The sequence below is a fragment of the Podarcis erhardii genome (assembly GCF_964252035.2).
Source record: "Podarcis erhardii genome assembly, chromosome: 16".
Classification (NCBI taxonomy): Eukaryota; Metazoa; Chordata; class Lepidosauria; order Squamata; family Lacertidae; genus Podarcis; species Podarcis erhardii.
Window position 1 is genome coordinate 3,220,924 of NC_138514.1, and position 143,153 is coordinate 3,364,076.

A 143,153-nucleotide genomic window follows, 5' to 3' on the forward strand; every position below is an offset into this window, starting at 1 on the left:
ATGCCTGACTTTAAAAAGGACTCATGATTTGGGGAGATTGTCCTCATACAAAAGTTAGCCAGTCCCTAAAAAGTAAAGATTCCATTCCATATTTTTAAAATCAACTGCAGGGGCCAATTATCTAGAATTTAAAGATCACATGCTACCTGAAACAGGGTTTAAAGCACACATATACTGAGATAGTACAATCATGTTCCAAATAAAACCAGAAATTAATAGAAGCATTGTGGCTGTTTAAGATTTCTTAATGACATGGACCATTGCCCATGAAAATTTATGCCATAATAAATATTTTAAGCTATAGTCCTACCCATGTCGGCTCAGAAGTAAATTCTATTAGAATTAAATAAAGAATTAAATAAAGAATTAAATAAAGAATTAAATAAAGTTTCCTCCCAGGTTGGGATGGACAAATGGGTCAAATTCATTTTCTGTCAGTTTCTCATTCTTTAAATTTTGGTCCTGTTCTCTCCATATCCAACACTAGTTTGCATGTTGTTTAAAAAGTCCTTATGGAAATTCAACAGCATTTTAGTACAAATTTATCCTAATGTAACATTTTTCTATGCACTTTTTTGCAGATAAATTTTCACTAATGCTACACATTTCTGCAAGTTACTTTCATTAATATTTGCAATTACAGAAGATTTAAAGAGAATGATTGCTCTTGGATGCATCTACCAGTGATGACAAACCCTGACAGCTAAACGGAGTTTCCCTATTCAGAGGCACTGTGTATCTATGAGTATCAAGCTTTCATAGAATTGGAATCACAATGGTCATCTAGTCCAATCCCCTGCAATCTTTTTGCCCAATGTGGGGCTCAAATCCACAACTCTGAGATTAAGAGTCTCTTGCTCTGGAGGTACCTCCAGTGGTGACAAATTGGGATGAGCTCTAGTCCTGATGCCCCAGTTGGCAAGCTTCTTGGGAGCATCCAACAGGCCACATCTGGAAACAGATGGATTAGAGCTGATCCAGCAGAAATCTTCCTTTGTTCTTAAACTCCAGTCTCAATCCTCCTTTGGTCTCTTTTCATCCCTCTCCACCACTCTAGCGGCTTGGTGTGTGCTGAGCATCTTAAGCACCTCACGTGGCACCACAAGCGAATACTTTGCACTAATGAAAGAAGGGACACCTTTGAAAAATATCTGGCTGGGTACCATGTCCCTTGTCTAGATAACCTGCTAGTTGTTAAGAGTTTGGCGGAAGCCACCTGGCGCAATTAAAGCAAGCATGTTTTTACATACAATACACAAGGGCCAAAGCAACATCATCACCTGGTTGTACCTTGACTTCACCTCTTGAAGTGAAGCCAGACATTCAGTACAATGAGACATCAAAACAACAAGATGGAGATGACATTTCCACTTGCACTCTGTCACCAGACTGTGCATTGTTATATGTGATGCTGTGCGCACTCTGCATTATTATTTTTCCAAAACCTATGCCAATCCAATATTCTGTGCCAGGAAAAGCTAGATGTTGTGATCTGAGTTTATTGTTTTTATTATTATGGCTCTGTTGTTATGTCCACTGAAGACGTAGCTCAGTCAGCTCTGGCTTGGGGGATTTAATTAGTGTCTCACAAGCTTGAAGCTTATTTTGGTTGTCCTAAGGGCTAGAACCCTTATTATTGTTATTAGGAAACTGGAAGTTCTCAAGATGCCAAATTCTGGGACCAGGACTCAAGCACTGATGGCCACTAACTTGGATGGCTCTAAAAGGGGATTAAACAAATCCATGGAGGATAAGATTCTCAATGGCAGCTAGGAGCTATGGTGGCTATGTTCTGCCCACAGCGGTGGAGGCAAGATGCCTCTGAATACCATTACTGGGAGTTAGGGATGGGTGAATAGGCAAATTTTCAGATATTGGTCAGAATAGTGGCTGCCAAGCTCCACCCCCTCTCAAACCACCTGGAAATTGCTGAGGGTCTTGGCGGACCACTTGATGATTTTTCTGCCTGTTGTAGCAATTGTAATGTGCTGTGCTAGATGCTGTATGATCTGTAATTGCATTTTTACCGCTTTTATTTCTTACATTGCACTTCAAACTGGATTCCATAGAATTTGAATTAAAGTACAGTATAGCAGAATAAAAGCAGCAATAAAAATACAATTAAAAATCAATATGCATATGTTTAGAGACCACTGGTGGTCCACAGACCAGTTATTCTAACCATAGCCAAGTTTACACCTGAATCTTTCAACTTGGATTTGTTTTCAGCCGTAAGTTTCAGATGCATGCAGACACAGAGAAACACAGTAGGACACATCAGGCAAAATGAGGCCTTGGGTGTAATGAAAGACAACAAATTATTATTACATTTTTACTGCCAGGTAGAAGGAGAGGTGCCTGTGTAATTTTTTGCCACAGTTGACCATAGGACTAGGCTAGCCTTGATGGGGAACAATATCATTTTTTTCTTGTAAACTGCCTTGGGATCAGTAAGGCAGTATGCAATTAATTCATCAACAAAATGCTTAATATCAGGCAGCAAAATCTGAGGATTTAAAACTGGCCATAATCTTTGAGGCACCCTTGCAAGAAATCCCTTTTTTTAGTGTGGCTGCACCTATCCTTTAGAACTCCCTGCCCATTGGCATTAGTGACTTTGCTGTATTCTTTTTGGCACCTGCTAAAAACTTTCCTTTAGGCAAGCCTGCCCATACATGTAAAGTTTGCATGTATTTTAGTCTGTAATTTTACCCTATAATGTATATTTTAACTGTTGATTTTATCGGGGGGGGGGGGGTTCACTGATGGTGTTAAAGTATATTTTATATTCTTTGTAAACTGCTTATTTACAGTTAAGTGACATTTTGTAAAATGAAACAAAAATGGAGCAGCCCTATGCCTGGGTTTTTCTTTATCTCTTGCTCAGTTTCCCTTCAGCTTATTTGGTTTTCTTCCTGTCATTACCACCTAATTCCCATTATTCCCTTAAGTCATTCATTGTTTCCACCCTGCCTTTTAACCCATCCCATTTTATTTGCTGGCAAAGTGATCTGTGCACATCTCTTTAAACATAACCCGTTCTGCTGATTCCCCCACTAGCTTTCTGTTCCTCTAGATTAGAATATATAACTTTTTGGAAGGAAAGTTATGAATCAAAATGTGCCATCTAACTAGAAGAAAACATTTTATGAAGTCATAGCCACACAACATGCAAAGTTGACGATCTGCCATTGAACAATGGCCCTTTCCTTAGACCTGCAGACCTATGGTACTAAATGGAATGCCCTTACTGAAGCCAAGAATGCCAGGGTTTGTCCAGTGCCTGGTCAGAAGGCCTCCTGAGAACTCTGAGGTCTCCTTGGACGATAGGTGGGATATAAAAAAATTAGAAAATTAGAAAAGCAGCTTGGCACGAATGCAGCCTTTGCTTTGCACTTGGTTCTACTGCTGGCAAGATGACCTGAAAAATAACAGAATTATTTTCTTCTCCAAAAAGTATATTTCTGAGAGTGAGGCTCTTATAAAACATTGCTACCATGTACGTGGCATTTGCAGACTTCCACCCATCATTAAGCAGCAACAATGGCAGAGATAAAAGCAGCATCAGGGGACAGAGTGCCCCAGATCAAGTTTGTCACCAGGCTACTGAGACTTTTTGGCCGACCTCTTTGTTATGCTCTTTTTGGCAGAGTATAATTAGCCAAACTGTTTTGTCCAGGCAACCTTTAAAAGAGAAAAGACAGACCCTTGAGTAATAGAAAGGAAATGAGAAAAAACCCTGTTTTTCCCTCATACAGAGTGCAGTATTCTAATAATTAAAAACAAAAAACAAAAAATCTTTTCTTTTTTTTAAGCTACTCCCCTCCTGCATAGAGACCCATTTAAGAGAATGCTTATCAAAGATTGGTTGGGTCCTGTAGCTGCAGCCCTGAAGCAGAAGCAATGCTGATGGATATATCTTGATATCACTTACCTGGCTGCAAGGCCACTGGCAAAGGTTAGAGGGCACAGCCCTGGTCTTTTCTTTGCTAACCTTAATGGGGGTTTTTTTGGTGGGGGGGGGTGGAGAGAGAGGAGATGCTGAAGCAAAGCTTGTTAAGTGCATAACCAACCCCCCCCCCCCCTCAATGTATAAACACAACCTTTGGGATGGAGAGGATCACGAGGCCTGGGAACCCAGTTGAAAACTGTTGAGCTTAAGGCTATTAAGAGTGTTGTGTTTCACTATTTTGTGGAGGGGAGGGGGTCACTGCAGATTGCTCTGGATTAGAAAGCAGCTAACAGCTGTTAAAAACTTGTTGATTTGACACAGGTACTAAAGTTGCAAGATTTGTCCTCCCATATTTTTCATGATAGAATCACAAGCATTTACTGTACAGTGATACCTCCGGTTAAGTACTTAATTCGTTCCGGAGGTCCGTTCTTAACCTGAAACTGTTCTTAACCTGAAGCACCACTTTAGCTAATAGGGCCTCCTGCTGCCACCGGAGCACAATTTCTGTTCTCATCCTGAAGCCAAGTTCTTAACCTGAGGTACTATTTCTGGGTTAGTGGAGTCTGTAACCTGAAGCATATGTAACCTGAAGCGTATGTAAGCTGAGGTACCACTGTATATAGAATTGGAAAGCAAAAGGCTTCAGCTTTTTTTCGAAAAAGCACAAAATGCCAAGGAAGTCTGATAGTTACACTTGTTGCCTACATTTCTATAATATACTTAAACAATCAGGGCCAATTACAATCCTGGGTCTTTTGGGGGTAAAGGGTAACAATAAAATTAGATGTGTGGGAATCTAAATAGGCTAAAAAGAAAAGAAAGAAATTCAAAGCATGAGCAACATGTGCAAGAGCAACTCCCCTCCTTAAATAGATGCTCCTTGACCAGAGCACACATGGGGGATTCCAGTCAAAAGATTATGATTAATTTCAAATGCATCCTCCCACAACTTCACAAGTCTGGAAGAGATTCTAATAAGGTACAATTAGGCTAATACACCCCCCCCTCTCTCTCTCTCACACACACACACACACACACACCACACACCCCTTCATGCATGAGTGAAACCAGATGCTGCTTTCTAAGATGATAAAGCTTGTATTTTATGAGATGTTCACACAAATGCCACTTTAAATTATGAACATGTTCTTTCAAGTAAAAAACAGTTTCTATAGCCAGAAATAAGGACATGACAGCATACATGTTATCTTTCCAGCACGCGTTCAAGCAGGGTTTCAGTCTTACTCAATTATTTGCTGCTGCAAAAGGATCAATAATTACTGTCAGGCCCAAAGACTGAAAGCCACACATATATTAACTCTCTGCTGCAGCACAGATAGTGCTACCAAGCACACCAGGCGGACTGCAGGCAAGGCCAACTGTGCCATGTTATGAGTGCATTTCCCAACACCAGTACAGTACAATGGCTAGCCAGGTTTGCTCCATCACAATATTGCAAGAATACTGTACATCACAATGTTAACAAACTGAAGAACCCTCTTTTCAGGGGGCGGCTCAGAACCTCAAGATCTATTGCCCTGGTCAGCATATTTTACAAAATATCTTTAAAAGACATTTGAACAGAGCAAGGGCTTCAAGACCAGCCATATTGGTACTGTTCACTGACACACTCACAGGCAAGCCAAGACACCAACAAAAGGCTCTTTAACACCTTCATTCCCAGCATGGACAGCAGCAGAGGACTGGGTGGAGGCCTCGTCTTGCAATGTGCATTTGCTTACAGCGGCGAAGGGTTTATGAATCCTGCTGCTGACTCTCACTTTGCGCAATTCTCCCTGGGTGCTGGTTCCTCTGTGCAGGCCAAGACACAGCAAGCGGCTTAAGAGCACCAAGGGAGCGTTCTGTTAAAGCCTATGTTGCTGTTCACACCAGGAATGAATAGATTAAAGAACCCTGATGTCAGTGTGGCTCTGGGGCATACGGAGTGTGTGGATCTTAGGGACAAATGAGATATCCTTAGGGCTCCAATGGAGAGCCTCCAGCCCATGCGCTCAATTAAGTCTACCGGGCCATTTCAGCTGGGCTTACCTGCCCAACACTAAACATCATATGAGTTACAGCCAAAAGGGAGTTTCAGGCATTGTCCATCAGCTGCCTGTCAGGATGGGCTGTGCATAGCACTCTGCAAGCCCTGACATTCAACTGATAAGTCTGTGCTTTGCAGGCTGTGCTTCTGCCCACAGTCTGATTTCAAACCATGCAGGCAAAAACGGGTCACCCAATGTCACTGTGGGCACGAGAGGTGCGGGAAGATAATGGTCTGGCCAGCCAGCCCCATCCAGCTCCCCAGCCCTGCCTTACAGGATGGATTATTGGTTAATAAGATTTCCCTCACATCCACAGGAACTTTTTATGAGCTGGCTTACCATATATTGAGAGAACAATCACAGTAGTTGTGTACAGAACAGTGGAGAACAGACTAGTTTGCTTCTTTCCCATTTATTTATTTACTGGCATTAAGTCTTCCCTGCCCCACCCTTTTCGTTCCTCCCTCCACAACATCTCCCCTCAATGTCAAAGTGCATTTACTTTTAAGGTATGAGTTTTTAAAATAATTTTGGCTGATATTCCCTCAGTCTAGCCAAGCGGAGCTGACCCTGCTTTCCCCCCTCAGTTTTCCAGGAACAGGTGACCTCTTGATTCCAACACCGCAGCAAGAGACTTGGGCAACGGTTTCTAGGGATGAGAAAAGAACCCTGAGGCAAAAATGATGGCTTTTTCTTTAGCAAGTCCTAAGACCAGTGTTCAGCAGCTTATAAGGCTCCTGGGATCTTCTGTGGCGGGAGGCCTTCCTCGATCCAGAGGGAAGGGGACGGGCCGCTGTGTAGCATTCGCCGGTGAATCCGTCGCAATCGCAACAGGTACAGCAGGATGGACAGCAGCACAACAAAGAAGCAGGCAAAGAATAGGTAATGGTTGTAAACAAAGGAGAAGCTGCGCCAATGGGAGTGATTGCCTCGGAAATTCTCCTGCTGGATGTCCCTGGGAAAACAGAACAAAATTATTAGCGTGAAAGAAATCTTACAGCAACCCACATCTCAGCAAGTCAGCCTCTGCAAGGGTGGGAGAGATGCCAGAAGAAAGCTGAGAGGGCAACTGAGGAATATGCTGATTTTCAAGTGGGAAGAGCCCCAACTCCTAAACTACCCCTTAGAACTTTATGGGGGGGGGGAGTTGTGATGTCAGCGGCTGTAACACTAATGTCATCTTCCTCTTAGACCAATTCCTTTCATCCTCTCAAACCCATCTGAATGCCTAGCAACCCAACAGCAAAGGCTGCTGGGCTGGTCTCGAGGAACAGGGCACACAGAGGTGAACAACAACTAGTGTTTACCATTCTATTCGTCCTCTATTCCCACCATCTGGTGGGCAACTCACTAGCTCTACATGATGCTCAGAAAGCATCACAGATGCAAAGTTTTCTGGAGAAAATTATCCACTGAAAGGGTTGTGACTGGTGACTGGCTCTTTTTGAACACCACACTTAAGAAAAGTGAAGCCATACCTCAAAGGCAAAAATCGTGTTCGATAGAGAATGGCCCCCAACGTCCATTGCACCTCTTTGTCATAGACCTGCAGTGCAGTTTTTAAGTTGCCATAGTTTACAGGAAAAGAGAAACCGTTGTGAAACACTTCATACATCCAGGCTGACTTAAAGCATTGATACCTACAAAGAATAAACATTAAGAAGTCAACTTCTGCTGTTTTTAAACAGAAGCAGAACTCATTAAGACATAAAAAGCACAGCCTAAAAAGAATAACTGAATTCCCTTGGTCTTGTGCATTTACATATAATTGCATATTCAAGGGCACACTTTCTACTTAAACTTACACAGACATTCTCTAGATTGCAGCCAACAAATGAGGCGCTTATATGGAATAGATTATTAAGTTTTGCTATGACAGAGGGAGTGCATCTGCTCCAGCAGGCTTGAACATTAAACCCAAGAGATAAAAAGGTGGGATGAAAGCTTAGGTATTGGCTACTTTAACAAGCCTTTCTCATGTTAATTTTCTGTAATTAATAGACAGCATTATTGGACTTTCCAGGAATAGATAAGGTAAAAGGTAAAGGACCCCTGGATGGTTAAGCCCAGTCAAAGGCGACTGTGGGGTGGGGCGCTCATCCCGCTTCAGGCCGAGGGAGTCGGCATTGTCCACAGACAGCTTTCCGGGTCATGTGGCCAGAATGACTAAACCACTTCTGGCGCAACAGTGTATCGGAAGCCAGAGCGCACGGAAACGCCATCTACCTTCCTGCCACAGTGGTACCTATTTATCTACTTGCACTGGCGTGCTTTCGAACTGCTAGGTTGGCAGAAGCTGGGACAGAGCAACGGGAGCTCACCCCATCCCGTGGATTCAAACCACTGACCTTCTGATCAGCAAGCCCAAGAGGCCCAGTGGTTTAGACCACAGTGCTACCCACTCCATTTTTCCAGGAATAGCAGCATTTAACAGATCTGGCACTGCGGATCCGAAAAGTATAAGCCTTTTTCACTAATCAGTCACCTTCGGGAACACTAAGATTTGATTCATAAATTCACTGGATCATTACTCTCCTCCCGAGATGGAGGACGTCCCCTCACTACTCCTCCAACATGGAGGTAAGAGCTTGTGTGAACCACCAGATGCGCAATGTGATTTTATGGAAGCCCAGCTTATGTGGGGGAAGACCGAAGTCCACGGATCAGGCATTTGCATTACAGTCATACCTCATGTTGTGTTCCACTCAATACCGACTTTCATCTTTTTAACGCGGCAAACCCGTAAGTGTATACTTCCAGGTTTGCCGCCCGCGCATGCGCAGAAGCGATCTTCGTGCATGCACAGAAGTATTTGATTGCGCTGTGCACATGCACAGAAGAGGCGCTCAAGTTGTGGACTTTTCGGGGTGCGAACAGCAACTAGAGGTACCACTGTACTAACCGGCTTGTGTAGGAGGTCAGCCCCATTGTGGGGTGGGTCTCTCTCCTCCACCACATGGGAACTGCAACAGTCCTAGTGGTAATTTGCACTAGAACTCTGTTATACGAAATAGCTATAAACGTATAGCATCCGTTACATGCTTATGAAACTATACTAGGTACTCAACCACAGTTCCAAAAAACTCTGCAGTTTATGACTAGTAGTTCAGATGGCAAGAATGAATGCTTCTGGGCCTCCTTGAAGTGTTTCCTTCTAGGAACTACTGGTACAATTTGTTCTCGGCTCTTCTCTCCCCAGGAAGGATGCTCAAGCAGATCCAGCTATGAGAGAATATGAACACTCACTTCAATCGATGAAGGTCTGCGTGTGAGGCATAAAGACCACGGTCCAAACGTTCCCTTAGGACTGACCACTTTGTTGCACAATAATCCTGAAAAAGAAACACAAAGAATGTAAATATCTACATTTTGAAGGCAATGTGAAAATATTATATAGAAAATATTATACACTTTTGGAGGCAAGGAATGTAATGAAATATTGGGGGCTAAGAAAATTGAGGGCTATTGCATTAACCAGAGAATCAGCGCAGCATATTGGACAGAGTGTCCAACCTCAATTAGGAAGAGCAGGTTCAAATCCCCTTACCATGGGAAAATGCACTATGGTCCAGTCACCGTCTCTCATCCTGACCAACCCCAACATTATTGCAATTCTAAAATAGAACGGTAGGGAGATATTTCTGTATTTATCTATCCTTTATCTCACAGAATTTTTATCCCAATCATCTACAAATCTCAGGGTTACAAAAACTTAAAAACCGTAATATATCCATATTTAATAAACAAGAGCTGGTAAAAATATGATTAAAACTATTAACATATATCCCAAACTGCCTAAGTACTTAAAACTAACTAGGAGCGGACTAATAATCCCCCAAATGTCTGTGCAATCAAAGATGTATTTGTCAGGCACCAAAATGCCAAATGGGTCTGGCATACTTCATCCACAACTGGGCCACTACCAGAAAAGGCCCTCTCCCATGTCACTACCAAAGCTATTGCCCGTGGTGGTGGAACAACAAAAAGGGCCTCTCTGCCTTGGTCTAAGGAACTGGGGTGGCTAATTAAGGGAGATGTATTATTTCAGATATCTGAGCTCACCAGAAGATGGACCTAAATATTAACAACATTTTATACAGCAATTTTACATGCAAATTGCTTCATATTCAGTGGTTCTTGAAGCCACTCTACAATGTTGTTAGCTTTTTTTGAAATACACTAAAGCATATGGGAGCAAAGTTAGTGACACAGCAAATGGATATGCAGGGCTGGAGAGAATGAGTATACAGGAAGGAAAGAGTAGGGAAAAGGTTTTTTTGGTAAGGCATCCAACCTTCACTTGTTTTTACTTTCCTATTTTACAGAAAGGAAAACTTAAGGCTGGGGGAGAGTATCTTGCCCTAGGTCAGTGATTCTTAACTGGTGCCCAAAGGGGGGGGGGGCATGATCTACAAATCTTGGGGGTGGGGCATTCAGAATTTGTGGGGGCAAAGGCAGATTTTAGGCAGCCCTTTCTCCCTTCTGCCAGCCAGCAGGGAAGGGTTGTTACACAGTATAGCGCTCACTGTGTTCAGAGGATAAAATTAAAGATAATCCTTTTCAAAACTCTTTAAAAAAGCAGGGTGCAATAAAGAGGAGTCAAACATGAATGCCCCTCCCTGCTTAGGGCCAAGCCCAACAAAAAGTAATGCACCTCCATCCACTTACAATGAGACTTAAATATGTATGAATGAAACAGGGTGGGGGTTATAACAGGAACACATACAAGGGAGAAACAGGTTCTCTAAATAAAAAGAAAAGTGTCAATTGGGCTCAAATAAAAATTTAGCACCTTTTTAAAGAACTTGCTTCTCCCTTATCAGTATGAGCTTTCAGAGCCTACTAGCTCAAAATTACATCTCTTTCCATCTCCACCACCCATCTCTGCTCCACCACTATGAGCAACTGAATTATCCCTCACCCAGGCTCCCTCCAGCCACTCTTCTTGCCCGAACCTCTTCCCCAGTTTGATCACAGTTAACTACCACCCCCTGCTGTTCCCTCTCCATGAAACCGAAAATTAAGGAGTTGGCTGGTGAGGATTTTATTGAACATATGCAGGAAATCTGTGTATTGCATGTATATGTCTATACCTCTGGAACCCACCCTGTTACATATCATACAAGCGCTGTCTCTATTGTCCTTTTTGGTACCAACTGAAGACCTTCCTTTTTCAAAAATCATTTTAAGTGAATATTCCCATCTCAGTTTGTATCTGTATTGGTTAGGAAATCTTTCTTATTGATGGGTTTATTGTCGATTGCTTTGGAATGTTTCATGGAAAGCAATTCGTAAATGAAATAAATATACCTATATAGCAGAATGTTACCTTAATGATAGAAACTTAGGACTCTCAGAAACAAAACTCTTCAACATCAATCACAACTCATGTACATGTGTCACAAAGAGTAGCATTAATTTTATTATATTTTGCCCTGCCCTCCTTTCAAGGAACTCAGGGTCATATAAAAAGCATGCTCTCTCTCTGACACACACATACCCCACCACCACCACTGCCAATTTCACTTTCACAACAACCATCTGAGGCTGGTTAGGCTGAGAGAAAAGTGTTTGGCCCAAGATCACCAAATTAGCTTTGTGGGTTCACTGAGAAGATGATCCCTAGCCTCCCAGGCCCTTGGTCTGACAATCTAGTTGCCCCTTCACCACCCAAAAGCAGAGGGACCTTTTACCTTTGCAGCTTTAATAAACTTAGCAGCAATGTACTCTCCTCCCATCCGCAATACATCCTCGGTACAGTAATAGAACTCCGAGAACCCATAGAACTCGCTGTTCTCAAAGTGCACAGGAGGTTGATAAATGCCATTCAAAGAAGTCTGTGTCTCATTTGTCTTATTCATGAAAGGCTGAATAACATCACGGCACAAGTGAAAATCTCCTGTCCCTCGAAGATGCATCTTCTGCCCATTCTGCTGGATTTCATCCTCAGCATCCAAAGGCAGGCAAGGGTCTAAATAGGGGGTATCAGAAGTCATACCAATCTGTTTGCCTAGAAGCCTGCAAAAAAGATTGAGCAAAGTTACATGTGCAAAAACCGTTTACAGGATACCAGATCGCTCTGCCTTGGAGAGTGGTCCCACCTAGTGCTGTGTCAGGTGAGCAGGCACAAATTGGGGAAAGCAACACAATGGCAAAATCTGTGACTTCTAGTAGGCCTGTGGAGGTCAATGCAGGATGCACCACCACATCCTTAACAGAGGACCATTCCACCTGTGCTTAACATCCCTGACAGACAACCATCCCACCCGTGGAGGGCCCACCACTCCCTGAGGCAGGCTGTTCCAGTGCCACACAGCTCCTCTCATGAGAAAGCTTTTTCTAATTTTCCTCTTGCATGGATATGTGATCAGGACGCTGGTCAGCAGGGCTTTCTGGCAGTCCAGAGGGTGGTAACATGAGAACAGGGTCTTTTCTGTGGTGGCTCCCCACTTCTGGACTGCCCTCTCCAGGGAGACTCACCTGGCACCTTCATGGCATATTTAAGCACTAGGCAAAAGCATTTCTCTATAACCAGGCTTTGGCTGAGTAAACATACAGCCTTTTAAATCTTTTTGTGGGAGAGGGGTTATTGGTTTGTTTTTGTTTGTTATGTATTTTGTGTTCTCATTTTGTGAACCGCCCTGTGAAGGGCAGTATATACAAACTTAGTAAATGGCAATATTAATCATGATGGCTGGGAGATAAGTCAGATAAGGAAGGGCTAGGGAGACACGTAGCAGTTAAGAGTGAGGCTTCCAAGTTCCTTGGAACTGAGGTGTGAGGAAAGGAGTGGGGGCAGAGCGAGCCTGACTGGAGTTCCAGTTGAGCCAAAGCCCTCCAGGGAGAGGGTGCTGGGAAGGAGCTTATAGAATCATAGTATTGGAAGGGACCTTCATGGTCATCTAGTCCAACCGCCTGCAATGCAGGAATCTCAACTAAAGCATCCACCTTCTACTTAACAATCTCTAATGAAGAAGAGTCCACCACCTTCCAAGGGCATCTGTCCCACTGTCAAATAGCTCTTACCTACATGATTACTGCAACCATCTGAAGATGTGCCCATCTCACTGGGGAAGATTTAAATGTTGACATGTACAGGAGGGAAATCATTTGGATCTGGAAATCAAGTTAATCATAGAATATTACCTGTTTCTAAATACTGTGGTGGTAAATATGCTGTCTGCATATCTCTGCCGGGCAGCATTTCCACCAAAGCCGAGGAAAGTTGCCACATAAACTCGGTACACATGTTCAGTTTGGTGAGCATCACACCCTAGATTAAACTCTGCAAGTAGGTTCTTGGCCACCTCCTCCTGCAGATCCCAAAACACGAGATTAAAGAGGCATGAACAGCTCTGCTTTGTGTTGTGTAACACTTAACTCTGAATAGAGGGAAGTTATTTCAAATCTGCAGCTCTCTAAACATTTTCACAAGAACTTTCTCTAGAGGAACTCTTTGTACTTAATACCCAAGTGTCAAAGCGGGGGACCTCCAGATGCAGTTGGACTACAACTCCCATCATGTCTGGCAATCAGACATGCTGGTTGGGGCTGATAGGAGTTGCAGTTGATTAACATTTGGAGAGCACCACATTGGGTACCCCTTGCTAAAGAAAGTGACACCAACACCCAAAACTCTGCTAGTTGACCAAATCTGCACAATTTATGATCCAAACTGATTGCAGCCACCCATGGGGGAACTGTACATGTTCTTATATTCACCCGTTAACTCTTGCCTCTTCTTTTCCTTCCCTCCCTTTGACATCTTTACCACATATAAAGTATAAATTACTGAAGGCAAGGGGCAGATATATTAACTTCTGAATGCCCTGGAATTATTACTCCCTCCATGGGACAGAGAAATCTTTGAGGAACATGCATTGGGGGCAGAAGAAACGTAACCTGGCGCAAACACCACTTAATAGCCCTAGAGGTTAGTCTCTAGGGCAAAGTCCAGCAAAACCTCCTTTCCTGAATTACTTTTGAAATTACTGCAGTGACTATTTCTACAGAGGCATTCTCTGTCTGTTGGTTGGCTTAAGAGGACACATCATTAAGAGGCTGAAAACAAATAAAGGATGAAGCGTGTTTAAGTAATTTATCAAATAAAGTTATCTACAGCTGGGAGGTTCTCCATTTCTGAGAGGTTTTCATTTTACTGTGATCTATTTTCAACCCTCCATCTCACTGATTAATGTGTTGCTTGAAAAGCGGAGCTACATGGCTGCCTATGGGACTGAAATGTTAGGAATGCACTGCTTGACTCTTAAGATAGGCAAGAACCATGTGGATTTCTGAGAGTGCACCGTGGATGCTGAATTTTAAACTATTTTAAAGCACATACCAATAGCAAACTTAGTTGGTCTCTAAGCTGCTACTGGAAGGATTTTTTTTAAAAAATCATTAACTGTCAATGTCATGCAGCAATTATTCCATAAGCAACTGTTAGAAATTAAAGTGGAGATGAGTAAAATGGTTTTAAAAATTGTATTGTGTAAAGACGAGGCTGGAGAAGTTACAGAATACTTGGAGAAAATGCTGATGGAGAACTGCCAGAAAAGGAGAACGGAATGGTAAAATTGGAGACAATAGAGGATGAAATCCAGAGAACATCCACACAGATGCCTGAAGGAGTGAAATAGCCAAATGCTGGAGTTATGATGTTGGAGGAGGTGGTGGTGGTGTGCATAGATGGAGAGACTAAGAAATATCCTGAACTGGGAGAGATAGAGTTGAGAAAGAAAGGAATGTGATTGAAACTGGAAGAAAAAGCTACTACGTCTCCTGCAACATTTTTGGAAAAAGAATGGAAGAGGAGAAAAATTCTATTAAAAAAAAGAATTGACAACCAATAGCTACAAGGAAATGGGATTGGAAGATATGAATTTGGGAGTGGATTAATGACTATATAAGAACTAAATAATTATGGACTGTTGTGTTAATACATAACCATAGTGAAGAAATTCTGGAACGGATAAGGACTGAATGTTTCTTAAAATTGGAGGGAACGTTGTGATGTTGGACTAGAGGAGGACTATTGTTGACCCTTACAGATAATAATAATCGAAGAACCTCCTTTGGACTTCTTGCAGCGAAAGAAATGAACAGGAGAGTCCCAGATGGAAAACTAGAAAAAAAAGCCCTTAGCAGAGGAAGGAACAGCTGGATACTACTCTAGATTGAACATCTGACTGTTTTGAAGAACTATTGTATATATAACTGACAGATGGATAGTTGGAAGACCTTTTTATCTACTTTTTATTTTTCATTTCCACTTTATTCTTTTCTTTAATATTCTTAATTGTTTTCTTTCCTTTTTCTTTCTGCTTTGCTTTGGTCTTTTGTATTACAGTGGTGCCTCGCAAGACGAAATTAATCCGTTCCGTGAGGCTCTTCGTATAGCGGTTTTTTCGTCTTGCGAAGCAAGCCCATTGACAGCTTAGCGAATTAGCGCTATTAGCGGTTTAGCGGCTTTTAGCGGATCAGCTGATAAGCTGTTTAGCGGCTTTGGAAAAGGGGGAAAAAAGGGGAAAAAACCCGCAGGAACTCGGAAGACATTTTGTCTTGCGAAGCAAGCCCATTGGGAAATTCGTTTTGCGAAGCGCCTCCAAAACGGAAAACCCTTTCGTCTAGCGGGTTTTCCGTCTTGCGAGGCGTTCGTCTTGCGGGGCACCACTGTATTTGTGGCTCTCTATTTAGGGTTAAAGAGGGGCTAACATGCCAATGAAGGTTATTGATAATTGACAAAAGAACCTGCATGAGGCAGGGAAGAGAATCTCCCAGGTGAGAGCTGGGATGGTTCACGTGTCTCTGTGTGTGACAAGTTAAGATTTATCTGTGAAAGAGGACTTCGTATTCTTTTTTCTTTCTTTTTTATGTTTATGTTTTTGTTTAGATTAGTTGGTTTTGATTGCAATGTATTAGGGAAGGTCTGAATAAAACTTTATAAAAACAAACCAACAAAGCAAAATAAATAACACCCACAATCCATACACCACCGCATATTCCCACCAGAAGTGTCACAATTTAAATGGCACAATTCAAAATGGGGGTTAAACACCAGGAAAAGTTAACGGTTGTGTAGCATAATTCAAGGACATTTGTATTAAACTGACTGATGAAATGAATCATGTACAGGCAGACTGCTTAGCTGATGGGACATCAAGATGCAACCTCCTCTCGTCTTGGGGTGAAGATGTCACATAGTGAAGCACAGAACTCATAACACGCAAAAGAAAAATAAATCAATGGTATATGGATTAAAACACAGGAAAAAAACAAAAGGAAAAGAAGGAAAAGTTGTACAGATAATAACCTGCTGTGAAGAGGCAAAGCTTACAGTTTTAGGGACTTCATATGCTATTTGAGTTGACACACCACCCATGTCAAGTATACCCACAGTCCTCTTTCGAAGAATGGCTTCCTTGTTTTCACTGCCGGGAATATGCACCTCCACTACAGCATCATCCTCTGAAAGACAAGACGTGAAGGATGTTGAGATGTGGGGGCAAACCCTTCTGAGGATCTGAATTTCAAACATTTGCACTGCCATAGCTTGGTATAACGTAGCAATGGCAACCCTGCATTGGCAGCCTAATGCCAAGAGTTTGCTAGGCTGCAGAGTTGACAAAAACATGCAATTCTTGGTATAACACTCTTGAGGAGGACTCTCGGTAAGCTCTCTGAGCATAGTGCCCCAATAATCCCACATGACAGCCATAATGACAAGAGTCCTGGAAGGTAATAGGAAAGTTAGCTTGTGGTGGGAGAAAATATGTGCTATATATTTTAACAGTATTAGGAAAGAAGCTTGGAGTAAAACAGGAAATGTTGCAATGTCATTCTAAAGTAGGCATATTTAGAATGACTTGTATATTGTTTTCAAATATGGTAACACAGAGCTGGGAAAGATACAGAAAATAGCAATGAAAATAATACAGTATGGGGTTGAAGCACTTATTCAAAGTCGCCTCCATACCTCTCAAAAGCTAATGTTTTTGGGACTTCCTGGTGCATGTGTGTGTATACACAAACACACACACACACACACACACACAGCCTTGTTAAAACTTCTGTAGCTGAAAATATTTAGGGTATTGTTTTATGCCTTCTGTTCTCTAATAGACACACATATTTTTAGACTCTATATCTTTATTATGGATCAGAATCCACCAAGCACAGTTGCTGATCAACTTTCATTCACAGCTGCTGAAGGATATTGTCCACTAGCAGCAGCCATCGGACCATCAACACCATTTCTCCCTTTGGTAGGCTACATAGAGTGTTATTAAGACACTTGCCATCATCGGTATGCTCAAATCTTCCAAGGACAAAGTTGATTCCAATCCATGCATATACTCCTAGAAAATTTAAGAGAATAATTTTAAGTATTAAAAGTTATTGAGCTGCACCTTTAAAAATAGTAAACTTAATTAAAACAGTATTATAACAAGGGCCCAACGAGACTTGCCCTTGCCCAGTCGCTTTCACCCCGGGAAACCAGATCTTTACTACTGAATCGGAGCAAATGCCAATCAGGTTTACTCTGGATTGATGTTTGCTGCAATTTATTGCTAAAGAGCGGGTTTTCTGGAGGAAAATGGCAGGGCAAGGGTAAAACTGCATTCTAGGCACTGGACAACTACAAGTCTGGATAAGCCCCAATAAACTTGAGTTGTATGGAAAACTACTTTCCTTTTAAAAAAAATTATCCAGACATGCTACTTCTCAGGTAGATGGTTAAAAAAAAGAAAAACAACAATTCCTCACTGGCCACAATGATGTGTGAAAAAAACAAAAAATTCCAGCCTCTCCAAGACCTTCTAAAAATCTATGTACAGTCGTACCTTGGCTCTCAAACAGAATGCATTCCAGGAGTTCATTTGACTCCCGGAACAGTTAAAAAATCAAGGCAGGGCTTCCGAATGGCTGCAGGAGCGGAAGCCACGCTGGACATTCAGCGTCTGAAAATCATTCGAAAATGGGAACACTCACTTTCGGGTTTCGATCATTCGGGAGCTGATTTGTTCGGGAGCCAATGCGTTTGAGAGGTACGACTGTATGAAAGTGTTCTGCCCAGCAATTCCAAATGTTGCCACCAGAGTGTGCTCTTGCAGCTTTATAGTAAAGGTAAAGGTAAAGGGACCCCTGACCATTAGGTCCAGTCATGGCTGACTCTGGGGTTGCGGCGCTCATCTCGCTCTATAGGCAGAGGGAGCTGGCATTTGTCTGCAAACAGCTTCCGGGTCATGTGGCCAGCATGACTAAGCCGCTTCTGGTGAACCAGAGCAGCGCACGGAAACACCGTTTACCTTCCCGCCAGAGCGGTATCTATTTATCTACTTGCACTTTGAGGTGCTTTCGAACTGCTAGGTTGGCAGGAGCAGGGACCAAGCAACGGGAGTTCACCCCGTCGTGGCGCCGACCTTCTGATCAGCAAGACCTAGGCTCTGTGGTTTAACCCACAGCACCACCCGCGTCCCTCCAGCTTTATAGTACAAGCCTGCCAATGAACAGCTATAAATAACAGAACATGATGGCTTAGCTAAAACGGGCGTGGGGACTCTGTGGCCCTCTAGATGTTGCTGGGACTCCAATTTCCATCATTCCCAGAAGGATGATAGGAGTTGTAGTGCAACATCTTCTCGAGGGCCACAAGGCACAGGAACTATGACAAGGGGAAAGAGGTGTATTGCTGGAAAAAACAAACAAGGGATAAAGAAAGGCTTACAAAAAAAATAAAGATTCCAGTATCTGTGATGTGTGCAGTGAATTAAGCAGTCAGCTAAGCAGACAAAGAAACACCTGATGACTTATTTATGTTTTTCATCAAGTTTTTATGCCAATTTTCTTCTTGCATTTTGTATTCTGCCTTGATTTTTTTTAAAAATCAAAATATAGAATATAAATATATAAATTTTAAAAAATAAGAGAAATCAAACTAAGGATGCTACAAGAAATACAGGTGAGTTGCAAAAAGGGCATTTCACACAATGTACCATAATTGTATTTGAAAATAATGGAGGGGTGTGGAGGTAAACAGTGTATGGTTATTCAAAGACATTTAATGGTAAAAGGACCCCTGACCATTATGTCCAGTTGCAGACAACTCTGGGGTTGTGGTGCTCATCTCACTTTACTGGCTGAGGAAGCCGGCGTTTGTCCACAGACCACAGACAGCTTCCAGGTCATGTGGCCAACATGACCAAGCCGCTTCTGCCGAACCAGAGCAGCACACGGAAACGCTGTTTACCTTCCCGCCGGAGCGGTACCTATTTATCTACTTGCACTTGAGGTGCTTTCAAATTGCTAGGTGGGCAGGAGCTGGGACCAAGCAACAGGAGCTCACCCCATCGTGGGGATTCGAACAGCCGCCCTTCTGATTGGCAAGCCCTAGAGCCACCCACGTCACATTTAGAATCTGCTTTATTCTAAACCACAGAGCCACCCACGTCACATTTAGAATCTGCTTTATTCAGATCAACTGTTGACATTCCACTGATGAATCCCCAATAAAGCCCTTTCTCAGCCTCTCTTGATACTGCACAAATCCAGCCGATTTTACTCTTATATCATGCAGGGAAGACTTCTCATCCATTCATTCTCCTTCCCACCAAATATATTCTACCTAGAAAACCAACCACCAAACTAACACCCTTAAACTCCCTAACCCTGCTACATCCCTGGGGATTTTTTTAAATTTATAGTAGAAAGGAAATGTAGCAATCTAAGGAGCCCCTGCCCCTTCAAAATTAACTTCCAATTTGCCTGTGTTTTTTGCTTCTTAAAATTGGAGTGACCTGGTATCGACACAATCTGGTTGTAGGCTAACTAGGTATATAGACATCCTGGAAAGGGACATATCTCTGCTCTCCTCATTCTGTGTTGTGATCCACAGCATCTCTTACAATTGTGTTTCTTGTAGCAGTTCTTTGTCACCCACTGAAGGGGACCTGCTCCCTGGACAGACATTCCATCAGTTTAGTGAATGTGGTTTCAAACTTGTCTTTTTCAAAAGCAGTTCCTTACCTTCTTGCTTTCCTGAAATAACCTCAGCATGCGAGTCCGAAAACAGAAAATCAAAATGCACTGGGATATCAGTTAGCAGGTCTTCTAGTATTGCCTTTTGCTGGCTGCAAGATTCCAAATATGTTTAAAATACAAATAGACCCCTAACATACTCAATTCTCTGTATTAAACTGTAATAGAAAAAAGATATTCAGTCACCTCTCTGGTAAGATTCTCATCCCTGCTGTACAAAGGATATACAGTGGTGTTTCTTTATGTTTTGCACGGGGTACATGTGCAGCAGCAAAGCTCAGAAGTGGGAAAATATAGTCACTGACTTTTTCAGGAGAGGTAGCAAATTCTGAAATGCCTAAAAAAAGCAGTGGAGAGACATATGAGTATATATGCATACAGCAGAAAGTGGGAGAGTCCAACATACAAAAAATCCCTTATTATTTCAAAGAGTTTCTGATTGTAAGAGTTGGAAGCTGAATAACCTGTTTGCTTTTTTGGCGAATTTTCTGGGTAACATTCAGTATGCCAATCCAATTAAAGACAAAATACTGCCTGAGCAAAAGGATCTACTAGCCACTATAATTCATGTGGCCATAACTTTTACTACAAAAGTGATTTCTTGGTTTTAAAAAAGCCTGTTTCTGGAAAGGTCAAGACTGTTGTTGAAAAAACCCACAATATGTGAGCTGAGATTAGTAACATTATCTAGGCAAAAGGTAAAATACCTTGGCTCCCATGCTACAAAGGTTGTATTAGAATGGACATTGGAATATGTTTTGTTAGAGCATAAAAGGCATATATAACTGGAGTCTATATAATGGCCATACAACCAAATGGAGAAGGCAGGCGCCAAGACATCAAATAATCATTCCATCTATTTGAAGGGAAGCATACACAGTATGTTTGAATGCCAGGGAAAAGGCCATATTACAGATACTTGAATGACACATCTTTCAATTTATGTGTCAGGAAAAGCATACGGCTTGAAGTTTAATATAGCATCCTGAAGTTGGCACTTTGAATAGAACTGGTCCACGGATTCCAGATCCTTAAAAGCATTTCACTCATTCTGGAAAACAGTACATTTCATAGGTGGTTTTTTTAGTGTTCTCCAATTTTTTTCTTTCTTTTTTTTCAAATTGGAAGTAAGTTTCACTAAACAGAGTCTTGTGCCTGAGTAAAAATGCCTACGGGTATTCCCTGTAAATTTCATAAATATGCCAAATAGAATAATTTCACATGCTATATTGGCATTTTAGGCTACAGCAGTATTTTTTTTTTAGTAAATATTGCATATAAACACAGTTCATTGATGAAAAGAAAAGTATGACTTGATCATATTTATTCACATAAAAAATAAGGACACCGAACAGATGCCACAGATCGAGTCTGACAACAAATAAAATCTAAACATAACATGTCAACTTCTATTTATATACCACCTTTTTATATATATATACTCAAGGAAGCTTCCATGAAACAGTCACTGTTAGCTGACGTAACTACCAATAGGTCCTTCCTAAATTAATTTTTCTAAAGCTATAACCTTCCAGTTTACTGCATAGGCCAACCAGTGCTGAATTTCAAACCACAGAGAAACAACTCTTTGTTTTTATGTTACAATAACAAGCAGAGCTGTCTGCAAGAAGGAGGTGAAGGAGGTTAGAATGAAATCAAAACCCTTGGCTATATGAACTGACTTCCAAGTAAACATGGGCAGAATTGGCCTGCACATATCATCCCAAGTAAAACAGGGATAAAACACAATGAAACATTTAATAAAATGAAACTGCTACATTTTTATAAATTACCATTCCTTTTAAGACATGCTGCTAAGCTATGGCGGGGGGGGGGGGGAGAGGGAGACAAGTTATGGCCTGTTCTCCAATACCTGGTTTAATTTTCATAACCACTGGTTTGCTGTTTTTGTCCCTCATTTGTTTGATGTCCAGCAAATCATGTGGGTTGCCATTGTGCCTCGGCCACCAATACACAAAGATCCTAGATCCACTGCTACCACAGTCCACCATAATACCATAGTTCAACTTGGGATTGTTGGTATCTGTAGCTTCTGTGTCGGTTACTCGAGCAAGATACCTGGAAGAGAGCATCAAAGTGTTGTTTAGCAGCAAATTTCACTGAAACCAGTGGGACTGAGCTTAAAGAGTCAACAAGCATAAGATCTCACTGCAAATTGCATTCAATTTATAGGGACTTAGAAGCACATTTAAAAGCAAAAACAACTATTCTTTACTTGTGCTGTTCTCAGATGCAAACAAACACTTTTGGAATACATATTTTTGTCTTACAGGATGTTCTTACCTGTGCAGCTTTTTGTCCCTGTAGCCATATTTTACAACAGAATAGTACAGCACGAAAAACGCAGCAGCGAGCAACCCAATGACAATAATCTGCCGTAACGTGGTGTTTAATATTCGTGGACACCCTACTGGGGAAATGCTGAAGTGCCAAGAAGCAGGAAACAGACAAGAAACACTGATCCTGAAATTTAGAAAACAAGAAGATAGCCTGTCTGAAAAGGTACCTTAGTACAGTATACTCACTGACACACAAAGGATCCAGTCACTGGATCCCAAATGTTCTAAGCCAGAAAATATTTCATAGTGAATTTAAGTAGATTGTAAACTCTTCAAATAGATGATTCTGCAGTTTCAAGAACTGAAGGAAGACTCCGAAAGTTACATTACTAACTCTTAATTCCTAGATTTAAAATGCTTCCCTACACTTTGTATGTATTTAGAAGATGTATACCTTGTCCTCCTATTGAAGTTATGATGCTCAATTACAGTAATTCTAAAACATCAATATCATCACTATTGACACTAAAGCAACAATCCAATATTAAGAACATTGATATGCTTAAAAAGATGAGTAAATGCAAGCTAAGTTTGCATAGCCCCCAATACTGCTATGAACACAAGTAGCTGCCTGGGGACAGAGAAGTGAAGCCACAAGGGTGGAGACTGCTTGGAGGAAGAAGAGATGATCAGGGGATATGGCTTAGTCACACAAAATGGTTTATGTGGTCAGAAATTTCAGCTCCCACAGTGTAGCCTTCTAAGACACTGCTATATTCAAGAGTTTGTGTACTGTAGTTTCTGCTGTAAGTCAAGCAGAGCTTATTAGATGACCCTAGGGCAGGCCAAAATCCTCATATCTCAGACTCCAGGACTACAACATGAGGGGTACTACATTTATGGTATAGAGTTGCAGTAGATAGAGATGGAATCTTCAATTCATTCATCAGTTAGATTAACTTAAGCAATTAAATGCATTTTGATTTACTAAAATATGCCCCAATTTAATCAAGCTTTTCATTTCAGTTTGAATAAAACTACTTTTTAAATTGTGGAAGCAAGTACCACCATTCTTCTTGTGTGAGAAAGGGCAATGCTTCCTTTATGATGCTGCTTGCTACAGGTGTGCAACATTTTTTCAAAGAACACTTTTAATTTATCACAATCTCTCAAATGCGTATCTTATCAATTCATTTTTAAAGAGTTAAGTAGATAACAAACCTGGTAAAATATTTTAAAAATAATTTATAAATGGGCTGTTATTTCCAAACACCATTTACCCAATTTCTATGCAATGCCACTGTGAGTCCTTTCCATTTAAGTCAATTTCAAGTACTCACTGCAGAATGCCCTTTGGCATCTAGTTGGCCAGTGTGAGAACAGAGTGCTAGACTAGAACGGCCTTTAGTCTCATTCAGCAGAGCTCCTTTTGTGTTTTATATTTCTTCATGTGCAATGGAAATTCAGCACCTTTTGTTATTTATTTATTATTTGTACCTATTTGTATCTTGTATAGTTCAGTATTCAGCTGTAACAGTTTACAGTGGTACCTCGGGTTACAGACGCTTCAGGTTACATACGCTTCAGGTTACAGACGCCGCTAAGTCAGAAATAGTACCTCAGGTTAAGAACTTTGCTTCAGGATGAGAACAGAAATTGTGCAGCAGCAGCGCAGCGGCAGCAGGAGGCCCCATTAGCTAAAGTGGTGCTTCAGGTTAAGAACAGTTTCAGGTTAAGAACGGACCTCCAGAACGAATTAAGTTCTTAACCCGAGGTAGCACTGTACTTGTTAACAATGTGAGGTGTTTTGTCTCCAACTGTACCTTCATCAATAAAAATAGTACAGGAAGTGTCAAAATTAAGGGAGCCCAAAGTCAAATAGACTTTTAAGTCTGTTTCATCCCCATCAAGCACTCAGCTTATTCCTTTCACCCCGACAGTATTCAGATACTTACCTACCCATTTCAGAACAGTTTGATCAGGCAAGGTACAGTAAGAGAGACTTCTATTGTCAGCCAAATGTTACAGATTCATAAGACACAAACATAATCCCCAGGACCAATGGTACAAATAGGAACTGAAAAGAAAAGATTGCAGTGATATTAAAAAGATGGTACTTTTATTCAGATCCAACATCTGATGAGCACAAAAACTAAACCAATGTAACAAATTATTAGCAATGATCCCTCATCTATATCCTACCCTTCTTTCAAAAAGTACAGGATGGTGTGCATGGGACTGTCCTATTTTAACCACACAACAATGTTGTTAGGCTAAGGATAGTGAAGGCCTCTCAGATACATCTCCAGCAACTCCATTCACCAAACCATACTGTGTGAGGACATGGCAATATGAAATACACGTTCTGAGGTGGTCAATTCATCTCTCATATCTGAAGCAAGTGCACTAACACAGTTACTCACAATTGGAGATACAGGCAATTTTAATATTATTAAATTTATATCTCACTCTTCCTTCCGAAGAGGCCCAGGGCTAGCTTACACTACTTCCACTGAAGCTAGCAGAGCAATGTGAGGTTATGTAAACTTCCCACTTAACTGAATGCAGTCTGATGCTTGATGACCTTCCAGCATACATTTGCTGAAATTCATCTTCTGTATCAGTGCAATTTGATGCTGAAGCAAGCAACAAAACTGCTAGCTCCAGCTATAAATAACCAGCAGAACACACTGTATTTTAAATAACATTTCAAAACACAAAAACCCACATTATACAATCAACGCTTTAACTGCAATAAGATTTCAAGTCTTATTACCAAGTTAATCCCTACTTTCTAAACAGAATTTGAAGCAATCGGCAGGGTGTGTGTAAAGAATATATATGATTACAACTTTACAAACTAGAACCTTGAATCAGAAACAAATTGGCTGCTAGCAGATGCAACACTATCAAAATATGTTCAAAAAATCCATTTCATGCATGTATGAGAATTGCCTGACATCACTATGACATCAGTTGAAGCATTTTCTTTTGCCCACATTGTTTGATTTCAAATTGCATGGACAAAGGCACAGATTTTGATGGTGTCACTCAACACACTGATTGGCAGCAGCTGCAAACCTTGCTTTCAGCATAGATCAATTGCACTCAGAAGCTCTGTTTGGGAGCTGCCATGTGGAACAAATCCCAGCAGGCTTGCCTTTGGGGCAACATTTTAAAGCTACCACATACAAAATTTGCCTGCCAAAGAATATTTAGAGGAGAATTTTAAGGCTTCCAACTATTTCTCTGCAACTGTGTTTTACCTGTTCCACACCTGATGTCATATCAGGTACGGGGCAGGTGGGGATATGGTCTCATGGGCCAGAGGTTTCCCAAAATTGTTGAAGGCATTAATGCAGACTCTGCAGTCTTATTATGAGTAATTTCCACTTAACAATTTATGGTTTGAAATGGAACTCCAAGTGTGTGTGTTCCAAATTATGACACCGCAACATGAAGTACTTATAGTTACTTACCTCTGAAACATTGTGACCTTCCGGCAAACTATGCCAGCTATTTAATACAAATTACATATCTTAACAGTTCCATGCAAAGAATGCTGGAAGAAGCCATATCATGCAGAAACTAAACGGAGAATAGAAGAAAAAACAAGATATTAAAATGGGATTTTCATTAAAATCAGCAGATCTGCTGAACTTAAAAACCAAGTTACACTGTCAGTATAATAACCTGTTGCTAGGTTAGATTTAACAGCACAATGAAGCAAGTAGATCCCAGACTTGAAAAGATGAGGAAGAAAATATGCAAAAAGGTTCATCTTTCACCTCAGGATTAAAGAATACTTCGTTTTTATTACATGTCTGCATGTTATGTAATACATGGGCTTCTATGCTTTAAGACATTAAGAACTACCTTGGCTGCATCTAACTAAAGTCCCTTGGCTGAAGCACAGCCTTGCTAGCCTCTTTTTTTGCTAAACTACAAAGCTCCCAATGTTGCAGCTTTTCGAACTAGGGGAGCTGATGCAGCAGCTGGGTAATATGCCCTTTTCTGCACTTGGTTCTTTCCACATAACAAGCATGAGCTTTTTAGGAAGCTGACGGCTATAGCACAGGGACAGGGGACCTATAGCCCTCAAGGTGCTGCTGAACCACAACTCCCATAATCCCCGAGTACTGGCTATGGGGCTGATAACAGCCCAACAACATCTGGAGGGTGACAGGATCCAGCCCAGCACACAGTTTCCGAGAGCCAGCCAGCTGTGGGAAGCTGCTACACACACGGCATGTTTCACCGCAGTTGATACGAACTCTGCTCTCGGTTGACCCCTTGGACCAGCCTGGCCCGGGACAGCCATTCAAACAGAGGACTTTCCTCCGCCGCCGCCGCTGGAACGAGGGGCGCCACCCATCGCAGCGGGCGCTTCCCGCACGGCTTTCCCGCAGCTCCGCCGCCGAGGCCCAGTTAGCGGCGCATCGGGGCTCCGCCGTGGACCCCTCGTTCTCCTCAAAAATGGCTCGGAGAGGCTCCTCCGCCGCCGCCGCCGGGAACCTGCCCTTCCTCCCTCGCCTTTTCAGACCCGGCGGAAGGGAAGCCCACGGCGGCGGCGCCGCCACTGGGCGCGAAGGAAGAACCCAGGAGTCCGAGCTGGCGGCGCAACATGCGCGCGCGCGCGCTGCCCTCCCCGCCAAAATTCACCTCAGCCGCCGCCGCCTCTGCGGCTTCTCCGGGCCGCTCGCCGGGCGCAGAGCGACACCTCAGCCATCCTCCACTTCCGGGGCTCGGAGGACCGGGCGCCGGAAGTGACGTCAAATGCGATAGCCGAACGGGGTGGGAAGCAAGAGCCGCCTCAACTGTAGAGCTGCAGGGTGAAGCAGCGCGCGCGCGGTCGCCTCAGGGTCCCTTTGGGCACACTTCCGGTGTAAACATAGATCTACAAACACAAAGAAAAGGAAGCGGGGAATCTCTTTCATTTATCACATTGATAGACCGAGATGGCGACTGGCCACGGGCGCTCCTTTCGCAGGGCATCATGGGAGTCTGGCTCGGCGCAGGGCGTGATGGGACTTTGGCTTTGCCTCCGCTCCTTTAAGCCGTGGATCTGGCCCCGGCGGCTCCGGAGCCGAGGAGGAGGAGGAGGAGGAGCAAAGCTGTCCCCGACTGCTCGGGCGCCGCCGCAAGACTCCCTTCGAATGCATTTGCCGCAGCCGCAGCTTTCCCTTCCGTGCAGGAATCGTGTAGGAAGGAATCGACGCGCGAAGGCAATGGGGGGAATTTCCTTTTTTTTTCCAGGAAGGAGGGAAAAAAGAAGGAGGGGACACCCGGATTTGAACCGGGGACCTCTTGATCTGCAGTCAAATGCTCTACCACTGAGCTATATCCCCTGGCCCGTGGGTGCTGAAGAGCTAGTAAGGATGGTTGTGACATCTAGTTCTTCCATCATTTCACTTCCAGCCTCTTCCAGTAATAAACTGATTGGCTGTTGTTGTCGTGGTATTCCCTGGCTAACTATAATCATGCTTAATTTTGTATTCTGCACAATAAGTAAGTGCTTTGCTTTCTTCTGTGTGATGGGGGTAGAGCATTTGACTAAGGAACCCCCCTCCTCAAGTAAGGCTTTTAAGTCGATATAGAATCTAAAATTACTTGACTGCACTGCTGATCACCCCATAAATAACCCAGTGTTTTCTTTAAAGGACAGTGCTGTAGTGGTGTTGCAGCATGGGCTGTGAGGAGAGCTTAGTCCCGTTCAAAAACAAGTGTCCCCTCATTTTTGGCTGAGAGGTAGAGTGCATACTCCAAGAAGATCACGATGAGAGCAGAGAACTCATTCTTCCTTTGATTTGATTTTGTATTCTGTGTGATAGGTTGGATTATTTTTGTTTATATGTGTGTTTAACTCAATAATCAAACATATAACTGATGATGGGAAAAGTTCCCTAGTTCAAATCCTGGCATCTCCTCATAGGGAAGGAGCTCCATAGTAGAGTATTCACAGAGAGCTACTGTTGGGGAAGGTGGACCAGCAGTCTGACGCCCTGTGCAACTTCACGTGTCTGCGAATCTCTTCCTCAGCCTAGTACCCTCCAAGAGTTTTTGGATTCCTGCATTGCACGGGGTTGAACTAGATAACCCATGGGGTCCCTTCCAGCTCTACAGTTCTATGATTCTCCTATCATTTGGCTAACTGGAAGGCACCAGGCTGGGGAAGACCATAAGGAGAGTTTGTCATACAAGTCTGCTTTAAAAATGTACTGCTGCTGATATGCAGCCTTACTGCATCCAGTGCTGCCGGATGGTTTGCATCCCTCTAATAAGCTGAGCAATAGAACTAGCCCTGCTCTTGCCATTCCGTGTGTAGACAATGGAACCCTCCAGACTGGTCTTTTACTGGAAGTGTATTCTGCTTTGTGTGCCTTGTGGGACATCTTTGGGAAAAGAAAAGGCTAACGAGTAAACCCTACACAAATTCAGACTGGAGTCCCTAAGACAATTGGATGGTGCCTTGTACTCCTCCCTCCAGCAACTCCTGCAGCCCAGCTGGTGCCAGATGTATTGCTCTGCTTTCCTTTGGACCACACCAGCGAGGCCAAGAGGGGAGTCTTGTTGTCTGGGTAGCCCAGGACCTCCATACACACTGCCTAGACTTGCACCCTGGGAGATCACTTTGATGCAACAAAAGTGTGCACGCAGCTGGACATTTATGGTATGAAAAGTTATAGGATTTCAGCAGGAAAACAGGTGTGCGCTTATTGGAAATGAGGCAGCATGATCACCCAAAAACCTTACTGACACAAATAGCATTCAAAACAGGCTCATGTGGTATGACTGCCCTGAATGTGAAATAAAAGGGATATCTGGGTTAAAGTGTGGATAGGGAGCAAGATGGGCTACATATTCCCCCCAGCCCACATAACCAGAGTTTGCAATTGCATGAAGTCTAAGGGTTGTAGCCAGTGCAAGTCCTACTAAGAGTAGACCTATTGAAATCAATGGACATGAGTATCTTAAGTCCACTAATTTCAGTGTGTCTACTCTGAGTAGGACTAGTGTTGAATACGGCCCTCGAGTGAAAGAGATCCTCTGATGGAGCACTTCTAGTGGTCTCTGATGTTTGGCAGCCTTTACTAGGGACTGAACGTTGATTGTAGCAGGTCCTGCCCTGTAGGAAAAAGCCTAGAATAATCTCTGCCCACTTTCAAATGTCTGCTGACAATTTTGTATATTGTACTCTGCCTTGCTGTATTTTTATGAAAAGTGTGGTTAATAAATATTTAAATATATACGTAAATAAATAGTTTCCTCTAGCCTCATCCTTTCTGCTGGGGAATGCATGACATTATCAAAGCACTGTAGTGAAAAGGAAGTGATATTTGTTGATATATTTCACATTGATTCTTGTGTAAAGGTGTCCCATACATGGAGGGTGGGGCTTTCAGACATGGGCTGTGTACACACTACACCTTTAAAGCGCATTCTTTCCCTCAAAACACTGTGAGGGGTAAACTACATCAGCAAGAATTCTTTTAGGGAAACTCACTTGACAATGTTGGGTTTTGAGAGGTAAAGCATGGGAGATAACTGCAGGCAATTGGGACCCAAGCCCCAAGGAAGCTATGAGGTCCCAGTCACACAGAAAACCTTTGGCTGGGTTTGCTAACAAGGAACCTTATGCTGAAACATTCCAGGGTGTACCGTGGATAAAGGCAGTGCCTGTGAACATTCCTATCCATAGCCCATTTCTTTCAAATTTGTAGCAGTTGTTATAGGACTGGAGGTTGGTTAGGATGGGTTGCAACCAAGCCTGTGATTTTGTAACTGTAAGACTCTAGTCTCTAATAGCAGGACCTGCTGGACTGGTCAAATCAGTCTCTTTGTTAAAGTGTGTTAGGTATCCATTTACATCTGTAAAGAGTTGGTCAAGACCAAACATGTTGCCATAGAGACAACTGGCTGGTGATGCTCTTTCAGGAGGGGGTAAGCCTCCGGCCCTCACCTGGCTGGATGCCACGTCATCCTGGGGTGGGGAAATAAGCCAGGGAGCTTGTATTTGTCTTAGTCTGGTCTGACGTCGGGAGGTGAAAGAGAGACACAGAGGCTTGACTTGCTTTCCTTGCTGAAATAAAGCTGTGGCTTTGGAGGTTGTAGGGATTGTTAATGCTGTGAACTCTTCTGTCTTATGCTTAGTTTGTACATATCTGTAAATAAAACTATATATAAAGACATTAGTGTACCCAGAGACCTACATTCCTAGGAAAACAAACCCTAGAATCAGAGAATCGTAGAGTTGGAAGCTTCCCTGAGGGTCATCTAGTCCAACCCCCTGCAATGCAGGAATCTCAGCTAAAGCATCCATGGCAGATGACCATCCGACCTCTGCTTCAAAACCTCCAAGGAAGGAGAGTCCACCAACTCCCAAGGGAGATTGTTCCACTGTCAAAACATCTCTTACTGTCAGAAAGTTTTTCCTGATGTTTAGTCAAAATCTCTTGCAACTTGAAGCCATTGGTTCAAGTCCTACTCTCCAGAGCAAGAGAAAACGAGCTTGTACGGTGGAGTACAGGGTCAGGTTTAAGGTGCTGGTTTAATAATAATAATAATGATAATAATAATAATAATAATTTTTTATTTATACTCCGCCCTCCCCAGCCAAGGCTGGGCTCAGGGCGGCTTACAAGCAATAATAAAAACAAGTTGAATGATTACAACTTAAAAACAAAATTAAAATACATTAAAATATTGAAACATTAAAATATTAAAATGTAGCCTCATTGCAGGAGGAGAAGGAAAAGAAAAAAGGGAGGGAATCAAACTGGCTCCAAGCCAAAGGCCGGGCGGAACAACTCTGTCTTACAGGCCCTGCGGAAAGAAATCAGATCCTGCAGGGCCCTGGTCTCATGAGGCAGAGAGTTCCACCAGGCCGGAGCCAGAGTTGGTATGCCTCCTGGTACGCCCTGTGGAGGACCTTAAGGTCCACAAATGACAACATTTTGGAGGTCCCAAGTCGCAAGGTGGTTAAATTGGTCTCAGCTAGGGCCAGGGCCTTTTCAGTACTGGCCCCGACTTGGTGGAACGCTCTGTCACAAAAGACTAGGGCCCTGTGGGACTTGATATCTTTGGTTTGGACTCAGTCTGACTTATGTTTCCCTCCCCTTATGGTTTTGATCTATGGGCTACTTTTAAAATGAGGCTGCATTTTAAATTGCATTTTAATCAAGTCAAGTTTCAAGTCAAGTTTTATTGCGGCAAAAGCCAGTGACATTATCCAGTCAATTGCATTTTAATCTGTATTTTAAATTGGTTTTTTCCCTTATGATGTTTTTGACTGTAATTTTACTGATGTTAGCCGCCCTGAGCCCGGCTCTGGCTGGGGAGGGCGGGGTATAAATAAAATTTATTATTATTATTATTATTATTATTATTATTATTATTATTCTGTGTGACAGCCCTTAAGACATTTGAAGATGGCTGTCATATCTCCTCTAAGTCTCCTCTTTTCCAGGCTAAATGTACGCAGCTTCTTCAAGTGCTCTTTGCAAGGCTTTGTTTCCAGATCCTTGATAATCCTGGTTGCCCTCCTCTGCACACATTCCAGCTTGTCAACATCCTCCTTACATTGTGGTGCCCAGAACTGGACACCGTATTCCAGGTGTGCTCTGAACAGAGTGCTACTATTACTTCCCTTGATCTGAACACTAGACACCTGCTGATGCAGCCTAGAACAGCATTAGCTTTCCCCCCTGCTGCATCACACTGTTGACTCATGTTAAGCTTGTGGTCCACCAAGACCCCTAGATCTTTCCACGTGGACTGCACATGTACTGGGAAAATGCTGGAACCCCTGGACCTTCTTATCACTTGGATATTGGGGTATGCACAGCCATATACAGTATTAAAATTATGTTAGTGTTTTATGTTATTATTCATGTATTGTGAAACTGTACCTTGTATTTGAGAACTTCTAGAAATTACAAGTATTTTTTTTTAAAAAACCCCAAACAAAACAATGCTATTTCATGCTGAGCAACAGGAAGTGATGTTTGCTGGCATTAATTGACCTAGGTGAGAGATTTGCTAAAGTGCTGCCGAGGGGGTCGAAGTACCAGGGTGTCATGTTTAAGGACCCTACAGGAAAAACACAGGGAGGTCATTGTGTCAACGCCTTGGTGGAAATGCAGCTGAATACACACAGGTCCTAGGCAGTCATTCACAAGAGGAAGGAACAAAATAGCTTGAATGACAGGATCATACCTAGAAGGGCACGCATAGCACTTGCACTGTGGGAACTGTCAAGAATAGAATGTTTTTAACACATGTCTAAAAAGATGTTTAAAGCAGAAGAAAGCTTTTCTGTGGTGCCTTCTCACCAGATTGTCCCCATCTGTATGTGGATTTCTTATTCATGAATGTTAATACCAATTTAAAAACACTACAGCCCTTTCACAGGGCTGCTGCATCTCTGTTGAATGAACGTCAGCCATAGGAACATAGGACTGAGGCAAATCATTAGTCCCTGCAGCTCAGTATCTTCTCCAATGATTGACAGTAGCTCTCCATGGTTTCAGACGGGGGGCCTCTGTCTCCCAGCCCCACTAGGAGACTGAACCCGAGACCTTTTGCTTGCCGCTGAGTTGTGGTCCTTCCTCCTAGCCATGTGCATGCCCACAAATATGTGATTAATACAGTGCTTTTTTTCTTAAAAAATGTTTAAGGGTACTCTCCTTTTCCTACTCATATTGAAATACTGTCCCTCAATGAGGCCAAACTTAGATTCACAAAATGTTTAGGGGTATGCATACCCCCTGCATCCCCCCAGAAAAAAGCACTGGATTAATGTATATTTTATTGACTGGCTGGCTGGCTGGCTGATATCCCACTCTGTCCCATGGGCTCAGAGTGATTTTTAGTGGTTTCACACCTCTGTCAAATTTTAATAGCCCCATCTTCAGTCTAAGAAATCAATTGTTTAGGGGATAAAACAGACCAAGTTAAGTAAAAACAATATTGCAAACAGAAAATCTATTTGAAAGCCCCAAACAAACCAAAGTTGCTGTATTACACCAAGTGGTGCCATCAGGGCAGAACTTTGAGGCAGAGGTCAAGCAGCATGGCCGGGGGGGGGGGGGGAATGCCACAGGACAGGCTTGCCATATTTTCACATTGGTAAAATAATACACATAACCATCTAAGGAACCCTCCCTCCCCAAGGAAGGCTTTTAAGTCTAGAGTCTGAAATTACTTGACTGCACTGCTGATCACACCATAAATAACCCAGTGTTTTCTTTAAAGGACAGTGCTGTAGTGGTGTTGCAGCATGGGCTGTGAGAAGAGCTTAGTCCTCGGTCCAGTGGTGATGGTTGTTGTTATGTACTGAAGTTCTCACCCTGGGCCAGCAAGGGGATACTGTAGATAGTTATGCAAATGAAGGATCGAAAGTGACGTTCAGTGATTGGATAGTTTTAGAAAGTTGCTACAGTAACGTTGTACTGGAGCTCTATAGAAGCAGGCTGACTGAGCCCTTCAGTTCAGTTCTGTTCTGGCCTCTGAATAAAGAAGAGCTGTTTGAAGAATCGGTGTGTCGTCTGATATGTTCACCCACAACTTAACAGTTGTTAAGAATTCCTGCTCCGTGATTGCAGTCATGGGATTGTTGTCTATCACATGACGGTATATGTTTTGACTCCACAGAGTGGGAAGTGACAGAGACAGGATGTTTGTGTTACTGTGTTCCATAAAGTGGAACTATTGTCCTTTGTTCTCTTTCTTTGCTGTCTGATACTAGAGAGGGAGCCATGTTGCAATGCTCCATGTGTATTTATATGTAAATAAAGTAGATTAGCCAAAATGCTGAGTTGCTGAGGTCTGTTACGCAAACTGTGAACACTCTGCAGATCCCTAAGTGTGCCGGTGTCTCTTGGCATTGGTCGCTGTGATGTTCGGGCTGAAGAAAGCTTTCGAAGCTCCCGAACCAAAGACCAGGAGGGAAAGAACATGCCAGTCGGGCATGTGTCTCTGCCAGGGTCCTACTCAAGTGTAGGACGAGCTCCTGACACTGGAGCTTTGCCTGGGAAGGAAGTAGATGGATAGAGGTTCACTTTTCCCCCTTCTTTTTTATAATTTTTTTATTAAGCAATTTCAACATAATCAATTATCAATCATATTATTACATACATTCTTTTCCCCCTCCCCCCTCAACCCCCCTCCCCCAAAGACTTCCCTCAGCTCCTTTCTCTGATTTCTCAACACATTTTATTCTCTGCATTTTATAAAATTGTACATATCTTTGTCTTATCTATCATATATTCAACTAATAAAATTTGTGAATGTTTATTCAAAACCTGCCAAAGAGTCCAATTATTTTTGTTGTCCTTTTAAGTAATTTGTAAAAAGCTCCCATTCTTCCGTGAAGTCAAAATTGTCCTTGTCTCACAATTTGTAGGTCAATTTAGCCAGTTCTGCATAGTTCATCAATTTCTCTTGCCACTGTTCTTTCATCAGGATTTCTTCATTCTTCCATCCTTGTGCTATCAAAACTCTTGCCACTGTTGTAGCATACATAAATAAGTTCTTTGTTTTCCTTGGCAGGTCTTGTCCTACAATCCCTAACAAAAATGCTTCTTTTTCTTTTCTTTTTTTAAACAAATGTCATTTTTTTCGGTTCATTGTATATCATTTCCCAAATTTTTTAAAGTTCTCTACATTCCCACCACATATGATAAAAAGTACCCTTCTTTTTCTTTACATTTCCAACATATGTTTGACCCGGTTTTGTACATTTTTGCTATCTGTACTGGTGTTATATACCATCTATACATCATTTTCATATAGTTTTCTTTCAAAAGAAAGTTGATGTGCCTCTTTTCCTTCTGCTAGTTGTTCCTTGTACTGTGGGGTGTCACTATATGAGCTTGAAACTTTAAAATGGGGGGGGGGGAGGGTTCCAGAACCAAACCTTAAACCAGGAATTAAAGCAAGGTGAGGGAAAGGGGTGATTAAAAGGGGTGGGGTCAGAAGTAGGATTTCCAAATGATGAGAAAAACAACAGCCTAAACTGCTAGTGTGCCCTTTACAGCCAAAATAGGGTGTGGCCATAGCAGCAGAGAGGGGGTTGCCAAGATTTTGGGGTTGTGGACACATTTACAAACCAGAGCAATTGTCATGGGCCCTCCACAAGCACGGCTGGACCGCATCACCCCTAATAAGTGGCTAAGTTAGCCAGGGACGATGCTGAGGATATTCTAGCTGGTAAAAAGTTCAGAAAAGAGAAACCCAAATGATCTAGTGGCTACAGCAGCTCTCCCAATGAAGAAAGCTTACAAAATTTGGGGGTTGTTAGTCTTGGGAAAAGGTAAGCAAAAGGAGACATGATAGAAGTGTATAAAATTATTAATAGTGTGGTGAAAGTGGATACATAAAAGTTTGGCTCCTTCTCTCAACCCTTGAACTCAGGGGAATCTAATGAAGCTGAATGTTGGAACAATCAGGACACCCAAGAGAAAGCCCTTCTTCACACAGCAGCCCAGCATTAAACTGTGGAACTCACTCTCACAGGAAGCAGAGATGGCCACCAAAAGTCCATGGAGGCTTAGGGCTTTCCCACACTTTCTCTGGTCTCACTGCTTTCCCCTGGGGAAACCACTCTCTAGCACGCAATTGGAGCAAATGGCATTTCGGGTTTTCTCCAGGTTGATGTTTGCTCTTTAGTGCTAAAGAGAGGAAAGGGGGAAATCTCTTGGATCTGTGCTTTCTAAGCACAGGACAAGTGGAAGTGTGGATGAGTCCATCAATGTTTACTAGCCACAATATTTATGTTCTATCTCCTCTGTTGGAGGCAGAATGTCTCAATGCTGGGAATCAGAAGTAGGGAGAGTGCTGTTGCCCTCTGGTCCTGCTTTGGGGCTTCCCATGGGCCTGATCCAGCAGGCTCTTTTTAAATTCTTATGATAGAATTGTAGTCCAGCATCTGGGGACCCAAGGATGAAGGTGTAGGTAATACTGAGCTCCTCATCTGACTGGGTAGGAGTTCACAGAAGAGATGAGAGTAGAGATGAGATGAGAGTAGGACCAGAGGCTTCCTAGTATATTGCACAGCCTCTCAGCTGCAGCTACTACATTGCATCAACTCTCAAAACAAAGTCACAGGGATTCATTTCTACCACTGTGGGGCAGTGGAACACTTAGCACAGCTGTATCTGATGTGGCTGCTAGTGCTGAGTCATGCTCCTTGAATCTAGTGGCACCCTGTCACAGTGGGCGGGGGACGGGTGCAGCTCAGACCCCGTGTTTCAGACGGCCCTTCAAGAGCAGCTATATTTCTGGGTCTATAGGCGAAACATATTGTTACAGTAAAATGGGCTATATAGTGGACAAAACAGCTGGTGTTCGTGTGACTGTTTCTTGTTCTGCGTTAATAGCAAGACTGCAGCCATTATGGGGTGTAAAGCGTACAATGCTGGGTTGCATCCAACCAAGGAAGTAGACCCATTTAAATGTGTTTGTCATGTTGAAAAACTTCAATGGGTCTACTCTGAGTAAGATTAGCATCGGATACAATCCACTCTTGAGATGTTTTTTGTCAGTTTAACTGGGCCCTTCAACCTTGGGGCCCCCAACATGGCATCCATGGGCACCAGGTTGCCTGTTTTCTGTGGGTTATGGGTGTTGCCTGCTTTTTTGTGTCCGTTTTTGTTTTATTTGGGATGTGTAGGTGACTTACTTTTTTTCGGAGGGGGCATATCTGAGCATCACCAGTTTTTCTTCTGTGACATTGGTATTTTGTAGTTCCCGTAACAGATTTCCAAATGTGGCCCCAGGTCACAAAATGTGGAAGACTCCTGTAGGAAGGGGCAAAAATGGCCCCTAACCCTGGATGGCCTGTCCTGCAGCAACTAGGACTTTTGCTGCCCCCCACCCCCACCTTTGCAACCAGCCAGTTCCTGACAGAGGCACTATGGCAGTTCAAGAACACATTCCAGCCAAGCAAAGGGAGTGGAGCAAGGCCAGTGAAGGGGTGGCTTAAGAATGGCTGGAGGAAGAGTCCCAAGGGCCAGATAGAGTGGCCTGGGGGGCCACATTCAACCCCAGTCCTGGGGTTCCCCACCACTGATATAGGTCACATCCAAGCCATACATTTACAGCACTCTTATACCACTTTTAAAAGTCATGGTTCCCTGCAAAGTTTCCCAGGAACTGAAGTTTGCCACTGACCTATAGTTCTCAGGACAATTGGCAAGCTACAATTCCCAGAATCCACATTCCCCATTACAGGTTGTTCTGTACCATTATCTAAGGCAGTGTTTCCCAACCTTGGGCCTCCAGCTGTTTTCGGACTACAATTCCCATCATCCCTGGACACTGGTCTTGCTAGTCAGGGATGATGGGAGTTGTAGTTCAAAAACAGCTGGAGGCCCAAGGTTGGGAAACACTGATCTAAGGGACACTTCTATTTATAATTATTGTATATAAAAAACTAAAAAAAAAGTTTATAAAAAGTTCATGAATCAATGAGTAATAGCCACAAATAGCTCTCCAGGAATCTAGTTGCTTACTAAGCCTTGCAGTTCCCAACTCAATCAGATGACGTATCATTCTCAAGTCTCTTGTGACACAGCTGGTCAGCACATCCAGCTATTCACTGGACCAAACAATACATGCCATTATACATTCTAAGGTTTTATTATTTCTAATGGAAGCTTCTATGTGGGTTAAGTAGCAGCTGGAGGGGTAAGGGTTACCTTTCCCTTCCATGCACTGTGCTTCGGATTCTGATTGTGCTCTCTTGGGCAGCTATTAACGTTTGAAAAACTAAGACACTTAGTTGCAACCATGCATTTCAATGTCACATTTAGTTTGATCCCAGAAAGTGATCACTGTCGGTGGCTTCCTCTTCCTTTAGCTTATGGGCGCAAGATACTTTTGCTGCTGAACTCTGCTGAGGTTCAGCTGTACCACAGGCTGACTTAGGACCAGTATTGTTGTCCTGATCATAATGCCTGGGTTTATGATGTTGGAGAGAGAGGTTTGGAAGAAAGGATCCTACTATCCAGTAGCAGAGTTAGCACAATGGCTTCAAGCACATGAAAACTTGTTTAGATTTACATCTGCCCTCATCCACCTTTAAACAAAGTTCCCCACAGAAATACTTAGGCTAGAATAAATCACAGACACTTAGCTTTGCAAATAAGTGAACATTTTACTCACAGAGTTTCCAGAAGTTACAGCAAACAAGTCTCCATCTGTTGGCAATAAAACAAAGAAGAAGAAAAAGGTTCCAAACGCCTTTAAAAAGGAAAGTATTTGGTTTCCTTACAAAAAAAGATCATGCAATCTTTGGGTTAGCAAAGATGCAGGCTTTAAAGACTCCTTTCAGAGTGATTCAGTTCACTTGTAGGGAGCCAAGGTCTTATGGCTTCTTGCTTGTTTCAGGAAGCATGAAGAGAAAAATGCTGAAAAGTGGGGTGGGTGGGGTAGGGGAGAGCAGAGCCTGCTGAGAGGCTGTCAAACTACACCCACTTGCAACCTGAGCTCAGGTTTACCCTTTCATGCACCCTGTCATGTGAGCCACTAACTGTATATTACAGCAACGTCAGGCCAATTCCAACTGCACATCTTTGTGGCTCAACAGGGCATGCAGTTAAACTGTTAATCAAAAGGAAGATGGCTGGATCTCTTCTCACCCCGAGCCCTGATAGCCGCCATGTGTGGTGCCTGCCTCTCTTCCCTCAAAGAGAGGTAGGGTGACTACTTTCACATTGTCACATAACAAGACACAGATTTGCGTAAGTAGATCAATAAATAAATGCGCTGATTTATATGTATAGATACAACTTTAGAAATCATTAATGTAATTTAATCAGAAATGCAGAATTTTGCAGCACAGTGGAGAAGACAGTGACTATATGACCTGCTTGTGGACCTGCTCAGTGTGCTGTCAGGTTGATGTGCAGGGACACATTAGTCCCGCAACATCTGGAGGGCCACAGGCTCCTTATCCTCGTGCTTCTGTGTTTTTGACATGATTATATATGGATGCAAATATGACTATTTTAAAATTTCTAATGGCTTTTTATTGCTGTGAGTTGCTTTGAGCTCAACCTGGTTGCTTGGAAAAAGTGGCACACAAATCAAAAGCAATATTAAATCAAATCAATAGCAACCTTACATCAACATTGGCAGTGGGAACAAATCCTCCACCACAGCACACAGTAACAGGACAGCTTAGGCATAGGCAACAGAGTAAGCCATTTTGTTACATACTCTGTCCTTGTGGCTGCGTCTCCCTGACACCAGGTGTCTGCCTAATGATTGGGCCGGCCCTGAAGGCAAAGGTGGCAATGCAGATTTTGCCCACAGTGGGACCTGCAGTGTTGGGTGCAAGTGTGACAGAGGTGTAGTGGGCTTCTAAGCAACTCCTGGCGCTTATTGGCAACTGAAGGAGCTCTTATTACCTTCTCTGTGTGAAAATAGGAGGCTTCATGCTGTCCTTTATATTCTACAGGTAAACTCTGGTTTTCACAAAAGCCTGCCTTAACCATTCTGGACACCTGTTCCTGTACATCTGCAGATGTTCTTAAGTAGAGATGGGGCAACCAGCCCAACTAAGCCGCCCTCTAGAGGAGCTTTTGCCCACCTGGCAACCTCTAGAGGTTAAGTACTACAACTCCCTACATTTGCAACCTCAAGCCCTTGTCCGATAGCACCCCTATGCTAATGGCAAACTCATTCTCCCAATGCCAGTCCTTATGCAGCCAAAAGAACACCATCAGTGTACAAGAGGGAGGTGTCAGCAGGGATGGGGGGGGGGGAGCACACGTTTTCCCCAAATGCAAAAAATATTTAGAAAAAATCTTAAGTGTGCAGAGCCTCCCACCGATACAGATCCACAGTATACATTTAAAACATATTTAGCATCAATTTAAAGCGTGTGACTTCTCCCAAAGAATCCTGGTAACTGTAGTTTCTGCTTCACAGAGCTACCATTTCCAGCATGCTTAGCAAACTATAGCTCCCATCATTCTTTGGGGGAAGTCATGTGCTTTAAATGAGCATTGAATATGCTTTAGATGTAAGGCTGCTCTAAGCGGCTAGCATGCTCAAAGGGCATGGAGCGCTGACTGACAGTTGTGGCAGGGGGAATAGAAATTAGTGTCGGTGGGCAGGTGGAATGGAGTATCCTGAAAATGGACATGGCAGCCTGGCTGAACAGCAGCATTCCACAAGAAAACATGTTGTTTTATAATCCCCAAAAGTAACCCCCCCCTTTCATCTCTTCTGTGTTGGAAATTACAGTGCATCTTAAAAATGGATATGAAGCTCCTCTAAGACAAGAAACTGACGGACGAGAAAGACATTGTAGCATTCAGGATGGATGAGCTCCTATCTGTTCAAAACACATCTGCAGCTGCTCCCTTCTCCTCCCAAGTATCTGGTTACAACACGGAATGACTGGCATTAGCAGATACAAATTTTATGTTGAAGACAAGCAGCTGGTTGTTATATTCCTGCATTTAATACAAAGTTCAGGTTAACTGCTGGGTAAGAATAACACCTCCCTCCTAATTAGCACAGGCTTCCTCAACCTTGGCCCTCCAGATGTTTTTGGCCTACAACTCCCATGATCCCTAACTAGCAGGACCAGTGGTCAGAGATGATGGGAATTGTAGTCTCAAAACATCTGGAGGGCCAAGGTTGAGTAAGCCTGTATTAACATCTGCTTGTTTATGAACCAGTATTTTAATTTAAACAGGATTGCCTAACTGTCCCAAAATACCATCAGCTGCCATGTTCAATATCTGTTCAATCTCCAGCAATTAGTAGGCAATCACATTTAGCTTCATGTCATGAAGCTTCATCTGTTGGTTTATGTTTACAAATCAGAGTCCTGTAAAAGGAGCAGGAATGGCCACTCCTGCAGGGTTGGGAACTACAGCCCTCCCAATACTGTTGGACTCCAACTCTCATCAGTCCCAGCCAGCATGGTCAACGGTCAGGGATGCTGGGACTGGGAGTTCTAGGCCAGCAACATCTGGAGGGCTATAGGTGGTTGCAGAAGGGTGTCCAGATGCAAAAAGAGACAGGATTTCTGTATAGAGGCATAGGAGAGGTCAGCAGGTCTAACCTGTCCTGTAAGCTGACCTGCTGAAATGCCTTCTTCTGCACAACTATTGAAGGCCTAAGAGCCCTGGTCTCTTTTGCATCATTCCTAGGTGACTCTTAGAAATGGGTACAGAGTTCAAATCACTGTGACCAGTTGTATCCCCTTTGATATTCAAGGCACCTACACTATGTTACAGGGATGGGGAATCTGTGGCCTACCAGATGTCATTGGACTTCAACTTCCATCAAGCCCAGCCAGCGTGGAGGATGGTGTTTTTTGCATCTCCCTGCCAGGGGTGTGTGCATGTACATTACACACTGCAGAGGCCATGTGCGATTAATCTGGGCATTGTCGCTTGCTCTGCATGCCTTTCTGCTTTCTCTGTGCCTACCAATCACTGACACCGCAGCTTCACCTGAGGCCCTCCAAACCAGAAAGACAAGTTGCTGAAGAGACTGGGTCAAGGAAGAAACACAAAAGGTGGTATAATTACTCTGCTAAGTGGAGCCGCTCCCTGTCCCAGGAAAGCTCTGCACTAGGGAAAGTGAACTGAATCGGAGTTTATGTCCCCATGGAACTTCAGGGACAAAACCTACAGGAAGCGAATGAAATGAGCAAGCAGATGTGAGCCAGCCAGCGAATCCTACGTACTAACACTCCCAAGGCCGTAGGGCAGGCTGGAAGTTGGTTAGGCAGCTTGTTGTGGTCAGGAAACTGCCAGCCCAGAGACAAAAGCTGGAAGTGTTTCCCTAAAATTGATAGAGCCAGACTGCCCATCCACTGACTAGCTCCAGGAGCCACAGAACATCTCAAGTTGCCATTCCAAATTACTTCCACAGTCCAGATGCTTGAGAAACATCTCCTTAGAACTTGCCAGTTCCCATATGAATGGGCCCCAAAGGTGGGTGCTGAAAGACTAGGCCCTTTGGGGTCATGAAGAGTCGGACACGACTAAACGACTAAACAACAACAAAAGTGGGAATGTGGAGGCTGGGCAGCCAAATGCAAAAGACAACAGGGCTACACCTGCGCAAATACAAGTTTTAGTACTTGTAGGCCAGCAATATCTGGAGGGCCATAGGTGGTGGCTGCCAGGGGACCAACTTCAGGGGGCCCTGGGCACCCACAGCCACCGGCGGAGGAAGGGGGGCGCGGTGGGTGCAGTCCGCCCTGGGTGTCAACCCTGAGGAGGGGTGGCACTCGCCCCACCCCCTGGGACACTTGTCCTGCTCCCGCGGGCGGCTAACCCCACCCGTGGGTGCACAGCATGTGTGCCACTCTGGGTACCAGAGAAGCTGGCTCCGCCTCTGCCCACAGCAATTTTCCTGTGGGTGTCCAGCCCATACCCCCTGCTGCAGCAGAGGCACAGGCGCCAGTTCAGTTGCTGCCGTGAGGTGCGAGGTGCCAGAGCGATCACGCGCCTCACGCCACCATGTTGCTGTTGCAGTGTCATGATATGACGTTATGACATCACATTGCATTGCAGCATCATGACTTCAAGGCGTGAGGCAAGTGCACTGGGCATTCAAAGTGTGGTGCTCGAGTCAGTGGTTGCAGTTGGTTGTCCAGATGCAAAAGAGGCCAGGGTTTCTGAACTTTTAATAGAGGCATAGGAGAGAAGATTCCAGCAGGTCTAACTTGTCCTACAAGCTGCACCTGCTGAAATGCCTCCTTCTGCACAACTACTGAAGGCCTAAGAGCCCTGGTCTCTTTTGCATCATTCCTATGCGACTCTTAGAAATGCATACAGAGTTCAAATCACTGTGACCAGTTGTATCCCCTTTGATAGTCAAGGCACTGTACTACAGGGATGGGGAATCTGTGGCCTACCAGATGTCATTGGACTTCAACTTCCCAGCCAGCTTGGACAATGGTCAAGGTCACCTGACAACACTGTTCAGACATCAGCAGGCTTATAATGGGGATGAACAAAATCTCCTGTGAATGAATCATTGAATCATAGAATCGTTGGAAGAGACCACAAGGGCCATCGAGTCCAACCCCCTTCCAAGCAGGAAACCATCAATCTGTATCTCAATCTGCTAAAGGCAGAGCTACAGCGACAAACTAGTTTAAAAACTGACAACCCAGCTGCTATACAATGCTCACTGCGGATAAGGTTGCCAAGGGACCTTTAGACCTACCACCAGAATATCACAGCCCCATCAAGTAAAACAGATCTCTCATATCCAGACTAGGATAACCTCCACGTCATACATTTAAAGCGTGTGGCTACCCCCAAAGAATCCTGGTAATTGTGGGTTGCAGAGAGACGGCTTGCACTGTAGTCCGCCCCAAGCCACACATGGGCATACATGGCTGATTGTGCCCTACTGCACATGTTCCTGAGAGGAAAAACGCATCTGGGAAGGAAGAAGCAGTTTGCAAGGGGAGGGGAGAGTTGCAGCAAGAAGCAGTGAGTGGAGAAAAGGTCAAATGCCCCCCCCCTTTCCCTGTGCTCAGAAGAGAGTGTTCCTAGGTCAGTGGTAGACTGCATGCTTTTTATGCAGAAGGTTCCATTATCATGTCTCATATTTTTAAGGGAGCCTACAGGCAGTACGGTATTTTGCAGGAAGGACTCAAACACATGCCATAATTTAAAGTGGATTAAAGCAACAGGAATCAACTCCTAGGAGCAAAGGTCCCTTCGGTCGCCCAATAAAATATTAGCGCCCCCCCCAAGTTAATAGGCATTGCAATTCAAATTGTGTGTGTACCATGTCTTGTGATCAGTTATGCAGGACAGGGCTTACCTGGGCCCCCCTTCTTTTATTTCAGTTGGCACCCTTGATTAAAATGTTCTATCTGATAACATACTGCTGCAGCCAACCCAGTCTCTGAGCAGTGCGCGGCTGCAGTGTTTCATTTGGAGTGAGGGACAGTGGAGAATGTGGTGCCTTTATGAGATGTGGTTTATTTACACATATATACAACCTGAGCCTACAATGGAGAGGCTCACAGCATTAACACCACAAGAAGCTGCCTTGCTTCTAGCTCACATCACTCCAACTCTCTGCTCTCAATCCTGCCGTTGTCCTTCTAACTAGCAGTGAGCTGAGTGATGGGTCCCCACCCATCTCTGTCTCGCACAGAACCACTTCCTTTGTTTCCCTTATTGGTCCATCACCTCACTGAGAAGCTAGCTTGGCTATTCCAATAATGAGAAGGGGACTCAGGTATTCAGCCTACTGCCCCACCCCCCCTAATCATAACAATACTCTACAAATCCACACTATTTTAAAGTGAGAAAAGGAGTATTTGTGGTTTGTAAATGGATGAAGAAATGCGTTGTAAAATATGTGATGAACAAATGATTAACGGGAAGACATGTAAACACTCTGCAAGCAAATCAGGATAAATTTAGGATGAATGTGCATGGTCACATAACTTCCCCACAAACAAATCAGAATGAATGCTCAATGAAGACAGGTCATATCCTGACCCCTGTGAAAGCTTTGTGCAAGTAGATCAGGATGAATGCTGAATAAACAGGTCATCTGAAGGAACCCATAATTTGCAGCAGAAGAGTGGGGGTTGCCTGGGCATCATCTGGTGTGCCATCCCTGGCTTCCTCTGGAAGATCTAATAGGGCTGGAGAGCTCAAGGAACAGCCTGAAAAGTTCTGGAATCTGAGGAAACAATCTTCAGTCTACTGCTCTGCAGCTGAAACAGCTGGCTAGAAAGAAGACTGTTCAGTTGGTGGGTCAGTGAGCCACCTCTATTTTTTCTTTCTTTGCTTCATAATTTAAAGAGAGAGAGGAAGGAAGGAAAGAAGGAAATACACCCATATGGAAGGAGAAATGAATAGCTTGGCAAGAGAGCTAAACGTGGTTTGAAAGAAGGATCAGTTTGTAGTTGCATTCACTCATCTGCTTCCACAAAGTAGAACAGGAGAAGAGGATGCTAGACTAGATGGGCCATTGGCCTATCCAGCAGCCTCTTCTTATGTCCTTATGAACTAGATGGAACAATGTTTCCTAGGTTCCCATGAGATGATGGGCCACCACTTGATTCGTAGGGAAGGGTGTGCGTGGCCACCCACACATGCTGCATCTAGGGAGGGTGCATTTTAGCGAAGATAAGAGATTCTCCTGGATCTGCTAGATAACAAGGGCTAGTCTCACTTCTCAGAAAAGTTTCCTCCCACTTGGGTGCTTAAAACCGGCCGCACCTTCTTTATCGGACGGTATGCACATAGCCCAAGTTGGGAAGTGGCAGTACACACCTCCCACCCTTAGAAAGTAGCTTAAGATAAGCTTGGCTCAGTCTTCCTAATCAGTTGAAAAGTAACAAACTGTACTTTTTGGAAACTGGTGGATGTGTGCCAGCTTGCTAGGACAAGGAGGCTGAAGAAGGTCAGAGTGGAAGAGGCTTATCCACCTAGTTAAGCGAGACTAACAATGCAATCCTCGCCATATCTACTCAGAAGCAAGTCCTATTTAATTTCATGGAGCCTACTTAGTCCCAGTTAAGTGGGTTAGAACTGCAGCCTTATTAGCTTGGGCATTGGGAACAATAATCTTTTTTCTCTTGGTGCCATTTTCCAGACATAAATCAGTCCCTTCTAGCTGCTATTTGCACCAGGAGCTGGGATTACAGGTGCCTGTATCATGCCATAGAACAGGCATGGTGGACCTGAAGCCCTCCTTGTGACTTCAGCTAGTTAAATGTTTTGTTTGTAAACAGAACATGTTTTATTTATAATTTTTATAATTTATACAAAACGCAATTACATAAAAATATATACTTTAAGTATTTCTCAATGACCAGAAACAAGCTTTTTAAATCTGGTTCTGTTGCTCTGAGGGATAGCCGAAGATCACCTCTGTCCAATATGTTAAAGTGATTTCGCATTAGGCTGAGTAAATAATTCACACGACTGAAACCTGATTCTGCCACATCCGAAGTAGGAAATGCCATGAAAAACACTTTTGCTTTTATCCCAAAGCTTTATCCCACTAACCCTGCTGCAGCCGTGCCTCTTCCCCATGACAAGCAAGGTGCAGACAGCTTGGTGTGCGCAGAGGACGAGGGCGGAAGTGGGAGGGGGAAGGAAGCGGAAGTGATGTTGCCGCAGTGGCGATCCTTCCACTGGGAAGCACGGTCAATTCTCTGTTCACTCTACTTCTGTTTTCTCTTTCCTTCACTTCTTTGTTTTCTTTTTTTCTGTTTTCTTTTCTCGATCACTTTTCTGTTTTATTCACTTCTCGCTTCCCTCTGTGGCCCCCTAGTCTCATCCCGTGGCCCTCTATTTACATGATTTTCACCTGTGGCCCCCTTGGAATATCGGGGGGGGGGCAGGGGGCCATATGGCCCCCAGTTGAGAAACGCTGGTTTAGACTATGTCTGGTCTTTATTGAGCATGTGTTCTGATTTGTTTGTGGAGAGGTTATACAGCGAAGAGCATTCATCCTGAACTCATGGAGTGTTTACATGCCTTCCTGTTAGTCATTAAGTTTTCAATGCATTCCCCCACCACTTTCCAAGTAATGAAAAGTCTGCGTATTGATTGTTTAAGTGGATTTATTGTCCTAGGATGACAAAATCCTGACAAAATCCACTTCAAATGTGCAAACCTAATGTTGTGGCATGTGAGTGACTCCTCCCTGCAAATTAGTGACAGTTCAGAGGCATCTGTCATCCCACAACACTTGAGGGCCACAGGTTCCCTAATCTCAAAGCCCAAGTTGCACCTTGTTTTTCCATCCTGGTTGCTGATAGGTATGTTTTAAATCTATTTATTTATAAACTGACTGTCTTCTATAAACTTCCTCTGAGTCTAAAGAAGTACCGTATACTGGAAAAGAAGTATCCAGTAGGTGCTTGTGAGCATTTGTGCAGTGATACTTCCACAGGGCAATTGCTATATTAATGAAAGCACTCTCTGGGAGAAATTATTACATGTTCCCAACCACAAAATATTGGCCTAGGTCCAGTTCTACTTGTAGATAATTGCAAGCAACTACTTGACCAGGAAATAGGCACATTTGGCATCAGACAGGCCCATTGCATTGGGGGGAGGCTTGGGGAGCATCATGATGTACAAGCACATCTGCAAGGACAACCACATCAGTGGCACACAGGCAGTGGACATAAATAGGATGTACAACAAGGAGGGGACTGCAGCTCTCATCATCCCTGATCACTGGCCATGCAAGTTGGGGCTGATAAGACATTGGGAGTCCAACAGCATGTTGAGGGCCACACATTCCCTATTCCTGATGCACAGGGTGGATCTATAAGCCTGGTGGCACATTCTAGACCAACACATTTATTGTGGCATGAACAATTGTGGGCGAGAGACCACTTGGGACTGTTGTCATCAGCTGGGAGGCACATGGGTACAGAGGGAAGAAACAGATATAGCTGGGACAAACTGCAGTGAAATGCAGGAAACGCAGTCTTAGGACAATTCAGTGAGAGCTTCAGTGTCTGCAAGAAAATCATGGTGACCTTTCTAAACAACATTGGACTCATCCACACTTCCTTTTGTGCTGTGTTCTCCAGGCACAGGTCCAGGATTTCTTTTGCTTAAGTAAACCAAACTGTATGACTTTGATGGAAGCTCCCTGAAATATTTCTTAGTACCCCATTTGCTCTTTCACCTTTCAGGCACAGTGATATCAAGACCCTATAAGGCATGGATTACCTTGTTAAAGTAGACATCACCTTGCCAACAAAGGTCCATATAGTAAAAGCCATGGTTTTCCCAGTAGTGATGTATGGAAGTGAGAGCTGGACCATAAAGAAGGCTGATCGCCAAAGAATTGATGCTTTTGAATTATGGTGCTGGAGGAGACTCTTGAGAGTCCCATGGACTGCAAGAAGATCCATTCTTAAGGAAATCAGCCCTGAGTGCTCACTGGAAGGACAGATCGTGAAGCTGAGGCTCCAATACTCTGGCCACCTCATGAGAAGAGAAGACTCCCTGGAAAAGACCCTGATGTTGGGAAAGATGGAGGGCACAATGAGAAGGGGACGGCAGAGGACGAGATGGTTGGATAGTGTTGTTGAAGCTACCAGCATGAGTTTGACCAAACTGCGGGAGGCAGTGGAAGGAAGGCAGGAGTGCTTGGCGTGCTCTTGTCCAGGGGGTTACGAAGAGTCGGACATGACTAAACGACTAAACAACAACAACACCTTGTTTATCCCACAATAACATTATTTGACTCCATTCCCCCCAACCTTGCTTTTCTGGAGCTGCCCCTTCTACATCTGCACGTCACATTCCCATCATGGCTTCCTGCAAAGAAATCTGGAAACTGTAGTTTACTCCTCACAGAGCTACAGTTCGCAGCATTCTTAACAAACTACTGTTTCCAATAATCTTTGGGGGAAGCCATGTGCTTTCACTGTGTGGAAGTGTGGAAGCCATGTGTGGAAGTGACCACAGTGAGATTTGGTGGTAGGATTCTGGAGGCAGCAGGTGGAATGATTGTGTGTGTGTGTGTGGGGGTGCATTTATGATGCTCCTGTCCCTGAATGACTCCCCACAAGTAGGAAACTGCTGCAACAGTGAGCAGGATAGGCCAGAACTTTTCTCCCTGATGTCCTAAGACAGGGATGGCCAAACCACGGTCCTCATTTTTGACTCAGGCACCACCCATTTTAGGAACTGGTCCTGCTCACAGTTGGCTTCAGCCCTGCTTACTGCCAGCATGTGCCCCTCTAACCGATAGTTGCAGAGGGAATGCAGCTGTCAGCAAGGAAGTTTCCTAATGTTTGTTTTCACTTGCAGGGAGGCTTTCATGTGAGGGAGCATCCCAAAGCAGGATCCCTCCACCTGCTGTCTGAAGCCATAGAGTCTATTCTCTCTACTCAAGAGTAGGGGATTCAAACCGCCGACCTTCTGATCAGCAAGTCCTAGGCTCTGTGGTTTAACCTACAGCGCCACCCGCGTCCCATAGTTTTTTTAGTAATAATAAGTGCCCTAAGGAAGTCAGATTATCCTCCACCAGGGCCAGGACCTTCTCAGTGATGGCTCCGACCTAGTAGAATGCTCTGTCCCATGAGAGCAGGGCCCTGTAGGATTTAACTTCCTTCCGCAGGGCCTGTAAGACAGAGCTATTCTGCCTGGCTTTCAAATTGAACTTAGCCTGATCTTTTATTCCCCTTCCTCCCCCCCCCCCCGCTTTTTATGAAGATTACCCACTCTGGGATCCCACAGCTAATTCTCTCCTGGTCTCCTCGCTGGCCCAAGTAGGACTAATTTAGCCAGCTAGCCCTGGTGATCATGTAATGTTTATTGGATGGATTTTCCCCCTAAATTGATTTTTGAATTTTGAATTTATTGTTATTCATGCTTTTATACTGTATTTTATGCTGTTTATTGTTGTATCACAATTAAGTGTTTTAAATTTGTTGTTAGCCGCCCTGAGCCCAGTTTTCTGAACCGGGAAGGGTGGGGTATAAATGAAAATTTATTATTTATTATAATTTATTATTACTTGATGGGGGGCAGCGGCCCCCCTGGCTATGCATCTCCCATCATCCCTGACCATTGTCAATCCTGGCTAGAACTGATGGGAAATGGAGACAGCAACATATGGAGGGCCAAAGGTTCTTCAATGGACTGCAGGCTCTGCTTCCATCTATACAGTGCAGAGAAAGGCCTGTGTGGATGAACAAGGCCTACAAGGGGTTTTACCACATTCTGAACCCTCAGGCCACTGGACCCTCGCCTGACATTATCTGTCCTGCAAATTGACCCACAGGGACAAGCATGAGGGTCAGCACTTTCCTTTTTTAATTGCCTGCGCTGAGCTAAGAGATACCTGCCACCGACACATGGATTTCCACAGACTTATTTTGTTGTGCAGTCCTACCAGACTTCCACAAAACGGTGGGTTAAAAATAAAATTTAAAAGTGTGGCTGCCTCCACCAGCAGCCTTGGCAAGACGAGGTGTAGTGATAGATGGCACTGTTAAAAAAATCCCTGCCCACGCAATATGTCCACCGATGCGTAACATGGAATTGCATGTTGGATTTTTCCTCAGTGGTTTGGGATAATGCAAAGTCAATGATGGGAAAGTGCAGGTTGCCACTTGGATGAGAACAGTGCTGCATGGAAAACATGCACACATGGGGTGGATCACATCCACTTTAAACTGCCATGTGTACACTGCCTAAGATATCTGAGTTGTTTTTATTTCTTTCCATTTAACATCTTGCTTTAATACCTTCATCTTGCATCTTAAGTTTATTACTGACATTTTTTTGGAATGTGTTTTAAAATTATTACCTCTTCATTTTATTATTTTCATTTTATTTATTTCACCAGAAATCCACAAAAATACATTATGAAAATCTGTATTCCTGTATATACTACACACCACAACTTGTAACCGTATACACCTGTAAAACTTGTAGAATCATAGAATTGTAGAGTTGATCCACATGCTAGTACAAACCTTTGGAGCGGGTCTTTGGTTTTCTGGAGAATTTGTAAACAAAACGAAGCTCCATCATTCTCCTGCTTTGTTCCCTTTGCCAGTGTTTATTTGTGAGTCAGTTTTTCTGTAAGGGTGATACACCATACTCTCTTGCACCGAGCATTACATTCGCACCTTCCAAAATGTGGCTATAACTATAGGTGCTGCTACCAAGAGAAATCCAATTAGTAGCATATCCACCTGACTGTCATCGAAAACAGAATGGGTAACGCAAGCTCGGGAGACTTTGTCACATGCGGATGCGTTTTCCTCATTGCCACGGCGGAGACCCTTGTAGTAAAGCCGGTAACGCACCCCAAACCCCACGCGGAGTCCTGCCATGTGCCCTGCATGCGCTCACGAGCTGGCCCCATGAAGCCATCACAAGGCGGCTGTTCTTTGCAAACCTGCCATGCGTTGCAAGCCCGCAGACTGCCTGCCCGCGTGCCTTGACTCACTCCCCGGTCTGTATGAAGAGGAACCCTCTATTTGATCTTGGCGAGCCGCCTTAAGCCGCCTTCCTTCCAGCCAGCAGCAGCCCAAGTCAACTTGACTGTGCCTGCTTGCATTCTGAGCATGGCATAGTAGTAGTAGTAGTCATAATAATAATAATAATAATAATAATAATAATAATAATAATAATAATAATAATAGTACAGTACAGTACAGTACAGTACAGTACAGTACAGTACAGTACTTCGCTTTCCCCTTTGCAGCGGGGCGGGAAGAAGGCCGGACCCGATCCCGCCCCGTGGGCGAGAGCCTCGCTCTTTCTGTTCCCGGGGATTTGCTGGCCGGCCTGTGCGTCACGGCGCGCGCCTGCAGGATTGCAGCGGCGGCTGCCCGGAGGCTGCGGCGCGGGGCGGCCCTTGCCAATGGCTCGCCAGCTTTTGCGCGCAGCCATTGGGCGGCGCGGGGCCGCGGGGGCGGGCCGGGGGGGGGGAGGCGGGGGGTGTTACTTGAAGAAGTGAACTTTCTCCCCTCCTCCTCCTCCTCCTCCTCCTCCTTCCCTGCGCGCTCGCTCTCTTCTTCCCCGGCAGCTGCCGCCTGGCTGGCTGGGGCTGGGGCTGGGATGGCGCTGAGCTGCGGCGTCGGGGGCAGAAGCGGCAGCCCGGCGGCGGGGGCGGCGGGGGCGGCGGCGGGTCCCGGGCTGCTGATGGAGGTGGAGAGCCCCGGCGAGGAGGAGTACGAGAGCCTGCCGCCCAGCGCCACCCTGGGCACGCACATGATGGCCGGGGCGGTGGCCGGCATCCTGGAGCACACGGTCATGTACCCGGTGGACTCCGTCAAGGTGAGCCGGCGGGAGGGCGCGCGGCGGGGGAGCCAGGAGACCCCTCGCCCCGGGGCAGGGGCGCGCTGCCCCCTTTCGGGCGAGTCCTGGTTGCCCCAGGCTGCTGGGGCTCCGCCGGCCGAGTGGCAGCGGCTGCCATGTGTCTCTTTCGCCCTCGCGTGGCTCCCGAGCGCCGCTCCCCGTCCCCTTCGCCTTTGACTCCAGGAGAGCGAGACGGGGGGGCAGGTCCCGGGCAGGGCAAAAGTCGGGCTGCGCTGCAGCTTGGCAGTGCCATCTGGGCTCTTACAAGCAACATCTCTGTAAAGGTCGCAACTGACAACCCCCCCCCCGCCCCTTAAGCCAAGAGGGGCGTGTTTTGCTGGCTGCCCTCCGCCACCCATATCCTCAAATTGCCATTTCTTGACTTTACTACTACTTACAAATAGGATCCGCTCACTCTGCATATTTCTGCGGTCTAATAATAATTGTGCTTCAGCACTGCAGCTGGAAATGCTGTTTCTGCTAATGATGGTGCTTAGACTTGAGACTAAGGATGCATATACATTCAAAGCACATTTTTCCTCCACCCTGAATCTCAGGAACTTCAGTTTACTACAGTTCCTGGCACCCTTAACAAACTACAGTTCCCAGGATTTTAAAAATATATTTTACTAGGGGAGTGTGTGCTTTAAATATATGTCACGTACGCAGCCTAAGAGATGCTGATGTTCTGTGCAGTGAATCATTGGCAGAGAGCATCCCTCTTAACCAGTCGGTGGACCAGGGGGACTAGGCTAGTCCCCTAAATGTGCCTAGTAAATTAGAGTATTAAAGCCTGGCTCTTCCTTCCCAAAGCCCAGGAAGCTTCTGCCCAGCTTAGGGAGGGATGTGTGTGACCCCCGCCCCCAGTCATCCTCACACTATGAAAAATTTCACTGCACACCACTGCTAGTTTCTCCAGTGCACTGGGCACTGTTAACCCTGTGAATACCGTAATCGTTATGTTATCCCAGTCGGGATTAAGGAGGGAATGTGCCTAATTCATGTTAGTGAGAATACAGTAGGAGGGAATGGTGGCTGCGGGAACTGGTGTTCTCCTGCTGCTAAATAATCTTCAATCTGGAGTAAAAGTCTTGTCTCCTTTCCCCCATGCTCAGTTTAGCAGCCCTTCTCCTGCGTTCTGTTACTTGGAGATGACTGCACCACCTTCCTAGATGAACAGGTGAACTGCTTTCCCTCCTGTCATTTCAGGTGGTGGTAGGCTCTTACCGGGCACTTCGCAGGAGTATTTAGAAGTGAGCTCTGGTGACCATTTTGGCATTATTGCTGAAGAGGCATCATGGAGTTCCCCTGCCCATCTGCCAGCAAGACTGCATTATCCGATTTCTTGACATACGCGTGTGTGTTCATTGTTCAAATCAATTGCCAGTGCAATCCTAAGCATATTTGTTCAGAATCCAGTCCCATTGTGTCCAGCAAAACTTGGCTGGAAGTAAGTATGCATAGGATTGCAGCCTACAGAACTCAGACTAATGTTAACGTTGCTTTAACAAAAAAAAAGAGCCACTCTTCCCACCCCTCATTGATCAGGTTTAGTCTCATTTGCAAACACACATTCACTGAATCATAGAACTGTGGATTCAGAAGGGACCACCAAGGGTCATCTAGACCGTTCCACTGTTGAACAGCTCTTACTGTCAGAAAGTTCTTCCTGATGTTTAGTTGGAATCTCCTTTCATCTAACTTGAAACTGTTGGTTCAATTCCTCCCCTCCAGAGCAGGAGAAAACAAGCTTGCTTCCTCTTCCATGCAACAGCCCTTTAGATATTTGAAGATGCTATCATTCTACGTTCTCTAGCAATATTTAGTATAATAGGCTAATGCTTTCTGCCACTCACTTGATTGCAAAAGAGGTCTGGCAGCAGGGTTGTGTCTGGTAACAGCATGGGCGTGCGCCTGACGTTACAACTCTCATTAACAAAAATGTGGCAATATGCTACTTGCTTGCCTTGCGAAGCACACTCTGGTTTGGAGCAGGAATCCGTGTGTTGCTCAAGAGTGAGGGAAAATGCAGTTGGGTGGCTGGCTTCCCTCCCTCGGGTTGTTCTTGTGGCTGGGTGGCGATTCCCTGATCTCAAGTTTTGCTAAGTTCAATCTTGAATGCCAGGGAATTTTTCAAGGCTTGACTTGGGAGTAGCTGTCTCCTGTCTGCTATGCATGGGGCACAGCAAATGTGCCTGCTCTGTGAACAGAGGAAGGCCACAGCTCAAAAAGCAAGTGTGAGCTTTGCACGCAGAAGGTCCCAGGTTCAATCCCTGGGGAAGAACCCTGGAGAGCCTCTGCCAGTCAGTGTAGACATTATTGGTCTGGTCTGGTCTGACTTGGTATAAGGCAGCTTCCTATGTTCATGCTGTCGCTCTGACATCTGCTGCAGCAGTGGGAATCCTGAACACATGTTTAAAACATCTTCATACGTTTCCCATGGTACTTCAAGGAACATTGGTTTTCACACCGCCATTTCATCTTCCACATAGCATGTATATCTGCCCCTCATTTGATCGAACTCTTTAATATTCTCAACTCTTTACTCTAATATTCTCAACTCCTACCTGAGGGAGGTGGTATTTCTGAGTTGGAGGGTGGCCATGGTAGTTTAGGGCTGGGCTCAGAGCCAGGACAGAAAGCAGGGCTGGCTCAAGACATTTTGGTACCTGAGGTGAAACACAAAATGGCACCATGAAACAATGAGTGGAGAACATTGGGAACAAGGGGGTAATAAAGATCTACATCGGGATCTGCTGTCCCTGTAGATCCTGCTGTCTGAGGCAGTTGCCTCACCTTGCCTCATGGGTCGGCTAGCCCTGCAGAGCGTTTGGTGATGGAACGGTGCTGAAGGAGCAAGTGGCATAACCTGAGATGCAGCCTTGGCGTTTTGAGGTCAGAGTCCATCTTGTATTGTCCTATGGTAGCTTCCACTGTTATAAAACAAATTGCCTGCTTTCCTTTTCCAAGTGTCAAGTTAATAATACTCAAGCTTGTGCAACTAGGAGCTAACCTGTTGGACCCCTTTGTAAAGTGGATTAAACACATTAAATTCTTTTGCATGTGAGAGAAATGCTGGTAAATAAGCAGTAATGACTGGTTTGGTGGTGGTTCAGTCATCTCTGTGTAATCCTTTGCTGAAGGTGGCAGGTGCAGGTGAGCCACAGGTGATGATCATGAACTTGTAGGAGCTGTTTGAAGTGGGAGCAGTGGGGTAGGTGAAGTAAAAAAAGAGACACACTTGCACACCCTTTTAATAAAGGGCAGCACTGAACATGAGCAGAATGCCTTTCCCAAACCCCGGAGCCAAATGTAGCTTTCCCCAACACATTTAGAATGAAGTAAAGAAGCAGGTAACAAGGTTGTCATTGAGACTTGAGCCTGGGTCGGTACTATTGTTTGAAAAAAAGAAGCATTGTCTTCATTGTTCATTCCCAGAAATTTGAAGCTTGCTGTTGATGATAGATAGTCCCCTCTGGTGTACCACCTCCAAAACATAGGGCAGGATTCTATACCAAATTGTGCATAGCTTCTTACTCCCCATCTCCCTGCATTGAGTGGGCTCAACAAATGCACTTATATTTTTCTTGGTATAATGCAGTGTAATCTTAACATCCAAAACACACAGGAATGCAGGAAGCCGCCTTCTACCGACTATTGGTCCCTCTAGCTCAGTATTGTTTACTGTAATTGGCACCTGCTCTCCAGGGTCTCAGGCTAGCGCCTTTCCTAGTCCAGCCCGGAGATGTGGAGAATTGGAACTGGGACCTCCTGCACACAAGGCAGATGCCCTGCAATGGAGCCGTGGATGGTCCTTGGTTGGTTATATTGCTTGCAGCAGGGAATGCTGGAGGGTGGCAGGACTTTTCTATTTCAGATGTAAGTGAGCATAGTTTTTGAAAACTAACATTAAACGGCTCTACTCATTTGGATTTGTGACTGCTGTTTAAGAAGCAGATGATGGTAAGAACATTTTCACGCCTTTACATTTTTATAGACTCTTGAAGGATTATTATTATTATTAGTATTAGTATTAAAATTTCCATACCACCCTTCATCTAAAGATTCCAGGGTGGTTCACATTATAAAAATACAAAATGAGAATACAAAATACATAATAAAACAAAAACAAACCAATAACCTCCCTCCCACAAACACATTAAAAAGCCATAGAATGTTAATCAGCTGAATGCCCAGTTAAGAGTTCTTGGCTTGACATAATCTAGAATTTGTCATAGACCTTTTATCAAGATCGTTATGCATGCTAGAGAATTTGGGTTGGGGTTCTTCCATATTGTTAGGTGATGAGACCCCCCCACCCCAGTTCAAAGCCCAGTGGAATAGGAGAAATGGAGTCCCACTCCAAAGCCCAGTCTGCGGGGGGGGGGGGGGAGGGGATGAGGGACGAGGGACTAAGTCAATTTCAACATCTCGCAGTTTCTTATTATTCCATTCTTAAGTTCAGCTATCCACATTTCTATATCAGTTTGTGAATTTTATTTTATGCTCTCATGAAAATTCACCAGAAATTTAGTGCAAATTTCTCCTAATATGCATATATTTGTATGCAGTGTTGCCTAATGCACACATTTTTGAAAAGTATGTTTCCCTGATATAATGCATTTTGTGCTTTTTTCTGCACACTAGTATATGCATTTTTGTACACATTCCTGGCTAGCGAATTGCATTGCAGAATTTGGAAGGGTGACTGAGTTTCAGTTCATGCATTATTTTGGAAAGTACACATTAGGTAGGTTTGCCTTTAAATATGAAATGAATTTGACACCCCGCCCGCCCCCCCCATCCCTATTCCCTGGCAGTATGGTAGGAGAATACAGAATGCGGACACTGCCAGGCAGATTTGGGGTGAGCTACATAATGACGGTCATTGCATAGCTAACAAATGGTTAGAGTTCAGCAGGTGGCTTGGGGAGTTGTATATCACATGTAGGAGGAAGTGGAGACTTCTAAGTTTGGTGACGGGTCCCCTTTCTTCACTCTTTTATGGATAAGGAACTTAAAATCATTTCCTCTACGACTGAAGGAGGATGCTTCCTTTGAGCAACTACGTCAGCTGGCTTATGAAACCATCTTTGAGCTCTCCTTTTAATTCTTCCAAGGTGGTGATTTGGCAGGCTTAAAGGTTTAGAGTGTTGTAAAACATGTTAAAGAAACAAGAGAGGTGGAGGGACAGGGAGAGTCTTATTGGCATTAAATTACGTGATAAATCTCAGCTTGGTGAACTTGAAAATGTGGATATGTGCTGAACACTTTGCTGTTCAATGTATAGCAGTAATTGGTGAAAGCTGATCTGTGCTAATTGTAAAAACAAATAAATTCCATGTTAATTGTAAAATAGTGACATATACATGCCCCTGAACACCCAGGGGCAACCTACAGTTAAAAACATAACAAAGAAGAGAAAAATAAAACATCAGTTTTTTTAAGGCAGTTATGCTAAGTAGACCAGGTCTTGAAGCCTCGTGGTTTCATGGAATGTTTGACAGCTGTCAGTTGACCATCACAACAACTGTAGTTTTTGGTGGAGTCGAACTCTGCTTCACATGCCGAGAGCTTTTTTAATGGGTTCCCTTATCTTCCTTACCCCTCTCCCTGTTTGGACATCTCCTCCCCACTCTGGGCTTTGGTCTCTCTATCTCTCATTGGGATGAGAAACCTTCGTCCCACCGGAAATGGCTGGGCTACAACTCCAGCAGCTGTGACTATGGACCATTCTTGTTGAGTCTGATACAATTTGTACCCCAGTAGCATTTGTGAGCCGCAGGTAACCCATGTCCAATTTATCCCCTGGTCTTTCCATCTCTGGCTCCCTAGAGCCATATACCTTGAAGCTGATTTCTGTGTTGACTGGGGTCACACCCACACAGTACATTTAAAGCATATTTATACTTCAGTAGTTATGTCTTCCCCATTGGGAAATGTGGTTTGTTAAGGTTACTGGGAATCATAGTTCTCGGAGGAGCCTTCTAAGAACTCAAAGCACCCTTTACGGATCCTAGAAACTGAATTTCTTAAGGGTGCTGAGAGTTGTTAGGAGACCCCTAAGAGAGCTACCATTCCCAGCACCCTTAACAAACTTCAGTTCCCAGGATTCTTTTGGGGAAGACTGTTAAAGTGGTATAAGAGTGGTTTAAATGCAAGGTGTGGCTGTGACCTGATTCTTCGAGGCTGCAGGGGGCTTGAATTGCATTCCTAGAAAACTTGGGAGGTGCTGTGGCTGAACAGGAGCCCTTTGGACAAAAAGTACGTCCTCTGCCATTTGGCGATGATCCTGAGCTCTTCTCTTCCTGCAGCAAATGGCAAATTTCTCAACGGAGTCTGTGCATGGGAGATGAAAAGTTTCAAATCCTCTGGCCTAGTTTTTGTTTAGTGTGCACTTACAGACAAAATGTGGAGTAGGAATTTTTGTATGTGCAGTTGAAAAGTTGATAATATCCACTTTGGAGGGAAAAATTGGGTTGGGGCAGGAAGCTAGATACATTCAGTGTGTGTGTTTATCTAAGCGCTTAAATTACAGGTATCATCAGGGTCAGCAGGTAAACAAATTTTGTTAAGGTAGAATGTGCTCAGATTCCATACTTAACACTGTCCGTATCTTATTAAGACACACTACTCTTGGGGGCCAGGCGTGTCTCTTTTTCACCTTGAGTGGCAGGTGACACTTTGTTATAAATACCTTCATATGCTCCTTGTTTTGGTGTCTGAACTTAGGCAGAATCATTATTGAACTGTTTCTGTATAGTAGCTAAAAGATATTGACTCCTGGGGAGAACCCCCCCCCCCATACAGAATGTAAGCAAGCAGTCCAGGATGCTTCGTGTTCATATTGCTTTTGGGGATTTGTGCCTACGGCTGTGGAGTTCACTTCACTTCATGTGGGTTGAAGGATCCAGGAAGCAACACAGCAGAAGCTAAATTCATGGTTCTCAGAAGTCCTATGACTTCTACACATGATACCCAATGTTACTCAAATTAGAGTAGACATATTGAAATCAGTAGAGTTAAGAAACTTAAGTTTGACTTAGTTAGCTATCAACTTTTAATTTGGGGGTTGCTGGGAGACATGGTTATTCTGTGTTCAGGCCTTCCAGTTCCACCACAAGTGCTGAAGAACAACATCTGCCTTGTCAGCCACCTATTACGGTACATCATTCATATTATTACAGGGACCTCAATATTCGTGGGATTTCAATGAAAATTAAAATATTTTCTGTCCAGTCTTTCCACAGTGGAGTCTACAAGGCATCTTAACAAGCATGTTTCAAATACAGCTGTAACAAAAAAATTGAAATAATCCAGCTGCAAGTTACGGTAACTAAAATATGAAATATAGGCTACAAAAGAGCAGCCTTCAAGCAAGGACACTTAAAAGCTCTTTCAAATGAGACAGTCTTCAGAGGGTACAAGATTGCAAGCCATGTGGGAGTTGGTCTGGGTGAACTTGGTGGGACTTACTTCTGCACAAAATAAAATGCATAAAAATGTGCGTACTCGTGCTGAAAGGGACCTTGGGATTTGTTCTACAGCCACCGAAGGTTGAAGTTTGTAAGCAAAAAGACAGGTCCTTTCTCTCAAGTGGCTGACAATCTAGACCAGGGGTGCACAACTTGTGACCCTCCAGATGTTGTTGGACTACACCTCCCATCATCCCTGATCACTGGCTATGTTGGTTGGGGCTGATGGGCACTGTAGTCCAGAAACATCTGAAGGGCCGTAAGTTGTGCACCCCTGTTCTAGATCATGGATCACCCGCCTGCTGTCGTACTGATGCTGCTGACTGGACCCCCAGCTCCCACCAGTCCCAGCCATTGTGGTCAGTGGGGATCTCTGCATGTTGGACATGGTATCCACACAACTTTGTAAATAAACCCATAAATCTTATCGGTTTGCCGGGGTCTGGCAGAAGAGGGAACGAAAGCTCTGTCCTTCATGCAGTATTGTGGTCTTCATCAAAAGTTTGCTTGTGTGAAGCTCCTGTTTTTGACCTGAAGATCCTTGCTGATTTTGCAGATACAGTGCTTGTCAGTGGTGGACCAACTGTGATCTGATCCACATATTGTAGATTGGCTTTTAGGCCCAAATCTCGAACGTGATGCTATGTGTGTGAATTTCAGACTTGTGTGACCTATTTGTTTTGTTTTGCTAGGATCCTCCAATCTACCAGCTGGGAGTAGGTGCAGGAGAGGGGCTCCAGGATGCCCTGGGGTGCCATGGAAGATGGTCAGGGCTGCTGCAGGCATCACCGGCCTCTGTCCCTCTTTCCTTCCCTCCCTCCCTCCTCTGATGCCCTCTCATGTCTCTGCCTCCCAAAGGCTTGCACAGCGAATGGTGCCTCTGGGGCTGGCCAGGGGGTGCTTCCCAGGCCCCTGTGGGGCAGTGTGAGGAGGCACCTCTCTTTGGGGGGGGGGCAGCTCAAAGACCAGGGACGGCAGCAGCAGTGGGCAGTGTTAGCAGCCAGCCTGTGACTTGTAGCTTGGGCAAGCATTGCATTGCTGTGGTCCGTTTGAATGAGGCGCTGGCTTCATGGAATGCTTCTTGGCTAAGTTTTTGCTTGCTTGCCCATCATGTTTAATCAGGACTTAGTGTATCTTCTGCATGTTTAAGAGGTTGCACAGGACCACTGAAAGACCGCAGGGTGAAATGCTTTCATTCCTTCTCTGTCGCAGGTTGCACATGGCCTTCTGAAATGACATACCATACTTTTCCGTGTATAAGACTATATTTTTTTATTCCAAAAACATGTTCAAAATTTGAGGTCATCTTTTTTTATAAATAATATTTATTAAAGTTTTAAAGGTTACAGAAGGAAAAAGTAAAAATACCACATAAAAAAAATAAAACAACACATCACAATATGAAGAAAATCCATTAAACAAAAACAAAAAAACAAAAACAAAAAACAAAGAAAAATACAGCAAATCTTCTCATTACTTATCTTTCATTAGCTTATTTCCTTGACCTCCTCACACCTCCCTTTTTTTTTCTAAATCAATTATCCTTTTCAGCAAATCCTTTCCCTCTTTAAAAAATTTAGTCCTGTAATTTATCTTAATATAATGTACCTTTAACAGTCAGTTATTCCCAACTCCTTTATATCATTCCTGCTAAAATCATATAATATCATTCCAACATCCTTCTAACAATTATTAATTTTACAATGTTTCTGTAGATAGTCTTTAAATTTCTTCCAATCTTCCTCCACCGACTCTTCTCCCTGGTCTCGGATTCTGCAAAATTTGAGGTCATCTTATACATGGGTAGTGTACTGTGGGGCTGTGGGATTGGTTGCTGCCGTGGGCTGGAGATTGTTATTGGTGGCTGCTGCAAGAGCTGTTGTTGATTGGCTGTTGCTGCGGCAATTGGGTGGGTGATTTGGTGCTTTTTTCGGCAATGGGACAGAGGATAGTTTGCTTTGTTGACATGCATGAGTGCCATTGTCTATCCCCTCTCCCCATTTTCTTAATTTTGAGTCCCCCCAAATAGGGGGCGTGTTATAGTATGGTAACTGGGGGAGGTTTGGTTCTCTTCCCTTTTCTGCTCTCCTGCTTCCAGTAAAATTGGCTTCATGATGATTAAGTAGCTGAAGAGGAGCTTTTGCATCGCTCCCTGTCTGCGTTGCTCTAATCCAGCAGGCAGTTATTCAAAAGTGTGCTTTGGCATGCTTTTCCAGAGTGTGTTGCCAGAGCTTGGCAGAATTAAGTGTACACAAAGTTGTTTCGCATGGCTTACGAGCACTTCCTGTTTTTTTGGATGAAAAACGGCTCTGCTTATCTTATGCGATGTGTAGCAGGAGAGCCAGTGGTGTGAATCAAGGCCTTCTATTGGTTCTAGTTTTTTAAAAATCTCTCTTTTTGAAATATAAAACTAAACCACCCTAAAATGAGAGGATGACAACTTTTAGACTGAGTTTCTAGGACAGAGCTTTCCAAACTGTGTGTCACGATACTTTTGTGTGTCGGTTGCGGTGTGTAGGTGCTTTTCGCAAAAACTCCCTGTGCTCCTCCTGGGGCTGGAAAGGGAGCGGGCAGCCTGCCGGGTAGCTAGTAAAACTGAATTAGTGTGTCGTGACATGATGCATGTCTAAAAAGTGTGTCACCAACATGAAAAGTTGGGAAAACTCTGTTCTAGGAACTTTTAATTGGGGGGTGAGGAACACTGTGCCCCTCCAGATTGGGCTGCAATTCTCATTATTTCTGATCATCTGGAGGGCCCAACACTGTGGAAGATAGCCCAAAGGGGGCACAGTCTCCCATTTCATCCCTGGTTTGGTGTAGTGGGTCAGAGACTAAGCTGGGGCCACATCCACACCAGCCATTTAAAAGCAGCATAATACTCATACATCTATGCTTCCCCAAAAAGCATCCTGGGTACTATAGTTGGTTAAGGGTGCTGAGAGTCATTAGACTATTCTCTTCACAGAGCTTCAGTTTCCAGAGTAGTTTAACAATCCTCCTTCACAGGGAACCAGGTGAAAAATGTCTGGTGTGGATGTAAAGGTAAAGGTAAAGGTACCCCTGCCCATACGGGCCAGTCGTGACCGACTCTGGGGTTGCGTGCTCATCTCGCTCTAGAGGCCGGGAGCCAGAGCTGTCCGAAGACACTTCCGGGTCACGTGGCCAGCGTGACAAAGCTGCTCTGGCGAGCCAGCACCAGCGCAGCACACGGAAACGCCGTTACCTTCCCGCTGTAAAGTGGTACCTATTTATCTACTTGCACTTGGGGGTGCTTTCGAACTGCTAGGTGGGCAGGAGCTGGGACCGAACGACGGGAGCTCACCCCGCCGCGGGGATTCGAACCACCGACCATGCGATCGGCAAGTCCTAGGCGCTGAGGTTTTACCCACAGCGCCACTGCACTGAGGTTTTACCCACTGCTAAACGAGCACTTTTCTAAACGTTGTTCCTTGGCACTCTCTGTGACCTTGTTTTGCTGGAGGTGATGGAGAACCAGAAACTTGCCGGAGATGAAATAGGGTTTCTCTATTAGAACCCCAAGCAGGAGTAATGTATACAGCAGATACTTACATGTACTATATCTGTAGCGGATCTCTCTTTTTGAGGTGGTGAACTTTGCATGCATTATAGATCCTTTTCCAGAATCTGCTTTAACATGCAGGAGTTCCATGGATGGTATGTCAGGATTTCCTGAAAGGGCAGGAAGTTCAGTGGTTGGAAATGTAGAAAACAACAACTGTTTTTTTTAAATCAAACATTGTACATTTGAGGGCTAGAAATTTGTTGATCTGGCACTCCCATAACTCCATTGTGATGCTGGGCAAATAGATAGGATTATGAAAAAGTTAAGACACTTCTTGGGGTTTGCCCACTAATTTGGACTTTTCCTCATGTTTCAAAAAATGTTGTTCCCCCTTTACTGAAAATCCCGGCGAGACTGTGAGAAACTGAAAGCAGCATTTTCTCTCCTCTCTGCCCTTCCCTTCCCTTCCTCTGCTGCCACCACTGGAACTAAATAACTTGGAAACTGTAAGAGCAAAAGTCCTAAGTTGCATCACAGCCTTACTTTGGCAGTGATATCTTAGTCTTCCTGGTCAAAGTGCCTTTAAAATTGCTGCCTCAAATGAGGCCATTCATTCAGGCAGCTGTTGTGGAAGCTTGTTCTGTTGCGTAATCGGCATAACAGGAAGAGTCTACCGTCCTGAAGGTTGCTTTGGGCCTTTATGCACAGGGATTATGAAATTCTCCCTATGCAAATTTCTCCCCAGTCTTTAGGGCTCCAACTTACCTGAACTTTGCCACAACTGATGGGCGCATTCGTGCCTTCTGTCTCCCCCCAGTCCGGTCCCCTCCCCTGGTGTGCAGATCACTTCTGCACATGCGTGTAAGGATACCAACGCACAACCTGGTGGTGTGACATTTTGCATGTACTGATTAAAAAACTGGTTTTGATCCCTCCTGGCACATTTGACTCTGCAGCATGTGTTTCTATGAGCAATTGAGCACTGAAGTATGCAATTGCCTGCACATAAGGAATGAATTTTGTCTTGAGGTGGTGCCATTATGTGATGAGTGGCTCAGGTGATGGCTGGTGAGTTTGGTGGTGTTGTTGGTTGTTAATCTGATACTTTTCCTTCTCTTCACCATAAGGTCCCAAGGCAGTTTGCAGCAATTATAAAACTACAATATTGAAAACTGTTTAAAACAAACTACAGTCACAGGAATAGGGTTGTTCCTAAAAACCTCTGTCTTGGCTGTCAGTTTGTTCTGTTCATGTTAAGCAGGCTATTGGCCCATATTTCCCTTCCGTCTGCCTTTTGGCCGCTGTGAGGCTATTGTGTGCTGCTAACCAGGCACACAGGGCTGCATGCCTGCGGTGATGATGGCTGTGCATGAACAGCTTCTTGCTGTCTGGCCCAGGTCCCTGGGAGTCACCTAAAGGTGACGGGTTAAGCAGATGTCATGGTCTTGGGCGAAGGATGCCATGCAGCTCAGAGCAGAACCCTGTGTACATGTACCGTCCATGAGAATAAGTCTTGCTGTCTTCAATAGGACCCAGGAAAGTGCCTGCCACAAAGGCCTTATTCTCTGTTTGTGCAATATGGACGTGATGGATCCTAGAAGCTCTTGCACCAAAAAACCTGCCTGCTGCATTTTATCTGTGGGCGTTCTTTTTTCTCAACAAAATCATTTTCTTAAGCCCGCGATCTGCTTACTGCATTTTGGGTGGGGAGGAAATTTCGGTCAGATGGGCTAGCAATGCTGGAAATGCCTTAACTTAGTTGCTTGCGGATGAGCTTTAGCCCCTGTTGACTCAAAGGTTTCCCTTTGTCCATGTGCATCTTCTTGTCAGTGGCAAAGCAGACTCATTCTGACAGGGTATGAGTCTGCCTTGCCAGGAGTCCAGGTATAGAATGCCCTTCAACGTTATCTTTTAGGTGCTGGTAACAAAACAACCCCCCTTTCCCCCCCCCAAGCTATTTAAAATTCTGTCAGTGATGTGTTCTTAGTACTGTTTAAGCTGTCTCATCTGCTGCTTTTTATCTTGATTGATGGCATTGTACCCCTTGTGTTTGTTACTCACCCAGTGGCCCCAGGCGACTAGGAATTCCATGCGGACGAGTGGGTGGTCCGGCAAAGGAGGAGCAGATCTCTCTGTCTCTTACTCCATGAATCCACTTCTGTGCTGGCCATGGAGGATAGGAAACCCACCCCTCAGCTCCACCCCTCCTTTGCCAGCCTGCTTGGCAGAAGGGATCATTATTAGTCTGCTACTAAGAGGGTAGTATCCTGCGTTAACGAGTCTGGAGATGCAAGCTGCTACTAGGCTCAAGATCATTGGTGGAAAGGAAGACTATAAATGTAATAAATAACAGTTAATAAACAGTTTTTAAAAGCCCATGAAAAGTTATAAGGCTGTCATAAGCAACCTTGAAAGTTTTAGAAAATGAACAGTGATAAAATGATTTTATATTTCAAATGTTTATATATCTGTGGATTGAGTGGAAGGGAGGAATGGTGGGCGAATAGTCTGGTCCTCTTGGGCTTTCTGGTGTGACTTTTTCAGCTCCAGACTGAGCCATAGCAGGACTAGGGAGTACTTGGCCTAGTGGAGGGTGAGCTGTGCTTGCATTGGGCCTGTGCTTTTCATCCAGGAAGAGAGGGGGAAAGTTCAGAGTTCGATGAAAGTGTTTATTATTGTGTCAATGTGACATTTCCCAGTATTTACGCAAGTGTAAAAAGATAGGCCTCTGCCCCAAGGAGTGTGCAATCTAAATTTAAACAGGAAAGAGGGGAGTGAATTGTGTTGACATGTGTCAATAGAAAGCTTTCATTTTCTCTTCTTAACATGGGCCAGAACCAAATGTTTCCTGCCAGTCGGTTGCACAATTGCAAGGGAAGCTTGCATTTTCTGGCCCAGCCCTGCTTCTCCCTCCCTGCCTACGTAACCTTGTTTCACTGCTGGGAAAGATGACTGAGCATTTGGAGCACTCTGAGTGTGGATGCGTTGACCAACCTTTAATGGCAGACCTCTCGGAACACGGAGTGTGTGCAATTGCCATGGCTGCTTGCTAGCAAATGGAAAGTGAAGGAATACTAGACCTGTGCTTTGCCAAGGTAAACTTTGGCTGCACTTGCCAAAGAGAGACTTTCCTTTGGCTTGTGTTTCCTCCTTCTGCAGAGCAGTCATTCTGGGGAGAATTCCTTCCAAGCTTCTGAGAAGCTCTGCTTTTTCCTGATGAGTCTTAATCATTTTGCGGTGGTGGTTGTGGTCTGCCTGCTCTTCGCATTGAATCTTATTTACATGAATGTGTGGCTTTGGGGGCAGAGGAAGCTGCCTTATACTGAGTCAGACCATTGGTCCACCTAGCTCAGTATTGTCTACACTGACTGGCAGCAGCTCTGCAGGACTTTGGGCAGGGAGTCTTTGCCAGCCCTTTCTGGAGATGCCACAGATTGAGCTTGGAACCTCATTGTTGTTGTTGTTGTTTAGTGCCTGCACGCCAGGCACTCCTGTCTTCCACTGCCTCCCGTAGTTTCGTCAAACTCATGCTGGTCGCTTCGAGAACACTATCCAACCATCTCGTCCTCTGTCGTCCCCTTCTCCTTGCGCCCTCCATCTTTCCCAACATCAGGGTCTTTTCCAGGGAGTCTTCTCTTCTCATGAGGTGGCCAAAGTCTTGGAGCCTCAGCTTCAGGATCTGTCCTTCCAGTGAGCACTCAGGGCTGATTTCCCTCAGAATGGAGAGGTTTGATCTTCTTGCAGTCCATGGGACTCTCAAGAGTCTCCTCCAGCACCAGAATTCAAAAGCATCAATTCTTTGGCGATCAGCCTTCTTTATGGTCCAGCTCTCACTTCCATACATCACTACTGGGAAAACCATGGCTTTAACTATACGGACCTTTGTTAGCAAGGTGATGTCTCTGCTTTTTAAGATGCTGTCTAGGTTTGTCATTGCTTTTCTCCCAAGAAGCAGGCTGCTGGAACCTCATACTCTGCCACTAAGTTGTGACCTTGCTCAAAGGATGCTTCTTCTCTTTTACTTGTGTGAAGGCAGGTAGATTGCTCCTTCAAATGTTTAGCTTTCCTGGAGCCTTTTAAAAAAAGATGGCATCTGAGGTTATAGAGGGGAATCCTTTGTTTGTGAAGCCCTGAGTTTGGTCCATGTTCTCCCCTCCACTCTGACAACTGTCCATTTGCTTACCCCCATCTCTCTTTCCCTTCCCGGGCTCAACTTGCACTGCTATGCAGGATAGCGGGGAGAGCATGAGACTGTTAATCTCAGGGTCGTGGGTTTGAGCCCCAAGTTGGGCAAAAGACCCTCCTTCTCTACAATTCTATGATTCTAAGAATGGAAGGCATGTGAATGGCTGCTGCTGCTGCTGCTGCGAATCACAGGTGAGGAGAGTCCTGTCATGCTTGGCTCCTGCTTACGGGCTTCCCATGGGCATCTGGCTGGCTGCTGTGACAGCAAGATCCCTGACTAGATGAGCTTTGAGCCTGTTCCAAGAGGGCTCTTCTTCTCTTCTCTTGGGCAGGCGAACAGGAAACAATAACAGTGTAGAGTAGCAGCGCCTACAGGGCCCCATACACTAGCAGTGTGTCGCTGGGGGTGAATCCTGTGCCCTGCGTATACAAAACATGGGAAATGCTGGATGTCTCAATGCTTGGGACAGAGGCATCTGCAGTGAAGAAGAGCAGGGGCTAAGATGCTGGAAAGGATGCGCAACACATATTTTTAAAAGTGTGTGTTGGGGGGTGTTGGTCTGTCAGTAGTTGCAAGCGATGCCTCCACATTTGCAAGCTGCTCTGAGCTTGGAAGAATGGGACTATATGTAAATGAAATAAAATTGCTTTTTTGTGAAGAGGATCCCCGTGGTACCTATTTTCCAGTAGTTTCCCTTGTGGGATGCTTGAAATCTACCTGTTCTCAATACAGTTTGCCTAACGCTTCATTTGCAGTTGGTACCGATTCATTGTTAACTAAGGAACTTACAAAGCAGAAGCGCTTCTACAGTGGCCCCATTAGCTAAAGTGGTGCTTCAGGTTAAGAACAGTTTCAGGTTAAGAACGGTCCTCTGGAACGAATTAAGTACTTAACCCGAGGTACCACTGTACTTTGCAAAGTCCTCCTCCCCACATCTCTGGTGGTGAGTTCTCTTCCCTTCCTACCCACATGCCCTGCTGGACTCTTCTAGGGAGAGTGGAGTTACTGAGACAGCCTGCAGAAGCATTGTGCAAATGAACAAGACTACCCGAAAGGAGGAGTTGGTGAGGCCATAAATTTTGCATGCCCAGTAAGTCACTCCAGCCGAAACTGGTGGAGCCCTCTTGTTCAGGGTTGCCTCCTTTAAGCTGTTTATTTATTAGGTGCCTCATAATGGTGATTATTTGGGCAGTGCACAGTAAGTTAAGATGTGGATTCATAGTAAAAGCTAAACCAGTGCTAGGATCAGGACTCATCCTTATCTCTGTGTGTCATTAGTTCTGCTGATGAGGCTTTTTGAGGGCAGCTGCCTCATTTGTAAGACTGGAATGAGGATCCTTCCCCCGGAGTTAGGGCAGCTGCTGGGATCTCCATTCTCAAAAGAGAGAAAAACAAAGGGAGGCTTCTGCAAGTTATTTTGTGCAAGTGTCTTTGTGTTGTGGGTTGCACCCAAAATTTCTCTTCTTCCGGAATGCAGCTCCATTAATGTCTAAAGAAAATCTCAATTACTTTATCTTCCAGTCATCAGCAGTTGGCTTAACTTGAGGGTTGTATTCCCAGATATGTGAAGGCCTGGAAGAAAAATGGAAAAATTGAGGACATCCTCCCCATTATTCTGTCCCCACCCCCCACTGGGCCTTCACATCTCTCTAGGTGCTGGGACTTCTTCTTTTTTAATGAGTTTGTGTTCAAATTTGGGTGCCCGCCCTGCAGAAGGCTTATTAACTGTTAATAATGTGTAGTCAGCTAGAAGGCTGGGATTTATTTTGCTTGCTCTGGCTTGCCCTATTTCCTTTCAGCACTTTAATAGCCAGTAGGTGGGGCTTTTCCTTCCCAGGGGGTGCAGTGATGGGAGCAGCCATGTTGGCTGAGCACCTTCCTGCTGTGGAGAAGTTCAAAGATGCAGAAATACCATGACTTCCTGAAGGGCTGTTGGATCGAAGAGGGCAAAGCTCATCCCTGGGTTTGCCAAGGATTGACTCTGTAACCTTCTGTATGCAAAGCACCTACTCCATCACTGAGCAACAGCCCAGATGTGGAGGATTGACTTGTCAGGATGAGTGGGACTTGTAGCATCCCCACATTTTGGAGGCACTGACTGCTCTCTGCACTGGGCACTAAAAGTCCATGGTTATCACTACCGGTACTCCAGTATGAAGAATGTCCAAGGAGCATAACTGCTTGGATTCCTAAAATACAGTGCTTCCCTCTAGCCCCGTTTTCACACAGGCTGCAGTTGCATGCATTTCCCATTCTTGGGCAAGCACAAGCTGCTACTGGTTCTGCTTCAGGGTCCACACTTGCAAGACATCTTTGTTTTAGCTTTTATTGACATAGCCAAAGAGGATTCAATACCAAAGCCTTGTGACATATTTTGTTTTCCAGTGCAGCTTTGTACTAGGAATGTAAATCTCAGAATGCAATGTCCCAAAATAGTCTGCAAGAAGCTAAATGGAAACTAAAGTTCACCATTAAAAGGGATTTTTTTGGCTGCATTTTACTAGAATAGCATTATAGTGGCATCTCTCCACAGACAGGCATGCCAGGGCCAGCGTTCATGGATCTTAGTCATATGTGCTTTGCTACTGCAATGTAGATTCCAGATGCTTTTTTATTTTTGAGGCCTGTCCAAGGCCAGTACTACCATTAGGCAGAGGGAGTCAGCTCCTTCAGGCATCAGATGCTGGGCAGGAGGGCAGCAAGGTAGTGGAAAGATGGCTGTATGTGATATGCACCCTCCAAACTTGCCTACTGCTCTCATTTGTGGTGGCCACAGTTGCCATGATTGCTAGTCCAGCTTCTGAACATGTAAGCCAAGGAGTGGAGGTACCATATAAAGACCTACATTGTCTCCCAGTATGTTTCTGAGCACAATTCAAAGGGTTGGTGCTGACCTTTAAAGCACTAAACGGCCTTGGCCCAGTACACCTAAAGGAGCGTCTCCACCCCCATTGTTCAACCCAGACACTGAGGTCCAGCTCTGAGGGCCTTCTGGCGGTTCCCTCACTGTGAGAAGCAAAGTTACAGGGAACCAGGCAGAGGGCCTTCTCGGTAGTGGCGCCTGCCCTGTGGAATGCCCTCCCATCAGATGTCAAGGAAATAAACTACTATCTGACTTTTAGAAGACATCTGAACGCAGCCTTGTTTAGGGAAGTTTTTAATGTGTGATGTTTTATTCCATTTTTTATATTCTGTTGGGAGACACCCAGAGAGGCTGGGGAAACCCAGCCAGATGGGTGGGGTATAAATAAATTACTACTACTACTACTACTATCATCTTGTTCCTCACCTGAAGCAGCAAAATATCTTGGGCAGGCCCTGCATATGCTTCATGTTGGCTTCTGAACTGATAAATTTGATGGGTAGCACAGATCCTGGATTCATGGGCATAATAAAAGTTGGGTTGCAATCTAAACCAGTGTTTCCAGGTAGATATTCCCCTCCCCTCTCCCTGGGGTTTTGGGTCTGTGAAGAGGGTGAGGGGGCCTAGGGTTAGAAAAGGCGTTTATGAGGTACAGAGTGAAAAATTTAATTAGGAACTATGAGCCCCAGAAACATAGGGCATGGGCATGTATAGAGTGCATTTCTGTTGCCATTGAGGAACTTCTAAATTTAATAAGATGATTCCACAGTGCAACAATATTCCTTTAAAAAAACATTTTATGATTCTTGGGAATGGTGATTGATAGATAAATGTTGGTTATATATTGATTTTTCTTGATTGTATTTCATTTACATTCCCAAGAATTTGGGTTGCAGTTAATAACGACTTTATAAGCTCATAAAGGGATCAGTGAACTCAGAAGTTTGGGAAACCCTGATCTAAACAGAGGCATAAAATTCCAGAGCTGTTGGACAGGAACTGCCTTAGAGGGGCATAAAAAGGTATCTTTACCCGAGACAGTGAGGAGTAGCAGACAGTGCAGGAGTTGCTGGAAGGAGGTGTACAAGGTGCCATCCAACCATCTGAGGGACTCCATTCCAGATTTGTGTAGGGTTTGCCCCTTAGCCTTTTCTTCTCCTGAAGATGTTCCACAAGGCAGCGGAGATTTAGGACCAGAGTTTTTCTTCTTCTAAATGGGCCACCTTCCCAGGTTGAGGAGCCCCATCTACTCAAGAGGAGACCCATTGAATACTCGGACCTAGGTTAGCCATGTCTGCAAATTTCAGTGGGTCTGAGTATGATCCGCATGGGATGCTACCCAGGGCTTTTACAAGATATCTACAGCCCTTCCGGGTTTATCTCATGTGATGGTCTTCGTCGAGGGTTCTTGCTGTGGAGGATAAGGCTGCCAAAGCCAACCAGCCATGATAGCTATATGTTGCCATCAAGATGAAGGGTGGCCTTCCTGCGAATAAAGGTTCTGCATGGGAACATCAGTGGCAGAATGCTGTTCTGTTCATGCCCTATTTGTAGGTTCACCATTGAGGCATCTGCTTGGCCACTGTGAGGAATGGGATGCTGTGCATTTCTTTACAAAATTAATTTTATAATACCAGGAAGTCCTGGTCAGGGTGGACTCGTGGTCTGAGTGTAAGGGCATTTCAGATGTTCATATGATGCTCAGCTTGGAGAGATATTTTTTGGTGCTGATTCAAGCAGCTAGACAGTGTGTGCAAATGGGAACTGTCAGGATTTTGTTTCCATTGCCAAAGAATGGCTTGTCCAAGATGAGTGGAAAACCCTTCCCACCCCCTTGCGTGCAGAAAGCTTGTTTGCAAGAGTGTGCACCAATGTGATTCCTTACCAAGCCAGTATTAACAGGTGCCTCATGATGTTATTTCCCAGGCACACTTCTGTGTTCTTCACCCAGGGGTGTTTTGTACTATAAGCCTTGAAGGAGTGTTTGAAATTCTTAGCCCCTTGCGACCAAGTGAAGATGCCCGGGCGCCAGGATGTTGTCTGATATCTCCACCATCTAGGGGTTCATGCCTGGGGCTCCTTGGATCTGGACAGTTTTCACACACTAATACCACATCCTGTATATAACCACATGTCAGTTATATTTTATATGCACAATCAGAATGAATTTCAGGAACCAAAATGCTTTTTCTGTGCAGCCGGAATAGGAGCGCTGAACAACATTATAGTCACTTGTTGTAGCTTGTACTTCACTTACTCCGCCCCAGTGCCCTGCTTGCAGTTATGAAGAATATTCTTACGTTATGAATGGTCCATGCCTAGGGCTTTTTTCAGCTGGAACTCCCTGGAACTCAGTTTTGGCATCTCTCAGGTGAGTTCTAGCACCTCTGAGGTAGGCACCATTGCTATTCTAAGAGGATGAGGGACGCATTCAGGGTGAGTTCTGGCACCACTTTTTCTAGAAAAATAGCACTGCATGCCACCAATAACAAAAAGAGGTAGGAGTCATCCAATATATATGTGGATAAAATGACTTTTCTTCCTTAAGTTCTCAGAGTTCTTAACCTAGCTCCAGATTGTCATCTGAACAAGCCAGGTGACAGTCAGTCATTTGAAAAACAAAATTTAGCTGTCTGGCCCCAAAATGGCAACTATAGACAATCTGTTTTGGCGACTGTAACCTTGGTTTAAGGAGCCATTTGGCACCTAGCTTATATAGCTGAGTTTCTAACACTGATGAGTGGCAGAAAGGCACAGCTGGGCTTTATGCTCTTCCAGTGTCTGTTGGTCTGCATTCTCTTATTCCATAATTGTATTGAAATCAGGCATGAAGTTGAGAATCACTTTCGTCCTAAAAGCTTAAAAACCCCTCTGCCCATGGCTATGAAGGCTTGCAATCATATGGGTTACGTGTGATGAAATCAGAGCAGCTGAGCAGGGCTGCTAAGTGTCACAGTTCCCTTCAAAGCAGAAAGTATGTTTTGCAAGTGAATGGACTTGCCAGAAATGCTGTAATTTGTCAGATGCAGTCCCTGCAACACCCTGCACAGAGAGCTGGGTGTTCATTCATTTTAACAACTTCCATGCTCATCTTGCTGATGCAAAAGCCAGGACTGTAGCTCAGTGATAGAGCACCCTTGGCAATATATTTTCAAACTGTTGTCCCTAGACCATAGTGGGGTCTGCAAGCTCCATTTGGGTGTTCTTAAGCAGTTTCAATGTGCAGTTCTTTAAAAAATGGCTTGTGTTTATATCTGTCAAGCTGTCTTGGTGGGGTGTGTGTGTCATTTTGAAGGGCAAAACAATCCTGTGCAGTAGTAACAGCAAATTCACTCTTCCAAAGTGGATCCTATCTATCGGGGTAACATCACGTGTGTGGGGCTGGTGGGTGAGAAATGGCCTCCTGACTAGAGATTCACCGCTCCTGCCCAATACACCTCTAATGGCACAGTTTGCATGCAAGGAGGAGGTATCTGTGGGCTTTCAGGCACTCCATGATTTGCAGATAGACAGCATTCCTTGCAGAGGGTGGGGCGAGACCCCCGCCCCTCAAAAGAGAACCCAGTGAGGACTGAGCATATTCAGTGCACTAAATATTGAAATTGGGGGGGGGGTGTGGAGAACAGAAAATCCAGGAATGGAGTTTGGGCATGGCTGGCTAGAACCCTGAACTAGAGCCCTCCGCACCTCAGCATCTTGCTCCAGGTTCCCCTTGTAATTCATAACAAAACAAAATGCTGGACTCAGTAGACCTTTTGCCTGATCTAGGCAGTTGTGTATGTATGAGAAGTGTTTGTGTATATAGCAGGAACAGCAGGCTCTGATATCTGCCTACATTTTCAGATCTGTCTTGCAGACAGGGGTGTCCTTTGTAATAGTGTAAACATGCTGAAGGATTCATTTTACATAAACCTCCTTGTGACTAAACTGGGTGTGGTGCTCAAATATTTCAAAAATGTCCCTGCTCCGTTTCCCCCTTTGCATTTATCCCTTGGACCAGCTATCCCTGGAAAGTGATCTGGCTTTGTATGACGGGCTTAGTTAACAAGTTTTTGTTGTGAGTGTAAAAGGAAGCAAAGCCCAATACTCACAAATCCTCAAAATAAATCCATTCTCAGACTGGACCTCCCCCCCCCAAAAAAAAAACCCGGCCCTAAGACATCTTACATAATTCTGTTGTTGCCTTTATATCTGTCAGGCTGTGATAAACCTGGTAATTGTGGCTTCACTTTCTGTTTTATCTAAAAGGGCAGTCTCCAGACCAATGTTTGGAGCACTTCAGGGTATGAAAACGTCCTTATTAAAGATGGGTGTTATTTTTTATGTCCTTGAGATGCACAACTTTCTTTCCTTGTCTCTTCCCTTAGACGATATGGCCTTAGGTGGGTCCCCATGGGAGCTTGTCTAGAGTCAGGCAATTGGACCTTGCAGCTCAGGATTGACTTTTCTGACAGGTAGTGCCTCTCCAGGAGTTCCAACGCTGCTCCTCGGCTGCAGCCTTTTCTACAAGTGCCATAATAACGTTGGTTTCACGTACGTTAGGAAAAGCTTCTGGAAACAAAAGTATCTTCAGTGGTTTCCAGGAAGTATAAAGAGTGTGTCCCACTCTTTATATCTCAACAGGGATTCTGTTCCAGAGGGCAGGGGAAGACATGGAAAGCCTAGAGCAGAAGTCTGGCCTTTCAGGAGCATCTCAACACCTGAAGTCAACATTATAGATGCTATTTGTTTTCTGCAATATTATTATCAAGCAATTATTAATAATATAAGTGTGTGTGTAAGATCTTCAAGATCAGTCTCCTAAAGCTACTTTGCCTGCTTTGGGAGGCATTAATGGCAAGCATGTTTGCCTCATACAATAAACAATAGAAGTTGTTACAGTAAGTGCCACGCTTTTTAACAGCAACCAAAAAAGAGGTGTCAGTGCTGTGTACCCCAAAGTACCCCCCGAAGAAAGTACTGCTTGAAATTGACTTGGAGAAGCACATAGGCATTGGTATGGCTTTTGCTTGCTTTCCAGATTGCTGGCCCAAGCCCCTTTGGGAGGCAGGGAGATATATGGAAGAAATGAATAAATACATAAATACATGCAAATGTGATATAAACGCAAATGTGATATAAATACACAGTTCCTTTAATTGCTTCTAGGAAGGCTGTGCCAAGGCTGGTTATGTGTTCATCATGTGACTGACCAATCTCAAGTTTTTTGGCAGCTGGCAAATTGGTGTTTATCCGCTGTAATTCTTCTCTTGCATTTTTCTTTGCAGCAAATGAGACAATCTTCTGGGATTAGAATTGCATCCCTTTTTCATCCTTGAAAATAGGTGGTTGTGTTGAAGTGGGATTTGCTGTACTTATGTTAGTAAGGAAGCCTGGATTTGCACCTTGCTGTTGACAGTGGCAAAGTGGTGGGAATCCCCTCTTCTCGCTGAGGCAGAGCTGTGAGACTGCAGAGCGAGAGATGGTGTCCTGCCGCTCAGAGTGGTTTTGTGCTCCAGGTTGGAATGCCGTTCTTCAAAGGAGAGACGCAAGCAAGCAGCTCTGTGGGGCTTGAGTAGACTTGCTGGGCCTCTGCTTTGATTTCACGGCAACTTAAACAGCCCAGGCCTGAACCAGTAGAAACAATCCAGGTGACTATTAAGCATTGCCTTAAGCAATTAAAACAGCAAGGTGGAGATTTCTTGGCTGGCTAGTGAGTTCCTAGCTTTGCCACTGAAGAGCTGGAGCACCCGAGACCATGGCACAGCCTGAATGCATACCTTTTGGCTGTACCTTGGTGGAGCATCATTAGCACATGCACACAAAACTTGTAAGCTTTGAGAGCAGGTACGTTTTCAGACATGTTTAATGAGCAGGGAAGCGAGAGCTAATGAGCATTTGCACAGAATGACAGTGATCTGCATTGCTCAGGCTGACATTAGGCTGTTGGGACAAGTCCAGTCTGCGCTGGCAGCGTTGGTTCTTCCTTCCAGCCAAGTAGCTTGAATTGCGTCCCAGAGCCTTGCTGTCCTGAGATGCTCAATGTCGTGATCATGCGCTCGGACACAGATTCCAAAAAGCATGAATGCGATAATTAGCATTTGAATCATAGGGTTGTTGGGTGAGGTGGGTGCACTTGAGAATGGCTTTCCCTCAAATAATCCTGGGAACTGTAGTTTGTAGGCTGCTGCAGACTGTAACTCTTTGATAAATGAACTGTTAAAGTGGTGTGGATGTGCTTTAAATGTGTGGTGCAGATGTGTCCTCTTCTGTTTGATTGCTGTTGGAGGATTTGAAGAGTTCTATCATGTTTCCACCCTCCACAATCTAAGGACTTATTTTTATACCTCATTGTCTTCTTCCTGAACCCTTTCCACTTTCTCTGTTTCAGAAATGGGGAACCTGTAGCTCTCCAGATAATGCTGAACCACGACTCCCATCATCCCTGACTATGACGGCTGGGGCTGGTGGAAGTTGAAGTTCAGAAACAACTCAAGGGCCTCAGGTTGGACACCCCGGACTATACTTTTTTTAGAAAGTGTGGCACCAGAGGGATACATCGTGTGCCAGAGGAGGTGTAGCTAGTGCGGAATAAAGTGACACCATTGATGCTCATGGCTTGGAAATGTGGTTCTTTTTCCTTCAAATCACATGTGCCTGTTGCCTTTTGCAGCTGCATCACACTTCAGGCTTAGCTTGTGTGCTAGCTGTAATCTCACAATTATTTTCATATGTTTGAGCTCAGGCCTAGACAGAGAGGACACTCCAGAACAATAGGTTTGATTGCTGAGTCACTGTGGATGCCACAATACAATACAATACCAGGATTTGTTTTTGCTCTCTGGGGCTAATTTACACTGCAGCTTTTTCTCCAAGCAGCTCAAGGTGGCCTACATGCTTCTCCCCCTCAGAGAGTGAGGAACTGGCGCAAGGGCACCCAGTGAGCTTCACGGCTGAGTGGGGATTCGGACCCTGGTCTCCCAGGTCCTACTCTGACAGTAACTGGTGCATGAGACATGCAGTCAGCACCCAGACTTGCTTTTTCTCTGTGTTCTGTGTTCAGTGCACTGCCACCTGCTGAGCAAAATAATGGCAATACTGATAATAATGTAATTCTGGGGTGTGTGCAGAGTGTAGGTTGGGATGAGCTCCTCTGTAACAATCCCTGATTTTAGACAGGTGTTTCTCAACCAGGTAGGCATATATAAATACTTGGGTGCGGGTGTCAGGGTTTCCCCCCAATATGTGTACAATATAAGTAGGGGAGGGGGGAATACAAATTTCAATTCTCATAATTTTTCAGTCTTTTCCAAAATTCATATATAGTAATTAGGCAGGCTGTGGGGTTTTTATCTTCTGCTTTCATCAAGGTGTGGCCTCAACGAATGCTAGGTATGATAAGCTTCCTGTTTGGAAGTCGTGCTGATTCTTCCTTGCCAAAGCCTGCTCTTCATTTTAATGATTCCCGCTTTAGTGCCATGCTTTGGGCCAGTTTACCTGGGACAGAAGCCACGTTAAAGGATCTGAAACTTCCAAGCTCCCCCAGATTCCTTTTTTAAAATGGTGCCAGATTTGCTATTTTACAAGAGGGAAGTTTGAGTGAAGATTGCACATTTTGTTGGAGGAGCAACAATTTCATATCTGTGCCAACTAGATCTGATGATGTTAATTTATAGTTTGTCACTTAGCCCTGGTACTTGATCTTCTGCTGCTTCTACCCCAAACCATTTCCCAGCATGATTAAATTAAAATTGGCTTTTGCACAACAGGCCCAGAATAATGTGGCTCTGAAACCACAGAAGGCGCATGCTTTGTCCTACTCATTTCTACTCTTGTTTAAAGTGGGTGCTCATTACTGAGACATGCGAGCAAGTACATACAGTTCTCGTGTGCAGCTTCTGTTGTATTGAGAGTAACAGCAATAAAGTTCTCAGGGTCCGGGTTTTGTGGGGAGAGAGTGCTATCCTGTTTGGCTGAGTTATAGCGCCCCCTGCTGGCGCACGGTTGGAGCCTGTGTGTAAGGTTCCTTGGCTTATATATTTATTTTTAAAACAGGTCTTCACAGATTAGGAGTTCTTTTTTAAAAAAATAAATTTTTATTAAGATTTTAAAGATTACAGAAAAAAAAGAAATAGAAGTAATAACAATCAAAGAAAAAACGAAAAAACAGTACATATATATAAAAAAATCATCAAAAACCATAAAACAGAAGAAAAAAGATAAAAAAACAAGTCAAACCTGTACATCACTTGCTCACATTCACTTATTTCCTTGACCTCCTCACACCTCCCATTTTTGTATTCTAATTCAATTTGTTATTTCAGCAAATCCTTCCAACCATATTTTTATCTTAATAATTTGTCTTAATATACTATAATTTTACATTCTCTCTTTCACCAACTCATTTTTACTTAATCCTTTATGTCATTTCTACTAAAACCACATAATTTTCTTTTCCCAACATCTCTAGCAATCCTTAATTTTGCAATATTTTTGAAGATAAACTTTGAATTTTTTCCAATCTTCTTCCACCGACTCTTCTCCTTGGTCCCGGATTCTGCCAGTCACACAGATTAGGAGTTCATAGCTCCTCCAGGACTGCCTTGTTCCACATGAACCAACCTGGACATTGTCTGAGTCCCGGCTTCATATGCCAACTCAATAAGGGGCCTGTTCCGTGATAGCTCCCTGTTTGGGGAATGCTCCCCCAGGAGAGCATGCCTGGCACAGTCACTGGCTGTTTTTAGGCACCAGGCAAAACCTTTCTTATTCACCCAGGCATGTTGTGTTTAACTGGGAAGGTAGCTAGAGATGGCAATCTCTGTTGCAATCCTCTTTCAAGTGGACTAGGTAGCGCTTTTCCTTTCAAATGCACTGTCAGTTGAGTAGTTTTATTCTGTTTTGTTTTGCTGCTGAGTGTAATGGCTTTGTTTTATTGGTGTGGCTGCCTTTGTGGCACTTGAGTGCAAAAATGCATAGATAGATAGATGATAGATAGATAGATTAGATTAGATTAGATTAGATTAGATTAGATTAGATTAGATTAGATTAGATAAAAAAGCTCAGTGGCAGAACCTGGTGCCCTCAACTTAATCCTGGGGGCCGTCAAGGGCTGCTTTCCTCATGCTTCTTCACTTCTCTCCTTCTAGACCCGAATGCAGAGTTTGCAGCCCGACCCCAAAGCCCAGTACAGAAGTGTGTTTGAGGCCCTGAAGAAGATGATCCAGACGGAAGGCTTCTGGAGACCCTTGCGAGGGATCAACGTGACTGTGGTGGGAGCCGGCCCAGCGCATGCCCTGTACTTTGCCTGCTATGAGAAAATGAAACGGAGTTTCAGTGACATTATTCGCCACGGAGGGAACAGCCACCTGGCCAACGGTATATTGACATAACCAGCCCAGGGTGCCATCCTGGTCCCTTGCCTCTCAAACGGTGTACTTTTTTCTTGCGCTCTGGCATCTTCCGCCTGCATTTCTGCTTCTGGAAAAAAGACGCTGGGAAGACTCCGCCGGTGGCCGCCTAAGTGCTCTCTTGCTGCGTTCAACTCCTTGTCTGTTTTCCACAGGCATCAGCAGTGTTAGAGTCTCGTGTATGAAGAATACAGAAGTTACGTAGTGCTCCAGAGCCCCTAAAAGTTAGATGTTGGAGAAGCATTTGACCCTGAGCAACTCTGGTTGGGGCCATAGGAAGCAGATACTTGAAGCAACTTGTTGGTCAAGCTTGGGCAGCCCTCTAGGGAAGCAGGTTCTTAGGGCTTTTTTGGGGGGGGGGGTGAAATTGCTTCTGCTTCTAAATCAGTATCTAATCTTATTAAATCTATCCATTGCACTTATATATTGCCTTTCTGCCAGGGCACCGAAGACGCAGTGGTTGCTGGTGCCTTTGGGACACTGTAGGGCAGGAGGCAGGGAGATCAACAGTAAGTGCAGCCAGAGCCGCTCTAGTTTTGCCCCATCCTCTGCCTCCCTGCTAAGTTTTATAGGGCAACACTGAGACTAGGGAGGAGGAGGAGGAGGAAGCTGACAGGCATGGCCACCCCTTAGACAGGTTTCAAGTAGAAAGGCAGGCTAGTTGGGGGCTGGCTGACGGCAGACGGGTTGGTGGGGCAGTGCCCTGTTCACCCTAAGACAGTGGTTTTCAACCTGCGTGCTGTGTCACCCTGGGGTGCCTTGAATGATGGTCAGGGCTGCCGTGGGCAACACTGGCCTCTGTCCCTCTTTCCTACCCTCCCTCCTCTGATGCCCTCTTGTGTCTCTGCCTCCCAAAGGCTTGCACAGCTGTTTGTGGCTGTAGCCCTGGCTACAAGCTTCCCAGGTGAATGGTATTCTGGGGCTGGCCAGGGGTTGCTGGTTGCCAGGAGCTGAGGCGGCCTTGCAGTAAGCAAGCAAGTGGGTGAGGGAGCTCAGCCAGCCAGTTCTCCAGCCCTTGCTGTTGGGAATGGACAGACAAGTGCCAGGCCCCTGTGGGGCAGGGGAGGGGCAGCTCAGAGAGGGAACACTTCACAAGGGCGGGTGTTTGAAAAAGGGTGAGGGGCTGCCAGCTCTGCAGGCAAGCAGGGACATAACTGGGCTCCTGAGCCCCACAGGGATGCCACAGAAAGAATGTAGTTGGTCAAGGGAGCCATGGACTCAAAAAGGTTGAAAACCTCTGCCCTAAGGAATCAGCCTCTGTTGCCAAGGTGGCTTAGAATTCTGAATCACTAAAACAAGTGATCTATAGCATAAAGTTGGCTGGAGGAGCAGTCCAAGCAGAGAAGGTCCTGATTTTCTTTGTCTGCCTGCCTGCCTGCCTCTCTTGGCTGTCATCTTCAGAAGCTTAGGTTCTGGTCTAGGCAGCCAAATGCCTTTGTTCTTGCTTCACCCCCAGTATTTGGAGGTATCTGACCTTTCTTTTGGGAGGTTTTATTTGGGGCCTGTGCTGATATTCCCACTCTTGAGGGAACTATAGTAATAACCCATGGAATAAATTCTTCACTCTCTGAATTTGCACCTGCCTGGCTTTGTAACCACAGATTGATGGATTAATGTAGAAAAACATCCAGTTTAAATGCAGTCAGTGTATAGTATTATGCAGGGTGTTTTTTAAATATATATATATATAGTGTGCCTCTGAAATATTATTTAATATGCAGAAATCAGTTTTAAGGAATCCAGTGATATAGCAGATGCAGACAGTGGGTCGCTTTCAACTAACTTATACTCAGAGTAGGCCCATTAAAATGAATGGACCCAAGTCAGCTTTGTGTATTAATTTCAGTACGTCTACTCTGAGCAGGTCCCTCTTTGGATACAACCCAGTGTCTCTTCAGGTACAAAGTTGCCCATGGCCATTTCAGGGGACAAGTCAGCTATTGCTGGCTGTGTGGCCAGTCACAACCTAATGAACTGTGTCTTCTGGGGAATCTCTCTCATACCCCAACATTATAATTATATATTTATTTATCCCCTGCCTTTCCCCTCACATTTAAGGATTGTTTGAATGGAGCATCACTCAGCATATTTCCCTTGCTCAGAATGACAACATGACGCCATAGCCACAGAAAAATAATGGAGGGATTAAAAACTTAAAAAACAACAGTGTTCTGAAACAAATAGGGTTTATTTATTTTCAGTTGATCCAATTGGGACACTTTAAAAAAGTGTTTTAAATAGCATGTCATGGCTGTACATAATCTTAATAATGTTATGTTTTACATTTCCAGTATCATATTTGAAATATGTTAAGACTTAATTCAGAAATGCAAATTGGGAGTGCAAATAAGAATGCGTCTTTTGTTGAGTGTCTTTTGAGGTTTATCTTCTTGTGTTTTGGTTTGAGATTGCGGTTGCTCCCCCCCCCCCACCGCTGACTTTTTCATAACAACTTCGTCATAGGTAGGTGTACCTGGAAGTCATTATGGGCAGGTAGACAGTTTAAAACACAGACTTGCTTTGCACAACTGCACAGATGGGTTTCATAAGAAGGAACTGCCAAAGAACCATTCTTCCCCCAGATGGTCTCTTATAAGTTGCTGCGCTGTATTTTTGCAAATGGTGAATGCTTTCATATGTCTCCTGTGGCTTTTTTATATAAAAGCGTTGTGGGGGCTGTTTTTCTTTTTCTTTTTAAAAGGAGCAATGTGATTCCTGATGATGTTGCATAAATAAGGGTGATTATGTATTGTGCATTCAATGTATTGCTCAAAGGAAAGGCGGATTGTTGAGGATTGATTTGTGAAAGGGGACTTGTCTTTTTTGTATGTTTGTGCAGGAATGGCTGGGAGCTTAGCTACCCTACTCCATGATGGTGTTATGAATCCAGCTGAAGGTAATGCCCGCGCGCCTATCGATGGTTCCGTGGTGTGGAGAGGAGGAAAGGAGAATTAAAATTGCCAGGAACCCATAAGACCTACATAGTGCTTTGAATTGTTTTTTCATTTTAGATTGTTTTATTGTTGATCCCCCCCCAAGAGTTTTTATGGGAAACTATTCACAAATGGAGTCAAATAAGTAAATGAAATGTTGCAGATTGGAAGACACAGGCAGCTCAGCATTGTCAGTACTGACTGGCAAATGACTCCCAAATTTCTGCGAGGGTCACCTGGGAATTGAAACGGTACATTCAGAGCAATTACATTACTTTTGTTTCAGAAAGGGCAACTCCAGCTCCCATCACGCCATGCTTTTAAGATACCACTTTAAACAGCCACGGCTTCCATCCAAGAATTCTGGGAGCTATAGTTTGTTAGGGGTGCCAGTAGATAGTCCCGATTACCCTCACAGAGCTACAGTTCTCAGAGTTCCTTGTGAAGAGGCATTGATTGTCAAACCATGCTGGAAATGATAGCTCTGTGAGGGGAATAGGGGTCTCCTAAAAGCTCTCAGCTTCCAGCATTTGTTGGGGGAAGCCATGACTGTTTAAGGTGGCACCATAGTGCTGTAAAGGTAAGGTCTGAATGTGGCCTCTGTCTGATACAGACACTTTTGTGACTGACAAATGTCCCCGCTTGGCAGCCTTGAGAATCCAAATGAAATCTACTTTAAACTTGACAGTGGATTGGGTGATTGATATTTAATCTGCCAGATACTTTAGTGTATTTGGCTTTGTAAGTTTAAAATTTTAAACTTTTCAGATCTTGTAATTCTGAAATTAAACTTTTGGGACTTTGTCTTACTCAAATATATTATCTGGGAAATTACAATGGCCATAATTTACTATTCTGTTATTGGTTGGTATGCAGCTCCGAAATCTGTGAATTGCATCTAATTTGGCTTTTCTTATTTCTTTTGTTTCCCTGCTCGGGGGGCACCCAACACCTCGCTGTGCCTTCCTGCCCACTGAGCCAGTGGTGAAGCAGCGCATGCAGATGTACAACTCTCCGTACAAGACGGTCCTGGAGTGCATCCGGACGGTGCATCGGACGGAGGGGATGGGCGCTTTCTACCGGAGCTACAGCACCCAGCTCACCATGAACATCCCCTTCCAAGCCATTCACTTCATGACCTATGAGTTCATGCAGGAGCAGATCAACCCCTGCCGGCAGTACAATCCGAGCACGCACATCATATCGGGGGCTGTGGCTGGGGCTGTGGCGGCCGCCGCCACGACTCCCCTGGATGTCTGCAAGACTCTCCTCAACACACAAGAGAACATGGTGTTGAGTTCTGTGAACGTTAGCGGACATCTCTCCGGAATGGCCAATGCCTTTAGGACAGTGTACCAGCTGGGGGGCATCGCTGGGTATTTTAAGGGGGTCCAGGCAAGGGTGATATACCAGATGCCTTCAACTGCCATTTCCTGGTCTGTGTATGAATTCTTCAAATATGCACTTACAAAGCGTGAATTGGAGAAAGGGACGCCGTGCTGACATGTCCTGGTGCTGCAGCTGCAACCCAGAACCTCTGAGACGGCAGAGTCCCTTTGTGGGGGTGCTGGAATTCTCCAGGGCTCTTTATGTGACTGTGTAAAGGTTTCTGGTAGATTCACCCCTGGGGTCTGCTGTGTGTGTGTGTGTGTTTTCTTAGATGCTAGAGAAATTGATTCTGTACCTTCCCCCCTGCTTTTGTTAAACCATATTGTGCAAGGATTGTTTGGCTTGAACAAGTATTTATACTTTTATTTGGAGTTTATAACTGTGACCAGTTTGTACAGGGTTCTACAAGGCCTACTTGTTTCTGCCTTGAAGTGCTTTTGAGGGCTGCCCCTGAGGGGCAAAAAGAGTTCTTGTGGATTGGACTTCCCCCTCTTTGAAAATGTAAAAGATTGAGCCTTTTAGCTGAACAAAGTTCTATATAGAGAAATTATGCAATATAAATTGATGGATAATGTTTATCCCTTTATTTTTCTATATCAATGAGTTGGGTGGCTTTTAAGAGTTTTAACAGCTGAACAAGAGTTCTTTGTGTGTGTGTGTCAGAAGAGGCTTCTGCACTATTTTGAAAAATTGTGAATAGCATTATCCCCACCCCTCTTAAACCAGAATGGCTTTAATCATCACTTCTTGTCCAGTGTCATAGTTGTAAAGAATTCTCAATCCTTAAACAGCTCCTTAAATTCTCCTGAAACTGGATACTCAAAGAGGCGTAGGACTTTGAAATCTTAAGAAACTGCCTTATGTGAGTCATTTCCCTTTTAATGTATTGGGATCGGTAGGCACTTCTGGAAACCACTTTTGACCAATACCGAGTAGAAGACCAAGAGTACGTAGTTTTGCATAAAACTGTGTTTTAGCAAACCCTTAAATGCCTCTGATGGTACTTTAAAACCAAATTGCATCTCAGTTTCTGAACAGGTGTTGTGTGACTTTTCCCCACTAAGACCCCTGTGCCTGATGTGCACAAATGTCCAAAACCTTTTGCAGTTGTGTGTGTGTGTGTGTTTGCAAATTTCACTCCTGCAAGTGTGCTGAGGGGTGGGGCATCAGTTTACATTTCCTTAGGAAAACTTGCCTTGAATCACTTCTTAGTTTTTGTTTTTTTTTTAAAAAAAAGGAAAAGGCAAAAAAGACTGACAAGAAAAGGCAGCTCTTTGTTGCGGTACAGTTATAATGCCTCTTAACCAAAAAGCCTTTGCAGAGGCAGAGACAAACTTCACTCCCCGCCCCCTCCCAAAAGAGAGAGTGGTGATGTTGCTCTTGGCCCTCTGGCCTGTACAAATGAAGGTATGTAAAGTTAGTTCTAGCACTTGTCATAGCTTTGTGTCTGCTTTTTTATGAACATGTACAACTTTTGTGCTGTCCCAGAAACGTTTTGTCCATACAAAGAGTACAGTTTACAGTGGTACCTCTAGTTACGAACTTAATTCGTTCCGGAGGTCCGTTCTTGACCTGAAACTGTTCTTAACTAGAGGCGTGCTTTCGCAAATGGGGTCTCTTGCTGCCGCTGCACTGCTGGCACACAATTTCCGTTCTCATCCTGGGGCAAAGTTCTCAACTCGAGGTAACTCTTCCAGGTGAGCGGAGTTCATAACATGAAGCATTTGTAACCTGAAGCGTTTGTAACTCGAGGTACCACTGTATTTTTATTTTATATATATAGTTAGCAAATCAGGATTGCAACTGGATGGTCCCGTTTGTTGTGTGCTACACATCCCTGTATGTGGAAAATGTACAATTCTAAAGCAAGATGCCGTATTGGCCCGAATATAAGCCACACTTCCCCCCCAAATTCCAACCATGAAAAGTTAAAGTGCGGCTTAAATTTGCAACCTTACAGAAGTTGGCTTTTATGACATCGCTGCTGAAACAGCTGTGCTAGGTCTGTGGCCCTGCCTTGCCTTCCAGGGCCGGAATGGAGAGAGCGCCCCCCCCCCGATGCCACCACGAGGGCTGTCGGGGGTGTGGGACAATGGTACTCATCCCGACTGGGGCTCCCAAGCCTCCCCAAGCCGTCAGGGGGAAAGGGGGGGGGGGAGGCCGCTGGCAAAGCAGCACAGCTCCCCCCCCCCAGGAAGCATCCACGGAGTGTGGGGGAATGATACCCGTAGGATTTTCTTCTACATTTGCCATTTACGGGTGTGAGTGCCTGCAGAATTTTAAGGGAGCGGCTTATATTTGGGTATTTTCTTCTTTCCCCCCTTTGAATTTTAAAGGTGTGGCTTATTTGCAAGTGTGGCTTATATTTGGGTCAATACGGTACTTAGAAAAGAAGAAGAAATCCTGTTGGGATTTAACTGAACAATATATAAGAAATAATTGTAACGGGCTGCCTCTTCCAAAGTACCTGGGTCTATACACTTTATAAATAATAGTTATTTATAAATAGCAGCTATTTCATAGTAATCTTAATGCACTTGGTGGTCTGGCTGCAGATCAGCCTGATGGGAATGGTAGTTCCATACACCTGGTGGGCGCCATGTGGATGAAGGCTGCTCCAAGTCTATGGGTTGTAGATGGTTGCTTTTGTGCTTGAAAGTGCCAAAGCTCAACCTGATCACTTTAATTATAAATACTAATACATAACTGCTTCAGATTATTCCAGTCGTCTGCTTCCTCAGCAGCGAGAAGTGAAACAAAAATACCTCAGAGGTTCCTTTTCTTTCTTTGGTGGGTTATGGTGGGCTTAGAGCTGCTGCTGCTCATTTGCATATTGGCTGCTACCTTTTGCCGCCATCCAAAATCTTTCTAATCAGTGCTTTTTTGCAGGGGGAAGAGTGCAGAAAAGACCCAAAAGGTGCCGGTACTCATATCTTTAAAAAGAACCATGAGTTTCAGTACAAAATGGCTGCCATGGGCAGGGGGAAAAGGTGATGGTACTCCATTCTGGTCAGTACGGTCACAAAAAAGCACTGTTTATAATATATTTGTGGCAGAACTACAGGGTTTGCGTGATATGGGGCTGATTCTTGAAAGAGCACCCCATGTAAATTTCCTCTCCATCTCCCCACCTCATCCTGACATGGTCAGTAGGGTCACCTTTACCATGTTGTGATTGTATGTCCACACAGCACAGGCGCCTGATCTCACCACTTGGGGGAAGTGTTCCTACTGGGATGGGCAGTCTGGGAGTAACTGACACAAGTGTTGTCTTCAGGGTTGGGCGCAACACGGAGGTCTGCCCTAGAACTTGACGTGGTCACTGGCCAAAGTACTGCATCTGGAATTGCCCTTTACTTGACAGGGATGATCATCTGCATTCTGAAGGTGTCCTAAGGTCTTCCTGTGGAGGGATAACCAGTCTGAAAATGGCATCCTGCCATTTGATGGTTATATCAGACAAATTTTGATCTCCCCTCACCCTGCTGTGGCATTTTTTTTTTATTTAGGTGGGTTTCTCTCTTCCGTGTGTGTGTGTGTGTGTGTGTGTGTGTGTGTTTGTATTCCCTGGCAAAAAGAGGATTCTGTTCCTGGTGGTCAAATATTGATTGTAGAGGTGCACAGTTGAATTTGTAAAACACCTCTTGAATCACTACTTAAGCATTTTCAAAATCGTGTGTCTCTTGCTTCTCGGCTTTCTTAGCATATATGTTTGGAGCAGAAGGAGGTTTTGGGTGGTATGCCACTGTATCCTACACAGAGTAGACCCATTGAAATTAATGAACCTAAGCTAAACATGTCCATTAACTACAATGCTTCTACCCCGAGTAAATATTGAATTTGTTGTCAAGCTTGCACTAAGTTTAAAAACCATTCTGATAATACTTCTCACTGAATGATTTCCAGGAAGCTGAAGGATTTTTTTAAAGGTACCACTCAATACCTTCAGTCAAATGTTCTTCTGCAATATACTTGCATGCTGGTTTTCATTGCCCTTCTGAATACAGGCACTGATCACTTGGATAGAAATGCAGACAGCAGTCCCAGCATACATTTAGTAACTTGGCCCTTGAGTAACTTTCTATTATTGGGGAATAATCTTTGCTGTTGCCTTTTTGGAGATGTATGAGAGCTAGAGGCACGTTGGCTAAAAGCAGGGTTAGTGCATTGCTTGACTGGGGAAAACAGAATTATTATAGCAGCTACTGCTGGAAGACGAATGTGTGTGCATCATGGCTAGTTGCCTGTTTCTTCAACTGAAAATGGACATTAGGTTGCAAAACCAATAGGATTATTTTTCATTAGCAGTGTGTATGTAGCATTTTCAGCCTTTGGAATGTAGAGGTAAAAGACATTCCCGAGTGTCATACAAACCAGAGGAGAGTTTAGCAATAACCTTGGTCTTGAGGACTGAAATTTAAAATTGATTTCTACACCTGTCCCAGCATGTCAGGCAGAAGACTAGGCTAGGTTCCTGTACAGTCTAGATTTCTTTGCCAATAGAATTTTTGTACGGACACGGGTGGGAAACCTGTGGCCCTCCAGATATTGGACTCCCGCTCCTGTTAACTCTACCAGTGCCCATTCTAGATGGGAGTGATGGGAGTTTTAGTGCAACAACATCTGGAGGTTCCACCGCACTTGATATATAATGTAAACCTCCCTCTTACATTCTGAAGTGCTACAGCCCAGACATGGGTTCAGCAGAATGCTCAGAACTAGGGCAAGTATTCATGGCCAGTTGTTTCCACCTTTGAATAGTATGGATGCAGCCTCACCTGCCCTGCTCAATGCCTTACTACAAGCTGCTTTTGAAAACCCCTCCTTTGTTGGATGTGTATGTTTGCACAGGGCTTGCCTTGGATGAACTGTGCACAGAACTAGTGACATAGCTTTTTTGAACTGGACCCAACTTTCTATTCGTAGATCAGAGTTGCTTATGCCCAAGCGACTGGTGGATAACCACAGGTCTTCCACTACAGGAAATGCTGCAAGGGTCTGTAGCATGTTGGTTATGCCACATGCCTGCTTAATCACTGCACATTTTAAAAAAATTTATGCACAAAATCCTCTGTCACAAGAAAGTGTGAAGCAGTCTCCCAGTCGACTTGGAAAATAGGCCTCTGGGAAAAGCAGTTTGGAATCAGCTCACGCATTGACTAGTGGTGTGATTGAAAATGAAGCAGCACAAGCTAGCCAATCAGGGATCCAGTTTACAGCCGCATCTCTGCTTGCTAATGTTGCAGAACGCATGCATGAGAAGGCAGAAGTTGTGGGAGGGAGATCTGTAGCCGTGTCCCTTATGCTGCTGCCGTTAATACATGCCTGTGACCTTAAGGACAGTAACAGTCTAAAATCAACCAAATATAACTGACCCAGCCCAAAGTTCTGCTGGATAGTATTTTTTATTCTATTGGGAATATGATTCAAAATACAAAAGACGCATGGGGGTGGGGGCTTGCTGGACCCTCCTTCTGGCTATGTTCCAGCCCTACGTGTGCACACCAGCAGTGGCTCCTGAGGTCATTTTCCCTAGCCAGATTGTAATTCTGTAAGAAGGCGTGTGTGCGTTTTAGGGGTAGAATGGGGAGGGCTGGGTTCAGGAGCCTCGCCATCATGTTTTCTGCTTTAAACCTCACCAGCCACTGTGCACACAATTGGGGACAGGCTTACATTTAAAGACTGGTCTCCCTTGATGCCTATTTGATTTGATTTCCTTGCAATCTAGTTCAGAGGTTAGGATGTCCCCATGAACTAGGCTGGCTTCTCAGAAGCTAATCTGTGAAGCATCTGGGGAAGATTCTGACAGCCACCAGTGGGATGGTCTCTGAGTGCAGTCTTCATTTTAAAAAAAAATAAAAAAACCTGAATACTCATGAATGACCAGTGTCTGGGACTGGAGCTCCCCTTCTAAAGCAGAGTAGGAAATGTGTTCCCCAGGGATACAGACTACACCTGCCATCATTCCTGACCATTGCTCATGGTGGCTGAGGCTGATGGGCATGGGGAGCCTGATGACATCTGGGGGGGGGGGGCGACTCGCTCCCTGCCTCTGCTCTAAAGCCATCTTCAGCTATGCCATGTCTTGGCTTAAGAAATTAAAATATTCTAGCAGCTAAAGTTTTTTGAAAGGTCTTTAAGAAACAAAGCAGACAAGTGCACACATTGCTGCTTTGCATGCTATAAACGCACATTTATTTTTTAAAAAACAAGGGTGGATTTTTAAAAATTGATATTTTGTTCTTCTAAAATTGCCTTTTTATGTATTTACCAATGTCTACTTTTTAAAAGAATGTTTCTACATATATGTATATGTATATATTTAACAGGGGAGAAAGATGTTTTTCTGAGAAATGCTGCTACAGTTAAAACACTGGAGCTTAAGAAATAAAAGTATTTGATCTGATTTCCATATGCATGTATTTTGTGTTTGATTTTTTTTGGGAGGGGGAGGTAAATGGTAACTAGGAACTTATACTCAAGTTGTCTGGAGCAGAATTCTGCAATATGTTAATTATATTTTATCCCACCTACCTCCAAGGATCCCAGGGCGGTGTTACATTTTCTTTTCCCCACATCCCTGTGCGGTAGAGCAGGCGCAGTGAATGACTGACCCAAAATTACTCGGTGAGCTTCATTGCTGGGGGTGGGGTGGGATTTGAACCTGGGTGTCCTCTGATCATCACAATTATCACAAATAAAGGCTTGACATATCTCACTTTGCATATCATGAGTCTATCTCATATATTAGTTTCACCTTTTAAGTTGAATTACTGAAATAAATGAACTTTTCCAAGATATTCTAATTTTTCAAGTTTCACCTGTACAAACCTGGTACTCACATCAAAGTGAAGACATGTGCCTTAAAATGTGTTGTAAGCACACAAATATGTGTTCAGAGGTACATCTTCTGCATACCTGTTGACTTTGGCATCACAGATGGCTGTGCAAAGCGGCTCTTACCTTTTTTCTGCATGTGGAAGCACCACAAAACAACTGTTTTACAGAAGAAAATTTGGTGATCACTGAGACTCCCCACCCACAGCAGCAGGTAGAACACCCCCCCCCAACAAATAAAACACAGCCAAAAAACAGATCCCTTCCTGACAAATAAAAAAATATAAATTGGGAGTGTCAGTGGCTCCTGTTGGGCTTGGAAAAGTTGTCTGATGGTGTCCGTGGGTACCATTTGCAGGCCCCAGTGCTATGTCATAATGCACACTATATGTAGAAATGCATACCCTGTGTATTTGGAGATGGGTGATGGAAAGACACAGACCCCCTCCATGACCCTAGGAAAGGATTTCATAATCTGGTAGTTGATAAGAAACTCATAAATGTACAGAATTCAGTGCTCAGTACAAAACTTAGCCTGTTTTTTATGAAATAATGTCTCTAGCACATGAGACAGTGCAAGTAGATTTAAAACTGTGGAAGCAGATGGTGGGGTTTCAGAAACTGAAATATGGGGTTTCTAAGGGGCTGGAGGAGTTACAGTTTCTCTTTTCCAAAGTACAAATGCAAAAATAAAAATCTTTATGTTCATGCATACAAAGAAAGCAAACTTTTTTTGCATTCTGCCAAAAGGTGGCAGGGTGTAATCATTCTTTTTCTTTCTTTACACTTCACTATGATCTGATAATTTTGCTTTGGAATGCAAAGTCTATGCTGGTTCCCCTTTCACGTAGCTATAAAAGGGCTATGTGCCATTTTTAAAGAAACTAAAAATTAGGAGTCCATATTTTGTCGTTTTCTTCGTGGGGAGGTGAAAGTGAATTCAGACATGCAACCCTTTTCCTGCTCCTCTCCATCTGTTGTCTGAAGTCCAGGAAAAGCTAATCCACATGATTCTACTGACTGCAAAATAAAAGTACAAAAAGTTACAGTACAGCAACTGAGCAATTGCTGCAAGACAATTGCCTTTTTCTAGCCAATTTCTGCCTTACTGCTTAAGCACTCTTCTGCATTTGGCTGATCTCTTCACACTGTTTTTATAGTGATTCTGAGAGTACACACTGGGGACAATGTCTCTGAAGATCTCCTGTTGATACAGATTTGTATTTACAAAGATTAAGGATAAGCTGCAGCAAAGAGAATATGATAAATGAGCACACCACATTAATGCTACTGGTATATACAGATACAACAGTATTAACTAATTGTACCTTGGCAGGCAAGCCGTATGGGAATTTGATGGTGTGGTTGTCTTATTGGATTGGATCAATGGTTTGTAAAAGCCCTCTGTGGTACATTTCTACTGCTTCAAGAAGTAGAAATGAAGCAGGTTCACAATGAAATGCAGACAAAACCAAATTTCACCACCAGCCCTAACCTCCATAGGACATGTTGAACTGTAAGCTTCCCAGATAGCATAGTTGAAGGGGCTCTGAAGCAGCTCTGAAGCAGGAAATCATAGGAAGGAATTTGGGCATGGTCTACCACAGACATCTCCGTACCCTTCACAAACTGCAATTCCTGTGGTTCTTTGAAAGAAACACAGATAAACGTTTCAAATTGGTTTAAATTTGCAGCATAGATATGCCAGAATTGAGAGAATTTTTAAATATTCACTGCATTACTGAAATCTGGAGAACACTGTTGCTCCCAATTTTAGTTCTCTTCTCCCCCATAGAGTTGTCTCATTAGAAACAAATTGGGCATTAGATTGGCAGTGAACGTTTTTTGCACTTTTGTTCTGGTGCTTGCTGAAAGGCCAAGGTGGTGGTGGTGATTTATTACTTACACCCCACCCATCAGACTGTGTTACTCCAGCCACTCTGGGTGGCTTTCAACAAAACATCAAACATTAGAAACTTCCCGAGACAGGGCTGCCTTCAGGTGCCTTTGGAAAGTTGTATAGTTGGTTATCTGTTTGGCATCTGATGGGAGGATGTTCTACCGGGCAGGCGCCACTGCTGAGGAGGCCCTCCCCCTGGTCCCCCGTAACCTCACTTTTTGCCAAAAGGCTCTTGGAGCTGGATCTCAGTTGAACCATGCGGGTGGAAATGCTCCTTTGGGGATACAGATGTGAGACTGTGGCTACTTCTACATGGCATTTCATTGGGTACTTTGTGCTCCCTATGCCAGCAAGTTTTTTACAGCACTTGCATGCTATCAAAATGCCACCCATTTTTTTAAAAGCTTACTTGATTTTCCAGGGAAATGGTAAATCTGGATTAAGTGGGGAAATAAAATGAGATGGCACACACACACACACACACACACACACACACACACACACACAATTTATAAATTAAATTTTCTGTTTTACAATTTTAAATACTCATTTTACATCCTTAATATTTCAATGACTTCCCTTCTTTTCTTTCCATGGTTCATTTTACATATCATAAATCCCTGCAAAAACTATACCAATCAGTATTCCATTATTGCATCCATCAAAACTTATTTACACTGTTGAATTTATCTTAATGCTGCTAGTGTTTTCAGCTCTACACAATTATTTTTAATATATTCAATAAATGTTTTCTAATCTTCTATAAACATATGTTCTTCTTGTTTTCTTATTCTATATGTTAAGTCTGCAAGTTGTGCATATTCTGTGAACTTATCTGATTCTGTCTTGTAGATCTTAGCAAGCCTGCTCAGAGTTAAATACGATCTGTGAATCATTTTCAGGTAGTTCTCCTTCAAAGAATAACATGCTTTAAAATTCAAGTCAGTTTTCCAGAGTTTCCCCCAAAATCTATATTGTGTCTTCTATCTATTGCCCAGTGTGTCATTGAGGCTTTAACAAGCTCGTCTTTCATTTCCCATTCTAAAAACTGATTATACATTTTAGACAAAAGTTTCTCTTTGTTTTGTAGAAGTTCTTTTTTCGAATTGTGAGCTTTGGTTCAAAAAACCATCCTATCTAATTTAAACATTTCATGTAACTGATGGCATTGTAACCAATCTATAACATGGCTCCTTACATTTTCCATTGATTTCAGTTTGGGTTGAGATGGCTTTTTCATGAGGAAGAGTTGTAGATGCTGTGCAAAGATTGCCTGCATGAGCAGCACTAAGCCAACAATAAACGGTTGTCTTTGTGGTTTGTGACCAAACCATAGAGACATGCTAGCTGGGCATCACTAACGAGTCCAAGTTCCAGGGGCTCTTGCTTTACCTATGTGAATATTTTGATGTCAGAGTTGCTTCTCTTGGTGAAGAGGCACAGAGATGGACCAGCAGCTGGGTTGGGGACCCCCCCCCCAGTGTGTTCCAGGGGAAGAACATTTTGATATTTACTATCCCCACAGTTGGTGACTGGTGCCCAATAGGGCAGCAGGCCGAGACAACGTGGGGCAGATCCACACCCTACATTGAAAGCACATTTGATACATATTTAAACACATGACTCCCTCCCACAACAATTCTGGAAACTGTAGCTCTGTGAGGGGGAAATTGCAGTTCTCGGGATTCTTTGTGGGGAGTCGTGTACATTGAATGTGCTTTCAATGTGTGGTATGGATTGACTCTTAATCATAGGTTTATCCCTGGGGCAGCCTAGGATGTTTTGCTGCGGTAGGCAAAGCAACACCCCACCACCCCACCCGCCGATCTGGGGCCCCTCCCTGTCTTTGCTGTCATGCCTGCATTGCCACCAACCTTGCCACCGCAGCTGCACCCGTGGCGAGGCTGGCAGTGGTGTAAGGCAGGGATGGGGTTTGAATCCGTCACCTGAAGCACATTGCTTCATCTTCTCTCATGGAAGCACTGGCCTTATTTATTTATTTTATTATTATGTATTAAATTTGTATACTCCATCCTCCAGCGGACAAGGTTCTATAAGCACAAAACTCAGACTGAGGAGAAGGAAGCTGATAGGCAGGGCCACCCACTGCGCTGCTTATAGGTAAGAAAGCCTGCAGGGGGCGGCCGCAGACGTGTCCCATTTGCCCTAATGGACCAGCCTCCCCTGCTTCCCCCAAAGCAGGCTGCCTTGTGCTAATGGCAGCAAGAGTCCAAAATGGCTGGTGGGCACCAAGCTGGTGAAAACTGCCTTGGGGCTGCCTTGTCCAGAGCCAAGAAACGCCTGGACATCTTTGGACATGTCATTGCAGGGAAAGTACCATTTCTTACACTTGCTGGAACTGTGATTCATATGGTTTGGCTTTGACACGTACTCTTTCAATATGCCTGTCATGATCAGAAGGTCAGCAGTTCGATTGCCCACGACATGGTGAGCTCCCGTTGCTCAGTCCCTCCTCCTGCCAACCTAGCAGTTCGAAAGCATGTCAAAGTGCAAGTAGATAAATAGGTAACACTCTGGCAGGAAGGTAAACGGCGTTTCCATGCACTGCTCTGGTTTTGCCAGAAGCGGCTTAGTCATGACCTGGAAAAACTGTCCGCGAACAAACATCGGATCCCTCAGCCAGTAAAGCGAGATGAGCGCTGTAACCCCAGAGTCGTCCACGACTGGACTTAACTTTCAGGGGTCCATTACTTTTTTTATCACCCCATGGCGCTCTTGAGTTGGGTTGCAGGGGCAGAGTGAATAGCGCATGGCAGTGCCAGCTACTTGCACAATACGGTGGAGCTTTTACCTGTGCAGGTCACGAGGGAGAGGTCTGGGGCTGCTGACCATCTGGCTTGCATTCCCCTCTCTGCCCATTTTTGCCTCTTGCTCCGCCCCCTGCTGGCATGTGGCCCTTTGAAGGCTGCCAGAAGGGAATGTGGCCTTTGGACCGAAAATGCACCCCCCCCCAATATGCCGTGGGTGCTGCAGATTTAGCAGCTTCCCTGGGTTGGGCCACTTCAAATCGTGCCTAGTTTGTCTCTGAGTTGGTAAACAGTAGACTAACCTTCTAAGTGCTGTGCCAGAACAGATTTACAATACATCTACGCATAATGAAGATTACACATTCAGATAAAAAAGACACACACAACTACTCGCCCCAAAGATCTTCAGATCAGTAGCTCTTACTGCGTTCTCATACATCTCTCACCTTTCAGAAAAGCACACACATTTATGACAAAGAGGGAAGGGGGTGTTTAAATATTTATTCGATGATGAAATCCAAAATATAAACTTATTCAGGACATTTTATCAAGCATAAGAAACACGTTATTGCTCCATCTCCTGTAGGTAAACACATCAGTCAAGCAAACCAGGCTAATCCAGATTGCGGGACATCACAATCCCAGGGCACCTTTTTAGCTGGCATGCATGTGTGTATGTTAGAGGGCCAGCAAAGAAGTCCACTTATAAAATGCTTCCCAAAGTCTGGAAATGGCAAAGTGAGAAGCAATCTCTGGCCCAATCCCTATTCAAGCTCCATTTTAGCGAAAACCAAGATGGGGCCCTACAACTCCTATCAGCCCCAGCAAGCATGACTAATGGTCAGGGGACATGTAGTCCAATCCATCTGGAGGGCAACGCATTGACTTCATTTGTTTTGTTCCCTTGCTTATGAGAATATTCCATGTGAAAACGATGACTGATACTATGGGTGCTGGCAGTCCACGTCAGCTGTCAGAGAGAAGGAATGCCTGTCCCCTGTCCTCAAATCATTCAGTTCCCTGTCCTTAAAGGTGACCTCTGAGCATGTTCTGCCCGCCACCTGCTCAGAAATGCATCTCCATGAAGCTGGAGCACTGCACATATACAGGAAAGTGTTTGCGCATTTAATACAGGATCCAAGCTGCAGCCCCAAATTTATGCACAAATTAAGCAAGCTACAGTTACAGATAGGTAGCCGTGTTGGTCTGCCATAGTCAAAACAAAACAAAACAATTCCTTCTAGGAGCACCTTAAAGACCAACTAAGTTAGTTCTAGGTATGAGCTTTCGTGTGCATGCATTTCGTGTGTATCTGAAGAAGTGTGCATGCACACGAAAGCTCATACCTAGAACTAACTTAGTTGGTCTTTAAGGTGCTCCTAGAAGGAATTTTTTTATTTTGTTTTGACTAAGCAAGCTACAGTTTGGGGCTTCTAAATGGGGCTTCTAAATACAAGAAAATGACTAAATTTCAGGTTTTACATATAGGCACCCCCCCCCATACGCAAGGGTTACGTTCTGGGACCCTGCACACAAGGGAAATTGCATAAAATGGGGAGCCCCCTCTAAGCACCCTTTAAATGCCCTTTCTGCCACAATCTCTTCAATCCATACAAAAATTACTGTATCCAAAAATATCCACAACTAGAATTGAAGCTCTGGCACTGGCAGGAGGCTGGAGGATGTGTGGTAAAGCATCTGCTGCTGCTGCTGCTGCTGCACGACCCCACACATCAGCTGTTAGGCGGGGAGACTGAGCAGCGTAACCAAAGCCCCACTGCGCCACTGGTCTCTTTGGGGCTTCCACCACCCTCAGCGACATCCTCTTCGGGCTCAGGGACTCCTTAGGGTAGTGATAAAGCAGATATCAAATCCAAACTCTTCTTCTCTTCTTCCTCATGAACCACAGGGACTCTCCAGCTCTTTCCTGCCCTTTCTGGGTTTGAATTGAAGTATTTAACTATTTATAAGGTCACGTGTAAATGGAGAGACGCCTTTAATGCTGTGAACTCTCTGCATCAAAACCCAGGTTGAAAATACATGTACAATAAACCTTTTTTTAAAAAACAACAACAACAACACACACACACACTTGTCTCCACTGTGTTTTCATTTTCCAACAGAAACACAACCCTGGTTACGTGCCTAGAACCCTGGGATCTCTTGCTTCCCCAAGGTGTAGATTGGGGTGGTTTGTAACAATATTGAATCACCTGTAGCTTCCCTGCCCCATAAAGGTGACACAGCTTACAATATAACCTCTTGGTCTAACAAAGGAGAGGATGTGCCAAAGGGATTCTGAAGAGCACACAGAAGAGCTTAGTTTTTAAAATAATGTATTCAATGTTCCTGAAAAAGGGCTGCTTTAATATCCTTGGGGATATATTTTTTCTGGATGAATACGCCACAAAGTTTACCTGTTATGTGAGCACCAGTTCTTTTAACACACCCTGGAATCCATCATTTGTTTGCTTAAGCTATTAAATTCACCTTTCCCAAGCAGGTGTCCTATTAGCCTTGGCCATGTGGGCTGGGGAATATCCATAGGGCATGAGGCTGGGGAAGACTGGGTTAAATCAGGGGTGGGGACCCACAACCCACAGCCCACATGCCTAATTAGCCCCTCCAGGCTTCCCCATTTGGCTCACCAGGCTATTTTGGCCAAGCCCATGTGTGGGACAGGCAAAGTCAAGACTGGGTCCAAAGGGGGGTTGCAGGCACAGCCCCCACTTTCAGCAGATTGTTGGTGATTGGAGAGAGCACCATGGAGCCAAAACCTGACAATTGGCTGCACTAAGGAATTCTTCGGGAATAGCCTAGTGTAGGAGCGGGAGCAAGAAGCTTGTTTCTCGTCTGCCGAGACTTTTAAAGGGGTTTCCCTTAACCCTGGATCAGCTGACTGATAAATGAAAGTCATTTAGGACCAATCTACACTGCTCAGATAAAACATTAAAAATGTGTTATAAAAATGTGACACCAGAGGGCGCTGTACAGCAGTCAATAGAAAATTGCATTGAGAGCTATATTACTTTTTAAAGCATTTTTACAGATCAGTGTAGATCCAGCCTTAATATGCTATGTGAGAATCCATGTCATCTATCAAGAGAACAAGCTTTGGTACTGAGAGGCCTTGGTAAAGTGAGTCACCCCTCCTGCAATGTTGGACCTTCCCAGGATTCAGGAGAGCCCTGCGGGGGAAGCTTACCTTGGTGGCCCTGCCCATTTCTCCCCTGCAGTGCCCCACATGTTGCCTGGGGCATTTTGGAGGCTAAAATAGCCAGTGTAGTTTTGGTTCAACCCAGTGTTGGCTGGTGCCCAATGGACCTTGTGGGGCTGCTGGGAGGTCCCAGAGGCATGGCCAATGAAGCCATGGGGTCAGGGCCAAGTTGTTCTGGTTTTCTTCCCATCCTTCTCCCTTGGAAACATAGGCACCATCTACGCGGGGCTGTGGGAACCCACACATGTTCAAGTCCTAAGCCATGGCACGCACACGCTGCAGGGTGTGCCAACATCACATGCGCATGCTGTGGTGACGTCAGCATGCCCTGGGCACCCAGTGTCGCGGGTCAAGGTGGTGCGCCTGTTTGGAAAGATCCTGCAGACACTTGCAGTTTTACAACTACTTAGCACCTAAACTCCAGTATTAGGTACAAATCCGGAGCAAAACACAAACTAGATTGTCACCATTTTCTTGCATGGATGTTGTTCAATGAATGAATGAATGGTGGGGATCTGTGCAAGAGAATGAAGAATAATCTGGTTTGTGGTTTGCTTTGAATTGAAATGAGATTTGTGCAAGAGAATTATCCTCTGGATTGTTGTGCAAAATGCCTGTCACCATCTCATGACAGATCAAATAACTACATGCTGTACTGGTTTCTGAAAAGTCCCCCACCTTCCCCCAATTTTGTGTCCAGCTCTGGCTGCCAAAGTTCTATCAGTTGGAATTGGACAACTTTTGTCACGTCCTTTAATCCAGGATCTTGCCAGTATTTGTTCACCGCATGCGATTATTATCTCGTTTACTTGATGCTTTGTTTCTCAATCAAATATTATTGCTGCTTCAGAGGCAAATATCTCACCTCTCTTCCCTGACAATGTCATTAAAGTCCGTGTTTACTCTGGATGACAAGATACTGCATAAAGTATAGGGGAGCTTTTTTTTTAGCCACACCTGTGGCTTTGTTCTGCAAATGAAAAAGGAAAAGAATGACAATATATTTATTTGTCCACAAAGTCCATTCAGATTTCTGCTAGGAAGAAAATGGGAAACTAGTGGGGCAATCTGGACAAAGGCACTGTACGTAAACCAGATTTTGCTCTACTGTGTGAAAACAAAGACAATGGGTTTATTCTTATCAGCTATTTTGCACTTATTCCTGTGTGTCTGATACAGGCATGCTTGAGAAATACAATTTCTGTGGATCCTGATCGGAACTGTCCTGGGCTGTATTCACACAACGGTTTATTGCATTTTCATGACATTTCCTAACTGATAATTCCCACATTATACTTGAGCTTTCACACAAATAAAAACCCACTTCCAGAACTATAGTGGAACATTGCACAAATTTAGCACTCATTTTCATATTATACTTTGAGGTACAATAAGTATTTAAAATTTTTGTTGTTTAGTCGTGTCCGACTCTTCGTGACTCCATGGACCAGAGCATGCCACGCACTCCTGTCTTCCACTGCCTCCTGCAGTTTGGTCAAACTCATGTCTATAGCTTCAAGAACACTGTCCAACCATCCCATCCTCTGTCGTCCCCTTCTCCTTGTGCCCTCCAACTTTCCCAACATCAGGGTCTTTTCCAGGGAGTCTTCTCTTCTCATGAGGTGGCCAAAGTATTGAAGCCTCAGCTTCACGATCTGTTCTTCCAGTGAGCACTCAGGGCTGATTTCCTTAAGAATGGATAGGTTTGTTCTTCTTGCAGTCCAGGGGACTCTCAAGAGTCTCCTCCAGCACCAGAATTCAAAAGCATCCATTCTTTGGTGATCAGTAGTTTGTGCTAAATAGTTTGTGCTAAATGTGGAACAATGAATCAGCATGTCTCACCAGAAGGCTGGGGATCTGAGCCCACCAAGGGATGGCTGCAGGAAAGGTTCCTGCATTGCAGGCATTGGACTAGGTGGCCCTCAGGGGTGCCTTCAAACTCTACAATTTTTTAATTCTATGATAGACACATTTTTCTGCAATTTCCCTGATTTACTTCTGCAGATTTGCTGCCCTGGCCTCCTTCAAGAGAGGCAAGTTAAAAACAAGTAAGAAGAATTAATGAAGAAAAATGATGGAATTGATTTATGAACAAATTCACAAGTGACACAAGTGACATTTCCTACCTATCTACACAATATATCTATGCAATATAAACAATATGTGAACCAAGAGACAGCCATTCTTTGAAATTCGCGTTCTTCAAATTTTGTGATGCAGTGCTTCAACCAATGTTTACAAAATTGCATATGTTATGTATATATTCGTGAAAATTGCATGCAGAAATGCATTATTTTAGGAGAAGCTGCTTGCAAAAATGTGTACATTACTCAAAACTGCATAAGCAAAACTGCATTTTACTACCCACCAGCACAAAAATGCTGATGATTTTTCATGAAAATAAAAAAATGCGGAAACCTGAATTTAAGATTGGGAAAATGAGAGAATTGAAATTGACAGATTTTTTTCCATCCCTGCTCTTGCTACATATCAGACAGGCGGCATCTCTGTTGTATTTCCAGTGTCTGTTGAAGACTTTCCTCTTTCAAGAAAAGCATTCTAAGCAGGGAATTTTATTCCATTTGATCTCTGTATTGGATATGAAACATTTTACAAAAGTAATTGTTTTAAAACAGTCTTTAACTGCTTTTACATGTGCAGTTGTTTTATGTATGTTTTTGTTGTATTATGAAATCATGATGCTTCATAAGAAGCAATTCATTAATGAAAGAAGAAGAAGAATGAAAGCAGATCCTGTGGTAAAGGAAGTAGGGTCTGACCACCCTGAGTTAAAGGCACAGGATCAGGTCGGGCCTTCTGATACTTTCTTTCATATGGTTGAACCATGACTTCCCCACCACCACCCTGCCCAGTTTTCCTTTCAGGGTAAATTCAGAAAGACTGGGAGCAGGGATGGCCTGTGGTGTCAGAGGGGCTTACAGCAGGCACAGAGGCCAAAGGCAGTCCCTGGCCTCTCTGTCTGGCCCTTGGAACACCCCAGAATGAGCAGGAGGGCTCCCCAAAGCAGCTGGACTGGCTTCCCACATTTTGAGGAAAGGGAAGCAATGCACCTTAGCATCCAAAGAGGGAGCAATGTAAGACCATTAAGTCCAAAATCTAAAATTACCTCACCAGGGAAAGCTCCCAGTTCAAAGTGTTGGTGTTGACCTTTAAAGCCCTAAATGGCTTCGATCTGGAGGAGGTTCTCCGCCCCCATCGCTCAGCCCAGACACTGAGGTCCAGCTCTGAGGGCCTTCTGGCAGTTCCCTCCCTGCAAGAAGTGAGGTTAAAGGGAATCAGGCAGAGGGCATCTAGGTAGTGGCACCCTCCCTGTGGAACTTCCTCCCATCAGATGTCAAGGAAATAAACAACTATCTGATGTGACAGAGCCCTACCAGTATTTTTTTCTGTACCTCCAAAAGCCAGCGCTGCATCCCAGTACTTCTGTGTTCCCCACGGTCATGTTATTAAATTTCCTATCCTTCAGAGACTCTCTGGAGTCTTTTCTGTCCATTTCCTCTGTGACTAATCACAGCTTTGGACAGGACAGTCAATCATGCAGTTTGCTATGACTAACAGGTCCCGCTCTTCACCCTTGTCTCTGGAGGTAGGAGTGTTGGACCCCTAGGAGGAGGCATCTCTTAGCCTACCTCTCAGGGTTTGGCTAGATACAACTAACATACTGTACAACTGCACTGCTTTAGTGTTCTCAGTATCGTTACAAGAGAAGAGGATGGGAAGAGAACCAGAACAAACTGGTTCATCTCCAGTAGCCCCCTTGGACAACCCACCAGGTCCAGGGGTCACCAGTCTTCCCTGTACCTAATGATGCCACATCAAGTTCTGGTAAATTCCAACCTGGCAATACTGCTCTGATTTTAGTCAAACTCAAGACTCTTAACAATTTTATGGAAATATGGTGTCCTTTTATTATTTTCCTGCCTGGTAATGCATCAAGGTAGCAGGCTCCATCTCTACATGGACAACTGTAGCACAACCTAATTTGTAAAATACATGGGTTCTTCCTCAGTGGGGTGAGTGGCGGGAGGTGGACTGTAGTGCTTTTTGCTATAAATGCGCAACTGAATAAAAGCATTAAAAAATAGAAATTGGGTGGTCACTCTTATTTTCCATTTCTTCTGTTCAGTGTGGAAGAAGCTGACATCCAAAGGACGCCATCTTGTTTCTTAAGCCACAAGGCCAAACGCCCTAAGTGGTCCTTCTGCCAACAGGCTGATGGCTGAACAGCTGCACCCTCACAGAACTTAAGTCTCCTTTGTTAAAGTCTCAAGGTTATACATCCTTTTTCTATGTATCGTTTTCAACAAGGTATGTGTAAAAGCTGATTAGGACCTTGAGGCCTGCTTTGCAAATACAATGGAACGGTCCCCTGGTGAAAGATATTTTATTAGATAAATACTCCTGGTAATTCCTCTTTTCACTGGCACAAATAAAGGACAAGAAGGTTTTGACATCTTGTCAATACCCAACCAAAGGCCATTCAAAAGGGAGGGGAAGAATCCTGTTAGCTAGTCAAATAAAAGCAGAGGCTCCACAATGGAGTGTGTGAACAGAGGCAGAATCTGGCAAAATATCCCCCTTCAGGGCACTGGAGAAGGGAAAGGAGCCGTTGTCTCCTCTGGGACAACCCATGGCTGCAGACATACAACCCTTGCTTTTTATTAACTGAGACACCACAAATCCAAGCTAGGCCTCTACCCTGGTGGCTGCTGGCCATTTTAGTATCTCACAGTGACTCCATAGTGTAGTTCCAGGGCATTATAGGAAATTTAAATAGCCACCCCACTGAGGGGTGCCCCTTTTCATTTCCCATAATGCCTCTGGGGAAAATACGACTTTCATCAGCTCTTGTTACTGTTGCTTTGAGAAAAAGATAAAAGTAAGAGAATTTCTGGATACCAAAATCCAAGTTTGGGGCACGTGCTCTTTGGGAAGAGAACCCCAACACAGATTTAAAATCACAAAATATGCGGCAAAGCAAAGCGTGGAAATGCAGACTGTAAAACCGTTAAGCTGTGCCCTTCCAAATGAGTTCCAAAATTGTCCTCATTAAAAGTTCCTTCCAAAGTTTCCCTCTTCCACAAGCAAGTGAAAAGGTTGGCCCACCCATGAGGCAAGATGAGGCGACTGCCTCAGATGGCACAGGATCCAGAGGGGCAGCAGATCTGGCCTGCAAGGAATGCACAGTCTGCTGCCGCTGCCTCAAGAACCTGTCAGCAGATAAGATGTTCTTTTTATATTCATATATATATGAATTTTTATTAAGATTTTAAAGGTTACAGAAAAAAGGAATACACACACACACACACACACACACACACAACAATCAAAGGGGGAAAAAAGAAAAAACAAGACATATAGAAAAACATCATCAAAAAACAGAAAAGAGAAAAAAGAAATAAGAAACAAGTCAAACCTTTAAGTCACTTACTTACATTCACTTATTTCCTTGACACTCCTCACGCCTCCCATTTTTGTATTCTAATTCAGTTAGATATTCCAGCAAATCCTTCCAACTTTGTTTTTATTCTAATAGTTTATCTTAATATGCTATAGTTTTACATTCTCTCTTTCACCAATTCATTTTTACTTAATCCTTTATATCTTTTCTGCTAAAACCACATAATTTTTTCCCCAAACATCTTTCTAATATTCCTTAATTTTACAATATTTCTGAAGATAAACTTTAAATTTCTTCCACTTTTCTTCCGCCGACTCTTCTCCTTGGTCTCGGATTCTGCCAGTCATCTCAGCCAGTTCCATATATTCCATCACCTTCATCTGCCATTCTTCCCAAGTGGGTAGATCTTGTGTTTTCCAATACTTTGCGATGAGTATTCTTGCTGCTGTTGTGGCATACATAAAAAAGTTCTATCCTCCTTTCGCACCAATTGGCCGACCATGCCCAAGAGAAAGGCCTCTGGTTTCTTCTGGAAGGTATATTTAAATACCTTTTTCATTTCATTATAGATCATCTCCCAAAAGGTCTTAATCTTTGGGCATGTCCACCAAAGGTGAAAGAATGTACCTTCAATCTCTTTACATTTCCAACATTTATTATCGGGCAAATGATAAATTTTTGCAAGCTTGACTGGTGTCAAGTACCACCTGTAAATCATTTTCATTATATTCTCTCTTAAGGCATTACATGCCATAAACTTAATACCTGTGGTCCATAACTTTTCCCAGTCAGCCATCATAATGTTATGTCCAACATCTTGTGCCCATTTAATCATAACAGATTTAACCATTTCATCCTGTGTATTCCATTTCAACAGCAAGTTATACATTCTTGACAAATTCTTAGTTTTAGAATCTAACAATTCTGTTTCCAATTTTGATTTTTCCACCTGAAAGCCAATTTTCTTATCCAAATTATAAGCCTCCCTTATTTGATAATAATGAAGCCAATCTCGTACTTTATTTTTTAGTTTATCAAAACTTTGCAGTTTTAATCTATCTCCTTCTTGTTCAAAAATTTCCCAATATTTTGGCCAATTTGCCTCCATATTGGGTTTTTTCAGAGCCTTAGCTTCCATTGGTGACAACCACCTTGGAGTTTTATTTTCAAGCAAGTCCTTATATCTTATCCAAACATTAAACAGTGCTTTCCTGACAATATGGTTTTTAAACACTTTATGTGCTTTGACCTTATCATACCACAGATATGCATGCCACCCAAATACATTATTAAAACCTTCTAAGTCCAAAGTGTCCGTGTTTTCAAGAAGCAGCCATTCTCTCAGCCAGCAAAAGGTGGCTGATTCATAGTAAAGCTTCAGGTCTGGCAGGGCAAATCCCCCTCTTTCTCTTTAAAGAAAGAGAAGAAAGAGAAAGAAAGAAGCAGATAACATGTTCAGGGATCTGCACTGGCCACTGATCTGTTGTTGGATCAGATTCAAAGTGTTACTAGTGGTGGATATAGCCTCCTACAGCTTGAGACCAGTTTGCTTGAAGAATTGCCACGAGCACAGAATATTTATTCCTAACTTGCAAGAAATTAATTCTTTTTTTTTAGTGTGGCAGCATCTATACTTTGGAACTCCCTGGCCACTGATGTCGGGCAGAAGCCTTCATTATTTTGTTTTCAGCACCTGCTTTAAATGTGATTTTGCAAGTTTGAGTGTTTTTAAATTACTACTTTTGTTTTATGTACAGTCATACCTCGAGATGAATACTCTTTGGGTTAGGCATTTTCGGGTTGCGCTCCACGGCGACCTGGAAGTAATGGAGCGCATTACTTCCGGGTTTCACCGTGCCCACATGCACAGACCATCAAAATGACGTCACACGCATGCACAGAAGCACCGAATCGCGACCCATGCACGCGTGGACACGGGTTACATTCGCTTCGGGATGCGAACAGGGCTCCGGAATGGGTCCCCTTCTCATCCCAAGGTACCACTGTATTTATATTCTTTAATGAAACCTCAGGAGGCTGTGGCATCTCCTTCACTGGAGGTTTTAAAGCAGAAATTGGGTGGCCACCTGTTAGGGATGCTTTAGCTGAGTTTCCTGCATTGCAGGGGGTTGGACTAGATGACCCTCGGGGTCCTTTCCAACTATGATTCTATGAACTTTCTCCCCCCCCCCCTTTTTTTTGAATGGCCAAACTGGCTTTATTCCAGTCATTTAGCAACAAGTGAATTCCAAACCATACTTATGGGGACACTCAGAAGATGCAGAGGTCTTAGCGTGGATCGGTCCATGCTGGCACCCCAATAGGCTCAACATCTTCCTTTACTGCTGGACAATGAACTTTCTTTTAAGGCTTGTTGTTTTTATTGGCATTTTAAATTAATATTTTAGAGTGTCTTGTAAACCCACTTAGAGGAATTTTGTTCCAGTAAGTGGTGTATACTTCTTGTTAAGTGAATAAGCAAACATAAAGTTGGGAAGGAATTGCTTTCCCTTACTTTCCAGAGCAGCAGCTGTATTGGTCTGTTCCAAGAGTGCAACCCATCAAATTCTGTGGGGTGGCACAGGGCTGGGAGTTCTAAAGTTAGCAATAATTGCTATAATTTAAATAGAAAAACATCTCACCCTAGTGGGAAGACTGTGATCAGTTGAGCAGCGTGTTGGCCCACTCCGCTGGGCAGGTTTTCACTATTGATAACTTCAAGGTTACACCTGCTTCCCTTCTTAGGGTTCTTTATCTTTAAACCAGTCTTGGACTGGGCAGTACTTCACGTAGAGAACATCTTCAGAGAGAGGACTGTCCTCCGTAAAGTAGGACACATTGCCACCCTAGCAAGGGTGTTTTTCTTGGCATGGAGGTAGCTAATACGATCTGTTAATTTCTACAAAACAAACTGTACTAAAGTCGCAGGGGTCACAAGGACAGTCAACAACTGGGCAGCCCTGACTGGTACACAGCAGGCTTTTAACAGGAATCTTATGCTGATATTTGTGAGATGGGTTTCCTTTCATTCCCCAAAAAATTGGACCAAGTTCATTCTTCCTGCTGAGCCCCTGAATTATTTTCCCTGAATGGATTTTTGTTTGTGCAACCTAAGTGAGTTGTCAGCTCTGGAGCCTGACATGGTACAGAAATATGTCCATCTGGGAGGGACAAACACTCTTTAGCTTGGTTGCCAGCATAACCTGTTCAGTTTGGCTATTAGCTTAGACCAGAGGTTGATAGCAGCTTTTCCCATGACAAAACTCTCAAAACTGCCTTGCATCAAGTCTGACTAGAATCAGGCAAGATGTCTCCTATACCATCATGGTTTCCGACAGTCACTGCTCTACAGTAGGGTGAGGATCCCCAAGCTGTTGTTAGATTATAACTCCCATCATCTCTGAGTGTTGGCCATGCTGGCTGGGGCTGATGGGAGCTGGAATCCAAAAGCAGCTAGAAGACCACAGGTCCTCCTCTCCCTGCTCTACAGGGTATACAGCAATATAAATGACCGCATTTCCCCCCTCTTATATCCACATCAATAAATACTGTGGAACCTGCAATATTGCTGCATGACGTTCTCCTGGTACAAACTTCAGCCAGTTAGCCATACTTTTTCTCCAGTCCCTTCTTCATTGCCCCAGTTTTCCAGCTTTAAAGTCAGTGGATGGAATGAGGTAGGATACATGGCGTGAGGGCGCATGAAAGTCCCCTTCCCCATAGTGGTGCCTTGCACATGGAATTCTAAACTCTTTGGCCTCATCCCACTGCCTTGTGGGACATCTTCGGGAGAAGAATAGGCTCAGGAGTAAATCCTACACAATCCAGATGGCTGCATTGGCACATTGTAAACCTCCTTCTGGCAACTCCTGTAGCCAGGCCAGTGCCAAATGTATTGCTCTGCTTTCCTTTGGACCCCATCATCGAGGTTGAGAGTGGGGGTTGAGAGTGCTGAGACGCTGTCTGGGCAGCCCAGGAACTCCAGATATATGGCCCAGGCTTGCAGCTTGGGGAAGTCACTTGGGTGATGCAAAACCCCCGGTCTCTACAGCCACAGCAGATTCTCTTGTGGTTTAACTTCAACACTGGAGGTGCACTCCATTGTCTCTTGTACAGACAGATGCCAAAAACGTCTCAATAATTTCTGGTGGTTGTTCTTCTCTTTTAGAGGAGGGCTACAAGAGCACAAGAAGAGCCCTGTTAAATTAGACCAAAGGTCCATCTAGGTGAGCATCTTGTCTCCCATAGTGGCAACCTGATATCTTGAGGAAGCCTGTAAGCAGGACATGAAGGCAGCATTCCACAGCTAGGGATGGGCGGATCTGTCAGTTTCAGTTTATCTCAGTTTCTAATTGTTCCACTTTTAAGTTCAGTTTGCCACAACTTGCCCTTACAACACCCCCACCTCCACCCTCAAAAAAAGAAGTCCCTCTGCTGTGCTGCTCTCTTCAGCCACATGGAAAGTGGTAGAGCAAGGGAGCCTTGCCATCCCATGGTGGTACATCATAAATGAACCCCTTCCCCAATATTTCTCAGAAATGTTATGAAGATTCCCCCCCCCCATAAATTTTGGCACATCTCTAGGTATCTCAGAAGAAGACCTAAGGGGGAGCAATGGGTCTATGCATCTGGCTGTTAACCAGAAGGTTGGTGGCTCCAGTGCCCCCCACCCCCTGCCCCAAGGATGGCTGTGGGCAGGATTTCTGCACTGCAGCAGTTGGACTAGATGACCCTAGTGTGGGGTCCCATCCACACTATGATTCTATGTGTCTACGAAAGTTGACTGTGCAGGTCTCTAACAGAGAAGGCAGGTCCTTCATGTCTTAGTGGCAGAGGCAGGTTTAGGGCAACGTGGCTGCTTCTGCTGCACTGGGCGCTGAGTCTAGGGGGCACAGCAGGGCGTTGCAACCATGATACAGTGAACTGAGTGAAATGGAAGGCAAGAGGTGAGGTGTGGGCACTGGATTTTGGCCTTGCACAGGTTGCCGCTGAAATATGAAGGACCACATTCTGTTCCTGTTGGTGGGTTTGTAGAAGTTTAAGCTATTGACAGCAGCATATTTCCAGTTGCATCCAACTAAGTTCTTCTCTGAGCAAACCCAGTGAACTTAATAAACCTAAGTTAGCCATGTTCTCTAACTTCAAAGCATCTACTCTGAGTAGGACTTGCAGTGGCTACAACCCTTTATTTTATTGAGTGGGCGCCGCGACCCCAGAGTCAGTCACGACTGGACCTAATGGTCAGGGGTCCCTTTACCTTTACTTGGCATGTTTTGGAGCTCTGTTTCAAAATTTTAAGACAGCCAATATTTTAATTATTTATTTTTTATGATTTTGGAACAAAACTATATAAAATGCACCCCTTTTATGTAGCAACACCTTAAATAAACCAAATTTTGGATGAGTAGCCTCTGAGTCACTAGAAAAAAGATTAGGGTTATCATGCTGGTTCACAGATACTGATAACCTCACATTTGTTTACTACATACCCAGCAGGGAGGAAAGGAAACACTAATGGTTGGTGCGAAGTTTGATATACTAGGGTGTCTGGAAGGCAGCCCAGTGAGCTGCTCGCGGTCTCTTTGCTTCTTCGTGTTTTGAGAAGGAGGCAGCTAAGGATTGAAATAATAAATAAGGAGACTCTCACCTGGTTATTTCATTTCCCCAGTTCTTTCAGCACCTGGCCAGATTGCCCAACCAGGCAGTGAAAAACTCCTTAAACTTATCTCTGTCCAGGCACTTCCTCTTACTTTAACTGTTATCAGTGCTTAGAGAGAAAGTGCAGTTGTTCTAAGTGTCTATTTGGAAAGGGCAGACTTGGTCTTTCAAATTTCAGCAGTGCCCTGTGTGAGCCCAAAATTTGGCACCCCCACCTCTCACCTTCTGTTCTGCATGTGCACGATGTCATACTTATGGTGCCCTGTGGCACCCCCTCAGCTCAGCAACCTGTGCAGGAGAAGCACCCACACAGTCCTAAATTCGGTTCCAGATGGAGCATTGTTTATAAAGTTGGTGGGGGGCAGTGATCTCTTAAACTCCTAGGTGCCAGATCCTTCCCATAATTCCTGGATTTAGTAAATGATAGAATTAATCAAGGTTTGATTAAACTGTGCCAAGCCCCCTGGATTTAGTTATGCTAACAAGCCAAGCCTGCTCAATGGGAGTCATTGGGAGAACAAAGGCCAGTGACGGCCCATCAAGGAGGGCAAAGACTGTCAGGCAAAGTGGGGAGGCTTCCTCCAGCTCTGTGTCGTGGGCAGAGATCCTTCGACTCTGTGAAGAAGGGGGCTGAAGACCTGGTGGGCTGGCCGGGACAAGTGGTAACAAAGAGACAAAGAGCATGGCTTTTGCGCTGTCTTTACATCCAAAGCTGCCCTTATGGAAAAGGCCAGGCCCTCTTAGCATGTGAATGCTCTGCACTCCGTCCACCTAGACTAAGGTTGTATATATGTTTAAATACAACCCTATATCATAAAGACACCTCAGTCCACTGTGCCTCATTTCCAAAGGACACTGAAAAGGATATACCAAGAGCTCTGGCCAAAAGTTTCAATACAAGGAATAATTCCTACTCGAGAGTTGAAAAGAAAAACATGTATATTCTGCTAAGAATAACAGTTTTAAACTAATAGTAAATTTAAACACAACGTATGAATGCGACAGTTTTAAAATAATAGTAAATTTAAACACAACGTTTAAGTGCAGAAATAATGTAGTTTCAAATATGCAGTGATATAGTATAAAGGTACATAAAATACCAGTACATAGCAATTGTTTTATACAAGTCTCAATGGCAGTCAAAAAGAGTCCATATTATATAAAGTCAGAATAAAAATCAAATAGGGCCTCAGTAGTGGTGACCAGGACAGGGCCCTGTTTCAGAGTAAATGCCTTCTTCAGCTCGGTTTTTTAAGGAATATAAATCTGTTGGAAGTCTGTATCATTCAATTCTTTTGTGTTTCTTTTTCCAACATGCGTCTTAGAAAAATGAATCCAAATTTTCTTGCGTTTCTCTGTGCGTTTAGTAAATGATAGAATTAATCAAGGTTTGATTAAACTGTGCCAAGCCCCCTGGATTTAGCCCCCACTCTCCACTGTGCCTCATTTCCAAAGGAAACATAGATCCTGGGTAAGCACCTGGAACCCCTGGAATCTGGCACTACTGTGGTGGTGAGCGTGGCATGTAACAATATCATCAAGTGTACTTGGCACATGGCAGAGCAACATACAGTAAGCAAGATAAAGGTCCCTGTCCTGTGGATCTTGTATGGACAATTAGGGAGAAGATTCAAGAGCAAGGAACAAATGTTGGTTCATGCACTTTCATGTATTTAATCTGCACTTTCACTGGATCTACTCTGAGTAGGGCTATCATTGGATACAGCCCATAGTCATGTCCAGTAATTTTGGTGTGCTTGCTCTGAGTATAACTAACCTACTTTGGCAGGCTAGGGACAAAGGTGAAAGCTATTTCCTGGTACTGCTGGATCTCTCAGCTGATGGACAGAGGTGGAATCCTGACAAGACAGAAATACTGTTTCTGGGGGGCAGGGGGTGGGCAGGTGTGGGTGTGGATGATTCCCTGGTCCTGAATGGGTAACTGTGTCCCTGAAGGAACAGGTGGCAGCCTGGGATCATTTTGGACTCACAGCTGTCCAGGGCAGCTGTCTACTAGCTCCATCTGGTATACCGGCTGAGACCCAACCTGCCCTCAAACTGTCTTGCTCTGGTTATCTCCTGCTTGGACTACTGCAACGCGCTCTACCTGGGGCTACCTTTGAAGGTGACTCAAAATCTACAACTACCGGTAATCCAGAATGCGGCAGGGAGCAGCAGCTGGGACCATATAAAGGATCTACACTGGCTCTCAGTACTTTTCTGAGCACAATTAAAAGTGTTGGTGCTGACCTTTAAATCCACAAATGGCCTCTGCCCAGTATACCTGAAGTAGCATCTCCACCCCCATCATTCAGCCTGGACACTGAGGTCCAGCACTAAGGGCCTTCTGGCTGTTCCCTCACTGCGAGAAGTGAGGTTACAGGGAACCAGGCAGAGGACCTTCCCAGTAGTGGCGCCCTCCCTGTGGAATGCCCTCCCTTCAGATGCCAAGAAGATAAAAAAACCCCATACAACTTTTATAAGACATCTGAAGGTAGTCCTGTATTGGAAAGTTTTTAATATTTGATGTTTTATTATGCTTTTATATTTGTTGGAAGCTGCTCAGAGTAGCTGGGGGAACCCATTCAGAAGGGTAGGGTACAGATACTAGAACAACAACAACAACAACAACAACAAACATTGGATACAAGTCTCCACCTATAATCTTAACCAGCTAAAGATTACAGATTCCATTAGGTTTGGTGTCACTAGCTAATCATGCTGACAAAACCTCTGATGTCTGAGTATTTAACTAATGGAGTACTTGTGTACGTATGAGTAAATTTCATAGAGTTCAATGGGCTTACTCACAGCAAAGCTGGTAAAGGTTTGGAGCCTTAAATCTCTTGGTATCTAGATACAGAATACCCAGTGGGGAGGCTGTGATGTCATTCCACTTTCAAATGGAATTTCCCCCTCGATAAGAGCAATACCTTGTTTGTTTCAGGGTCAGTCAAGGTTGTCTTTGTTAGTGTTTCCTGACCATTTGATTGATGCATCTCCCCAATACTTTGCCAAGGTGAGAAAGTAGCTTACTTTTGGCATCTCAGAGAAGAACGTTTACAAGACCAGCAAAAACAGAAAGTGTTGCAAATATTCAATAATGCTATCTGTGTGGCAGAAGAACTGCCAATGGATACAACCAAGAGATGCAAAGGGTACAAAATTTAACTGCATTAGATGAAAAATGTGTTCCAGCTCTATGTAACTTTTTTTTATTACAGCTTAGGCACAGATGACACAATCAACTTATCTGGTAACTCCTTCAGTAGAGTATCTTACAATGCTTCTGTGTCCTCTAGTTGAAAACACAAGCCATGCCTCTCAAACAAAGCACACTGTGTGTCTAGTTCTGGGCATCACCCAAGAACAGAAGAAGAGCCTCCTGGATCAAGGCAGTGGCCATCTAGTCCTGTATCCTATTCTCACAGTGGCCAAGCAAGACAATAGCCCTGTGCCTGACTGTCATTTCAGTAGAACATAGCTATTGAGGTTAGTAACCACTGATAGGATTATCCTCCATGAACTTGTCCAGTCCTCTTTTAAAGCCACTCAACCTGTCTCTGGTGGTGATGAATTCCATACTTTAGCTACGTGCTGCATGAAGAAATATTTCCTTTTATTGGTCCTGAATCTTCCAACATTCATCTTCATTGGAAGGCCCTGAGTTCTAGTGTTCTGAGCAAGGAAAAAGAACTTTTCACTACCCACTTTTCCCACTTTTGCAGAATTCTATAAACCTCTGTCATGTTGCTACTTACTTGCTTTTGCTCTATTCTGAAATTGTTGTATTGTTTTTGATATTTGGTTGGAAGCCACCCAGAGTGGCTGGGGAGACCCAGTCAGATGGGCGGGGTAATAAATTATGATGATGATGATGATGATGAAAAGTCCCAAAGAGAAGTTGCTCCATCCCTTTGATCATTTTCAACATTTTCAACCAGTTATGGTATCAACAGTTTAATTTTCAACTCCAGCTTCCACTGCCTATAATATCTAACAGTTATACACTGGGTCTCATCCAAGAACTCCTGGGTTTGCTGATTATGTCCAGATATATTTGGAAAATTGCCTTCTGGTTTATTTTTCTTGCTGATTTATCCTTTTCTGCCTGTCTCTGTGGCATGGTATCCCTTATTCAAGAAATGCAGGCATGTTTTTGGCTTCTTCTCTCCCCCCCCCCGTAAGAACAGAGAAAATAATTCAGCAAGGGTTTGGGGGAGTGACTGAAAATATTTTCCCCTCCCCACTCCACCGTGGCAAAACACAGGAAACAGTGCTTTGGCAATCTGTGTTTTATATACATCCTGCAAAGTATTCCTCCTGTCCCACCTTTAATCTCTGCTTCTGATTGTATAGTCAGGAGGTCAGCACTGAGGTGAGTCCCTGAGCCTTGCAATGCATCTGCTCTGCTCCAGCACTTCAGGGCTGGATGGTGCAAGGTGTGAAAGAGACCGGCCTTCACCCAACAATCCACTTAAACAGCACGTGGCTCTTAGCTGGTCAGAGGTCAGAGTAGTGAGCAATGCTACTATCCTGGGGGCTTAGCTCATAATCTGCCAAAATTACAAAAGTTTTCCTTGATTTTTGAATCCATCAAATTGCTGCAAGGGATGATAGATCTGGGGTTCTCAACATGGCATCCATGGGTACCACCATCTCCTCCTTGGTGCCTGCCAAGGCCTCCTTGCCATACCATTTTTAATGCTTTAAAATTGTTGGTGTGGTTTTGTTATTGTTGTTGTTGCATTTTGCTGTTTGGTTGGGAGATTGCCTGTTGTATGTATATGGTGTGCGTTGCCAGCTTTATTTGGGAGGGGGGTGTGTGTGTGTGTTCTGAGCATGACCTGTTTTTCATCTGTGAAATGGGTGTTTTGTGGTGCCCACAACAGTTTCTTAGATTTGCAAATGTGACTCCAGGCTCCAAATATCTGAGAACCCATGTTCTAGATTATGAGGGAGGCTTATTCCAAAAATATCAATCCATCTGAAGGGGTTGTCAATAGGGCCAGATTTAGAGGCAGATGACTCAGGGAACTGCTTCCAGCACCAGGCTGGGAGGTGAGGGAGGCAACACTGAGCTCAAAGATATGTTTCATAAGTTAACTGTCTCAGCAACAGCCAAAACAAATGGTATAAACAGTTCAATTTGCATGAATAAATATAGAATTTTTTGAACCTAGTCTGTAATTTTTTTTCCTTATCTGATGGGGATAATTCATGCAGCAGATTGTGAAATGGTCTGCAAGTATTCAAAAGTTGAAGAAATGCTCTTACTCTGTTTTGCTGTTTGGTCTATATGGGGCACTGCTCCACTAACTTCAGTCTGCTCTCAGCCAGCTTTCACCTTCCTCTCTTATACCTTACAACCAGCCAGCAGGTGGTCAGCTTCTTCCTCCTTAGTCCCAGTATTGGCCCTTGTAGAACTCAGCAGAGAGGAGGTTGGGGACAAAACTTCCTGACAGTAAGAGCTGTTCAACAGTGGAATTTGCTGCCAAGGAGTGTGGTGGAGTCTCCTTCTTTGGAGGTCTTTAAGCAGAGGCTTGACAACCATATGTCAGGAGTGCTCTGATGGTGTTTCCTGCTTGGCAGGGGGTTGGACTCGATGGCCCTTGTGGTCTCTTCCAACCCTATGATTCTATGATTCTATGAAAACCAGGACCAATTGGCATTGTGGTAGATCTAAAATGGTGTGTGTCAGATTCCAGAGCTCCTGTATGCCTGTGATGGGGCACTGATGTCAGGAGGACACCAGTAGAATGCCCTCTCACTTTGTGCAACACCCTCCCATCTGATGTCAAAGAGATAACCAATTATATGAATCATAGAATCATAGAATCATAGAATCATAGAATCATAGAGTTGGAAGAGACCACAAGGGCCATCGAGTCCAACCCCCTGCCAAGCAGGAAACACCATCAGAGCACTCCTGACATATGGTTGTCAAGCCTCTGCTTAAAGACCTCCAAAGAAGGAGACTCCACCACGCTCCTTGGCAGCAAATTCCACTGTCGAACAGCTCTTACTGTCAGGAAGTTCTTCCTAATGTTTAGGTGGAATCTTCTTTCTTGTAGTTTGGAACCATTGCTCCGTGTCCACTTCTCTGGAGCAGCAGAAAACAACCTTTCTCCCTCCTCTATGTGACATCCTTTTATATATTTGAACATGGCTATCATATCACCCCTTAACCTCCTCTTCTCCAGGCTAAACATGCCCAGCTCCCTTAGCCGTTCTTCATAAGGCATCGTTTCCAGGCCTTTGACCATTTTGGTTGCCCTCCTCTGGACACGTTCCAGTTTGTCAGTGTCCTTCTTGAAGTGTGGTGCCCAGAACTGGACACAGTACTCCAGGTGAGGTCTGACCAGAGCAGAATACAGTGGCACTATTACTTCCCTTGATCTAGATGCAATACTCCTATTGATGCAGCCCAGAATTGCATTGGCTTTTTTAGCTGCTGCGTCACACTGTTGGCTCATGTCAAGTTTGTGGTCAACCAAGACTCCTAGATCCTTTTCACATGTACTGCTCTCAAGCCAGGTGTCACCCATCTTGTATTTGTGCCTCTCATTTTTTTGCCCAAGTGCAATACTTTACATTTCTCCCTATTAAAATTCATCTTGTTTGTTTTGGCCCAGTTCTCTAATCTGTCAAGGTCGTTTTGAAGTGTGATCCTGTCCTCTGGGGTGTTAGCCACCCCTCCCAGTTTGGTGTCATCTGCAAATTTGATCAGGATGCCCTTGAGTCCATCATCCAAGTCGTTGATAAAGATGTTGAATAAGACCGGGCCCAAGACAGAACCCTGTGGCACCCCACTAGTCACTCTTCTCCAGGATGAAGAGGAACCATTGATGAGCACCCTTTGGGTTCGGTCAGTCAGCCAGTTACAAATCCACTGAGTGGTAGCATAGTCAAGACCGCATTTTACCAGCTTCTTTACAAGAATATCATGGGGCACCTTGTCAAATGCCTTGCTGAAATCAAGGTAGGCTACACCCACTGCATTCCCTTCATCTACCAGGCTTGTAATTCTGTCAAAAAACGAGATCAGGTTAGTCTGACATGACGTATTTTTCAGAAATCCATGCTGACTATTGGTGATCACAGCATTCCTTTCTAGGTGCTCACAGACTGTTTGCTTAATGATCTGCTCCAGAATCTTCCCTGGTATTGATGTCAGGCTGACTGGGCGGTAATTATTTGGGTCCTCTCTTTTCCCCTTTTTGAAAATAGGGACAACATTTGCCCTCCTCCAGTCTGCCAGGACTTCGCCTGTTCTCCAGGAATTCTCAAAGATGACTGCCAGTGGTTCTGAGATCACATCTGCCAGTTCTTTTAATACTCTTGGATGCCAGTGGTTCTGAGATCACATCTGATGTCAAAGAGATAACCAATTATATGACCTTCCATAGACATCTGAATCTGTATCTGGAAGCTTTTAGTGTCTGATGCACCATGTGTTCTTTTACATCCTGTGGATGCTGCCCAGAGTGGCTGGGCCAACCTAGTCCGATGAGTGGGGTACAAGTAAATAATGATGATGGTGATGAAGATCTTGGGAGTAGTCAGTAGTCAGCAGCAGACAACACTTGCCTAGAGCCCACCTTGGACCCAAAACCAGCCCTAAGGCAAATGAACCATGTTAGCCTGCTGGTGTCAATGGGTTCCCACATCCCTCTGCTCTGCAAGCGTTCCTTCTGTTAAGTAGACGCTTTCTCTTGGCACTCTGACTCAGCCTGCCTGCCAAGTGTGCATGCAAATGTCAGGCCAACGTTATCCAAAAGCAGCTCCTTTTTCTGTAGCGTGAAATAAAACAATTTGGCATGAACAAGTGTAAATGTTATGTCAGCCTTCGACACCATTTCATCTGGATAGAGATGTTAGCGGTGGAGTGTGACGCACGCTGACAGACATTGAATGATGCCTCCTTTTTCCAGTAGCTTGCAAACAAGAGTCTGTTGTGTTAATGCTGGAGAAAACGTTAATGTCTCCATAAGCTGGGGTGGGTCTTCCTCTTGCCCATTCATCGAGAGGAAGTGTATCGTTTCCATTTTACATTGTTGTGATTTTAGATCCTTCATTAACACGCTTGGATTTGGTTATCAAAGCATAAAGCCCTTTTTGTTACTCTCCCTACAAAAAACAATTTTTGACCTTGTCTTTTGTGATTAAAATATTGTTTCACTTCTCCTTACCAATTGGTAGGAAGTTTCAGGAACAGCCTATTATAGTTTACATGACTTTGCCTTTCATGCATTGAAAAAAATATGTGCAGGGCTTCACAAGGCCATGTGCCCCCTTGCCATGCTGCACACGGCTGCCATAGCTGCAGCTGCCAACCCCTGCTGTGGAAATGCCTTCCTGCTAACTGCGCATTTGGCTGGCCTACCGAGGTAAACATGCAAAGCTAGGATGGGGAATGTCAAGCTCCTGGGCCAAATGTGGTTCCCCAGGCCTCTCTTCCTGGCCCGTGGGACTCTCCCCAGGGCCCAACCCCTCACAGGTCCTGCTTTGTATCTTCCTACATTTCTGCCTAGCTGGAAAGTCTCCTTGAACTATGATAAGGCTTCTTGCTAGCCTGGATGGAGGATAGTGAGAGATGTGTGAGTGTGAAGAAACTAGTCTACTATTATGTGGATTTTATTGCATTATGTTCATGTGCTGTGAACTGCTCTGGGATCATTTAAATGAAGAGCAGCGTAGGAACATTTTAAGTAAGATAAGCAGGAGCATAGGAAGCTGCCTCATAACTAATCAGATTGCTGTATTTCATTGAGTGTTGCTTACAGTACCTTGCAGTGGGCAGGTGGGGCTCCATCACCTGGGAAGGGAGGCCATTTAAGAGAAGGAAGACTCTGATCCTAAACCTGAGCTGTCTTGCGGGATGTATTCGGGAGAAGAAAAAGCTAAGGAGTAAACCCTACACAGATTTGGAGTGGAGTCCCTAAGATGGTTGGATGGCACCTTGTATGATTCCTGCAGCCAAGCTGGTGCTAAATGTATTGCTCTGCTTTCCTTTGGACCACATCAGCGAGGCAGAGAAGGACATCTTCTCACCTGGGCATCCCAGGACCTCCAGACACACTGCCCAGGCTTGTCACTTTGGTGCTGCTAGCACAGCTGTTTGACTTCACCCCTGGAGGTACACTCCATTGTCTCTTAAGAAATGGAATAATGACGACTTGTAGCAGCCTTCCTGGGTTCCAGACAAAGGGTATTCCCAGCTCTGCTGGAAGATGTTGGGCAATGCTGAGCTACAGGCCTTCTCCATAGGAATTAAGGCCGCTGCCTTGTACTGAACAAGAACATCAGCCCATTTAGCTCAGTATGGTCTACACTGGCAGGAGCTCTCCACAGTTTCAGACTGGGGTGTTCTGAACCCTTTTGGAAATGCTGGGGATTCAGCTTGGGACTTTCTGCATGCAAAGCATATGCTCTACCACAGAGTTATGGCCCTTCCCAAATGCGCCCCGTACCTGTGAAAAGTGGCAAGTGCTGATGTAAAGCAATAAAGAGTTGACATTCCATCTTTTCTGTGTTGTCAATGTGCCACCGAAAGCATCAAAAGGCATTGAGGACTTTTGTATGCTTTTCATGCTTGAGGGAGCTGGACTTGGTGATTTGGCAGATGATATATACATAGTTATCGGGGAGAGGCTATAGGTCACTGGCAGAGCACATGCTCTGTATGCTTAATATAGGAAGCTGCTTCTAGCTCAGTAGTATCTGCCTTGATGGTAGTTCCTCAGGGTCTCAGGCAGGAGACTGTCCCACTCTGATCTGGAGATGAACCTGGGACCTTCCGCATGCAAAGCAATTGCTCTACCACTGAGCTACAGCACCAGGTGAAATCCTTGCCAACTGCAGTTAGGGCTGGGAAGTATTCCTGTCTGGAACCACAGAGTCACCACCTGTCAATATAGACATTCCTGAGCTAAATGGACGGATGTCCTGGCAGCAGAGAGCAATCCTTTGAGAGCGATGGTGCAACCACCATTAGAGACAGAGAGCAATGTTGAAATAAGTCCTCCATCCCAATAGATTTATGTCCTAATAGCCTGATCTTGTGTTGGTGAAAGGCAGAGCGTCTTGTTTGGTGAAAGGCAGAGAGACTGGAAATCAATCTCTGGCTCTGCATTGCGCAATCACCTTCTCCAAAGTGGATAAGCAGCAGGCTGGGCTTCGAAACATTGTTCTAACTGTTTGGCGATGACCTTCTGCTCTTTGTGCTGGTGAAGAGCGGGGGCTGCATCATCCAGAATATATAGGCTCTAATAACAAGATAAAAGAGCTGGGAAAAGGTTTCCTGCAGATAGGATAAGCTACATTCTGAACGGTTAGAAAACAAGCAATTGTTATTTTTTATAGGCCCTGTTCACACAAAGAGTCTTCTTTACTCTTAGTTCTGGACCTGCTCCAAGCATGAGGCCATCCCAAGTCTGTATTGCAATCAGCCTCAATGACTGTCAAGTATCACAAGAAGTGCTGCCAGCAGGACTGGTGTCAACAGTCGGCCAAATTGGGCACTGACTGAGGGACCCTCAGAAGAGACCCTTACTGACCGGTACCAGCTCTGCTGCTGCTGCTGCTGCTGCTGCCTTGGCCCAGACAGATGTTTTAGCAGAGGCTGGGTAGCTGTGCCGCTTTTGAAGGGGACCCAGTCTTGTGTGTGCTGTGGGAGGGGGTCACTGGCAGCGCTGTGCTGTGGGCCCCCACATAGTTTGGTGCCATGCCAATGATTTCACAGTGAATGAGAGATAGTAAGAATAGTACCCAGCCAAATGGCTTTTTGATACTAACAAGCAGAACACAAAAATGCCCATTGGTGGTACAATGAAGCAATTTTAGACTGTCTAATAATGCCCCCTTGCCTTTAGATCAGATGTGGGGAATGTGTTGCTAGCCAGATGTTGGTGGACTACAACTCCCATAATCTCTGACCATGAGCAATGCTGGCTGGGGCTGGTGGGAGCTGGAGTCCAAGAATGTTGGGAGCATCATGTGTCCCCAACAAAGGAGCAAGCCTTAAACCAGGGAGGAGCAACCTCCACTTTGGCCTCCCAGGCAACTTTCTCCAAACCACACCCACCAAAATTGATAGATCCTTCCATCCCTGCTCTAGAGAAGCTTTCAAGGAACCTCAATGTTTCTCAGGGGAAAAAAATCTGAAAGTCCCTGGTTTCACTGATGATTGGATATATATTTTAACTGGTGAGGTTGGGATTTAAGGGCACACATCTGTCTCCCTCTCCCGCTCCATCTCTCTGTATTTCTTGAGGTGATTTTGGTTCTGCTGCATGACTGCAATGAGAAATTAAACAGAAAATACTCAAGATAGCTTTTCCTTCCAGCAAACAGCAACATTTATTCAATCATAACTTATCTCACACTTCCTTCAATATCTCACAAAGGCACTTCTGTTGAGATTTTAGCAGTATGCACACTAATATACAATTGATTGGTTAAAATGCAAGGCAGAGGACTAAGCAACTAAGAAACCTGACTCAACCAGCAGCCCTAGAAGAAACATTTGTGTAAGAAATGGGTTAGTGTGCATACAGTCTAAATGTCCCTCCCACAACATATCAGCTTTCTGATATCAATCAAGCTTCTTAGGGGTTTACAACACAGTTATATGCCTAGTCAGAAGTAAGTCCCACTGAACTCAGAGAGACCTGTTGAACTTTACAGGGCTTACTTCCAAGTGTCCCACCTATAGGATTGCACAGTTAGTGAATGTTCGTCAGATATGGGAATTGTTCTTGTGCTCATAAGCGGCACATCTAACTGTGTGAAAGGCTAACACACAGCTCTGACACTTGCTGATATACTTGTGAAATCCAGAACTCCAAAGTAGGTTTTAAGATATAAATTGTTCAGTCAGACTTCTTGCTGATATGCATAACTTTTTGTGTGGCTGTCAACAAGAGAGTCAATTCCAACAATAGTAGAAAAGTAAAAAATGCCTTTATCTGGGAAGCTTATACAGCTTATTGTCTCAATTTATTCTTTGGAGAAAGGAACAGAAGGAATAAAACAAACAACTTATTTGAGGTGACTCTAGCATGGATTAGTGCCAGCATCTCTTGATTAAGGCAGATTAAGATTAATTCTAAGCAAACACACTTATTTGGAATAGGTCTCATGGAACACAGTGTGGAAAAGGATTGGCTTTTGGCTGAAGATGTATAGGATTGCTCTGAAAAGCAAAACTTATCTGAAGCCTAACTGAACTCACTTGGACTTCTGAGTGAGGATACAGAAGATTGACTCATTAGCCTGGAAACATATACACATGAGTAAGCGTCACTTAATAAAACAGGACCTACTTTCAAGGAAATATGCAAACAACTGGATTATAAACTATGCTAAAGGAAGCAACTAAGCATATTATTTGCTTACAGGCTGGATTTGGTCTTTTTATGGTGCATAAATTGTGTGATTTTGAGCAACCTGCCTTTTTATAAGTCACTAACACTGATTCTGATTGCACCACTTCAAACGGTAGGTAGCAGCTCCTGCTTCTGCATGTCAGAAAAGGCTGGGGGGGGGGCTTCCCTCAAATATGCTTGATTTTAGTGAGAAGAGAAGTTATGTGTGGAAGAGGACTGCATCACAGAAGAGATGCATGTTTACTGCCATCACAGGAAGCTATGTCTTCTGTGTAAGACAAACAAACCTACAATAAAAGAAAATAAAAGAAAAGTGCAGGCCTTGCTTCAGTGCTCTGTCAAGTACCCCAGAAAGTAGGAGTAAGGAACAAAAACAGTTTACTCATCACAGAGCTATAATTCACAGCATCCTTAACAAACTACAGTTCCCAGCATTCTTGGATTGAGTGGGGGGGGGACTCATGTACTTTAAATGTATGGTGTATATATAGCCTGAAGTCTGCTCTGTCCCGTTTCTGGGCAGGTTTTAAATGTGAAATCCACGCACAAGCACAATAAAAAGTACTTGTGAGGCAGTCTAATGGCTACAGGCTGCGTTTGCTCCTCTAATTGTTTTCCTTCTTAAACTTCTAAAAGTTCAGCTGTCCACAGCTTAGCATGGCTGGTGTGCAAGGCTCAGTTGCTACCACAGGTTTTGAATGCACTTTCCACAAGTCCCCAAGGAGCAAGAGGACTTGATGTTTTGATGCTTTCATGCCCTCCAAGATCTCTCCCATGAAACGAGGGACATCCTATTCCACGCCAGGAAGTTTCCCCTGCGTTTGATCTTGCCAAACACATAGATGTCATATACACATCTACATCAGTCACCTTGAGCCAATTACAGCCTCTCCACCAAACCTACCTCACAGGAGTGTTGTAAAGAAAAAATGTGTGGGGGAAGGGATCATGTACAACACCTTCCACATATAAATAGAATGAAATAAAATTCTAGCTGTAAACTGCCTTGAGTCCCTGTCAGGGGAAAAGGTGGGATAGAGTAATTGTCAGAAATAATAATAAATAATGATGATGATGATGAAAACTGTGAGAATGATCAGGAACATACCAGGGAGTAAGCTCCACTGATTATAGTAGGACTTACTTCTGTGTTGACAGTGTAAGGTTCCATTTACAAAAAAAGGAATCAACACTCCATGTGTTTCCTTAAAAATGGCTGGCTGCTAAAGCATTGCAATTAAAGAATTGAAAATGGACTGGTGACCTTTCCTTCAAAATTATAGGAAGAGCTTCATGTGCCAGATTCACTGCTTCCTGCATTTGGTGCAGGTATTTTATTTTCAGTAGAAACAGGTCTCTGTTTTTGCACCTACAAACATGCACACACTTTTAATTATTCTCCAAGACGTGGAGGGGAGGAAAAAGGAAAATCAGAAACTGGGACAGCTTCTGTAATTCCAGGACGGTCCCTGGAAAACCGGCACACCTGCAGGGTATGTGCTCTCAGAAGGAATTGTACATACCCTCAAACATTTCTTTCATGAAAATAGGGACACCCTATTCCATAATAATAATAATAATAATAATAATAATAATAATAATAGCCCGCCCATCTGACTGGGTTGCCCCAGCCACTCTGGGTGGCTTCCAACATATATAAAAGCATGACAAAACATTAAACATTTTTTAAAAAATCCCACGCAGGGCTGCCTTCAGATGTCTCCTAAAGGTTATGAAAGATGGGGAGCTGTGTGCTGCACTATTCAGAGCTGGCCACTTCACAAACATCTACACCACCATCGCAGCCACACACCTAACAGATTTTTTCCTTGAGGGAAGCTCTCTCTCTCTTGCCTCTGTTTAAACACAGGGTTTTCCTGATGTCTTAGCCAAAGCACAGACACCGTTCCATGGAAATAAAATTGAATACATGCTCCATCTCATATCCCAGAAGAGATTTGCTTTCTGGGAAAGAAAAAGCAGAAAGTTGAATCTCTGCTCAGCAGCAAAGTGCAGGAAGTCCCAGGTGAGAAAAGATTCCTCCCTAGAGAGCTACTGCTAGTCAGTGTAATACTGAACTAGGTGGACCAGTGGTCTTATTCTGTATAAGGCAGCTTTCCACAGTCTTGCATAATTGCTCTGGGCATACATTTTACATAAAAACAAAGCAAAGCCACAGCAGTAATTCACCCAGAAACACAAAAGGCAGTGTGAAGGTGCTGTACCTCTGCACTGAAAGAAATGTATGAAACTTGATTGGAGTTCTCTGTTGTGATAGGAAACTGCTCATCATACAGTGACACAACAAAGAAACACAGGGAGTTGGGTTTCACCAAGTCAGACTATTTGGCCCTCTTGCCCATTGTTGTCTACCCTGGCTGCCAGGATCTCTTCATAGCAAGAGAAGTCAATGTGGTACCCACCAAACATAGTTAAATAGCACATTATGTGATCCCCAACCATTGGCCATGTTGGCTAGGGGACTGATGGGCAACTGGAGTCCAACAATATTTAGAGGTCACCACACTGTTCCAGAGTCTCAGGCAAAGGTCCTTCTCCACCCATCATCTGCAGCCTCAAATTGTGGGTCATAGGAAGCCGCCTTATACCAAGTCAGACTATTGGAATCTCTCTCCCAGCCCTACCTGGCAATGCTGGGCTTGAACCCAGGACCTTCCTCATGAAAAGCAACTGCTCTACCCCTGAGCTTTATCCCTTCCCAGGAGTGCCTGGACAGTCAGCCTGGATCCCTCCAGATGGGCTGGACTCTCATCAGCTTCAGCCAGCATGGCAAATAGCCAGAGATGGGGGGAGTTGGAGTCTGACAACACCTGGATGGCATCAGCTTGGCTCTCTGCACCACTGGATCACAGCCTGACGTAAGGCAGACCACAAAAGCAGCCCGGCCACCATACAAATTGATAATTTAAAGAATATTAATAATTAAGACGTGGGTCCTCAAATCCATGTTTGGGGGCAAGGGGTGTGTGTGTCAGGCCAGAAAAGGTTCAAGACTGCTGTACTGCCCAATCTTTCTCACTAGAGATGTGAGGGATTGGACTGGGGGCTTTCTGTACAAAAAACATGTGCTGCCCTGCTGAGCGCTGGCCTTTCCCTGAAGTAGGCAGCCTCTTCTAGGGATGAACACTTCTGGAGTTTCCATCATTCAATGCATTTCTCACAATATAGTAGTATCTCTCTCCCTACACGTGAAATGTGCTGCACATTATATGCAGGTCGGGAATTACTTTGCAGACTGACTTTCGAGGAAAGATGTGATCCCTTGCAGGAATGGAGGCATATTTTATAATATTTATTTTGCATGTCACCCAGATTGCACCATGGGAAGCAAACACAGCACTATCCATAGCTGTAGCTCAAGAGCACCGGGTGAGCTCCCTGGATGTCCCAAGACAGAGGACAAAAAATAAAACAGGAGGAAGCCAATTCTCTCTGGCAAAGTCTGACTTGCAATCTACCCCACTGTAGCAAAGTCAGTGGCTGGGTTGTGGCTGAAGAGTGTTTTTAGACCCTGTGGCAAGTAGATCTCTCAGTATATTAGTTACCACAAGACTGGACTCCAGCCATTCAGGTAGTAGACATATGGATTATACTGGTAGCTGTGGTACACAGAAAGGGCCAGAGTAGCCCTGGAGAAGTCACGTTCTTTGAAGGCTGGAATTGCCGAGTTCTTATCAAGTCCACCAAATTCTGAGGCCAGCTGCTTCCTCTTGGTCTTATATCTTCTGTTCTGGAACCAGATTTTCACTTGGGTTTCGGTGAGTTTCAGGTGCTTGGCTAGGTGGGCTCGCTCAGGTGCAGACAGGTACTTCTGGTGATTGAACTTCTTCTCAAGCTCTATCACCTGCATGTGGGAGAAGGCAGCCCGGGAACGCTTCTGCTGCTTTGGGAGTCTCGGTAAGGATTTGGGGGTGTTCTCAGAATGAGAGAGGAAGGCCTCTGCAGACTGATCTAGTAGAGAAGCAGAAAGGGGGAAGTTATGACCTATTTAAACAATACCAAAAATTTGGGAGGGAGGTAATGGAAGGAAGGAAGGAAGGAGGGAGGGAGACACACACACACACACACACACACACACACACAAAACCTACAACCAAATGGCATGTTTAGGCCACCTTGATCTCCACAGCAAATCCTGCACTGTAAACCGCACAATCACACTGCACATGGGATGTGTGTATGACAACACGGCATTTTGTGTACTTTCTTGATCTTTGCATTTTGCTTATAAGGCCCCCTCTGAACCATGCGTGTAAAAATGGCAATATACCATATTAAGCAATCATGGATTCCACTCCCACACAAAGAATCCTGGGAACTGTAGTTTATCAAGGCTGCTGAAAGTTGTTCAGAGACCCCTCTTCCCCTGCAGAGGTGCCATTCCCAGAGTGGTTTAACAATCAATCCCTGAGTGGTTGCTCAGCTCTGTGGTGGAACAAGGGGTTCCAAAGACCTCTCAGCACCCTTAAAAAACTACAATTTCCAGGAATCTTCAGGGAAATCTGTGATTATTTAAATACTGCTTTAGATGTAAGGTGCAAATGGGGCAGTGGGGTGTTGTGGTTAAGAGCGTTGGACTTACTGTAGTTGGAGAGATCAAATCCCCCCTCAACCACAAAGCTCACCCTGAGGGACTGTGAGCTGGTCTCAGCTTATTCTGCCTTTCACATGGCAGACTCAGGCAGCAAAGGGACAGGACAGACCCCACCATCTCAGACTGCAAATGGGGCAACGAAAACATTTCTTTAATAGCCCCCATATATAAAGCTTCCTGCAGGAGGAAGACTAGCACGGCAGACACTACAGGAACCATGCTAGTTTTCCTCCTGCAGGGACCTCCTTTTTAAACTATGGACAAGAGTTTACAAAACTTACAAAGCAATCCCCCAACAGGCAATTGCTCCCCCACTTGGGGACAGACAGGCTTCAAGGCAGCCGCTGCCCGACCCGTGAGCTGAAGGTCCTGCAGCCCTGCGGGCCAGCTGTCGGTCTCTCCCCTCTCGCCGAGCCCTTGCCCTCCTGCCCGGGGCGCGGAGCAGCACAACTTGCCATCCCCCCCCCCCCGCACAACCCCCCTGCCAGGTGGGCCAGGCTGAGCGGCTGCTCCGAGAACTCCAAGCCCCGAGTGGGGAAGTGAGCAAGGTCCGGCTCCCGCCCCGCCTTCCTCCCCTACCTGTCGCGCCCGCCGCGCCGGGCTTCTCGGGGGCTTGGCTGGCCCCGGGCCGATCCCTCCGCGCCGGCGGACGCGCCTCCTCGCCGGGAGCGCCGCCGGGGCGCAGGATGTCTCGGATGAGGAAGGAGGTCAGCTGCTTGGGGCGAGCAGCGCCGGCCGGGCGCGCCTCGGGGGCCTCCATCACCCGCGTGCCGGAGAGGGGCGCCCCGGCGCTCGGCCAAAGTTGTGCTCCCGACGCGTCCGGAGGGCCCTTTATAGCGGGTGGCGGAGGGCAGGCGGGCCCCTCGCTGGGATTGGTGCCGGGCGCTCCTCCCCGCTGCCCGGGAGCCTCTTCACCCATCCTCCTCCTCCTCCTCCTCCTCCTCCTCCTCCTCCTCCTCCCGGCTGCGATCCTGAGGCAGCGCGCACTGAGCAAGGGAGTGCGCGATTTCTCGCCCGCGCGGGGCGTGCTGCGCTCTTGCGCGCGACTTCTCAGCAGGGATTTGGCAAGGCCCAGGGAAGTCAGGGGGTCGCCCTTCTCCCTCCGGGGTCAATGTTGGCGGAGAGAGGATCGTCACCTAAGGCTGGACACCCGAGCGCTCTGCGCGCTTATTCTGAAGAAAGCTATTCAGAATTTGGTGGGACTTTCTCCCATGTAATGCCAGCCCGACCCCCATCCCCAATTTAACCCCAGAGATGGAGCTAGATGTGCACCCGCGGGGCGGTCAAGTGTCCCTGAGGCGGCACGGCGATGTCACCCCCCCCCAGGGATGACACCCAGGGTGGACTGCACCCACTGCACCCCACTTCCTCCGCCAGTGTGGGGAACCCCCAAGGAACACTGAGGGGAGGTCAGAAGGAGAAGATTGAGAGGAGGATCTGGATGCTGAAGGGCAACAAAGTTTCGTGAGCAGGAAGAACCTGTGAAAGGGAGCAGTTGGGACTCCAAGGCTGAAGCAGAGGAGGAATGACAAGAGACTGCTGAGGAATCCAGGGAGTCTCCCTCTCCTGCTGCGACAATCTTCCCTCCAGCCTTGTCTCCAAGAATACACAGAATAAGGAGGAGAGTGGAACAGAGGCCAAAGATGCTCAGATGCTGTTTGAGACTGCTGGGAAGAGGAGGAGCCCTAGAAGGCAGGGACCGTCAGTCCTGACAACTGCTGCACAGGGGCAAGACCTACTGGGAAGCATTGCTGAGTTGTATGTTCATTTCCTTGAATAAAAAGTTGCCTGAGCACTGAAATCTGCCTTTGCTTCTTCATGTTGACCTGCATCTGACTCCAGCCCTGACAGCCTGGCCCTTTGGTCCCCCCCCCCATCCTAACTCTGCTTAGAAGGAAGTCCCAGTGATCTGACCAATGTGCTTTGGGGTCACAGCTATAACACAGTGGTGGTGTGTGTGTGTTGTATGTAGGAGGTCACAAATTAGGTCCTTGGCATTTCCAGATAGGGCTGCTGGGGGAAATCCTTAGAGAGACACTGTCTGTCATTAATACAAAGCCACATGGGAGCACTGGCCTAATTCAGTTATAAGACAGCTTCCCTTGTTCCTATGCATGGGGTTGCAGCCATGAAGCTCACTTCCACGGATGAATTTGGTGGGGCTTCCTCCCCAGGAAGTATACACAAGATGGCAGCTTTAGGCTTGCAGTCTAGGAGTAACCACAATGGCATCATTCATGTTGTTGTTGTTTAGTCGTTTAGTCGTGTCCAACTCTTGCAATCTTTACAAAACTTTAGTTTATGGTTGCCATCAATTTTGATTTTAATTCATTTTTATAATGTTTTATAATGTTGTACTGTTTTAGTGTTGTTAGCCGCCCTGAGCCCGGCTTCGGCTGAGGAGGGCGGGATATAAATAAAATTTATTATCATTATTATTATTATTCGTGACCCCCTGAACCAGAGCACGCCAGGCACTCCTGTCTTCCACTGCCTCCCGCAGTTTGGTCAAACTCATGCTGGCAGCTTCAAGAACACTGTCCCACCATTTCGTCCTCTGCCGTCCCCTTCTCCTTGTGCCCTCCATCTTTCCCAACATCAAGGTCTTTTCCAGGGAGTCTTCTCTTCTCATGAGGTAGTCAAAGTATTGGAGCCTCAGCTTCAGGATCTGTCCTTCCAGTGAGCACTCAGGGCTGATTTCCTTAAGAATAGATAGGTTTGATCTTCTTGCAGTCCATGGGACTCTCAAGAGTCTCCTCCAGCACCAGAATTCAAAAGCATCAATTCTTTGGCAATCAGCCTTCTTTATGGTCCAGCTCTCACTTCCACACATCACTACTGGGAAAACCATGGCTTTAACTATACGGACCTTTGTTGGCAAGGTGATGCCTCTGCTTTTTAAGAATCTGCTTTTTAAGATTCTCTGCTTTTTAAGATTTTTATGATTCTATCATTCATAAAATCATAGAATTGCAGAGTTGGAAGGGACCCCAAGGGTCATCTAGTCCAACCGCCTGTGATGCAGGAAGCTCAGCTAAAACATCCATGACAGGTGGCCATCCAACCTCTGCTTCAAAACCTCCAAGGAAGGAGAGTCCACCGCCCTTCGAGCGAGTCTGTTCCACTGCCTAACAGCAAAATAACACCGTATTCCAAATCTTAGCAGTCTCTCAGAGTGAACCAGATGGACCCCTAATGAAACATTTTCCCCAGTGTGAAATCATCTGTCATGACACTGACATTTTCCTGCCGAGTATGAAAAGAATAACTACTGAATAGTCATGCAAACAAGCTATCATCTCAAGCAAAACTTTCATTGCAGTCACATTATATGTAGTTAGGATATCAAGCTAGACAAGTCAAGTGTGGTCTTATTTGGAATACTACCAGTCAGCTCCCGTTTTCAAATGGGCCAGTGGCTGCTAAAATGTTAAAGGAAAATACCAGTTTACCATCTTCTAATGGATCAGCCTTCTACTCTCTCTCAGTGGCAATGTTTTCCTTGCCCAGTGCAAGAAAGAAGTGCACCAAGCAAGGCAGATTCCTTTAAAAATGAATGCTGATTAGGAGAGTTTTGAATCTATTGGCATTGGCAAATGGATGAATGACATCATGCATTACACAATTGTGGTGAATAGCAGGATAAAACCATATCCAAAGCAATTTCACATGGTCTCTCACCTCTAACTGTCTCTCATCTACCAACCAGGTATTATATTTCAACAAAGCAATTTTCAAGGGAAAGACAGCCAGTATGCTAAAAACAAGAGCGATGATTTAAAATTACTCCCCCACTTTCTTTGTAAGACATTTTTTCAAAAAAACAACAAGCACCCAGTTTTTATTCATTCTGTCATAGAATGTTGTGTATACACAGCATAAATATCAGGAGTGAGAAGCAGCTGCTGTCCTTTCCAGCTGTGCCCCAGATTGCATATAATTCAATGGGGGCCACTGAGATCCAAACCAGCCCCTCTTCCCATAGTCTTTCCCTTATTTTCCTGTACAGGTCATGTTCCTGTAGTTTGTAATCCATGAGATCTGGGTGGATTACAAATTCAATTCCCTTGTATTTCCAGAATGTATTAATTTGGAAAGAAAATACTCATTTCCCATCAAAGCCCTAAAGTGACCCCATGTAAAAAATAAAGACATTTGCACCCACTGTATTAATGCTGCAAGGGACTTTTTTTACGTGTGGTTATGACCTACTGGTGGCAGAAGGAGCAAGCTGCATTCCGGTGAGTGAGCCTGTCCTTGGCTGTGATGCTGGTTTTAGCCCTCTCACTGGTCGGAGCTGAAGGAGCTCATGGGCAGAGGGATTAGGAGAGGGAGGCTGGGGAAGATGAAACAGGTTTGAAAAGGCAACTGAAACCAGTTTAGGTTAGATTGCTTTTCAAAACCATTGGGAATTTTTTTTAGAGTAAATGAAGGGATTTCACTCTGCTGAAATTCATCGTTTACAACTTTAAAAAGGGACACAGGTGATTTTCATCTGTGATCTCTGCTGTGGTTGATTTCAAATACTGCGCACATATACCTTAGTCAGGTATTTGTCCCTAAAAAGTGTTAGGAGAAGCATTGAATTTTAAACTAAAAGGAAACTGAAGAAAAATAGAAGATCAAAAAAGACTTAATCCTAATAACACAGGGACAGTAAATTGTAGACTGATGATGGACTTTGAGAAAGTCCCTCCAAAAGAGTTTAGCCAAGCAAAATTTAAACTGAAAACTGAAAAAAAAACCCAAGATGGTGATTTTAAAGAGAATCAGGGAAATTAAAAATAATGGACTGGAAAAGCCAAGAGAAAATGAAGGAATGTGAAGGGGGGAATCAAGTTTTATTTACCTTTCAAACTAATGAGTATTTGGATGAAAAGAAGGAGCACATGAAAGGGTACATGGATATGAAGTCTGCTTAAACCAGTGGGGGAATGAGTAGGGAAAATAGAAGGCTTTTCTTTTAAAAAGCCAACTAGAGAAGTCGTTTCATGAATGGAAAGTTTGGGTTTTTGGTTGTTGAAGCTAGAAATGTGTGTGTAGAGAGAAAAAAGAGCAAAGAAGACAGGGAGGAGACAAAACCCTTCCTTCTGATTTCATGCTTGCTCAGGTTGCCTTGGAAGTAGAGAAAGACAGGTAAGTTAAAAACTTGCTGAATAGGCAAATAAAGCATTTTGAGGATGAATCTGGTGATGGCGACTGGAGAGTGACTGCTCAGGGACATGACAAGTCCAGGATCCTGTGGGAAAGTGCTTCCTCTGAGGGAAGTTGCTGAGAGTGGCTAGAGTGGTGGATTAGGACCTAGGAGACCAGAGTTCAAAACCTCCCTCTGCCATGAAGCAGCTCTCTGTCTCTCAGCCTAACCTACCTCACAGGGTTCTTGTGAGGATCAAATGAGGAAGCAGAGGAGAACATCAACTCCACTAAGCCTTTCCAGCAGAACCTGCAAGATTACAAAAAGATACGGGAAATGGAGCTCAAATGGTAACTATGGAACAGGCCAGGCAAAATTACCCCTGATGTGTAACGTGATTATCTAGTGGTAATAACCAAGGATTTTGGATTTTATTTTATTTTCGCTAAGCATCTTTTAGGAACAGCTATTTAGCTCATAGCTGAGACAACACAAAGCGTTGACTCTATACAAAAAACTTGGATCCTCTAGCACTGAAGGTAATATATTTAAAATACCAATTTAAAAAGCGGATCCAGCAGTCAGCTTCCTTTGCCAGTAACTTCCCATCTGGAAACTAGCGCTGCAGTTGAAGGAAGGTAATTCTAAATACTCTTGATTTGTCAGAAGTGGCGACAGGTGCAAATAGATACCTAACAGGTAAACTTGAAGCACTACATCATAATTAAAGTAACAATGCAGTTGCATGTATTGCGATTGAAGGGCTTATAGGTGAGTATCTCGTGCTTGGCTGGAGAGAAAATCTCTTTTCCACCTGCAATTCTTGTACTAAGACACTTTGAAGTCTTAACGTTTTATTTACCTTACAAGCTAATTAGTCTTTGAATGAAGACTACTCAGCGATCTTTTTCAATGCAATGCTTTTGTACTGGTCTCTCCTTTCTGTATATTCCCATCTTAAAATGGAGCCTTGAACTCTGGAATATGTCTCCAGTGTGTCTTGCAAGTGGAGGATTCCAGTGGAGGGAGAACGAATGCTTGAGAAGCATTGTAGTGAGTAGAGCTGTACTGAAATGACTGGCCTTTCCAGCAACAGTGACAAGATTACATAATCAATGGGAAACGGACGTCAAAAGGTCAACAGGGCAGGCAAAACTATCACCAATAGGTCACGTGGCTGTGGTAGTAATAACTCTAAATGGCCTATGATTTCACTGACAAATGCGTTAAGGGAGTGGATTGTGCTGTATCCATCACCGCTCCATGTGCATCCCTCCCGAAGTGGCGCACTCAGTGGAAGAGGACAATCATCCCAGATTGGAGGAGTGTACCGTTCTTCGGTCAAGGGTGTAAGATAGCTGCGCTCCCTGCTATTGTGTTCCATCTGCAACTCTTTGTGCTAAGACTCTTTCAGGTTGCGGTGACTGAGTTGTCAGAAGAGGCCCTATTCCGTGTCACTACAATGAAGCTCACCTGCAGGTAGGAGAACACGTCTTCTTTTGTTCCAGCCCTTCTTTCCTCTTGTTCCAGCTCCTCTTTTCTTCAGGCTTCCCAGAGCTCACTGTACCTGAAGCAGATCTGTTCAGTTGATGAGAAAGATGCAATGTGCGTAAGAGCTCTTGATACATCAAGAAAAACCCTGCAGTGAGAGTCACCAGCACTAGGACAGTGCTGATTTAGGTAAATTCACGTTGCACCATTCAGTATTTTTTTCCAGGGCAATGTTTTTTGTATGGGTCTCTCCTTTTTCCCATTTTCTTTTCTGTTGGTCTCTTCGCAGTTCTCTCCAAAGTTCTCTCCTGCAACACTCAAATGAAGCCAGCTCTTCCGGCTGAGTCCCAGAAGTCACAGTGGTAAGAATTTTTTTTTAAAAAAAACACACACAACAAAACTTATTTTCTGCAGGATTGGTGGAAGGTGGCTGGGGACAAACTAGTGGCTCTAGATTGTAACCCAACTGAAGGTGTTTGTAGACACATGAAGTCACACCTCAAATGGACAAACGAAAGGGTGAGCATTGAGCAATCTTTCCTCTTTCCACACCAAGCTTAATGGCAGAGATTTAAGTCTGACTCTCATCTCTCTGTTCTGCCCCTCTAGATTAATGGCTTATCTAGCTTCAGTCAAAAATGGCAGTCAAAATGGTATTTCAGGATTGAAGGACATTTAGGTGAGTATCCCTTGCTTGGCTAGGGAGAAAATCTCTGTTGTGTTCCGTCTACAATTCTTTGTGCTAAGACTCTTTCAGGTTGCGGTGACTGAGATGTCAGAAGAGGCCCTATTCCGTGTCACCACAGTGAGACTCACCTGCAGGTAGGAGAACACGTCTTATTTTGTTCCAGCTCCTCCTTTCTTCAGGCTTCCCAGAGCTCACTGTACCTGAAGCAAATCTGTTCAGTTGACGAGAAAGACGCAGTGTGAGTAAGAGCTCTTGATACTTCAAGAAGAACCCTGCAGTGAGAGTCACCAGCACTAGGACAGTGCTGCTTTAGTTGAAATGGTATTCCATTATTGACATACATTTAGGTGAGTATCCCTTGCTTGGCTAGGGAGGAAATCTGTATTGTCTTCTGTATGAAACTGTTTGTGCTTTGGCTCTTTCAGGTTGCAGTGACTGAGTCGTCAGAAGTGGAAGCCCTTTTGCAGCAGATTTCTTCATAACTCTTAAGTTTGTTTTTTTTCCTGAGAGAACATTCTATTTTGTATGACTCAGTAGGGTAGCAATCATTTTAAATGTACATACATATACAGCATTTGCAAATTAGTCTCCTCCTTTTTTTATTTTTAAAGGCATGTGTCAGTGGTCACTATAAGCAAAGAGGCCAATTTCTGCAATTTGGACACTGAGGGGAGGTCAGAGGGAGAAGATTGAGAGGAGGATCTGGATGCTGGAGGGGCAACAAAGTTTCGTGAGCAGGAAGAACCTGTGAAAGGGAGCAGTTCGGACTCCAAGGCTGAAGCAGAGGAGGAATGACAAGGGACTGCTGAGGAATCCAGGGAGTCTCCCTCTCCTGCTGCGACAATCTCCCCTCCAGCCTTGTCTCCAAGAATACACAGAATAAGGAGGAGAGTGGAACAGAGGCCAAAGATGCTCAGAAGCTGTTTGAGACTGCTGGGGAGAGGAGGAGCCCTAGAAGGCAGGGACCGTCAGTCCTGACAACTGCTGCACAGGGGCAAGACCTACTGGGAAATCGCTGAGTTGTATGTTCATTTCCTTGAATAAAAAGTTGACTGAGCACTGAAATCTGCCTTTGCTTCTTCATGCTGACCTGCCTCTCTGATAGCCTGGCCCTTTGTGTTTCCCCTGATTGTGGGAAGTGCAGTTTGACCCTAACTTTACTTAGGAAGGAGAGAGTATTGGTCAAAGGCGTCCTGGTAGTTGCCCCCCCCTTAAATGCTGTAGCTCAGTGGCGGAGCACATGCTTAGTATTTAGAAGGACCCGGGTTCAATTTCTGGCATCTCCAGGTACGGGTGGGCCCAACTCACAATCCCCTTTGATATGATCACCTGATCAAAATCCTGGCATATTGCAGAGATGGCAAAATGGATGGAACTGTTAAAAGATACAAATTTAGAGTATTATTATTTTTTTGTATAATATTTTATTGAGTTTTACACAAAAAAGCATAAAAAAGCAAACATTACAAAAGAAAAAAAAGAAAGAAGGTCGTAAACAAAAATAGAAAAAAAGAGAATTTTAACATATATATAAAAAAAACTCACTTTCCAATTACAACCGTCAAAACCTTATTTTCCTTACTTCCACCCACCTCCCGATCTTGTATTCTATGTAGTAATTAGTTCAGCAAGATCATTCTTATTCATTTTAATTCTTAGTCCCTCCCTTTGTACTCTTATTTAACTTAGTCACTAGAACCCCTTCTTTTCCTTTTCAACGTCCTCAACATTCGAAAATTTTACAGTGTTTTTGTAGGTAGACTTTAAACTTCTTCCAGTCCTCTTCCACCTGCTCTTCTCCTTGATCTCGAATTCTGCCGGTCATTTCAGCCAGTTCCATATAGTCCATTACTTGCATCTGCCATTCTTCCAAGGTGGGTAGATCTTGCGTCTTCCAATGCTTTGCAATGAGTACTCTTGCTGCTGCTGTAGCGTACATAAAAAAGGTTCTGTCCTTCTTTGGCACCAATTGGCCGACCATACCCAGGAGAAAGGCCTCTGGTTTCTTCAGGAAGGTATATTTAAATACCTTTTTCAGTTCATTATATATCATCTCCCAGAACGCCTTAATCCTTGGGCACATCCACCAAAGGTGAAAGAATGTCCCTTCAGTTTCTTTACATTTCCAACATTTATTATCGGGCAAATGGTAGATTTTTGCAAGTTTGACTGGGGTCATGTACCACCTATATATCATTTTCATAATATTCTCTCTTAAGGCATTACATGCCGTGAATTTCATATCGGTGGTCCACAACTGTTCCCAGTCAACAAACATAATGTTATGACCAACATCTTGTGCCCATTTTATCATAGCAGATTTTACCGTTTCATCCTCAGTGTTCCATTTCAACAGCAGATTATACATTCTTGACAATATCTTAGCATTGGGTTCTAACAATTCTATTTCCAACTTTGATTTTTCCACCAGGAAGACTGGAAACCCTTTCTAGTCTAAGTAAAAGGTTATTATTTCCCCTATGTGAAGATCACAGTGGATCATCAGTGGATGATCATAGACATATCTCAGCCTGACTTAACCTCACAAGGCTGCTAGGGTGAGGTAGAATGTGAGCTCCTTGGAGGAAGGGCATAATAAAAGCAAAATGTAAACCTTGGTCTCTAATCGTTAACTGCCATCTTTTCTTCCTCAACAAGGAAGTGGGAATAGAACCAAGAGAACTCAAGAAGCTTGGGTTGGGCAGTGCAGAGAGGGACAAGGAGATGAGGCCATTGTCTCACTGCAGTACTGATCCCAGGGTGCTCCCGTTTATTTCAGTAGTGTTGGTGTCGGGAACCTTTGGGCTGCCAGATGTTGCTGAACTTCAGTCCCGATCATCACTGGTCACTGCACATACTGGGGCTGATGGGAGCTGTACTTCAGCAACACCAAGCAGGTCAAGGCAGGAGATGTTTAGGATCAGAGTTTTTCTTCTCTTAGGTGGGCTACCTTCCCAGGTGGATGAGCCCCTCCTGCCTCTCACTGCCCTCTATAGCACATGCAGAAACCGCCTTTTTGATGGTTGGACCCACTCTCGGTCTCGTCTGCTCAATCAGCCAGCCAGAGCCTACCTTCGCGTGCAGGGGAAGTCTCTAACTAATGGAGGGTTTGAGACCCAGGGTTTGGTTTAGCTAGCCAGTCAAAGCTGTTCCTGGGATGTGGTCTCTGTCACATGCTGGCAGCTTCTAGGAGCCACAGGTGAGAGGACAAAAGGTGGACAAAATACCCCAGAAGGAGCACAATGTGTTCCCCACTAGAGGGACAACCCCTCCCCTAACACCCCATACACCCCCAAAAGGAGGGCTATAAATGCAATATACCGGTATATATAAGATTGCCCAGCTAAAAGCCACTTCTGGGGATCATTTGACCTTCTGGATATTGCTAAACTACAACTCCCATCTGCCCTAGCAAGCATGGCCACTGGCCAGGGTTGATTGGAGCTGTAGTTCAGTAACATCTATAGAAGGCCAAATGGTCCCCATACCTGGGCTAGATAGCACTCCAGTGAGACACGGAATGGGTCACTTTCAGCCTTGATTTCTGAGATGCACAAACTGATTGAACTGTAGGTGCTCTAGTTTATTGTGTTTATTATTAGGTGTGGGGAATTGAGGGTTGCATCCCTTTCTGGGCAACCATCCAAGGACCACATGCCAGTGGTGGTGCAACAAAAGTAGAGGGCTGCCACACGGACATGTCCCTCTCTATCTATCCTCCATCCAGACATGCAAGAATCCCTTCCAACTCTACAAATTCTATGATTCTCTGACACTTTCCAAGCAGGCAAGAACCCTCAAGAACCCCGGAAATGCAGGGTCAGTTAAAGGGCCTTAGGGAGAGTTCTGATGGGAAGGCCTCCGAGCCTGAGATTCCCCACTCCTGGTTTAAGGTACCTGGAAGTGGGCATCCCTGCTCACCTAGCATCCTTTGACTTCAGTCCAATGTCAATTGTAGCCTCTACAAACCCCTACACTAACATTAGACAACAGAACGAAAGAATAATCCCCCCAACCTCAAGATGTCCAAGACAAAATAGCCTTTCACTAAAGGTAAATGAACTGTAAAAAAACCTTTTATGAATGGAAAGTGGAGGTGATAGTGTACCGTTCCCTGTTTATCTGTTTGTTTTGTAACATGAAAAATATTTAATAAAAACTATTTTTTTTTAAAAAAAAAAGGCATGCAGATCGACACCAGCTGCGATTCCAGCTCGACGAGCTCATTTTGTAATGCTGTATATTAGGCAGGCATTTTGTGGAATGCTTTCAGCGGACTCTGTCCACCCTCTAACAATTCACAATGGTCCCTTCCCCACCCCAGCGGCCAGTTTTGCATCCTGAGCCACATCTTTAGGAAACTTCAGTAGCCTACTAATAACTCGACCCCTGGATCCCAGTAGCAGCCACAAAGGAAAGATTTATGAAGCAATAGGAAACCAACAGTATTATTTTGAGAGCACTTTGCCATCACCCTGCCCTGCAGCAGGACCTTCTCCAAGCTCCAGTCCCTGCCCCCAGCTTCTGGAGAGCAAATTAAGACCCATGGCCAGCTGTCAAAATGATTAGATGGTCCGCAGGCTGGGTGGCCTGCACAATGCTGCCTCCCCAATCTGCTCAACCGCTTAGCTACCCTCTTTCACCTGTAATACACATTGTGAATGTTTGCTTTACAGCTGGGGGAAATGACCTTCTCACACTCTGACAGGGAGTGTAGTTCAGGAGGATGACATGTGCAACCTGAGATGTTCAGCCATGATCCACCATTTATCTTGCCGTTCAACTTTGCTGGGACTGAAACAAGGATACTAGAGTTACTGGTTCCTCAGATGGACCCATCTTTTGGTATCCATTTATTGGCAAGACCTCTTTTGTTCATCTGTGTCTTTGGAAGATACTCTGATGGGGTTCAGAAGATCCATTACCAGTGTACACATGGGAAGGTCATTGATTGATGGATGACTGATCTATTGCAGCCACTCTCATTTCCACCCCTCCCAATGACCACTTGAAAACTTCTGGGAGTCTTAGCAGACCATTTAATAAATGTTTCTGTTGTTCCGTAAATCAAAGTTCATATATAACTCATGTTTTCATAATATAATCATAGTCTTGCTTTTCTATTGCAATAGATGCACCTTCTTTCTGAGCAAAGTGTCATCAGAAGAAATAATAATAATAATAAAGGACAGGACAGGGCAAACTGCACATATTCCTGACTGATCTGCAATCTTTCTGCAGACCACCTGGATGCAGTTTGTGGACCACCAACGGCCTGCGAATCTTCTCAGGAACTGCTCACCACTGCCCCATGTGGCGAGCCATGTCACTACAGCTTATCATGGAACAGAAGGCGTATAAAAGAACTTTGCCTGAGCAAGAAGCTCTTCTTGATCTCTCGCACCATGTCTTGTGTTATCTGGTCTTGCTCTTTAGTCTAGGCTTATTCTACTGCTTCCACTGTCCCCTGTTCCAGATTCCTCTATGGGTTTGATTCCTTAACTGGAGAAGGGCTGCAGCTTAGTGGTAAAGTACCTGCTCTGCATGCAGAAGGTGCCAGGTTCAACCCCTGCCATCTCCAGCTTGGGCTGGGAAGGACTTCTGCCTGAAATCCTGGTGAACTGCTATCACCCAGTGTAGATGATATTGAGCCAGATGGGCCAACGGCTTGGTATAATGCAGCTTCCTGTGTTCTCTGACCTGACCTCCTGCTTGCCCTTAGTTCCTGGCTCCTGAATCTCTCCAGACCTCCTTCCAAGGCCCACCGCAGACAGGATCAGAGACTGTGAAGCTCTGATCAGCTGTATTTTTATTGTTATATGTTACTCTTCTTTTTGATTGGATTTCCATTTTCTGCTCAGTGCTTTGAGGGCCCTTTAGACCAAAAAGCTGGAATACAGGCACCCCCCCCCCCACTAATGCACCAGGAAACTAACTAACTAACTAACTAACTAACTAACTAACTAACTAACTAACAAACTCAAATCTGGAAATGGCAGAAGAGAGCTGGAAAGTCCTCTTGGCTAGCAAGGAGACCCTTCCTAGAGCCCAAAGCGGATGCCAGTGAGTCCAAAGTCTAGAAATAAAGATTTAAAATGCTTTAAACAAAGAACTTATGGGCTCCAAAATGAAACTTGGGAGCACCTGCTACTGCCATGCTACCTCACTCAACAGGGGTTGGATGGGAAGCTGTACTGCAGCGGGATTGGTTGTTTCTGGCAATCTGGAGACAAAGGTACAGTGTAAAAGAAAAAGGTATTTCTGATGCCTCTTAAATTGCCCTAGTTCCCCACTTACACACATTTCGCTTATGCATGCGGGGACCCAGATCATAGTGAGATCGTAAGTGAGGAGTCATCTGTATATAAAATCAATTTGCTCTTGACTTTCTGACCATATGGTTCAGCCTTCCACTGGCATTCCCTTGCAGTTCTCAGAGGCTACAGAAAAATGGTGTTAAATGCATGGCGGTCCAGTGTGGCAGAGTGTTTGGCCTATTTATATAAATAGTGATCTGCCACTTTCTGGCCCATAGAGGCCCCCTCTTGGCTCATAAACACAAATGAGCAATAATGATTGCAAAATATAATCAGCAAACCACACTACTGATAATACTTCAAGAAGCCATTCACGTTAGGATTTGCTTTTACCCTAATGTGAGATGCTTATTAAGAACACAGTAACAACTGTCCTCTTGCTGAGGATCAGAGGATGTTGAAGAACTTCCCAAAGTTCATCTGTGAAGCTTGCTGGGAGAGTCACTGTCCCTTAACCCACCTCACAGGACTTCTTGCGAGGCTAGACCACCACTCTGGGCTTAGGAACATAGGAAGCTGCCAGACCATTGGTCCATCTAGTTCAGGACTGCCTGCCCTGAATGGGGGAGTAACCTCATGGAAGGAGCGTTTTCAGCCCTTGGAAGTCTTGCAAGTGGCTGCAGGAGAGGGACACTAAGCAATATCATGGGAGGGGTCTTTCTAGAATGAAGGTGAAACCGTGAAGCTCCCTTGTTATTTTTGCTATTGGGGGCTGCCTTAAGCAATCTTATATTTACAGTATCAGAATGTGGGCTTTGGGGTTTCTTACTATATCTGCTATTGTTTTGCTATGAAATTGTTATTATTTTGCTATGCTATGAAATTGTTGCTACTTTATTATGAAATTACTTTTGTAGCATTTGTCTGAAATCCATCCCTGTTTTTTTGTTGCGAGCCACTTTGAGCACGATTTTCGTGTGTGGAAAAGCGGCATACGAATAAGAGGAAGGATGGAAGGGGGTGGGGTGGGGGAGGGGCTCTCCAGGGTTTCAGACAGGAGCGCTTCCCAACTTACCTGGAAAAGCCAAGGGGTGACAGTGGAATTTGCTGCCAAGGAGTGTGGTGGAGTCTCCTTCTTTGGAGGTCTTTAAGCAGAGGCTTGACAACCATATGTCAGGAGTGCTCTGGTGGTGTTTCCTGCTTGGCAGGGGGTTGGACTCGATGGCCCTTGTGGTCTCTTCCAACTCTATGATTCTATGATTCTAACCTGGTAGATGCTCTACCACTGAGCTACAGCTTCTTGGAAGGAAGATGTGTGGGATACAAAGGAAATGTATATAAAACTGTGGGCTTTATAGGACACATGGAAGGTTTGAGGTTACAATGACATGCATGCTTACTTAGGAATAATTCCCACTGAGGCTTCCTTCACAGTGAGCATGCATATAATTGCTCATGGCTCTCATTAATCTGAATCCACTCTGCTGGAATAAGGAAATGGAAAAGCTGAAACCACAGCAAACTCCTTAGTTAGTCCATACCAATAGAAATTGTGGCAGGTTGGCTTTTGGAACTTACAAGAAGCCACTTTGGCTCACCCTAGAGATTTGTTAGAAATGAGTGGGTAGGAAAGTTCCTACAACTTTTCATGGCCTTGTAGCCAAAGCAGTATCAATCAATCAATCAATCAATCAATCAACTTCTTTGTCAAAAGTCCATCTTGGTCATAACAAAATATACACGTCTTCTGTACGAATATACTAATTCCTACCAGAGAGGAATGGCACACCAAGCTGATGGACTACGCTGAAAAGGCAAAACTGACTGGAAAACTCAGGAACCAAGAGGACAAAAGAATTATAAAAGAATGGGGAAAATTTATAAGTTTCTTAAGAGGCTTTCTGCTGTGCTGCGCTCCTTACTGTGTGGAGAGGGGTTGTCGCTGGTGTTGCCTATTACTGCCACTGCCGCCAGTTTTCTTTTTAAAAACTCCCCCTTGCTTTATTCAACTCATTCCCACCATCATGGCCAACCTGGTCATGTTTTTAACATCGCTGCTAATGGCGAGCCTGTGGGGCGCGTCACCTTCGAGCTGTTTGCAGACAAGGTTCCAAAGACAGCAGAGAATTTCCGTGCCTTGAGCGCTGGGGAGAAAGGTTTTGGTTACAAGTGGTCCTGCTTCCACAGAATCGTTCCTTGGTTCATGTGCCGGGGGGGGGGTGACTTTACTTGTCATAATGGAACAGGTGGTAAATTGATTTACAGTGAGAAGCCTTCTGGTGAGAACTTCATCCTCAAGCACACAGGTGCTGGCATCTTGTCTATGGCAAATACTGGTCCCAATACAAATGGGTCTCAGTTCTTCATCTGCACTGCCAAAACTGACTGGTTGGATAGGAAACATGTGGTCTTTGGCCAAGTCAAAGAAGGAATGAATATTGTGGAAGCAATGGAGCGCTTTGGGTCAAGGAACGGCAAGACAAGCAAGAAGATCACCATCTCTGACTGGGGGCAGCTGTCATAAAATTCCTTTGTCTTAACAATCAACCATTCCTTCTGTAGCTGAGGTCAGTCCCCTGTAATCCTTGTGCTCCCGACCTACTGCTGCTTTTCTGTTGGGTTTCAATTTCTGCTCCCTCACAAGTCCAGCTGGACTGAAGACAACTTTGTTTGCAAAGTGAAATAAAACAAGTTAAACCACAAAAAAGTCACTTAAGAGATCACTGTAAGCAGATTGAAACATTGGCAGGATTTTTATCTCACTTGTAGTGTAACAATTACCATGGATAATATGGATTGTTATAAAAATTAGAGTATGGAAGAATATGCAGTTCTAAATGTTCAAAATGGGACCCGAATGGAGGGGGTTGGG

General features: G+C 44.5%; 3 protein-coding genes, 3 long non-coding RNA genes and 1 pseudogene across 15 annotated transcripts; 4 read left to right on the forward strand and 3 right to left on the reverse strand.

Moving 5' to 3' along the window:
- Positions 1–5,033: 5,033 nt before the first annotated feature.
- Positions 5,034–25,952, reverse strand: ENTPD4 (ectonucleoside triphosphate diphosphohydrolase 4). Of its 3 annotated transcripts, none has more exons than XM_081843299.1 (13): positions 25,823–25,952; positions 24,303–24,420; positions 22,348–22,527; positions 21,917–22,122; positions 20,230–20,380; positions 20,032–20,135; positions 17,304–17,363; positions 16,319–16,473; positions 13,150–13,316; positions 11,697–12,021; positions 9,250–9,335; positions 7,482–7,643; positions 5,034–6,958 (listed from the first exon to the last, which is right to left on the reverse strand). In XM_081843299.1, exons 4-13 carry the CDS (start codon positions 22,053–22,055, stop codon positions 6,730–6,732), a joined length of 1,578 nt encoding a protein of 525 aa, XP_081699425.1. In that variant the 5' UTR covers positions 22,056–22,122; positions 22,348–22,527; positions 24,303–24,420; positions 25,823–25,952; the 3' UTR covers positions 5,034–6,729. The 3 variants fall into 3 exon arrangements, with proteins under 3 accessions (XP_081699425.1, XP_081699424.1, XP_081699423.1); XM_081843298.1 differs by having other exon boundaries at positions 16,343–16,473; positions 24,299–24,420; XM_081843297.1 differs by having other exon boundaries at positions 24,299–24,420.
- An 11,113-nt stretch (positions 25,953–37,065) lies between these two features.
- On the reverse strand, positions 37,066–39,128 carry LOC309331321. The gene is made up of 2 exons (XR_014151817.1): positions 38,508–39,128; positions 37,066–37,141 (listed from the first exon to the last, which is right to left on the reverse strand). It is a non-coding gene; the product is annotated as an uncharacterized lncRNA (long non-coding RNA).
- A 12,781-nt stretch (positions 39,129–51,909) lies between these two features.
- SLC25A37 (solute carrier family 25 member 37) lies at positions 51,910–90,319 on the forward strand. Of its 3 annotated transcripts, XM_081843357.1 has the most exons (5): positions 52,044–52,126; positions 53,263–53,327; positions 79,323–79,551; positions 82,423–82,479; positions 83,499–90,319. In XM_081843357.1, the coding sequence occupies exons 3-5, from the start codon at positions 79,329–79,331 to the stop codon at positions 84,017–84,019; spliced, it is 801 nt and encodes a 266-aa protein (XP_081699483.1). In that variant the 5' UTR covers positions 52,044–52,126; positions 53,263–53,327; positions 79,323–79,328; the 3' UTR covers positions 84,020–90,319. The 3 variants fall into 3 exon arrangements, with proteins under 3 accessions (XP_081699481.1, XP_081699483.1, XP_081699482.1); XM_081843355.1 differs by lacking the exon at positions 53,263–53,327 and having other exon boundaries at positions 51,910–52,126; XM_081843356.1 differs by lacking the exons at positions 52,044–52,126; positions 53,263–53,327 and adding an exon at positions 66,114–66,240.
- Positions 60,498–61,561, forward strand: LOC309331332. The gene is made up of 2 exons (XR_014151827.1): positions 60,498–60,923; positions 61,410–61,561. It is a non-coding gene; the product is annotated as an uncharacterized lncRNA (long non-coding RNA).
- A 35,069-nt stretch (positions 90,320–125,388) lies between the features above and the next one.
- On the reverse strand, positions 125,389–127,589 carry NKX3-1 (NK3 homeobox 1). The gene is made up of 2 exons (XM_081843974.1): positions 127,291–127,589; positions 125,389–126,068 (listed from the first exon to the last, which is right to left on the reverse strand). The coding sequence occupies exons 1-2, from the start codon at positions 127,469–127,471 to the stop codon at positions 125,659–125,661; spliced, it is 591 nt and encodes a 196-aa protein (XP_081700100.1). The 5' UTR covers positions 127,472–127,589; the 3' UTR covers positions 125,389–125,658.
- A 3,058-nt stretch (positions 127,590–130,647) lies between these two features.
- LOC309331282 lies at positions 130,648–135,089 on the forward strand. Of its 5 annotated transcripts, none has more exons than XR_014151760.1 (3): positions 130,648–131,195; positions 131,822–133,855; positions 133,946–135,089. It is a non-coding gene; the product is annotated as an uncharacterized lncRNA (long non-coding RNA). The 5 variants fall into 5 exon arrangements; XR_014151761.1 differs by having other exon boundaries at positions 130,649–131,195; positions 131,822–134,015; positions 134,188–135,089; XR_014151762.1 differs by having other exon boundaries at positions 130,649–131,195; positions 131,822–133,698.
- A 7,262-nt stretch (positions 135,090–142,351) lies between these two features.
- LOC309331826 (peptidyl-prolyl cis-trans isomerase A pseudogene) lies at positions 142,352–142,988 on the forward strand (annotated as a pseudogene). The gene has a single exon. The product of its transcript is annotated as a peptidyl-prolyl cis-trans isomerase A pseudogene (transcript).
- Positions 142,989–143,153: the final 165 nt, after the last annotated feature.

Excerpts from the sequence above, each read along its gene's own strand:
- ENTPD4 (XM_081843297.1), bottom strand. Across the intron at positions 22,123-22,347 it reads AGGGACAAAAAGCTGCACAG|GTATCTTGCTCGAGTAACCG; the intron begins GTAAGAACATCC and ends GCTCTCTTCCAG. Across the intron at positions 17,364-20,031 it reads TATTTCAGGAAAGCAAGAAG|GAGTATATGCATGGATTGGA; the intron begins GTAAGGAACTGC and ends TAAATTTTCTAG.
- SLC25A37 (XM_081843355.1), top strand. The coding sequence starts at position 51,992 with ATGGAGGTGGAGAGCCCCGGCGAGGAGGAGTACGAGAGCCTGCCGCCC. Across the intron at positions 52,127-79,322 it reads ACCCGGTGGACTCCGTCAAG|ACCCGAATGCAGAGTTTGCA; the intron begins GTGAGCCGGCGG and ends CTCTCCTTCTAG. Across the intron at positions 82,480-83,498 it reads TGTTATGAATCCAGCTGAAG|TGGTGAAGCAGCGCATGCAG; the intron begins GTAATGCCCGCG and ends CCACTGAGCCAG.
- NKX3-1 (XM_081843974.1), bottom strand. The coding sequence starts at position 127,471 with ATGGAGGCCCCCGAGGCGCGCCCGGCCGGCGCTGCTCGCCCCAAGCAG. Across the intron at positions 126,069-127,290 it reads CGGCGCGGCGGGCGCGACAG|ATCAGTCTGCAGAGGCCTTC; the intron begins GTAGGGGAGGAA and ends CTTCTCTACTAG.